Source organism: Zingiber officinale, chromosome 4B, assembly GCF_018446385.1.
Source record: "Zingiber officinale cultivar Zhangliang chromosome 4B, Zo_v1.1, whole genome shotgun sequence".
Lineage (NCBI taxonomy): Eukaryota > Viridiplantae > Streptophyta > Magnoliopsida > Zingiberales > Zingiberaceae > Zingiber > Zingiber officinale.
This window is the reverse complement of record NC_055993.1, coordinates 67,772,322-67,916,500: the sequence shown is the minus strand read 5'-3', so window position 1 is coordinate 67,916,500 and position 144,179 is coordinate 67,772,322. Positions and strand designations below refer to the sequence as shown.

The 144,179-nt window shown below is 38.2% G+C and overlaps 2 protein-coding genes and 1 pseudogene across 2 annotated transcripts; 2 read left to right on the top strand and 1 right to left on the bottom strand.

The window, feature by feature from the left end:
* Nucleotides 1-37,248: 37,248 nt before the first annotated feature.
* LOC121975122 (embryogenesis-associated protein EMB8-like) lies at nt 37,249-78,686 on the top strand. Its single transcript, XM_042526543.1, has 14 exons — nt 37,249-37,581; nt 37,682-37,771; nt 47,022-47,083; nt 56,085-56,194; nt 63,147-63,236; nt 66,501-66,623; nt 66,869-66,946; nt 67,420-67,505; nt 67,606-67,654; nt 69,908-69,964; nt 70,028-70,158; nt 70,244-70,327; nt 77,857-77,926; nt 78,065-78,686. The coding sequence occupies exons 1-14, from the start codon at nt 37,328-37,330 to the stop codon at nt 78,527-78,529; spliced, it is 1,749 nt and encodes a 582-aa protein (XP_042382477.1). The 5' UTR covers nt 37,249-37,327; the 3' UTR covers nt 78,530-78,686.
* A 31,399-nt stretch (nt 78,687-110,085) lies between these two features.
* LOC121978807 lies at nt 110,086-110,264 on the bottom strand (annotated as a pseudogene).
* Nucleotides 110,265-118,040: 7,776 nt separating this feature from the next.
* LOC121978301 (extensin-like) lies at nt 118,041-118,898 on the top strand. Its single transcript, XM_042530665.1, has 2 exons — nt 118,041-118,130; nt 118,206-118,898. Exons 1-2 carry the CDS (start codon nt 118,041-118,043, stop codon nt 118,896-118,898), a joined length of 783 nt encoding a protein of 260 aa, XP_042386599.1.
* Nucleotides 118,899-144,179: the final 25,281 nt, after the last annotated feature.

Sequence of the window (144,179 nt, the reverse complement as noted above, 5' to 3'; positions counted from 1 at the left end):
TTACAGTCTCCCTCTTTTTGATGTGCATCAACCACAAGTTAAGTTAGGGTAATAAAAGTAAACTTACATAAATAAATTTTGATTTTGTAATTTACTACAAAAAAAATTTGTAATTTATAATAAGTAAAGAAAATAATAAATCTTAAAATATACCTCCCCTAAATATAATCTTCTCCCCACATAAAAAAAAAATAGGGGCAGATGTTTAAAATCTGTAAATTTTATCTAAGGATTTCTAAAATCTATAAATTAAAAACTAAATTTTGTAAAAATAATTTGAAAAGTATTTTTAAGTTTTGAATGATTTTGAAAAATTTTCTGGAGGTCAAACACAAATAGCAAGAGTAGTTAAAAAATATTTACGACAAACAAATTTCTATTTTGACCCGTATGAATTATTGGATCAAAAATAATAATTTTAGAAGTTAAATACTTAAAAATAAAATTTAATATCTAAAATCATGATAATTTTTTTGAATATAGAAAATCTAATGTTTATCCAAAGAAAAATTAAAATTTTCAAAAATAATGTCTAGATAATTGTTAATTATATAAATATTAATTTTAGTAAATAATCCAAATTAAATCAGATAACGATAAAAAATAATGACAAATTTTTTTACTATAAGTCCATAACAGATAACATAGTTTTTATCACAAAAAATTAAAGTTTTATAAAAATAAATCTGTAAAATATTTTTATTTTTAAAAATATATTTTTCATTAAGAAATTTATAATAAATTATTTAATGTTAAAAATATCTTGAAATTTTTTCTATTGATAAATAACAAATTTCTTGTTTTAAAAAAAATAATAAAATCAAATTAATTTCAAACAAAGTTATTCGAAACAATAAATTCAACTATTAGATAATTTTAGCATGCAATTTAAAAATTAAAACAAATTAAAATATACATAAAAATTTATTTAAATTAAACATAATTTAGAAATCTAAAATAAGTTCTTACCTACTGAATTAACAAGATATTTTCTTGGGATATACTTTCTTGTCACTTTTCTGATTTAACCCTTATGAAATTTAAAATACCAATTTAATCCTTGATAATTTTAAAAATTATTTTGTGTATTAACAAGCTTTAAGCATGCAGAATTTTCAAGACTTATATTTGTTCTTTTAATTTAGCATTTTCATTTTTAATTCTATCAAATTCTTCTAATGAGCATGATTTGATTAGAATAGTTTTTAATTCTAAATTATCCTTTTTCAATTTATTATCCTGAGATTTGAGTTTGCATAAAGACTTAAATATTGATTTAATTTCCTAAATATAACTGATCAGGAGGTAAAAGACATCTCTCACTTACCATGTCTGTGTTGAAGTTTAATTCTCCTCCTTCATTGTTGCAACCCTGTGAAGTAGCTTCCCCTTTATTGATACTTTCGATACTTATTTCAGATGAGCTTGCTTCATCTTCAACTTCTTGATGACTTGCCATAAGTGCAAGTCCAGCATAGGCTTTAACCTCTTATTTAGATGACGACGATTTGTCCCACATCGCCTTAAGGTTCTTGTGCTTTGTTCGTGTTGGCCTTTTGTTCGTGTCTTTCTCCTTCAATTTTGGACAATTGTCCTTAATGTGTCATTCTTCATTATAGTTGTAGCATTTAATCTTTCTCTTGTTCCACGGAAGCTTCTTAGCCTAAGACTTGTTAAATTTATTAGTTTTAAAGAACTTTGAGAATTTACTTACCACGTATGATTTTTCATCTTCGTCGAGAGATGTGTCGGAATCTTTTTCAACATTTCTTATATTTAGGGCGACGTTGTTATTTGACTCCTTGTCCTTTTTCATTCATGCACATTTAAATTCATGTAATTCAAAGGTAGAAAATAAGTTTTCTAAACTACTTACCTTGAGATCCTTGGAGATGGAGTAACCGTCTATGATCGATGTCCATTGGGTAGTTCTTGGGAATGTATTCAATGTATACTGTTGGTGTTAAGAAGGTGAAAGGGTGTCTCTTCCCCTTCACCTTCCAACCCTTTATATTCCTCCATTAATGGAGGTAGTGGAAGATGAAGAGTCATCTTCCTCTATATAATAGGCGTCCAAGGCAATTGGCGAAGGGGGAAAAAATGAGATGAGCACAAGAGAGAAAGGAAGAGGGGACTTGCTATGTGCGAGTTTTTGGGCAAAGTCAAAGAGAATGAGTTCGTCTCATATGAAAGGTCTCTGTGCAAGGTTCGTCCATATGCACAAGATTGAAAGAGGCATGAAGAACATTCAAGATTGGTTTGTCCAATCTCGCAAGAGGGATTTGGTTTGTGAACCATGAAGAGTTTTTCGATTCTGTGATCGTTCTTCCATCAGCAAGTCTTATCGGCGCCGATTGTAGATCTGCGGGAGATCACTGTAAGTATTTACAGTTCCCGTGTTTACTGTGTTTCATGCTTAGAACTGTCAACAATGGTATCAGAGCGATGCCTAAGCATGAAATAATCTCTTTGTCGAAATGAAAATCTCTTTGCCGCTATCGCTAGGTAAGATCGCGACTGGATTACGATCTGCTGTAGTTGTCGAGCCCCGAGAAGTTGCTGGCTATCGGCTTCTATGGCCGGAGAGTGCCGGTGACCACGTCGGGAGGCTAACAATCGAAGGTAACGACAATCGCGTTCGTCGCGACAGAAGAAGAGAGTCTCGCGATCGTGATAGAGAAGAGAAGAAGCTATGCAATCAATTAAACTAACAAAGCATAGTGAATTTGTGTAATCGATTGGAGTAATCAATTCAAATAGTTTTTTTTAATCGATTGAGATAATCAATTAAACGAAGATGAACAATATTAATTACTGTTCATCCGTCAACACTGTTTGAAAATGATTGTTTTAATCGATTAAGATTTCATGCATGAATAGTATATTATGCTAATCATGCGAGAACCAATTGCTTACTATTTAATCAATTAAAATTGATTAATTAAAGTTCGATTAATTGAAAATTGAACTATACCAGCTTGATCCCAGATCTGGTTCAAATCATTAGCTGGTTTAATCAGGCCAGTTTAATTCAATAATACAGAGCTCAAATCATTCGTTAGTTTAACCAGTTTGGTTTATTATTGAATTAATTGGGATGATTTTGATTACATAAGTTGGTTTAACCAAAATAATTAGATTTGTTTTAATGGGTCAGACTTAATCCAATAAGCATTGGATTAATCAAATGGATATGAGTTTGATCAATAAGTCTGAAATTGACCTAAATGGGCTTAGATTAACAGAACATAGGCAAGAAATCTTAGTCCAGTTAGATTAGTTCTAATGAGGACATTGGACAGAGCTCAAGAATTGGATTCCCAATCAACCGATCAAATGGATCAGTCGATTTAGACTCCTGTAAATCAATAAGATTTGTTTTTCTTGATTAATAATGTTAGTTCCATGCCTATATAAATTAAATAAAGCCGGTTTTGTACCGGTTAGTTGATTTTGTACTAACTTATTTAATTTTAATTTAAAGTTGGCACGGATGATTACCAATCCTGGAAACTCGAATAAGAAGAGTTTCCAATCCTAGATAATTACAGGATCTGGGCGTTGATTCGTTCACTGCCGAAGAATCCTAAGGTGGTAGTACACTAGATATGGAGGCTCTCCGAAGGGAGAACCTTATATGCACAGTGGTGTATGGAGCTAATTCACCATGAGTTCCTAGAGAAAGATCATGAAGAATTTGAAAAGGATCCAGAGGAGGATCCTGAAGAATCTAAAGAGGATTCTAAAGAAATTTCAATGATAGATCAAATTGAAAATCTTGAAATTGTTCTATCAGAGATTAGCTCAAATGAGTCCAGATTGAAGGGGATTATATTGGTCACTGCACTAGTGCCTGTCCTAGTGGGAGTGATGTCTGCCTATCTCATTTGTAAGAGTTTTGTTATTGTTACTGTCATTATGTATGAGCAGTATTAGTCCATTTAGTTCATGTCCGTTTGTTATATGTTAACATATGTAGCATGTATATATGAATGATATATTCATTCATATGTTGATTACTTCATGATACATGAAAAATGATTAGTTCATTTAATTAAATGGTTAGTTCATTTAATTAAAGAAATCACGATAGAACGATGATTAGTTCATTTGTTGGGGTGTATGTAATAGTATTGATCAATGTTGATTTGATTGGACTATACAAATGATGAGTGGAAACGTAGTTATTACTTGATTTTATAAACCAATTTAAATTAATATTGAGTCAATCATAAATTGCATGCATGTGAATTGCACTGAATACTAAATAATATGTTTATTTATATAAGATCATGACAAATAAGAACATCATAACTGATCCGGTTGTAAGAATAGGGGCCCCCCATCCGGTGGGGTCAACGCCATGTGTAAGCCAAAGTGGCAGGTGGCCGGGCGGCGAGGGGCGCGTTCGACCGGCCGGGCGGCCGGCCGGTGTCCAGTTGGTTAAAGGCGTCTCGTCGAAAGTCAGGGTTCCGGCGCTCAGCGGACGAGATCGCAGAGCCGATCGGATTGCACGCTCGGCCAAAACAATCAGGTAGCATACTGCTAATAGTCTCCACAAAGCACGTGATTGAGAACCTCCCTAAGTAAACCACCGTATACCTCCGGCCGGATGTCGCGGAAGCTGGCCGGCCGGACGCCAGATCGGGAGCAAAGGGGAAAAGGACAAAGGACATCTTTTCCTGACAACGGGTATGTTCCACATGTAGGCCATACTCCGAATCTTGTGACAGGGGGTTCCGCTGTCCCATCGAGGACATGCTTGGACTGTAGCAGTATGGGTCAGGTAAGCTCACTGACAAGCCCTTACTGGGGTATGGGCCGCGGACACGTGTACACCTCGGTATGTGTACACTCGCTTCTCCGCTGCCCTATATAAAGGCCCTCATCCTTCGTCGGAGGTACGCATTCTAATATTAGGAGAGCCACTTTTTCACTGCTTGCTTGCCTGACTTGAGCGTCGGAGGGTCGTCGCCGGGAACCCCTTCCCGGCCCGATTTCTGTGCAGGTCCGCCGGAGCGCCGTCCGACCGGCCGAGGATCTACGTCAGCTGCCAGGAGAGCGCCACGTGCCCAGCGTCCGTTGGTTCAGCGATTCGGACAGGATCAATTTGGCGCCGTCTGTGGGAACGCTCCTGCATCCGAGCGGAAACGATGGACGAGGCTGGACGACAACATACGGTGACACTTTTCACGGAGGAACTCGACGTTCTGATCGAGTTGAGGGCCGCTAAGCTCGTCGAACAGAAACATAAAGCACCAGCCGAGCGGGTAGAGCAGCAAGCAACATCAGCATCAGGAGGCCGAGCGGAAGCACCTCAGGCCACCGTTGCATTCCCTCGGGCCCTATTCCGCACTCCTGAAGCCGCAGCAACTAATCGGGATCGGGGATCTTCTTCGGATGAAAGGCCAAGACGAGACGACAGAAAAGGGAAAGCCCCCCGAGCGGATACATCGCCCGAGCGAATTAATCGCCAGTTCTCAGAAGCCATCTTGAAGGATCCTTTGCCAAAGCACTACGTGCCCCCGACGATCGGCGAATACAATGGAACCACCGATCCGGATGATCATTTGGGCAAGTTTGATAACACGGCAACCCTGCATCAATACACAGATGGGGTCAAGTGTCGGGTTTTCCTCACCACCCTCTCTGGGTCGGCTCAACGGTGGTTTCGGAGATTGCCGGACGGATCTATCTCAAGCTTCAAAAACTTCCGAACGGCCTTCCTCCACCACTTCGCCAGCAGTCGGCGCTACCAGAAGACTAGCGTGAGCCTATTCGCCATCAAGCAAGAGGCTCGCGAGCCGCTCAGAACTTATATCCAGCGGTTCAATCAAGTGGCCATGGACATCCCAACGGCCACCTCAGAGACAATGATGAACGCATTTACACAAGGCCTAGTGGACGGAGACTTCTTCCGCTCACTCGTTCGGAAGCCGCCTCGAGACTACGACCAAATGCTATACCGGGCCAACGAATATATCAACGTGGAGGAAGCCCAAGCAGCTCGAAGAAAGGAAACTCCAACTGATCGGGCTCCCCCTGCCGAGCGGAAGCCTCACACCGCTCATCAACCGCCGAGAGGACCGAGGGCCGAAGCAATCCGCTCCCCCTATGGGAGGTCCCACGTGCAAGAAGTAGCGGCTGAGCGGCCCAGGCCAAAGAAGAAATGGACTCCCATGTTCTGCTCATTCCACCGCACGGACACCCACAATACCAGGGATTGTCGAAGTCTTCCCTTGATTGCTCAACCCGTTCCCCGGAATGGTGGTCGACGATCTCCCTCATCTGATAGGCGACAGAGAACTCATGAAGCCGATCAGACTCAAATTGACAGGCGAAAACAACAGACTCCCGATTGACATCGCTCTCCAAGGCGTGAGAATCGCCGAATGTCTAGAGAATGGTCTCGACCGTCCGCTCGGGAAGAAGAAAATAGAAGTAACACTGCCCGAGGCGAGATCAACATCATTGCTGGCGGGCCGACCGGAGGTGACTCTAACCGAGCAAGAAAGGCGAGCGTCCGACAGCTCCAGATCCATGCGGTCGGCTGTAGTCAGGAACGGGCGAGCGGACCAGAAATTAGTTTCGGACCCAGGGACTTGGAAGGAGTTGAAGTCCCCCATGATGACGCCCTTCTCATCAAAGCGGTAATAGCCAACTACACTATTCATCGCATTTTTATTGATACAGGGAGCTCGGTCAATATAATATTCAAGAAAGCATTCGATCAACTGCAAATTGATCGAGTCGAGCTGTTGCCCATGACAACCCCCCTTTACGGGTTTACGGGCAATGAAGTTCAGCCGGTCGGACAGATCCGTCTGGCTATATCTCTGGGAGAGGAGCCGCTCAGAAGGACGCGCACAGCAAACTTCGTCGTGGTGGACTCTCCGTCGGCATACAACGTCATATTGGGGCGACCAGCTCTCAGTGAATTCTGAGCGGTCGTCTCCATCTTCCACCAGAAGATCAAGTTCCCCGTGGATGACAAAGTGGGAGAAGTACGGGGAGATCAACTGGCCGCTCGGCGATGCTACATCGAGATGGTCTGAGCAGAAGCCAGTTCCGCTCGGAAGACGCCCCGGATCGAGGTAAACGCTATCACTGAAAAGCCTCCCTCTTTAGTTTACGAAGAAAAACAGGAAGCGCAGATACACCCGACCCAATCGGAGGCCACGACCTTCATCGCGTCCGATTTGGAAGCGAATCAGAAAGAGGAGGTGATCCAATGTCTCAGAAGAAACCAAGATGTCTTCGTCTGGTCGACACATGAGCTGCCCGGAATTTCACCAAGTATAGCACAGCATGAGCTCCACGTCCGACCGGACGCTCGGCCAGTAAAGCAAAGAAAAAGGGACTTCAGCGCCGAGCAGAATGTCATCATCCGGGCGGAAGTTGAGAAGCTTCTGGAGGCCGACCATATACGCGAGGTGCAGTTCCCGAGATGGTTGGCTAACGTAGTATTAGTCTCTAAGCCAGGCAACAAGTGGAGAGTGTGCATAGATTTTCGGGATCTCAACAAAGCTTGCCCGAAAGATTTTTATCCTCTGCCCCGGATAGATCAGTTGGTGGACTCTATGGCCGGCTGCGAATTAATATGTATGCTTGACGCTTACCAAGGTTATCATCAAGTGCCGCTCGCTCGGGAAGATCAAGAAAAAGTTAGCTTCGTTACAGCCGACGACACCTATTGCTATAAGGTGATGCCGTTCGGATTGAAGAACGTGGGAGCCACGTATCAACGCTTGATGAACAAAGTGTTCAGAGAGCAAATCGGGCGGAATCTAGAAGTATACATGGACGACATTCTTATCAAATCCGTCCGAGCGGCCGACCTCTTGGAAGACATGAAGGAGACTTTCCGAACACTGAGGAGGTATGGCGTTAAACTAAATCCCCAGAAGTGTCTATTCGGAGCAAAAGGAGGACGCTTCTTAGGTTACATAGTGACTGAGCGGGGTATTGAAGCAAATCCCAGCAAGGTGAAAGCTTTACAAGACATGCCGCCTCCAAGAAATCTGAGGGAAGTGCAGCATTTGACCGGTCGGATAACTGCCATGTCTAGGTTCATCTCCAAAACCGCCGACCGGAGCCTGCCTTTCTTTAAAATCTTGCGCAAAGCCGCCAAGTTTCAATGGACGAAGAATGTGATCGGGCGTTCGAAGATCTGAAGACATATTTGAATTCTCTTCCGGTACTAGCCAAGCCAGCTGTGGGTGAGCCACTTTGTATCTACTTATCTTCTACTGAACAAGCCGTCGGCTCAGCATTAGTAAGGTCGAGCGGAGAAGAGCCAGTGTATTTTCTGAGCCATATTTTAAAAGATGCTGAATCTCGCTACACCGGGCTCGAGAAACTTGCTTTCGCTTTGGTCCTCGCCGCTCGGCGCCTCCGTCCTTATTTCTTGGCCGGACGAATAGCCCGTTGGGAAGAGTGCTGTTGAATCCCGAAGCGTCCGGACGGCTCATCAAATGAACAACCGAGTTGAGCGAGTTCGACATTCAATACCAGCCCCGGTCGGCGATAAAAGCGCAGTCCTTGGCGGATTTCGTCACCGAGGTACAAAGACCAGAGCCCGAAGCCATGTGGAAGGTATTTGTAGACGGGTCCTCCACTCGGCTCGGGAGCGGTATTGGTGTCTTATTGCTGTCTCCCCAAGAAGAGAAGATGCACTTATCTGTCAGGCTGGATTATAGAGCTACGAATAATGAGGCAGAATATGAAGCCCTTATAGCTGGCTTACAAGCCGCCCGGCATGTAGGGGCCGGACGGGTAACGCTCCATTCAGACTCCCAACTGGTCGCTCAGCAGCTCACAGGTACTTTTGAAATCAACAACGCTCGACTCAAGCTTTACGCTCAAGCCTTCAAGAAACTTAGAGCCGACTTCAGAGAAGTTATTATCCAGAAGATACCCCGAGCGGAGAACCAAGCGGCTGATGAGTTAGCCAAACTTGCAAGCTCAATAACGTCGATCGCCATCCAGCAGCCAATTGAACAAGTATCTTTGGTGGCGCACGTCGACCGGATGGAGGGACTCACGTTGCCGAGCGACTGGAGGACACCCATCACGGAGTTTTTGCGCTTGGGCGCCACCTCGTCCGACCGGAATGAAGCCGAGCTGTTAAAGAGGAGAGCCGGTCGGTTCACACTCATTGGTGATCAGCTCTATAAGAAGGCTTTCTCTCGCCCGCTGTTGAAATGCGTGAGCTCGGAAGACTCGGCTTACATCCTCCAAGAAGTGCATCAAGGATCGTGTGGTGGGCATCCGGGCGGACGATCACTAGCTAAGAAGATCCTGCTGGCCGGATACTTCTAGCCAACCTTACAAGCAGACGCCGCTCGGACCGTGTCGACGTGCCTATCCTGCCAGAAGTATCACAATGTCTCCCACCGACCGGCGGAGGAAATGAAGGCGTCAACGGTCTCATGTCCGTTTGATCAGTGGGGAATGGATATTGTGGGTCCATTCCCTATGGCGACCGGGCAGCGGAAATTTTTACTTGTGGCAGTTGATTATTTTTCCAAGTGGGTGGAGGCCGAGTCGCTAGCCAAGATTACCGAGCAGATGGTCAAGAAGTTCATCTGGCAGAACATCATCTGTCGGTTCGGCATTCCTCGTCGACTTATTTCCGACAACGGGCGGCAGTTCACAGGAAAATTGCTCGAAGATTGGTGCAAAAGCTTCGGCATTGAGCAACACTTCACATCTGTGGCCTATCCCCAAAGTAACGGTCAAGCCGAAGTAGCCAATCGGGAAATTCTTCGTATTCTACATGCTCGACTCGACCATTTGGGAGGAAGTTGGGTGGATGAAGTGCTGGGCGTCCTATGGGCCATCCGAACGACTCCAAAGGAAGGAACGGGCGTCACGCCTTTTCATCTGGTATATGGCGGCGAAGCGGTGATTCCCGTCGAAGTCGGTGTCGAATCCGTCCGGATCCAGAGTTACGATGAAGGCAACGCCGAGCGGAGGAACATGGAGCAGGATTTGGTTGATGAAGAGAGAGCCAAGGCGTCCGTCCGGCTGATGGCGTACCGCCAACGGATGAAGCAAAACTACAACAGGCGCGTAATCCCCAGATCGTTCCAGGTCGGTGACCTTGTCTGGAAGAAAGTCAAGCCGGTCGGCGACGTCGGCAAGCTGGAAGCTCCCTGGGCGGGCCCCTTCAAGGTTATCGAAAAGCTCCGCTCGGGCGCTTACTATTTGGAGGATGAAGACGGACGGCAGCTGGATCGACCATGGAGTGCAAATCATCTCCAGCCTTATCGTGTCGGATGAAAGGTGCACTGGTGTAATTCATTTTGGTGTATATTCTAGTCGCCCATGTCCTTGTAATGCAGGAAGCAGAAATGAATTAAAAGGATGACTATCGTGTTTGCCGAGCGGCTGTGTTAAGGATCGCCCAAGACCGTCGAGCTCCGACGTTAAAAATCGAGAGACGAGCCGGCGTCCATAAACCCTTCCGAGCGGAAAATCGTCGAGCTCCGACGTTAAAAATCGAGAGACGAGCCGGCGTCTATAAACCTTCCGAGCGGAAGACCGTCGAGCTCCGACGTTAAAAATCGAGAGACGAGCCGGCGTCTATAAACCTTCCGAGCGGAAGACCGTCGAGCTCCGACGTTAAAAATCGAGAGACGAGTCGGCGTCTATAAACCTTCCGAGCGGAAGACCGTCGAGCTCCGACGTTAAAAATCGAGAGACGAGCCGGCGTCTATAAACCTTCCGAGCGGAAGACCGTCGAGCTCCGACGTTAAAAATCGAGAGACGAGCCGGCGTCTATAAACCTTCCGAGCGGAAGACCGTCGAGCTCCGACGTTAAAAATCGAGAGACGAGCCGGCGTCTATAAACCTTCCGAGCGGAAGACCGTCGAGCTCCGACGTTAAATATCGAGAGACGAGCCGGCGTCTATAAACTCGCCGAGCGGAATATGTCAATTAAAAGAATGCAACTGCCCCAGAAATTCGCCTCCAATAGTGGTAGATCATCTCTACGTTCCGCTCGGCCCAGCACCTAAAGGTATTCGACCGACGTCAAAGCGGAATATTTAGAAATATTACGTATTAAGCCGAGCGGAAGGGCAACGCCAAATACTTGGTAACCTTTCGAATACCCGAGAGGTGATAATAGGCGAGTGGGCAACATACATATTCACTAGCAAAAAGACAGTACGTGAAAGAAAAGCGTTGCATTAAGATTAAAACTTTAGGCCGAGCGGCCTAAGTACAAAAAAAAGATCCATTTTTGGCCAAGCGGCCTAATTACATATAGAGACAGTCTACTCAATGTAGTCATAAAGGTCCTTGGGGATACTTTCCAAGAGCACCACTTGATCGCCAGCCGAAATAGTAGTGGACTCCGGAAGAAGACCCTTAGACTTCAGATAAGTGGTGGTGGCGGTCATGGCCAAGTCGAAGGCTGTGTACATCCGCTCGCAGATTTTCTCCGAGAATTCAGGCGAGCGGATGTAGCTCTGCCTTAAGGCAGCGATTCGACTCGGCTCGACATCTTGATATTCTTTGAAAGCTGCCTGGGAGCTAGTAAGGGCCTCATTCAGATTCTGAAGCTTGTCCGCGTCGGCCGAGCGGCCCGCCTTCTCCCTGTCGAGCTGCTCCATCAGCTCCCTTACCTTCAGCTCCAGGCCCCGAGCCTCCACGTTCTTTTTCTCCAGATCAGAGATGGCCGTATTTTTCCGAGTGGTGGCCAGGGTTAATTTTGTGTCAAGCGACTTGACTTGTCGCTCAGACTCAGCCAGGGCATGAGCCTGATCGGCCGCCTTCCTCTGCTCGGCCGCCAGCAGATCCTGAGCCTTCTTCAGCTCCTTCTGCAGCTCGGAGTAAGACGGGCCTTGAGAGCCGGACGGACCGCACGCCGCCTTCAGTTGCCTTAACTCCTCATCCACCAGGGTTAAACGATTGGAGACTGCAATCTCCTCCACCCATCTCTGGCAAAAGAAAATTAGAGTTATTAGTGGCCGATCGGAAACAATGTGTACAAAACTTCGAAGAAAGCGGACTTACCCCCGTGGCCTCCTACATGTGGCTATTGGCCAAGTTCCGAAGGGGGATCAGCGCGACGTGCGCCCGAGCGTCGGCCCACATCTCAGCTAGGGGCCCCTTCAAGGTGATGGTATGCTCGGGCACGGTCGGGCGGTCGGCCTCTGGCAGCAGCTCTTCAGTCGGGAGATGAAGAGAGACTCGTACAGTGCGGCCATGGCCGGGGGTTGTCCGACCGGCGGTCGAAAGGGGATCAGAAGTCGGCGCAGAAAACTGAGAATGAATGGTTGAGCGCTGGACTGAGTGACGAGCGGGCGGAAGGGTGCTAACCGGAGTTGCCTCAATTGGAACAGCCAGCTCGTCCCATTCGGAAGGCGTCCGGTCGGACGAAATGGCTTCGACCTCTGGCGCCTTGCCCCGAGCAGTCGCAGTGAGCCGCTCGGATGGTTGGACTGCGGAGGTAGCCGACCGCAAGGGAGTCTCCACTCGGCGTCTCTTTGGTAGAGGTTGCTCCTCCTCCTGAGCGGAACCTTCCTCGGGGACAGTTGGTTCCCCAGTGGGGGTGGCTCCGCTGGCCACGTTTTGTTGAGAAGCTGGAGCGGCCGACTCAGCCTGAGTCTCGCTTTCCCCTTCATGGGATCCGACCGGCTGGATACCCAACATTTCCATTTCTTTGGCCGCCGCGGCTTCGAGCGCCACCGCCTTTCTCTTCAGAATGCCAACCATTACCGACTCCATGACGATGTCCGCTGCAAAGGAAAGGAGAGAAATCAGTTAGCAATCAAAATAAAGGACCAAGTAAAATGCTTACCAAAGCCGCTCGGAAGGGGAGTCCGCATTGGACTCAGGCCGAAGATGTACATCACTCCTTCGTGAAGAAGCTTATTGATGTCAAGCCGCAGACCGGCTAGCATATTGGCTGCATAGAGGTAGTCCGGTCGAGTCTTGAATTTCTTCAGCTCGGGAGTGGGGGGCAAGCCGACCTACCACTTGGTCGGGAAGTTGGCCTAATCGGGCATACGGATGTAGAAAAAATAATCCTTCCAATGTTTATTGGAAGTGGGTAGTTTGTTGAAGAAGACTAAGTCGGGCCGAGCTTGGAACATGAAGGTGCCCGGCTTGGCTTGCTTGGGGTAATAGAAATAAAAGAAGACCTCCGGTCGGAGGGGGATGTTGTGAATCTTGAACAAAACAACAACACCGCAGAGGAGACGAAAGGTGTTGGGTACTAGACTGCCGAGCGGCACACCGAAAAAATTACAAATGTCTATGATGAACGGATGTACAGGGAAACACAGACCGGCGGTAAACTGGTCGCGGAAGACACAGAAAGCTCCGCGCGGCTGCCGGTGCGGCCGGGCGGAAGGACCAGCTGAAAGAAGTTCAAAATCTTCGGGGATTTCAAAATTATCGGTTAGAATGTCAAAGTCACGTTCATCAAATCGTGATTGCATGGTGGTGTACCAAGGACCAAGGGACTGGTCTTCGGGATGGGAAGAGCTAGCCATGGGCCGATCGGAAGAAATCAAAAAAGCAAAAGGCAGGAGAAAAATAACGAGTGAAAAGAGGTTTCAAGGATTGAAACTGGGGAGACAAATACGGAGTAAACACCGGAAGCAAGAAAGAAAAGGTGTAAAGCCTTACTGCGGTGAAAAAGGATCGAGGAAGAGGCGCCGGAAAGTGTCGGAGAACAGAAACGGTATCGCCGGAGCTCCAAGCGCTGGGGGCAGGGGTTTAAATCGCGAAAGCAAGTGAGGGGAATGGGAGAGAGCAAAGATTTTATATGGCGGGGGCCGGGCGGCCTCCGCCATTGGATCCAGGTCACGGGAGTCAAAGTGCACATCGCGCCGTCCATTTCGAACCGCCTCGATCCCATTAAAGCCCCACGCCGCCTCCACCGTACGATGACGACAGTGCGCCACGTGGCATTCAGCCATTCAAGGCATTTAATGAGCGCATGCTCAGCCTTAATGTCGAGGATTGGCGCAGGTTACGAGGAGATCCGAGGAAGGTTGTGGATTGACTGACCTTACGGCCGTCCCTGCGGGAAGTCAAGCGGAGCAGGAGTGCCTGAAGGTGCCGACCGGCTAGGCTAGTAGTCCAGTCAGTCGGACTAATCGCCTCCTTCGACTAAACTTGAAGGGGAGACAAGTGATCCGGTTGTAAGAAAAGGGGCCCCCCGTCCGGTGAGGTCAACGCCACGTGTAAGTCAAAGTGGCAGGTGGCCGGGCGGCGAGGGGCGCGTTCGACCGGCCGGGCGGCCAGCCGGTGTCTAGTTGGTTAAAGGCGTCTCGTCGAAAGTCAGGGTTCCGGCGCTTAGCGGACGAGATCGCAGAGCCGATCGGATTGCACGCTCGGCCAAAACAATCAGGTAGCATACTGCTAATAGTCTCCACAAAGCACGTGATTGACTACCTCCCTAAGTAAACCACCGTATACCTCCGGCCGGATGTCGCGGAAGCTGGCCGGCCGGACGCCAGATCGGGAGCAAAGGGGAAAAGGACAAAGGACATCTTTTCCTGACAGCGGGTATGTTCCACATGTAGACCATACTCCGAATCTTGTGACAGGGGGTTCCGCTGTCCCATCGAGGACATGCTTGGACTGTAGCAGTATGGGTCAGGTAAGCTCACTGACAAGCCCTTACTGGGGTATGGGCCGCGGACACGTGTACACCTCGGTATGTGTACACTCGCTTCTCCGTTGCCCTATATAAAGACCCTCATCCTTCGCCGGAGGTAGGCATTCTAATATTAGGAGAGCCACTTTTTCACTGCTTGCTTGCCTGACTTGAGCATCGGAGGGTCGTCGCCGGGAACCCCTTCCCGGCCCGATTTCTGTGCAGGTCCGCCGGAGCGCCGTCCGACCGGCCGAGGATCTACGTCAGCTGCCAGGAGAGCGCCACGTGCCCAGCGTCCGTTGGTTCAGCGATTCGGACAGGATCAATAACTTATATCAGGATAAATATAAAATCTGACAACTCAAGATATAATATGTTCTTGAGGAAAAAGAAGTTCTTGAGGCTATAAAACAGGTTATGGAAAACCTGTAGATCCACTACACAGAACAGACGAGATTTCAATGCCTATAGGGCATGGAAAAGGAAGGACTCCATTGCTAAGGGAATATTGATTAGTTTAATGATGGATAACCTAGTATTTGAGTATGAGCCATTACCATCGGCTCATGTTGTCTGGGTAGCCCTTAGAGAAAAATATAGTGGAGGAAGTCTGAGCAAGCTGTAGGGTCTTTCGGACCGTAAAAACTATTTTTTGCGTTGCGGAAACCTCGAAATCCCATGCCACCGGATCCATATGAATATTAAAATTTTCATGTACGTGTTTTCTAATCCTAGATCTACTTTAGATCTACATGTTTAGGAGTTTATACCTTTGATGCGAAGCCCTTCGCTTATCCCGCTCGTCCAAGAAGATGTCGGATCTCAAGAGTGTCAAGTGAACACCCCTCTATGTGTATCCACACGAACAATTAGGTGGAGAGGAAACCTTAGAGTGTGCTAGTACTCTCTGAGGGTTTCGGCTAAGAAGGAGGAGAGGGAGAGAAGAAGAAGCAAGGAGAAATAATAATGATCGATTATAAAATAAGAGTAAAAAAATGACTTAAGTATTTTCATCTAATGAAAATAGTTAATGCTCATTAACACCATTAATGAGCCTTAATGAATATTCATTCTTTATTAAATGGTCATTTTGAAACTCATTCAAAATTTGAATCTAAAATTCAAATTGAATTTCATTTATCATTGAATTCAAAATTCAATAAATATCATCATTAAGCCTCACTTGAGTCTAACTCAATCAAGTCTTACTTAATTTATCTAATTTAGATTACTCTTAATCCAATTCGGTTCATCATATGAACCTAATCCTCTTAGTTCATCATATGAGCCGAATCTCCATCTAATTGTCCTTTGTGTGTGACCCTATAGGTTCTTGTAACGTTGACAATGCTCCTAAACTCATTTAGAAACATAAGTAATGAGCGGTATCTAGCAACACATCATTACTACCCAAGTTACAAGAATGTTGAGATCCAACATCACCTTGTGACTACTAATTGTGACTCTTCACAATAATGACAATGTCCTTCTATCCTTGATATCTAGATTGATCAATGTGAGGCATAGACCATGTCATCCTCTAATCAATATAAATCTTGAACTCCAAGTAGACTCACTCTAATCAAATGAGCTCAATATCTCATATTGACTCATTTGGACATGAGTATGCACTTAGTGGTCTCACTCTATCAAGAATAATGATGTCACTCCCGTCATATAGGAGGGATAGATCCCATCTACATCACTCACATCCCTCCGCATAATTTGTTACATACCCAGTAATCGCCTTTATAGTCCACCCAGTTACGGGTGACGTTTGACGAAGCCAAAGTATGCAACTCCTTATGTAGGGAACCATGGTGATTTCAGGTCCAAGGACTAGTAGTCATACTAATAGCCACATGAGAAAGTATATGACACTCATATAACGATCCATGATACTTTCTCATGACGGGTCATTTAGTATATATTCTCCAATGCATACCCATATGTCAACTTGATATCTCTATATCCATGACTTGTGAGATCAAGTCATCGAGTTGACCTACATGCTAGTCTCATCGCATTAACATTGTCCCTGAATGTTAATATTTGATTAGGAATGATTAAGAGTAGTGTTCCCTATATCATCTCACTATCGATTCAACCAATCGATTGATATAGGTAAGAACCTTCTACTCAAGGATGCTATTATACTTAGTTATTTGACACCAATACAAGTAAGTATAATAGCCAAAACAAAAGCCTTTATATATATAGGAATATGATACAATGAGTCCATACAATAATCATCATATGATTGGCTCTAGGGCTCTAACTAACAATCTCCCACTAGCACTAGTGTCAATCAGTGTAGGCTATAAGGCCCAATGATCTAGTGTGACCATCATACTTTCTCTGTGCCAAAGCCTTGGTCAAGGGATCAGCTATGTTAGCCTCTGTGGGTACTCTGCAAATCCTCACATCTCCTCTATCGATGATCTCTCGAATGAGATGGAAGCGTCGTAGTATGTGTTTGGTCCGCTGGTGTGAGCGAGGTTCCTTAGCCTGTGCAATTGCTCCATTGTTGTCACAATAGAGCTCTATCGGATCGGCTATGCTAGGAACCACCCCAAGCTCAGTAACTTGCGGATCTAAACTGCCTCCTTTGCTGCTTCTGATGCAGCAATATACTCGGCCTCTGTTGTAAAATCAGCGACTGTGTCCTGCTTCGAACTCTTCCAGCTCACAGCACTACCATTTATGCAAAACATGAACCCAGACTGCGATCGATAATCATCCTGGTCAGTTTGGAAGCTAGTATCACTGTAACCCTTTACAGCTAGCTAGTCATCGCCTCTATATATCAAGAAATATTCTTTAATCCTTCTCAAGTACTTAAGAATATTCTTGACCGCTATCCAGTGACTTTCACCAGGATCTGACTGGTATCTGCTCGTCATGCTCAAAGCATACGAGACATCAGGACGAGTACATAGCATGACGTACATGATAGATCCTATGGCTGAAGCATAAGGGATCTAATCCATGCGGTCTCTCTCCTCTCTAGAAGAGGGACCTTGAGTCTTCGAAAGACTCACACCATGTGACATCGGCAGAAATCCCTTCTTGGAGTTCTGCATGGCAAACCGTAGTAATACCTTGTCAATATATGTACTCTGACTTAGGCCAAGCAATCTCCTAGATCTATCTCTATAGATCTTTATGCCTAGAATGTGGGATGCTTTACCTAAGTCCTTCATTGAGAAACAAGTCCCTAGCCAAGTCTTTACATACTGCACCAAAGGGATGTCGTTCCCAATGAGTAGTATGTCATACACATACAATACAAGGAAGACAACTGTGCTCCCTACAACCTTCTTGTAGACACAAGGTTCATCTTCATTCTTGATGAAACCAAACTATTTGATTGCATCATCGAATCGAAGATTGTAGCTCCGAGAAGCTTGCTTTAGTCCATAAATGGACCTATGCAGCTTGCATACTCTGCCAGTATGCTGTGGATCTATAAAACCCTCAGGTTGTGTCATGTACACATCCTCGAGCAGGTTTCTATTTAGAAACACGATTTTGACATCCATCTGCCAGATCTCATAATCGTGGTACGCTACAATAGCAAGCATGATCCGAATAGACTTAAACATCACTACTAGAGAAAAAGTTTCATCATAATCAATACCATGAATTTGCTTGAAACCTTTAGCTACCAGACGACCCTTATATATAAGTCCATCCATGTCAGTCTTTCTCTTAAAGACCCACTTACACCCAATGGGTTTCACCCCTTTAGGTGGATCAACCAAAGTCCATACTTGATTGGTGTACATGGATTCCATTTCGGATCTCATGGCTTCTAGCCATGACTTAGAATCTGGTCTCATCACAGCTTCCTGATAAGAGGTAGGCTCATCCTCAATGAGCACAACGTCATCATGGTCAGACAACAGAAATGAATATCTCTCAGGCTGACGACGTACCCTATCAGACCTGCAAGAGGTAGGTCTACTTGAACTGGTTGCTGTTCCTCAACTCCTTGTGGGACAACATCATCTACAACACTTTGTGGTTCCAGTTCAACTTCCATCGAGGCTTCAGTGCTATGGTCAATATCTTGAACTTCTTCAAGATCGAACGTACACCCACTAGTTTTTCTAGAAACAAAATCTCTTTCTAGAAATATCCCAGTCTTAGCCACAACTACTTTGTGTTGGCTGAGAATGTAGAAGTAATATCCCTTAGTTTCCTTGGGATATCCAATAAAATAACATTTATCGGATTTGGGTCCCAGTTTGTCTGAGACTTGACGTCGAACGTAAGCCTCACAACCCCAAATCCTCATAAAAGACACCTGCGCATCTCTCCCAGCCATATCCTATATGGTGTCTTTATCATAGCCTTGGATGGAACTCAGTTGAGTATGAAGGCTGCTGTGTCTAGGGCATAGCCCCAAAGAGACATAGGAAGATCTGTGTGACTCATCATAGATCGCACCATATCTAATAGGGTACGATTCCTCCTTTCAGATACACCATTCCACTGTGGTGTTCCAGGAGGAGTGAGTTGGGATAGAATCTCACACTTAGCTAGATAGTCACCTTACCAAATTCAGGTTAGTTTATATTGATTTTCGAAGTGTTCAATTATTTTTTAAATTTCTTGTATCATTTGTCACCTCTCTTTGTTGGTTCTTTTTTTACTTATTGTAATTTATAAGTCTTTTACATTTGTTGAATTTCTAGGAGAAACTAATAATGGAGTGACTAAAAAATGAGGAAGAGGCCCTGCTCAGGGTAATTTATCTGAAGTGCATCCTCCCACACGTGTACTAGAGAAACCACAACAACAAAGACCAAATAATATGTTACGTCCAATAGTTCATCGTCCACAAACAAGATCCAAGCATCAATCACAAGTTCAACAATTATCAACATTGCAAGCTCAAACTTTGGAGCTCATTGATGAACAACAAAATTCACAATCAATTGATCCACCTAATTTACAACCTAGTTTAACCTTGCCAAATTCAGGTTAGTTTATATAGATTTCTAAAGTGTTCAATTATTTTTTAAATTTCTCGTATTCTTTATCACCTCTCTTTGTTGGTTCTTTTTTACTTATTGTAATTTACAAGTCTTTTACGTTTGTTGAATTTATAGGAGAAACTAACAATGAAGTTACTAAAAAGAGAGGAAGAGGCCCTGCTCAAGGGGATTTACATGCAGGTGAAAAGTTAGTAGTTGATTTCAACGAATCATTCCAGGCTATTGGACCGAATGCAGGGAAGTATTCGTCATTGCTTGGTCGAATTGCTCGTAATGGTGTCCAAGTTCCCTTAACATATGTTGAATGGTCTGACATACCCACACATGTTACAGATTATATCTGGAATGAAGTTCAAGTAAGTTCTCCATTTTTGCTCTATTATTAATCATATTATATGACCAATATGACAAAGCAATGTTTCTAACATAGTTATAATAATTGTTTCTAAATATTTTTTAACTGTTCATATATCTCCTATAAATTATATAGGAGAGCAGTAATGCCCCTCTGGCACATAAGTCTGTATGTCTTAAATCTGTTGGCGACAAATGGAGAAAGTGGAAGAATCGAATTAAAACTGATTATTTTAATGGAAAGACGTATGACCAATTGTTAACCAATGTTCCTAATCGTGTTAAACCTGAGCAATGGAGGATTCTCAACGAGTACTGGAGTACAAACAAATTTCAAGTAATTTCTTGTCTCAAATAACATTGTTTATGTTTTTTAATTATTGTCATTATAACCTGTTCAAAAAATCTCTATTTTTTTTTGTTTTTAAGGAAATTTCAAAGAAAAATGCACTCAATAGAGAACTTGCGGGGCCAATACATAGGACCGGAAGGACTTCGATGCCTAACTTTAAAATAAAAGTATGTATAATTATAATATACTATATTTTTCTGGTAACAAATTTATAAAGATTTGTCATTTTTATATAGTTGGCAGCTGATGGAAAGTCAACTGATCCCTTAACAACATACATTGAGGCTCGTTCTAAAAATGGAGTTCCAGCTGATGCCGAGGTTGCAAATTTAATAGTAAACACATTCATTTACAATTCTTATATTATTTAGACATTATCATTTTGTTTACTTGTGAAGGATCTATATTTATTGATGTTAATAAACATCTAGGGTCAAATGCAAGAAAAGTTATCAGCAGTACCTATTGAGGATCAAACACCTGAGTTGAGACAGAAGATTTTCAATAGTTTCATGGGAAATCAAAGTCATGGTTATGTTCGCACTATGGGTTTAGGTCATAGTCCTTCTGATATGCGTACTCACCCTTTGTTATCCAATGAACATTCAAATGAGTTAATAAAAATGGCTACGGAGAAAGCTGTAGCAGAGTGTATGAAAGTAGTGACTCCTATTCTAAACCAAATGAAATCTCAAATAGATGCACTTCAATCAAAGTTAAAGAATCATGAATCCCCATTGACTCATCTTAGTATGGAATCCACTGAATTTAGAAATCAAAAGGTATCTTTACTTTATTTAAATAACTGACTTTTATAATGAATTTTGATAGTTTTGTAATACGTACATTATTTTTTATTTAGGTTGCAGATAATATTATTTCACATGAACAAGGATTGTATAGCCAACAGGTACATTGGTAGTTGTTTTTGTTAGAGTGTATACTGAAAGCCTAAGCTTTTGTAAACATTTATTTTGAATAAAGAATCACATTTGGTCAAATCATCTACATTTGTTGTAGTTGTTCAATTAATTTATATTATAGATAACATAGTATGTGGTGTCACATACAGAAGATGATGTTATCAATACCTTATAAATTATAAACAGTAGCTCATGACCAAAATGGAAAGGAACAAACCATTGGAAGGTCATAGTGTAATTAGGAATTAGTTTATCTTGACTATATAATTACACTAGTACACTTAGAGTGTATTGAGTAGGACCATTTGAGGTAGTTTCTTTTATACTGACTTTATAAAGGAACAAATACCTCAGTTATTATGGAAGTGTGTGCTCTTAATCCTAATATAATAACAAACACATATATTTGATATTTATTTCTTTAATTTATCAATGGGTGAGATTTAGTTCGATGAATCAATAAGCTCGATAAGTTGGGAAATGATATTACTTATAGTGTGTGTTGTTGATTATAGAAGGAAACTGTGTCCTAGTAATCTAGGTTGATAATGTCCCCAAGATGAGCTCATAAAGATTGTCATGTTAAACCCTGTAGGTGGACTTAGTCCGACATGACGATAAGGTTGAGTGGTACTATTCTTGGATTAAGATATTGATTAAATGAGTTGTCAGTAACTCACTTAATTAGTGGACATTCGACATCTTAAACACAGGGAGACTAACATACTCATAATAAGAAGGAACCCAAAAATGTAATTTGGGATTGGTGCGGTAGTTCAATAATAGTTCTCTAGTGGAATGAATTATTATTGATAAAATTAAGTTGTGTGTTCGGGGTGAACACGGGATGCTTAATTTTATCGGGAGACCAAAACCAATTCCTCCTCTCAGTCCCTATCATAGCCTCTTATTTATAGAGTACTATATCCACCTATACCCACCTTCTATACCCACCTAAAGGGGGTCGGCCAAGCTAGCTTGGAATCAAGCTAGGGCCGGCCTAAGCATGGTTTAGGGTGGCCGGCCCTAGCTTGAACCCAAGCTAGAGGGGGCCGGCCATATTAAATTAAAAAAGAATTTTAATTTTAATTTTTATTATGTGGAAGATATAATTTATTACAGAGAATTAAAATTAAAATATTTCTCTTTAAAAGATCTACAAAAGATTAAAAGAAAGAGATTAGATCTCTTTCCTTATTTGTAGATTGGAAAGATATTTTATTTTTTCTCTTTGAAAAATTATTCACATGTTGAAAATTAAAATTATAGAAATTTCTTTTTATCAACCATGAAGGGATTTTAAAAGGAAATTTTATTTTTTAAAATTTCCGGAAACAAATTAGGAAGTTTTAATTTGTTGATTAAAACTTGTCTAATTTATTCCTTCATGATGTGGCCGGCCATTATGTTTTTAATTGGGAAATTTTATTTTATTTTTCTCAATTAAATCATGTCAAGGAAATTAAGGAAATTTTATTGTAATTAAATTTCCTAATTTGCCAAGGCCAAGGAATATAAAAGAAGGGGTGAGGGTGCCTTCATGGTGACAACCTCTATTATTTCTCTTCCTCTTTTCCTTGGTGTTGTGGCCGGCCATCATCCTCTCCCTCTCTTCCTCTTGTGGTGGCCGAATCCTTCATCTCCCTTGGAGCTCTTGCGGTGGCCGGATACTACTTGGTGAAGAAGAAGAAGAAGAAGAGAAAGCTTGTATCCCTTGGAGCTTGGTTGGTTGTTTTCTTCTTCCTTGGTGAAGCTTTCTTGTTTTGGCCGAACCTAGCTAAGAGGAGAAGAAGGTGTTTGGTGGTTTCTCATCTCGGAAGATCGTTGCCCACACAACGTCCGAGGTTAGAAGAGGAATACGGTAGAAGATCAAGAGGTCTTCTAAAAGGTATAACTAGTATTTTTTCTTTCCGCATCATACTAGTTATTTATGGAAATAATACCAAATGCAAGAGGCTTACGATTCTAGAATTTCGAATATGTTTTTCGATGTTGTGTTCTTTTGTTTTTTCTTTTCCTTGTGATTTGATTGTTCCTTTCGGTTAACCTAAAGTTATTTTAGGAAATTAAATATAGCTTTCCATAAAAGGTTTTATCTAGTCGGTGGTGGTTGCTCCCATATCCAAGAAGGTCATGTGCCTCGCCACGTCAGTACTGGGAACCAATTATGAAAATTAATATTTAATGGAATTAAAAACTTAAGGTGACTTGGGTCGAACGTGTTAAGTTCCGCAGGAGATCCAAGTCAAAACCTAAAAGAACAAATAGATTAAGTTTTGGATCAAACGTGTTAAGTTCCGCAGGCGATCCAAAATTTAATTTAAAAGAACACATGGTAGCTAGGAAAATGTTCAGACCTTTGTACAAAATTTTTGTACAGTGGAACCTCTAGATTTTCCGAGTAGCAATCAACAGTTTTCATAAGAATTTTTTTTAGTTTTATTAACAATTTTGGTGATGTAGTAGTGTACATATTTTTAAGTTGTAAATAAATTTATTTTACAGGTGCAACAACTTAAAAGGCACAAAGATATTGACAAACACATAAACCATCATTTCTTATTACGAGATGAAGAGGTTTGTTTAACTTGGGGTTGTTTATGTTGTATATATATATAGTTGCAAGAAAGAGGATTATGTGTCAGATGATGAGATTTCTTATTGAAATGTTCTGTTTATTGATTTTTTTAACAGTATATATTATAAATCATCTTTACCTCTAATAAGAATTTTTTTTTATGTTCAGGATTTTGGTGAAGAAGGATTATAGAAGTTATCTCTAGATCACGAGGAGTTGTTCTTTAGACTTTCTTTTATGTAACTTTCATGGGAACAGTTGTTTTTTTTTTTGGATGAATGTTGGATGTACTTCAAATAATGATTATAGAATTTTATATTGTGGATATCATTTTTAATTTATAAAAAGAGAATTTTTCCTTTTGTTTTGAAATGACAATTTATTAGATTTAATCTAGATTAATTAATTTGTATAATAAATGTTCTTTAAAGATTATTAAGTTTTATCATAATTGTTGCATTTAACAAGTTAAAATATTAGGAACAGTAATTTACTGTCTTCACTTCTATTTGAGACAACACATTACCATCTCAATTTAGTGTCTTTAGTTTTTTTTCACAAGATAAGACACAACATTTGAGACAAAACAATAACTGTCTTAAATACTTTTGAGACAATTAAATAACTGTCTCATCACCGTCTTAAATAGCATTTGAGACAGTACAACTGTCTCAATATTTTTTTGAGACGCTTGTATTAGGGACGACTACATTACTGTCTCATCACCGTCTCAAAAACATTTTGAGACAGTAAATTTATAATTTAAGACGTATTTTGTTGTGTCTCAAAAGCCTAGTTTTCTAAGGTATTCACCACCTCGATCTGATTGAATTATCTTAATACTCTTGCCAAACTGGTTTTACACTTAATTCTTGAATTCTTTGAACTTTTCAAAGAATTCAGACTTATGTGCCATCTGATACACATAACTATATCTACTGAAGTCATCAGTAAATGTAATGAAGTACCTATGACCACCTCTAGCAACGACATTGAAAGGTCCACCACATACATCACTATGTATTTCTAAGGGTGTGTTTGGTTGAGGGTTATCTTTGATAACCTTGGTTATCTATCCAAGGTTATCAACAAAAATCCTGTTTGGTTTAGATAATCGATGATTCCCAAGTAATGTTCCATGTCCGACACGTCAGCAAAAGGGGCATGCAACCAGGAATTAGAAAACCTTGGAAAACTGAGGTTTTTCTTGATTACAGGGTTATCGATTTTTTTTACCCAAAATACCCTCGGATAAAATAAAAATGTGAAAAAAATAAAATGTAAAGAAAAAAATGGAAAATATAAAAAAAAAAATTTAAAAATGTATTTTTTTAAAAAAAATAAAAAAATGGTAAAAAAAAACTTTTAAAAAATAGAAAAAACATTAAAAAAATTTAAAAAATACAAAAAACAAAAAAAGTAAAAAAATAGAAAAAACATTAAAAAATTTTTAAAAAAAATATAAAAATGTAAACAAATTAAAAAAGTAAAAAATGTTTAAAAAACATTAAAAAATAGAAAAAATGTAAAAACCCCTAAAAATTTTAAAAACCTAAAAAAAAAAGTAAAAAAACTTAAAAAAATAAAAAAAACATAAAAATTTAAAAACATTAAAAAAAAAATAAAAAAAAATATATATATATATAAATAAAAATATATATAAAAATAAAAAAATCATGAAAATATAGTAAAATATAATAGAGTTTAAATATTATTATTATTATTATTATTATTATTATTATTATTATTATTATTATTATTATTATTATTATTATTATGTATAGTTGGTTTTGTAACTAAACTAGGTTATTCATTAATAAGGGTAATTTAGTAAAATATTAAACTAGGTTATTCATTAAAACCTTCAAATAAACATGTTTTGTTGCATTACCTAGATTGAACCAAACAAGATTTGATTATGTTCTATTCCTCATAACCTTGGTTATGTGATTACCTGGTAATCACATAACCAATGTTATACATGATAACTTGAACCAAACACACCCTAAAGGTTATGTTTTTATTGGTGAGCGACAAGATGGAACCATCTCTGAAATAGAGTCAAGAGATGTTATTTTTCTTGAAACTGAGTTCTCAACACGATGTGAAGTTGATAAGACAATTCCTCTATATGAGATAGAGGAGGAGGATAATGTTCCTTTATCAACAAATCAGGAGATGCCTGAATCTAGTCAACCTAGTGGGAGTAATTTGTCACTGAATGAGTCAGTTTCTCAACAGTGTAACCTACGAAGAAATAGTCGTCAGATTATTCCTCATAGAAGGTTTGATATTGAGAATGAGGCATTGATGATTCTCCCAGTTGATGATGAGGAACCTCGAACAGTTGAGGAAGTTTTGAAAAGATCAATAAGAGAAAAATGGAAAATTGCAATGGATGAGGAAATGGAGTCAATGAGAAAGAATAAAGTTTGAGATTTAGTCAATCTTCCTCTAGGCCGAAGGGTTATTGGGAATAAGTAGATTCTCAAAATAAAAAGGAAAGAAGATGGATCGATTAATTGATACAAAGCTTAATTAGTTACAAAAGGATATACCCAAATGAAGGGTATTGATTTTGAAGAGACATTCTCCCTAATTGTGAAGTTTGTGTCAATACGTGTCATCCTAGCTATAGTAGCACAATTTGACATAAAATTACATCAGATGGATGTAAAAATGACTTTTCTTATTGGTAATCTTGACGAAGAGATCTATATGATACAACTAGAAGGTTATGTTGCTGCAGGCCAAGAGAAAAGAGTATGTAGACTTGAGAAGTCTATATATAGGCTAAAGCAAGTGTCAAGACAATAGAACATAAGATTTAATGAAGTCATTTTATCTTATAGTTTCGAAATAATCAATGAGGATCATTGTGTTTACCTAAGAAAGGAAAAAAGAAAGTTTGTTATTTTATCATTATATGTTGATGATATGCTAATAGCTGGAAGTGACATAAAGTGTGTGATAGAAGTCAAATCCTGGATTTCATCACAATTTGACATAATAGATATGTGAGAAGAAGAGTACATCTTAGGAGTGAAGATCATTAGAGATCGTTCAAAAAGGCTTTTGAGTTTGTCTCAAGAAGTCTATATCACTAAGATGCTACAACACTTCAATATGTTAGATTGCAATATCGAACAGACGCCTATAGGCAGAGGTACTGTTTTGAGCAAAAGTATGTATCCCAAGACTCCTGAGGAAATAGCCGAAATGAAGAAAAAATCATATGCCAGTGCTATTAGTAGTTTAATGTACACTATGTTGTGTACTCGTCCTGATATAAGCTATAATGTTGGCTTAGTTAGTCGTTTCCAGTTAAACTCAGGATCGAGATACTGGAAAGTGATGAAGAGGATAATTAAATACCTCAAAAGGAGAACATATTATGTATCTATTTTTCAAGGATCTAAGATGAGCCTGAGTGACTACACAAATGCAAATTGGGCAGGAGACCTTGATGACAGAAAATCCACATCAGGCTATACCTTCTTGCTAAATGGTGACGCCATCTCATGGAATAGCAAGAAGTAGGCTTATGTAGCCTTGTCGACATTGAAAGCTGCGTGGCTTGCGCACCAGTTGTGCAACAATCTGTCTAATTGAAAAAGGTTCTTAAAGCATTTGAAGATTGCTGAGGACAGTGGGAGTCCTGTTATAGTGTACTGTAACGGCCAAGCTGAGGATCCCAAATATCACAGCAAAGGCAAGCATATAGAATCAAGTATAATTTTGTAAGGAATATTGTGGACAAGAAAATGATAATTCTTGAGTATATCTCTACACATACTATGCTTGTAGATCCTTATACTAAGTTATTGACTAAAGAGTCATTTCAAAGAATAGGAAGTCTTTGTGACTTTATAAAATGTAACACGTTGCAAAATGTCATGATCTATTCAGTGTATATGTTGTTACATTTTGGATTAAAGTCTCGATGAGCATGTTGGCAGATTGAGATTGGTCCACTCACATGGACAATCATCTCTATTTGTTGAGTATAAATAGAGGTAAGATCGTTATTTATGGGATAACTTATGTAATTGTGAATAGAGACATACCTATAAGTTAAGGTCGCATTGATAATTGTGTCAAGATGAGATCATTTATGTAATGGTCGAAGTAAATGAATCCACCATTTACTAAACCTGTTGAAGGCCATATTGGAATTCATATGTTGAATTCAAGATTAGACGTTAGATATGTCTAGATCAAAATCTGTACGATGTTAAAATTTGAGAACAACATGCACTCTTTTTAGTAAAGAGAATAACATCGTAGCACGTGATTCATACTACATGTGCTATGGCGACAAGAAGGGTAGTAGGAGAATGGATCCCTATTTCTCTATTATGTGAGACCTTTGAGATTATAAGTTAATCTCAGATTTTGTCCTTAGTGACTATTTAGTTGTTTACTTGAAGTTTTAATTAGTGTCTGCTACTTTAGCATGTATCTTATGACTATGGATGATTTGGTCTATGGAACAGAACTAGGAAAGCGACTGATTGAAATGAATAGATTCTAGCTAAAAAGGAAGATTAAATAGATTTACATCTTTTGATGTTATTCACTGGTCGACTCATTTCTGTTATGTATAGAAATGAATGTAAATATTGAATATGGAACATGCTCTTGACAAATGGTCATTATAAGGGATTAGAGATGTTCATATTGATGTAAATGAAAATTATTTAATCTGGGTAAAAAGCAAGATATGGAAATCTCCAAGATAATGGCTATGTGCCACTAGAAGATTGGATGTTTTCTGGATAATAGATATGTTCCGCTAGAAGAGAGGCTATGTGTCATTACAAGAGTGTCTCTAATTCATTTGGAAGAGCGGCTAAGTAAAGTGTAACAACTTTGTTAGTAGTGATCGCTCAGAGAGCAACTATGTAAGGTGTAACAATCTTCTTAGCAATAAATGCTCAGCGTGCTTGCTGTCGCACGAATCATTTTCCCTAAAGTATGAATTGAATGTTCTTATTTAGTCTTTGTGACTAATTAGTATTTTACTCTAGCCTTCATATAGTTTATGTGACTTATTTGGTCTTTGTGACCAATTAATGTTTGGCTTTGGCCCTGTGACATGATCATCTTGTAGTCTATGTGACTGGCATGATCTATGTGACCAGATAACTTTTATGGATTGACTTGGACGAGTGAGAGATGTTGGTTTAAGAAGGCGAAAGGGTGTCTCTTCCCCTTCACCTTCCAACCCTTTATATTTCTCCATTAATTATATTTCTCTATTAATGGAGGTAGAGGAAGATGAAGAGTCATCTTCCTCTATATAATAGACGTCCAAGGCAATTGGTGAAGGGGGAAAAATGAGATGAAGACAAGAGAGAAAGGAAGAGGGGACTTGCTATGTGCGAGTTTTTGGGCAAAGTTAAAGAGAATGGGTTTGACCCATATGAAAGGTCTCTGTGCAAGGTTCGTCCATATGCACAAAATTGAAATAGGCATGAAGAACATTCAAGATTGGCTTGTCCAATCTCGCAAGAGGGATTTGGTTTGTGAACCATGAAGAACTTTTCGATTCTATGATCGTTCTTCCGTCAGCAAGTCTTATCGGCGCCGATTATAAATCTGCGGGAAATCACTATAAGTGTTTACAATTTTCGTGTTTACTATTTTTCATACTTAGAACTATCAACACAACTACACAAGTCATTCACATTATCTTGTGACCACAAAAAAATAATAATGTATTTTGTTGCTCATTCTGCTGTATTGAAAAAAGAGACACCAATCCTTCCAAATGCACATATATCATCCCTCAATTTATCCATGGTCTTCTGATTGCTGATGATAAGAAATTGTGTTGTTTGCACCGCTCTATTAGATATCATCATTTCTATTATTTGCTCTTAAATCAACCTTCAAAAAATCTTCATCCTTTGCATCTATCTTTTTGATAAAATTGTGTATTGCCATTGTAGTCGGTACAAGTGCAATCTGGTCTGATCAAGAGATATTAACAGGCATGTTACCTAAGATTTGAAATTGCTTCTTCTATACACCCAAAGTGTGTTCAATATCACATAGTGATGAATGTGTGATTGAAGGCCTCATGATGATTGTTGTATGAAGAGACACGTTGAAAATATGGAATGTGATATTTTTGCCTTTTATAATGAGAAAGAAATCCTAATATATTAGGATATCATGCATCAATTAGATAATATTTACCTAAAAAGATAAATATAATTAAAAAATAGAACATAAGATATTTAAAGAGATTTCATAATTAAAACCTTGAACTAAGATAAATATAATTGAAATGTGAATCTCTAGGTGGTATTAGAAAGTTCTTTGATTCATCTTTAATAGCAGAATTGAAATTCCAGTGTCATGAGCACTCCCTATTGGACGTTGCATTAGTTGTAACGTTAGGAAGATGAAGGGTGTTTTTTCACCTTCATCTTCCTTCATTATGTGTCATCAAAGTATCGGTTACAAACTGGTATTTTCTTCTTATATAATGAAGCATCCAAGAACAATCGAAGTGAAGTGGAAGAGGGTGATCAATGTGTGCATAGTGGAGGCGACGGTGGGCAAAGGAGAACATCCGGAAGAAAGGGATTTAGCTCATGAAACTCGAAGGGCTTTCCGATTTCATTCGTGATCGCTCTTTCGACATCAAGCAGTGACCAAGTTTGTCTTGGGAGATCACTATGAGTTGTTACATGTTTTAATCTTATGATTCATGCATATTATAGGCAACACTTCCTTTCCAACCAAGCGACACAAATGTGAAACACATATCAAAATCACATGCCTCCATTACATTTTGAGTTGGACTACCTTTTCTGCCAATAAATAGAACTTACAAGTGGCATGGATTTGATCCTTTGATGTGAGTATCGCCAATTGCACCAATAAAATCCTGAACATTTGTATAAGCAAGCGATATGGACCATGAACATAACATCTCATAACGATGATATATTTGAGAAAATTTATGAGCATTTACCTTAAAATGAGGGAAATATTGAGAATTTTCTTGAATATATGGCTGACTGAGTAGTGTTGTGATTAGAAAATAACTTTATCCAATCAAGAGACATCTTTGTATAAGATCTTAGGAAGTTATGAAATAACATACTAATAGTATAACTAGATGATTGAAAAGACTCTTGTACTTGTCTATTCCCTTCACATACACCGATTATCATCATGAAAGTTGTCAATTGCTCTTTAGCAGTCACACTTCTTGTGGCTTTCAAGCCATAATTGTTCACTAAAATTTCACGTAACTAAAAAAAAATACCTCTTTATGCATTCTAAAGGATTGGTAACATCGACGAAGATTTCCATTCAATATGGACACCAATGAAGCCCATCCACTATATTCATGGTCGTAACATGGAGTCTTATGCAAATATTTCTCACAATATATTGTTGCTCCAACTGTTAATGAAAATGATTTTTTTTCTCCCCCTAGTGAGTGTGTTTGAACTAGTACCTTCAATGTCTTCGGTGGTCATGAAGTCTTCTAACTCTTCAAAATCTGATGAAGGAGAAAGAGAATCCAATCTATTTCCTGAGACACTCTCTATGTCACTATCTGACATTTTCAAGCTCTCTCCAAAATATAAAAATATATATGAAACAACACACTATCTGACATTATTGATTCATTGAATAAGTTATCATATAATCTTGATGTGTATCTTCAATAAGTCACAGAAAACAGTGGAGGGAATAGAAATTCTGAAAACTAAAACACCCAAAAATCACAAAATAACCATATGTTACATACATCACACAACTTTGTGAGATTTATCACATGTATGTGATAAATTGGCACAATATAAATAAATAATAACATTAATGCTAGAAATCATTTTCATTATGGCATGATTCTCCAAGTGATGCATGAGCTGAAATCATTGAAGTAGTCCTTTGTTGCATGCCCCTTTGCATCTAATCTTGCAACCATGTCCCTTTGCATCTGATCTTGTAACCACTTTAATCGTAAATCATCTCTCCTGATTGTTAAAAATAACTCTCTAACAGCAGGTTTCAAAAATAACCGCATTGCATACATCCACAAACTACCACCTTCTTCAATTCTAGACATACAATCTGAAGCCTCCATACAGTCTTTGATCCTGTATTGTCCTACATTACCAGACGACACCTGAGATAATTGTGATTCACTCTCTATTGTATTAACCATCCACTCTTAACGCCTTGCAATTTTTTCTTCAGTTGATGATTTATTTTGCTTTTTATGACGGATAGGAGCAGAAAACGGGTTGCTTCTTCTAGATGAGCCACTCTCCATGTTGGTTTGTTGTGTGCCATTTGTTTTAGTTGTATGGTCGATGCTAGATCTGCCAACCTCACTAGAATGTATATTAATGTCATCTTCTGTCTTATCTTGTAAGTGTGGTGACATTATTTCAGAGCTTGGTGCCCACACACCATTCCTTGTAGCTACAATATCTGAAAATAATATATCTTGATCAACTACTAATATAGGTCCATCTGAAAACATAAAATCACATAATCATATGTTAAAATAAGTAACTACTATTTAAATATTTCATAAAAGTGTCATTTTTTTTAACTCACATGTATCTTTCATCGCCACCACTCAGGAGTCACATCCACAGTTCCCTTTTCATGGTTCCAACCTAGTCCAGTCTCTCTCTCGACAATGTTTTCCAAATACCCCATTCTTTCTTCAAGCCATCCCAACGATTTTTTAATTGTATCTTTGAATACTTACGATTCGTACATGCTTCAAATTTTCGAATCAAATTTTCCCAACTAGTCCTGTTAAAGTGAATACCAAGCCTATTCCTTGCTTAAAGCTCCTCTACACATATTCTAATAAACGACTCATTATCTACATGATTCCAAATTTCCTTCCCAATATGCTCAACATTTCTCATATTTTGTTGTCTATTAGAATCAATGCTTTGAGATGGTTGTGACAGTAGTTGTAATAATGATTTGTGAATGCATCTCAGAATTAGAATCAGAACGTCTTGCCCAATGCATTTATGAATCCATCACTACACAACATAAATCAAACAATGAATGATTAAGTGGAACCCAGAATTATGATTTTAACATTTCAGTTGATTCTCGGTTGGACCTCCCTTATTGTAGTCCATGTGCACTTCATAGGATTCTTGGATTTTTTTTCTTTAATAACTCTAAGTTAAAAAAAGACTCAAGAATTTGGAACCCCAACAAATATGGGTCCAGAGACTTCAACAATAAACACATTTCCCTACCATTCACCATGCATTTTTTTTAACATTCACATGGCCTAAAGCTGTAATTTTCAAATTCTTTTAGTAAAAGATAAAACTATCAGTCTTACATTAAATAGTACTCCGAAAAATAACAAAAATTAAGTAATTAAATAAGCATCCCGCAACAAAACTTTACAAATAATCAGATCAACGTAAACACAATTCATTAATGGTAAATTGAGTTGTTAATGATGCTATAACAAAGTAAACGAGAAGAAGAAACTCACGTCCCATAAAATCCCAAGATTCCCATAGTCAAAAGGACTCCAAACTACAACAATTTCGAAGAAAATATATCATCAACTTAAGTAAAATGCATGCAAAAAAACCAATAATATTGTTTATTCAATAAAAATTTCATTCATATAAAAATGGAAGAAAAACGAGGAAGAATCTAGAATTAAACTTCGATTGATGTCAGATAATCCCAATGCTCGAAGTCGTCAGTGATAGTTGTAGGAAGCCACCGTCGTTGGTTTGTGACGGTGGCATGAATATGAGAAAAGAGAAAATCGCCTCTGCTGATTTCAAAAGTTGAGGAGAGAAATTAGGTCAAAAGTGTGGTGATAATTATGTAAAATGATAAATTTATTAAAGATATAAAATATCAACTTTTAATTTTAGACCATAAATAAAAAGCAGAAATAAGAAAAAATATCATATTTCTTGCTTCTAGTTTTTGAGTAAAAGCTATAGAAACTGAAGTAAAATTTGATATTCACAAGCACTCAAAAGTATTTCCATATAGCTAGAATTTAAGAAGTACTTAGTAGAACCTCTACCCAATACTCCCTAAATACCTCTCCAAGTTGCTTTTGTTGCATTTTGTTTGTTTACAATTTTGTTTATTTTTCTCTACATAAACTAACTTCATAGAAATAAGCAAGGCTCTCTACGATGCCACACACCATGCAAGTACTTACATTCTTGATAACATATAAAAAAAATACTAAATATACTTAATTTAGATCATATTATCAACACATCAAAACTATGTAATTAAGACCAACTATAAGACAATAGTAATTTATCTAATATGATCATTTCACCTAAGTTGGCTTATAATGCTCAAAATGCAAGTTTGAGACTACATTACGCTTCTCAAAGTTCTAAGAACTTATGCATACCTCAAACTTACATTTCTAGGAAATATCCATTTCACCTTAAAAGACATACAAAACTCAAATGGGTCATCATTATGCTCGTAGAGGAGTCAGGAACTCATCTTAGCCTCATATATGAATTTTGAGCATTGAATCTCTCTATTCAAGTGAAATAAAGTAAAAGTTTGGGGATTCCACATTCAGATGATGCATTCGTTGGTCACTTAGCAAAGTTAGTGCCTTAAAATTTGTAAATTTAAGTGCGTGAGAAGAAAATTTTGAAGAAAAAAAAGAAAATTAGATAGGCTTTTGCCAAAATTGACCCCCCCCCCCCAAAAAAAAATCGATAGTTAAGCAATTCACTCCTTTGCTGTCCAACCGCAACCTTTTATCTCACCAAGACAAAAATGGGATTCACTCCCAAGCACAACTATTTCTTTAATGTCTGGCGGCCATAGTTCTGCCACGTGGAATGAAACCTCGCTTACCAAGTGGGTCCCATAAGGGATCTTCACGTCAGTAAATTTGATATGGTAAATTATTGAACTGTGTATCTAAAAATTTGAAATACCCAAATTATATATTCAAATTTTAAAATTATCAAATCACATATCCCATACTTATTTTACCCTTTTTTACTGTTCTAAATCGATTACTACAATATAACAATCAATTTGGAATACTATTCATCAACCCTGTTTGTCTTGAATCGATTTCTACAAGGTAGCAATCAATTAATTTTTTTAAAACAATGACTGATTTATATTAAAAAATCACTGCTCTCAATATATTAGGCCAAATTGATATTTGAGGATATAAATATAATTAGGAGAACCAGTCAAACATAAGACCTAGTTCAATGTCATTTCAAACTCTCTAGGACTATCAACCGATTCGGTCGAAACTAGTTGATGGATTTAAAGAGCTCGGAATGGCATAAAATCATGTCCTATATGTTTGAATTACTTCATAATAACATAACTTCAACTAATCAATTATTATACTGTAGTAATCAATTCAAAAATCTGATTTGTATTAAAAAAAATCACTGCTCACAATATAATGTGCTAAATTAATGTTTAAAATAATGAATATAATTAGAAGAACGGGATAAACATATATGACCTAGTTTTGTGTCATTCTGAGCTTTCTAAGTCCATAAGCCGATTTTAATAGAAACCAACTAACAGACTTAGAGATCACGGAATGACAGGGAACCAAGTCTTATGTGTTCGACTAGTTCTCCTGATTATATCCATGTCCTCACACATCAATTTGACATACTATATTGAGAGCAATATTTTTTTAATATGAATATATTCAGAAAATCTGAATCATGTTAAAAAAAATCACTGCTCTCATTGTATTATGTCAAATTGATGTTTAAGGGTATGAATATAATCAGGAAAACTAGATGAACACATAGGACTTGATTCAATGTGATTTTGAGTTCTTTAGGTCAATCAATTGATTTTGACCATTTTTAGACAAAATCGACTAACCTAGAGAGTTCAGAATGATACAAAATTAGATTCTATGTATTCATTTAGTTCTCCTAATTATATTCATATCCTTAAATATCAATTTAACCTAAATACATTAAGAGCAGTATTTTTTTCAACACAAATAAGATTTTTCAGACACATTCTTGTTAAAAAATCATTGCTCCCAATATAGTGCGCCAAATTAATGTTTGAAAGCATGTTTATAATCAGGAGAACTAGACAAACACATCATGTCATTCTAAGTTCTCTATGTTTATTAGTCAATTTTGGTCGGAATGATATGGAACTAAGTCCTATGTGTTCGTCTAGTTTTTCTGATTATATCCATACCCTCAAACATCAATTCAACACATTATGTTGAGAGCAATAATTTTTTTTAACACAAATAGATTATTTTTTTTAAAGAAAATTTAATCGATTGCTATAATGTATCAATCGATTTAGGATAAACTGTGCTAATCATGTTGAACTATGTAACGCTAAATCAGGAGTGATTGACTTGGCCTCAAGTTTTCAATTAGCTGCTGGGGTAAATCGGGAAGCGCTCGTGGTAGGTGGCCCAAAAGCCTAGTATTCTGTGGTTGCGCGGTCCATTTGAAGGAAAAATCCCTACAAATAAGGGTGGATCCAGGATTTTAGATTTAGGGGGCCAGGTTGATACGTCTCTTAGTTGTACGATGACTTACTCCATGAATGTAACATCCCAAGGCGGAATGATCGATCAGTCAGTGATCGATAGGCTAAACTCTTATTCCGCCTTCAAAGGATTTTAGGTTTGGGGGAGGGGGGGCTCAGTTAATGCGTCTCCCAACTGTGTGATGACTTACTTCATGAAGGCGTCGCATGGCAATGTGATTGGTCGATGACCGACAACCCATACTCTTTCTCTGTCCTTAGGGAGGCCGTGGCCCTCTTAGTCCTATAGTAGATCTGTCAGCAATTGCGCTATAGCTGGAGATCAAACTGCAGATACCTAGTTGATAACATGATGCTCTTCTGCTGTACGGTAGCTCCAGAGGAGGATGAACTGTGTTGATGTGACAAAAGACGATTTGCTCGCTCTCAACGTAGGTGACCAAGGCATAGGGGAAAGTATGTTTAGACATGTCAAATTTCGACCCCAAAACTTAATGTGGCAACACTCTATGTTTCAACGTAGGTAACCAATGCATGGGGGAAAGTATGCTCGGACATGTCGAATTTCAACCCAAATAACTTGTGTGGCAGCACTCTATGTTTCAACTTCCGTACCGCCATGAAAGAAGAGATGAACTATGTTGATGAACAATATTCTGATTGCTATAAGAATGGGCATACGATATGTGATTTAATAATTCTGAGACATGATTAGATTATTTGGATACTTTATATGGTAAAATATGATTCTCTCATCCCTAGCCCAGATAGAGGGAGGTAACTCTTATTTGGGCATTTCAAACCTTTAATACGTGAACCGCTAATTTGTAGAATCCGATATAATCGTAGTGCTGACCATTTGTATTTCTATCGCCTTCCCACGTGACCGCGATCGGTCCCTCGCTCCCGCCGCTGACCATTTGTATCGTTTCCTCTCTCTCTCCCTCGTGCGGATCGTCGGACTCCATGGCTTCCTCCGCATGCGCCGAGGGTTTATCAGCCGCTGGACTCCTCTTCCAGGCGGCTTCCCTGGTTCCGACGGCGCACTACCTCGCCACCGCCCTCACCTTGCTCGCTGTCTTTCTCTACAATTTCCTCGAGATCCACCTCTTGGGCGACCTCCTTCGCGGGTTCCGGGGAGATCTTGTGGCTCTAACCTTCGATCCCAGGTCCAAGATATACGAGGGGGTCGTTTCAAAGTGTCGAATCCTTCACGGGAGGTGAGCTTGCTGCTCGATTGGGTGGTTACTCAGATCGATTGCGCTTATTGCTCAGGTTGGGTTGGTTTAAGGGCGGTCCATATCTATTTCATGGTTCTAGGTACTTGGTGACTCCGTGGCTCTCGAGCCCTCATTTGCAAACAGTATTCTTGAACTTTTTTGGGAGGCCACCATCAGTTGCTTATAGAAGGTTGGTACTAAAAAATATATTTTTTTTGCATTACCTTGCTGTTTTAATATTGATCCGATATGTTATATTGAAAAATGAAGTGCTTCTTGCTTTGTTGTAGCATAATTTCTAATGAGATTATGGCCTGTCAAGTGAAGAAGTCTCAGGCAAATGGTTTTTCAACCGTCTTTTCCTTAATTTTAGATGTTCTCTGTGCCTTTTCTGTCCGATTAACTCTTTCTTTGTTTGTTTGCTTGCTGCAACTCGTACCTTTATTGAATGCTTTTAGTAATTAGTAGATGATTAGGGAATTGGGTAAGGAATATTAACTGTAATTCACTAATGAGACAAAAAAAAGGAGAGTTTTTGCCTTTTTGGTTTGAAATTGAATCTTGATTTTGAAAGTGATTATGATGCTTATGTTTCACTTGTATGATGGAACAATGTTCTGCAATATCATCATTAAACCTCCATCAAGTATTATATGCTCCACAAGAAAAAAAAACATTAGATAAAGTCCATAAGAAACAATGGAATTATAAAGATAATACGCTATTTGTTTCCATATCATGTCTACATAACCTGCAAACATTACAGTAATAAATAACAGTTATCTTGATGAAACCTAGGAAGCATGATGCTACTCTCTTGAACGTGTTAATTTGATGAATATCCAATTCTTCAAGGACACGATTGGGATTCCTCTCTCTAATGTTCTCATTTTTTATCCAGTCCATCCTCGTATATACATACATCCACTTTAACATCCTTATCTTGTGACTCTCATCTTTTATTCATGTGCTCTAGTCAACATGTTCTATATAACATAACATGTCTAACCATTGATTTGTAGAACTTTCTTTTAAGTTTTAACGGTATTTTATGATCACAAAGAACACCTGACGTTCTCTTCCATTTCAATAATCCCGCTTGTATTTTATATAAGACATCTCTTTTAACCCATCTATCCATTTGTAAAAATAATCCTAAATACTTAAAGCTTTTAGTTATAGATAACTTGTTATCTCTTATCTTAACAATTATTTTGTTGCATATAATATTGCTAAACATAAATTTTATATATTATGTACTTATTTTACTAAGCCTAAAACCATTCACTTTCAGTATTTCCTACTAAAATTCAAACTTAGCATTCACTCTTTCATGAGTCTCATCTACCAAAATAATATCATCTGTAATCAACATGCACCATACTTCTGCTATCTTTATAGGAAATGCTTCAGTTAATTCGCTTTGAGCCTTCACTCTTATCATTGCATTCCCATATGTGTTCTTAATTGTTTCAGTATCTAACATCTTTTTTTTCCTAAAATTATTTATATAATTTTTCTTGAGATTCTGTCATAAGCTTTTTCCATATCGACGAATACCATGTATAAATTTGATTTTTTTTCCCTAATACTTTTCAATAAATTGTTTGAAAAGATGTATAACTTTTTTTGTTGATATTCCAAGCATGAATTCAAATTGATTTTCAGTCATTATGGTCTTCTTCCTTAGTCTTTTTTTATCGCTCTGTTCCAAAGTTTCATGGTATAACTTAATGCCTCTATAATTTATACAATTTTATACGTCTCCTTTGTTTTTTATATAGAACTAGAGTACTTACTCCCCACTGATGACACATTTTTTTCGTTTTTAATATGAGGTTGAATAACTTCACAAGTCATTTAATACTGTGCTTGCTTGAGCACTTTTATACTTCTTTTGAAATTTGAATTCTCTGATAAAAATTTAAATTTTTATACTTCTCTGATCTACTTAAATTACCTATGTTAAGTTACTCATCTAAACTTTCGCGAAAAAGTTGATGAAAATATCTCTTCTAATCCTCTTTTATTTCCTCATCATTCACTAGCACCCTATTACATTCTAATGCATTTTATTTGAGTAAGATTTCTTCTCTTTCTTTCTCTCATTTTAGCTATTCTATATATGTTCTTTTCCCCTTTTTTTATTCAACTATTGATATAAGCATTCAAAAGTTATATTCTTGGCTTTACTCACTGTCTTTTTAAAGTTTTCTTCCATATTACTAGCGTATAATAACTTATAGGATGATCGTTTTTTCATTCACTTTCTTTGTACTTCTTTGTTCCACCACTAAGGTTCTTTCTTGATGGTGCATGTGTTTTTGACTCACCGAATACGATCTTGTCCATTATTTCCAAATTTAATGTCATCTTGTCTGATATTGTATTCAAGTGATCATGTATTTCTCCTAATACTTGTGTTCCTACCTTTACTTGAAACTTGTGTTCCTACCTTTACTTGAAATATACTTTGCTTCCCATCCTTCAGTTTTCATTACTTGATTGTAGGAGCCATGTATGTTTTCTTTCTATTGATACTATACTTGAGACACATATCTAATACTACTGACCTATGTCGGATAATTAAATTTTTCTCAAGGATGACTTTGCAATCTTGATAAATTTTTCTATCCTTCATCCCGACTAAAAAAAGTCAATTTATGATTTCTTGTTTCAATTTCTAAATGTGACTAGTGTTCTTCTCTTTTCTTGAAAAATTTATTAACTGTTATAAGATCATATAAAGGGTAGCCCAGTGATGAAGCTCCCGCTAGGGTCTTGGAGAAGGGTCAAACCATATTGGGTCTATCGCACGCAGCCTTACCTTGCATTTGCAAGATGCACTTTCCACGACCTAAACCTATGACTTCAAGATCACATAGCAACAACTTGACCATTGCGCCAAGACTCTCCTTCAACTATTATAAGATCATATATTATCGCAAAATCCAATATAATTTTTCTTTATTCATTTCTTATTCCAAAATCATAACCCATATGCTCCCTATCATATTCCTCATTTTTTACTCCTACATATATAACACAAAGAGACACTTTCATTTGCTTGGTTTATAGCCCTTAGGACTACTACTCCAAAGCCTATGATCCGTTAGGTGGATCGCTTCCCAAATAGGCACCTCTAATCCTCCCCTTTTGAAAACCTTTCGGAGACGGAGAAGCTTCTTACAATCGAAGAGAATACTGCATCTCTTTTAGAAATTATATGCAATAAACTTAAAATAACAATAATAGAGTTACCAACAACTCTGTGATTCGAAGCTCAACGTAGGTTATCGGAGAGTAATGCAGACGAGAAGAGCGTTAGTTGCTTGAGCATTTGATGAGAGCTTGAATTGATGTTCTGAATCCTCTGCAAGCTCTTTTTAAAGGTGTTGTTTGGTTGACTAATCCACATATCCGGTCGACCAATCAACAGTCTTATCTCCTATGACATTGATCCAGATCGGCTTTTCTGGTCGTTCAATCTACAGGTCCGGTCGATCGAACCTTATTAATGCCAACATTCCGTCCAGGTTTATCTAGGTTCATACTTGTATTCCAATCTCCCAATCACCATCCAGTCGCCTGATCCAGTGCGACATCAACATCTCGCCCTTATCACTTCGCCACGTTAGCTTGTTGAAGCCTATCTTCTACCACATCAACTTCCCGAGACTTATCCCTTGTTGTCAGCTGCTACGCCATCAAAACAGTGTTTATCTGACACGTCTACTGACCTATATCATCTTTTTGAGTGAAACAACTACCAACTCAATACAGAATTACAGATTGCCAATTCAAACTTTTCCATTGTTCAGTCATCTGAACTGTCCGTCGACCAAACTTACCTTTTGGTCAACTGAACTCTACAAAATAGAGTTAATACAATATAAAACAAATATAACAATGCATGTTCTAATTATTTAACAAAGTTACCAACAACTCTTAGCGATTCGGAGCTTAGCGTCGGTTGTCAGAGAGTGTAATGCAGCGTATACGAGAAGAGTGTTAGTTGCTTGAACACTTGATGAGAGCTTGAATTGATGTTTTGAACGATTCTCGCGGGATTCATTTCCAGTGGGATTAAATGACCCTCCTACCTAGGAGGCCTCTCGGTATTGTGATTTACCTCCCTTCATCTACCTGTGGGGCCGACGATGAGTGGCGCTTAGGTGAGCATAATCAACTTTTGCACCACACTTGAATTGATGTTTTGAAGCCTTTGCTTGAAGCTCTTTTTATATGTGGTTTCGTCGACTAATCCACATGTCTGGTCGATCGATCAATAGTTTTATCTCCCGCGGCACTGACCCAGATTGGCTTTTTCGGTCGCTCGATCTACAGGTCCGGTCGACAGAACCTTGTCCACGCTAGCATTTCATCCAGGTTCATTGCTGATTGGGTCTTCCGGTCTCCCGATCACCATCCAGTTGCCTGATCCAATGCCATATCGGCATCTCACCCTTATCACTTTGCCACTTTAGCTTGTCAAAGCCTATCTTTTGCCATGTCAGCTTCCCGAGACTTATTTCTTTCCACGTTAGCTACTATGTCATCAGAATAGTGTTTATCCGACACGTCTGCTGCCTATATTAGCTTTCTGAGTGAAACTGCTGCCAACTCAGCACACACTGGCAATTACTTTTCCAGTATCCTTCGTCGGTCGCCCAAACTGTCTGGCCGACGGAACTTACCTTTCGGTTGATTGAACCCTACAAAATAGAGTTAAAGGTTGATTGAAACCTACAAAACAGAGTTAACACAGGATAAAACAAACATAACAATGCATGTTCTAATTATGATAGTTAAACAACTATCCGATCTCAACTTCAAAATTCGGATTGGTTTCTTAGTCGGATCAACGCCTAGCTAACAAGACTACCTTCGTCCAAAACTAGGACTCGACTCACCGCCTTCAGTTTAGAAGTTCAAAAGGACCGCTCTTGAACTTTCCTTTATTTACTTTTTGTCAAACATCCAGCGGGCTTTCTTTGCTTGGTGTTCGATCCGCTGACCCACCAAGATTATCTTTGACTTGATGTCCCATCAAGTCAAAGACTAGGACTTGCCTCACCGTCTTTAGTCCAAAAGTTTAGAAGGACCTCTCCTGAACTTACCTTTACCTACCTTTGTCAAACATCCGGTCTAGCTGACCTATATTTGGACTTCTTAGCGTTCGATCCTCTGATCCACCTGGACTTTCTTTAACTTGATGTCCCATCAAGTCTGTCCTACCAGATGTCCGGTTCGTCAACCATCTGCACTTCCTTTGCTTAGTGTCGGTTCTTTTGATCTACTAAGACTTCTCCTGTTGCCTAGTATTTAGTTCATCTGACTTACTAGGGCTTTCTTGTTAAGTGACCAATACACTTAACCCATAAATCAAATCACTCGGGCTTAACTTTAAACTTTATTAATATCAAAACACGAGTTTGATTATCTGTTCTACATGCACTGACCATGTTTTCATCTAATGCTACTTGAGGTGCATATATATATTAATTACATTAACAGTTCTTTCATCATTGCTATCTTGAGAGTTATAATGCTATTATGGATTAAAATCTCGAGCTGTTTTGCCCGATATGGGCGAAACATCTCGTTCTGGCCATGGACCAGCACCGACACATGGTATCGGCCCGTTGCAATGCGTTCGAACGAATTGCACGGGCTCGACGACTAGTTCGGATGCGTCGCACGAGCTTGACGACAAGTCCAGACACGTCGCATGAGCCTGACGAGTCCGGAGGTGTCACGCGAGTCCGACAACAAGTTTGGACGTGTCATGCGAGCCCGATGACGCGTCCGGATGCATTGTGATGGTCCACGTGCCCGCAGTCGTCACATAATAGGGAGAGGAGGTTTTTAACATAGGGCTTTAATTAAATACTTAGGTTAATAAATTTAATCAACTTCTAGTTATGATTGAGATAATTTAAATAGGCTTAATTAAAGTTTAATAAAATTATCTTATTAATTTAATGTATATATATATTTAAAAAAAATTATATTTTTTTATTTTTAAATATTTAGATTAAATTTTTTATTTTTAGTTAATATATTTTATATTTAAAAAATACTGAAACTATACTAGCACAGTACGATATGATACCGAAACTATATCATATCGATTCAGGGCCAAAAGCTCGGCACGGTTCAAGATTTTAAACTGTGATTCTATCCCTTTCCTAATTACTTCTACTACTTCATCCTTTACTGAATTATTTGTAGCAATAATTATTTGCATCTTGTATAGCATAACTTAAAACTTAATTTCTCTATCATCTTTGTTTTCCCTACTACCCATTTTATTTTTTAAAAATGTAAAATATTAATTCTTTTCCTAATTCTCGTATCTATTACTTCCATTGCTTTACTAGTAAGCGCTATGTTCCATGTTCCCAATCTAAGAGAATCGATATTTTTATAATGTTTATTCTTATCCAATTTATAGTGAACTCTTGTATATTTAATATTACATTCAAGCTATGATGTAGTGGTCCTTGCTGAGACATTGTAGTCATACTTTACAATGTGTTTTTCCCGAGGAACAACCTATCATTAAAACAATAATTTGATGAATTTATTCATAAAATATTTGCTCGTTGGATGCTGGCCAACAACCTAACACAATCCTCAATCTTTTTCATCCGAGCTTGGGACCAACATTGCTAGTTTTAGAGATGCCAACTAATGGAGAAAATAAGTTCGACTATGAAAAATAAATATACAATTTGGCTAGCTTGACTATGCTTATTGTATGGATAAAATGTTTTTTATGTCATTATCAAACGTACACAACCCTATAAAACAAGCTTGACTATAAAAACAAACTTTATATGCTTTTGTAAGCTTGCCTATCTCCATGATAGTATGGATAAAAGCATACACACTGGCTATAATGCAATTGCAAAATGATTTTACATCTCCTTATAAAGACTAAAGAATCTAATTTACATGCACTGGTTTTGAATACCCTCTGCTTAGTGTGTCAATTGTAGAGTGCATCAATCAAACTCCATTCCTTCAACATCTATAACCATAGTGTTTGATAGACTTGGGGTCGTGACTTTGCATCTGCTTTGCTTGTGTCTTTATACTAGGGAAGCAAAGGAAGTCTGATCATGTATGAAAGCTTACATATCACTTTATTAGCCTTCTTTGGTTTTCTTGAAATATATCAAAGCATTGTCGAATGGGCTAGGTCTTAGTATATTTATATTTGCATTGTTAGTTATGTTGCATATCTTTCATTATTGAAGGGAATGTTGTTGTGCACAGATGTTCAAACTTGTCTATACATTTAAACTAATAAAATTTGGTTAAACTTTTCTTAGTTGTTGTATTATTTCTATTAAGGGGAAAACTAGGGTTTCCTCTTCTCAAGGAGCTTTAGGTAGCTCCTCTACCTTATATAATGATTATTGATAAATAAGAATATTAATAAATCCCTCTCTTTATACAAATATTTGCATACCCCCCACAAATATTTGCATAGTACTCTATAATGCACCTCTTCAAGCTGATTTGAATAAATGATAAAGAATCAGCTAGCTATAAATATATTATGCAACTTAGGATACTTATGGAAGAGCGACTCCAAAAATCTGTGAAATGATTCATGCAGAGAAGAGGGAACAAACTTGTCTTGAAATATCCACAAAATGATGCATACAAAGAGTTAATCAAATTTGTTTAAAAATGTTAGTCAAATTATGCATGTGGACAAAGGAGCGACGAGATTCACGGAATGACGCACATAGGTGATGCATATATTGAACTTGCACAAAGACTTAATTGGAAATAATGGTGTGTGAAATGTTCCTGCACCATGACTCAATTATAAATGAAGATGCGCGTAATGTTCTCGTATGATGGGTTATTGGGCAATGATAATGTCTGGATGACACATGCAGGAGCTTAGTTGGTGATAATGATGCGTGGAATGAATTTCCGTGAAGGAGAGACATCTCCGAATGAAACTCATCCTTAAAGTGAACAAGACAATTTCTTGGCAATGATGCCCGATTTAGATTTGAATTGCTGTTACTGGGCCTTGAGAATCTGCTGCAATAATGAGATCGGATATCAATGGCACCATAATGAGAGGACTAGTGAATGAGTAATGTTGTGGCTGGATTTGGAGAAACTATGTCACCGATAAGGACCAATCTTAGGGAGGAGAAGGGATATCATGGAAGATACATTCAACTTCGGCATTGCATGAGCAGCAAGGTGTCATGGACACCATAAGACCCATGATACTGCACATCGAAATACACACTTTGTGTTTAGAGAAGATAAGGTGCGCTGTTTACAACTCACACATAGGACTCTGCTCAAAGGACGAAGTGTGATGCTTTTGAAAGGTGCTTGGGAGGCATTGACGTTCACAAGAGAGGCACAATGATGCTATAGAGGAAAGTTGCCAATTATGGTAGAGGCACAGCGGCCAATGAAGGTAGTGATAGGGATGAGGCCTAGTCCGTTGATTGCATGTAAGGTGATGTGTGGAAGATTCAGGCAAGAATGTATATAGAGGATGACAAACTCTATGACATGTGTGAAGGCATGCGGGCACCGGTAGAAACGCATGTATGAATGCTACCTAAGGAACGAAAGATATGAGCTTGCGAAGGCAGTGTGGTGCGAAGGCACAATGGATTTGGACACGTTGATACAAAGAAGATTAGTCAAGATAGTGAGGAGGAATTAAGGGAAGATGTGACCTATGGTTGATTCGGTGACTATTGGATAGAGAGCTCGTGTGATCAACAAAACTTGAAAAGCTAGAGATTACAACAAGAGATGTGGACGAAGCTTGCGTTTCACGTGGATGATCACTTTGGTGAGGGATGTGAGGAAGGAGTGAACATGTTAAAGGGGAAATTAAGGCTTTCTTTTTCTCAAGGAACCCTAGATTTCCCCTTCTACCTTTATATAAATATTATTGATAAATAGGAATATTATAATCAGCCTCTTACCTATTACATATTTGCATAATACTCGATAATTTCATATGTTTGCTTTAATAATTAAGAGTAAATCCAATAGGTGTATGACTTGTGTAATTTATCATCCTGAAGGCACCTTAGATGTTTAGGTAATTTATCATCCTAAAAATTCCTTTGGTATTTTACTTGTAATAATTTATTATCCGAAAGATTCATTAGGTGCAATTTGTAATCCTGCATTTCTTCCCATAGTCATTCTAGGCTTACAATATCATTTGGGGTTTCCAACTTTAACTTTGTTACCATTTAGTAGGTACAGCATTTGGTTATATCAAAATTCATTGTATTTCAATCTACTCTTGGCAATTATAATTAGTTGTGGTGTCTTAAAGATTCCTTTAGTATTTAATTTATGTAATTTATTTTCCTCTTTTCCAACATTATTTTCAACTTTAACTTGAGCAGTTTCCTATTATGTTTCAGGCAACTATTTTCTTTGCATGATGGTGAGACCGTTGCATTGGATTGGTTGCTCACTTCTGATGGTATGGAGGATATCTTGTAATTAGAATTTGAGTGGCCATAACTCTTCGCATTCTTGTAGCTAGTCCACATGTCTATGGAATCAGCATGCCTTCTGCTGCACATTTTTATCTGCAGAGTATGCTGCTATTTTTTTTATTGTCTGGTGGTTTCCATATTGAGATAATGGTGGTTACATATAATTAGCACTAAATGCTAATTTAATCAAAAATATCAAATTTAGTGCACTGTTTTTGACGAGCTAGCAGTTTTGTTTGTAAAACTTGATAACAATGGATATCTCAATTATCGACTAACCAAATGGGTGGTAATCCCTTTGAACCGATACTTGACATTATCACTTAGTTTACTTTATCCTTAAGTGATTCAACTAGATGTTAATTGAGATCTTTAAGTGGACTGAAGTTCCCATTGATGCAACCTGTATGAATTAATCACTTTAAATTCTTGACTTGTTACAAAGTTTTGGGTAGAGACCGAAATGATACGGTTTTCGACTTAGGATGAGCAACTAGTGAACCGAGTGGTTCTACTGTGGCTGAGTCAGTCGTCAATTGACTCATAGTCACTTCACTACTGCTAGGATCTAGTCAACTGATGCTACATTAGGAAAGTTGGAAATAGCTATTGATTTGATAAAGCTGCATTGCAATAGTCGGATGAATTGATGGCTACAGAGCCTCAACTGATGGTGAAATCTAATTGACTCTGGTATCCTTTCGTAGACTCAAATTGAAGTGATCAAAGGAGATAATTGACTGATGGGTGGATCCATTTGGCTCATCGACAACGGATCAACTTATAACAAGTGAAGAATGAAGAAGTGTTGAATGCTTTAAAAAGGAGCATAATGAAGAGGTACTGAATGCTTTAAAAGGAGCATGATGGAGGCTTGAAGGTTGATAAGATAATGATGTTAAATTCTATTAGAAGCCTCTTGTACCTTCCTCTTTATAATTCTAGTAACACTTGATGTTGTAAAACGTTTCTCCACCTCTAGTAATTGATAGAGGAGGAGAAAATAGTGACTTTACGGGAGAAGTTGTGGTGGAGGAATTCCACAAGAAGAAGAGGAAGAAATTTAAGCTCCTACCATTGAGGAAACAATGGTTGGCACAAAATCCTTTTTGTTGGATGAGTCAAGTGGGGAACCATCCACTTCTTTAAGGAGTGAAGAAGATAGTCAATTGAGGAGGAGATCCTAGAAGCTCAAGCCTTAAGTGTCTCCACCAACACCTAGTCAAAAGAGCATATTGTATGTTATGAATGCAATCAACAGAGACACTACAAGTGCAGAATAGGTGTTTAAGTGCCAAGAAAGACATTAGAGGTAAAGATTCCTAAACCTGGTGAAATTCATAATTCAGGTAAGTCAAGTTGTAGGAAGAAGGCCGCGAAGAAGAAAACATAATTTGCTTCACATATTGGGATAGAGGTCACTACCATACTAAATGCACAAAGAAGAAGGTAGTGAAGGAAAAAGGTTAGAAAGGAGTAGAAGAAGATTGGAGGCTCAAGCTGAAGGGGAGCTCCAAAGGTAGAGGAGAAGGAATTGTCTTCTAATTTGAATTGCAATTCAAATTTAAATCCTTCTATACATAGGTACATTTGTTCATTTGCTTATACAAATTTTTGATTTCAAGTATTGTGATAGGACCATGATTGAAACTTATGATAACTGATAGATCGAATTAGTGCGATAGAGGGGGGGGGGGGTGAATATCGCACTTTTAAAACTTTTCTTTATCCTTTTAAAATCAGAGTTGTGCAGCGGAAAATAGAAAGAGACAAGTTCATTTACTTCGTTCGGAGCCTAGCTCGACTCCTACTCGAAGGCCCGCGATCCTTGATCGCACCGATGGGCAAATCACTATAACCCTTCTTTCCGAGATCCTCGGAAAGAAGCAGATCGTACAAATGAGCAAGATAGTAACAACCCTACTATCTTGCTTAAGTGAATTACAATGCAAGCTTATATAAAAATATACCGACAAGTAAATGCAGTTGAAGCTTTGGTCGGCACTTTCGGATAGTGTGGCTTGCTGAGCTGATGAAGGCTTGTAGCACGGTTTGCTTGCAGAACAGAACTTGAGTTGATCAGAAGGAGTTGTACTGAGCCTTAGAGCTCAAGCTCCTTTTATAAGTGCCATTGTTGTTCGGTCGACCGATCCCTCTATTCGGTCGACCGAACCCGCTCCCTTCCTTCCTGGCTGGAGTCTGACGCTGGCTCGATCTTTTGCATTAACTGATCTTTAATGGTTCGGTCGACCGATCCCGTTGTTTGGTCGACCGAACAGTGACCTTCTGTGTTCGTTGAGATCCGCACTTAATGCTCCATTAATGATTTTGTTGTTCGGTCGACCGAACCTCATTTTCGGTCGACCGATCATGCTGTGATACCATGTTTGTGAGCCTGAACTGTTTTGCCAAATTTGCCTGTTCGGTCGAACGAACCTTTTTTTGGTCGACTGATAAAATGCCTTGATCGGTCGACTGAACCTCTTGTTCAGTCGACTGAACCTCCTGTTCAGTCGACTGAACCCTTGGTAAATTGAAGGTAGAGTGCTGGACGCGTGGCCGCTGACAGAGCCTGATTCTGAGTTCTGAGTTCTGAGTTCTGAGTTCTGAGTCAAAAGTTATGACCATTTGAAGTCCAAGGGGTCATATGATTCTGTAACACAAAGTTAGTTCGATATAACAATAATATTCCTACAAAACAAAGTTAGCACAGTTATAATACATGAGTAGTAATATGCATGAGTATAACAGTTAGGACTGTCTTGATCTCAACTTAGAAACCTTCCCGGTTTCTTCAGTTGGATCAGCGACTTTAGGTTGTTCCCTTCAGGAACCCGATCTCACTGTCTCTCCTCCAGTTATTTACCTCAACCTACCTGCCAAACGTTAGGTCCTCCAAACCTGTTTGGACTTTACTGTCTGGCCGTGACTAGGGCTTTCTCGATTGAGTAAATAACCTGCACACTTAGCAAAATCATCAGATCATAACAAGACTTAACTTGAACCTTTGACAACATCAAAACTTAGATTTGATTCTGGTGCACCTTGCACCGACAATAACACTAGGAGAAATTTTTATAATAGGACCACTTTTACCCTGGATAGAAAACTAAAGAAAAACCTAGGCAAGTAAACCAAGAAGGGTAGACCCGTGCGTAAGAATAGGAATGTCCAAAAGTAAGTCCAAGTGGGGAAAGACAATTCTAAGATGAAAACTAGAATTAGAAAATAAAGCTTTGAGGGCAAAGCTCAAGGACTTGAGAAAACCCCTTAAGAAGTTCAGAAATGGATCTAAGAGTGAGATTTGGTAAAGGCCTAGCAGGTAAAGGCTTAAGAATAATTAATTGGGTTTGGGATATGGATCATCACAAAGGGCCGAGGTACCATCATATGCTAGAGTGACATATATTTATGGTATGGGTGAACTATCTGGGTTAAGCAATGCTAATAAGATATTTGGACGTAGAAGGGTTGCTAGAGATGATATCTCTAATGAGTGTCCTAGGAGCCATCCAGGACATCCGCTCCAGCTTCGCTCTAAGTTGACTTTTTGTCTGAGTATTCCGTTCCAGCTTCGCTCGCTTGGGTGATCTCGGCCATCCAGAATAGGGCTCATCTGAACCCATTTTCCGACCTTCTCCTCGAGCAAGCTTCGGCTCTGGCTTCTCGTCTCTCGGAAAACACCGCGCGCTTCCTTCTTGTCCACCAATGTACTCTTCCGCAACACCTCGTCCCTCGGACGCACCGAGCCCGTCGACTCTCTCCCGTGCCATCTTTCTCGCTAGCTGCGTGTTTTGCTCGACTTTCTGTGCTCCTAAGTTCTTGCACATTTAGACACAAGGATCAAAACACAACATGACCTAACTTAACTTTGTTGATCACATCAAAACTACCACGGAATACGTACACAATCCTGTCGACTCAGTTTGCTGTTGGCAGACGTGGGCTGAAGTGATCGTTGGAGACAGACCACTAATGGGTGGATATAGTTTCAATGATTAGCTTGCAACAAGTAAAGAATAAAGAGGTGTTGAAGGCTATAAAAGAGAGCATAGGCTTGAAAGTTGGTAAAATTGTAATGGGTTAAAATCTTTTTAGAAGCCTCTTGTATACTTCTAGCCTTGGGAATTTGCATAAGCTATTGGAACCATCTTTGTGGAAATGCTACAACACAAGGGGTACAAATGCTATCATTCACCAACAAAGAATTCCTCATCTATACTGATGTAATATTTTGTAAGATGGTACCATACTCCATACTTTAACCTTACCCATATTGTAACCTTGTTTCAAGGAAAAAAGTGAAAGATAAAGATTGACCACAACCGCCTAGAGTTAAATTCCAACCTAAACCTGAACTGAAGCTTCCTTTATCCTCAAAACATGAACTTTTTGAGCCTGCATAACACAACATCACAACCAAATGTGGATGATGGCGATGCTTCTGGTAAAAGGTTCACTTAGGTCTAGTCAAGTACTAAAATTTTGCTCCTGAACTTATTAGGCCAGTTCAAGCATATATCAAATCCTGAAAATTAGGTATTATTTCCTGTTCCTTATCAATTTATATCTGACATTGATTTTCCTATTTCCATGGGAAAGGAACAAAAGAACATGCTAAACATTCTTATCATATCAATTTTAGAGTTTGTTTCATTTGTGAGATGCTAACGACTTTGCAGATGTTTCTTTTCCAACTTAAACATTGCAATAATCCCTACAACCCTTTGTGAGACTTTATTGTGTGAGATTTAGAAAAATGCTATGAATGTTGAAATGCAGGCCTTGGATAAAAACAAGTTAGAATATATGTTCACAAGAGAATAGATAATCCATGGTCTTAGACATTATATGTTAATATGGGAATGCACAATGTTTGTTCACTAGCACGAAGGGAAGTTAAAAAATAGAATCAATTATAGAGGTGAGTTGTGTTTATTTATTAGCAGGCCAATTGATAAGAGAGATTAATTGTTTGTTTTTGGATGCATTGTCATTCCCATTCTTTTTATGCATTTATAATAAGCAAAGAAATGAATAAAATTAGAGAGACAATTTACATGACTCAATTTTTTTTCCTGATATTTAGTTCATCATTTATGGGAATCTTTGATTCTTTTCTATTTAATGACTTTCCTAGTTAAAGGTTTCCTTTTTCTTCTTTTTTTTTTTTTTCTTTTTTTTTTCATTTCCCCTAAAAGTCTCATTGTATATGTAGCCTTGTGATGTAGAAAAGAGCTATTGAAATTTTTTCTCAACTTTTGTCCACCAAAATAAAGTTCGTCTTCACATGCAATCAACACGCATAAACAAAATGCATCCATGTGGCCATAACATTTGATGCACACCACAATATGAACTGTAAAAAAAAAAAAGAAGGCATCAACCTCTTAGCCTTGTTTTGTGATTGTTGATCCTGATAGACCGTCCTGCTTGGTTTGAAATCATTACATACTTTTGGTCTCACCTATATTATCCCTGTTAATTGTCCTAAGTGAGCAAAGATATTTGTCAAAATGGTCAATTCTTCTCTTATTTTTGCAAACATGTAGTTAGCGTTGCTTACTTTAATGTGGACTATGGATTAAAATCTCGTGTCGAGCCGGTTGAAATAGGTGAAACATTTTGTTTCGCCTATCAATTGGCACTCTTGGCACGAGGCAGCTGAGGCCGAGCTCTAGCCATGCAGCTTGCCACGACCACGAGGCTCACGAGAGAGGGGGGGGGGTGGTACCGCAGGGGTTAGGGAAATTTTAATAAACAATCAATAACTTTAATCAACTCCTAACTATAGTAAGGATTATATATATATATATATATATATATATATATATTACTTATTTTAATTTTGAAAATATTTAATAAATTGTTTATTTATTTATAAATTTACAACGATCCCATTTTTTTCTTTTTTTTAAATATTTTATATATTTTAAATATTTATGTTATTTTTTATTTTTAATTAATATATTTTATATTTAAATAATACCGAAACCATATTGGCACGATACGACACGATATGGTGCCAAAACTATATCATTTCAGTCATAGACCAAAACTTCGATACGGCTCGAGATTTTAAAACATGATGAGGACAACCCTATAGCTGGCCTTATGTGGTGGTAGTAGAGTATATTACTTTTTTTGAGTACTAATTAAATGAATGCTATAATTCATAGCTACTTCATTTGTCTTTGGTGGTGGTCCTACATGTTGCCTTACACACTCTACTACTTTTGGTCTTTGATACTTATCTATGGTGCAATTGACCATTTATCTAATAACTTTAATTTATCATTTTCTTTACCTCATTTCACATTGGTTGGCAAATGATAGTATGAGTTGTATTATAATAGTTAGTCATCTAATGCTTGATCAACTATCTTGTACATTTATGTTTTCATATCAATTTAGCATTAGTTAGCAAGGTAACCAAACTATTAGTCTATTATGTTTTATTCATATTTGTTTTTGTGGTTAGCCAACGCATGGGGATAGAAAGATAACTAGAATGGGGCACGAGGTTGCTGGACTTCATTACCTCGGACATGAAGTTGTAGAGCTATATTACTTTTCAATGTTTTCTTGTTTAAGTGCTACCTCTACGTTTGTCCATTATAACGTAGATATGTAATTTTCTTGATGATAGTTTTTATGTTAATAATTCTAGGAAAATAAAGTTACAACTGGTTTAATAGTTAAATAATTAGGTCACTCATCAATTTTAGCAGGTTTATTATGATTTGTAGGATTCAAGTTGTATACAACAACAAAAACAATCAAGCCTTATCCCACTAGGTGGGGTCGGCTATATAGATCTTTTTTACGTCATTGGACTCTGTTCCCTACCATATCATTATCTATATTTATATAAATTTTATCTAGTTTTATCGTAGCTAACCAAGTCTTCTTTGATTTTTCTTTTCCCCGTTTAATATGCATATTTGTTATAATTTCATATTGGAGCATTTATTGATTGTGTAAGTACATGTTCGTACTACCTACGTTTAAATGTGTCTTACAGATCCCAACTTTCTCTCTAATAATTTTATTTCTTATCTTGTCCATTCTCGTATGTCCACACATCCACCTTAACATCCTCATCTGCAACTCTCATCTTCTACTCGTGTGCTTGAGTTATAGCCGAACATTTAACTATATAACATAGCAGGTCTAATTACTATTTGTAGAACTTTCCTTTAAGTTTTAAAAGTACTTTACGATCACAAAGAACACTTGAAGCTCTCCTTCATTTCAATCATTCTACTTATATTCTATGTAAGATATCTTTCTTAATCCCTCCGTCCTTTTGCAAATGCGATCCTAAATCCTTAAAACTCTCAGTTACAAAGTATTCGTCATCTCTTATCTTAACCGTTGCCTTATGATGTCTAGTATTTTTAAATTTAAATTTCATATATTACATTTTTACTCTACTAGACTTAAAAATAAAATCATTCACTTTACTATTGTCTGTCAAACTTCGAGCTTAGCATTCACTCCTCGTGTCTCATCTATCAAAACAATATTATTTGTAAACAACATGCATCAACGCGTCTTGGATGTGTCAAATGAGTTCATCCATTATTAGTAGTGTAAAAAAAAAGAATTTAGAGTTAACTCTTGATGTAACCCTATCGTTATATGAAACACTTTAGTTAATTAGCCTAAGTCTTCACTTTTGCCATTACATTCTTATACATATCCTTAATTGTTTTAATATACGCTATTTTATACCTTTCTTTTTTAGAATTCTCTGCATAGTTTCTATTGGGACGGTTATAAACTTTTTCTAGGTCAACAAATACCATGTCTAAGTCTTGCTTCTGTTTCCATATTTTTCAATTAATTGTCTAAGAAAATGTATAACTTTTATTGTCGACTTTTAAGCATGATTCCAAATGGATTTTTGGTCACCATTGTCTCTTTCCTTAAGTCTTTTTCTATTACTCTTTTCCAAAGTTTCATGGTACCCATTATCTTAATACCCCTATAATTTGCGCAATTTGTATATCTCTTTTGTTTTTATATAGGAGGATTAAAGTACTTAACCTCCATTGATTAAACATTTTTTTGTTTTTAATAACTGGTTAAATAACTTTGTAAGTCATTCAATACCTTACTTTTTTAGACACTTCCATACTTTTATTGGAATATATTTAACTACTTTTCCATTTTACATCCCATTTAAAGTTTGCTACTTATTAAGTTTGAATTTTACGATAAAGATTTAAATTTCTATACTCCTCTAACCTATTTAAATTACCTAAGTTGATCATCTAAACTTTCATTAAAAAGTTTAAAGTTGATGGAAATACCTCTTCTATTGCTCTTTTATTTTCTCATCATTCACTAATATCATATTTCATTCATGTTTAACGCATCTTATTTGGGTAAGATCTCTTATCTTTCTTTCTTATGTTTTAGCTATTATATAAATATTCTTTTCCCCTTCTTTGTCATCCAACTATCGTTATAAATGTTTAAAAGTTTTTTTTTTTGGCTTCACTCACCATTTTCTTGGCCTCTTGCTATGCTACTACATATTTTTTTAAGTTTTCTTTGTTGTATATAATAACTTATAGGTTGTTCCTTTTTTCTTCACTTTTTTCAATACTCTCTCTTTCCACCACCCAGATTCTTTACTTGGTGATGCATATCCTTTATATTTTTCATTATTTTTATTGTTCATATTTTCTTGAAAGTATAACTAATATTTGTCTAATTAAAATAGAATGCTGATTTATTCTCAATTAAAAGGACTTTAAAAAGTCACACAAATATTTCTTTTTCTTGCATAATTGTAAATAGGAACTAAATTGTCATTGAACAGTGCAATAATAAGAAACTATGCCTTTTTATTTGCATTTTCCCTTATTTATGGATGATTAAATTTTCTGACAGGAAACATTTGTAGGCTTCTGATGCTATCTAAAATTTTAAATTGTATGAGCAAGGTTCATAATCTATTTTCTTGATATGCAGTTGTAGATGTTGCTGGAGCATCCTCTTTTACAGGCACCTCCATTTCAAAAGACGACATAACACCAATTACAGTAGTGGTTCCAGGATTGACAAGTGATTCTTTTTCTCCTGTAAGCTTCCGTTTTTAGGTTGTCTATAGTGACCATGTAGTTTATTTTCATAAACCTCTCTAATATCTGTTTTCCTAACTTTGAAATTATTAACATCCTTTCCTTTAGTTAAATGGTAGCCCGGTGCACGAAACTTCTGCCAATGCGGAGTCCCGGAACCACATTGGGTCTATTGTATGCAATCTTATTTTGTATTTTTACAAGAGGTTGTTTCCGCGACTCGAACCCGTGACCTCAAGGTCACATGGCAGTAACTTTACCATTACACCAAGGCTTCCCTTCTAACATTCTTTTCTTTAGTTATCAATACAAAATGATTACATATACCTCATCAAACTAATATTTTGGGTGAATTTTTTAGATCACCTAATACCATGCTTTCTTTAGTGATTACCAAATTTTATATTGTCATCATGAGATGAGAAGAACCTGCTATGTTAAATCATCCTTCCTCTTTCTGTTAATTTGAAACCTCAAGTTCTTCAATAAATTTTTAATAATTATAAAATTTTAAATAATCTTTTATAATACCTAATGAAGATCTTGTTAAGAAAGGTGTAGAACAAACCAAATAGACGTATTTAACTAGAAAACATAAAAGTCAAATAAGAAAGAACTATTGCATGGGAAACAAAAATTGCTAACATAGTGAAAAGTAAAGAAAATTAGAAATATTATCCGCCTATCCGGTAGAAGAGCCACTAATCGACTCTCTCGATTCTCTTTATAGAGAAGATTACCTCCCACATGATGCAAAAATTCTTTCAAAGAATCAACAATTGACTAGTCTTGTGTATCGTGCACTGAGACAGAACAAAGAGAACTGAGTATGTATATTGCACCATAAAGGATAAATTATATAATAAATTTATAAAATTAAAACATTTATCTAGAATATTATTCTGATCTCAATTTGAGAATTTAAATATGCATTGTGGCATTATGGAAGAGATTTGGCAAACCCATCATCGATTAATCTATTAATGGATTTAGGTTAGAAATTTAAAGAGAAGGCAAACTATTGTTTGTCTACACAAATAGAAAAAGTCTATCATAAGGCTCTAATAATTAATACTATCTTGAGCAAAATAATTTTTGTTACAAAACATTAAGAGAGGCTACATTATCCTATATATAAAATTTCATAGACAAAAAAACACTCGCTTAAATTTAAGAAGAAAAATATCAAAAACTAGAGCTTCAATTAAAAAATAACACCCAAAGTCCCTACTTTATTATATGTGAAGAACTGTTTGACTAATTCACATAACAAACTTTATATATATCTTGTAATAATCCCAAAAACATGCCCATAGCATACCATAAAGATTGTTAAAAAATGCTGTAGTTTCACAGACTTAAACCTAAAAAAGTTCTCTGTTGATTTTGACTTTAAAGAAATCCCACTATGGCAATGTTTGACGGCAATGTTTTTGGAAGAATCTCATGTTGATTTGACCATTAGAATAATGTTTCAGTACTAATCAGAAAGTTAAACTTACAAAATATAATTGCTTGATGCTATCCCAAATGAGGAAATTAAACATGAATTATTATTAAATAAAATGCATGAATTAACAAATTAATTAGGATTTTCATTGGTACCTGTAGTTATTATGACTAACTCATCAGCCCAGAAAATCAGTTTCCTCATATGGTACTTGTATATTGAGATTTCCATTGTGCTAATATGAGAGAGACAAATCGTTGTATGAACATAGTTATACCAAGCAATAATTATTATAAAGAATATACTAATGCACCCTTCTAAAAGAGCAACATCTAGATGCATCCATTAGCTAAAGTAATCTGATAAATACTCCTCTAAAAAGCATTCATAGTGGTGGGCACGGGTTGGGTTTTGTCGGGTTCGGATAGTTATAATTGGGTACCTGACATATTGGATGGGAAAAAAAATCCCATCGCTACCCAATGTGGTCGGGTACTCGACAATTTTTTTTATAAATAAAATATTAATGGAATAAACGAGAAGAACTTTAAACCCCTAACAAAAGTTAAATAAATAAAATTAATTTTGAATGACAAAACAAATAGAAAGAGACAAAATTATAAAATTTACATTTAATTATTTTTATCAAAACTGTCACTCATATTAATATCATCCTAATAAATACAAAATATATGGCCTAATAAAAAAAAATGCTCAATTAAATTATTATTATATTGATCTCAAAATTTCTCGTCTCAATACTAAAATAGTCATAATCATTCGCTAGAAACATAAGCCTCTAACTTTTATAATTTAATTGTCAAAATTATCATTCATAAATATATATTTCACCAAGAATAAATACACAAAATAACCTCAACATCAAGCAATTATATTCTATTATCACATTGGTGAATAAAATGTGGTTTAATTCATATATAATAATGGATGGGTACCCGATTGGGTTTAGGGTAGGAAAAATCTCACTTGAGTCTGACCCGACAACAACAAATTTGAATTCGGGTAATATCTGAACCTGATTTTTTAAAACAATTACCCGACCCGATCAGGTAATAGCTGATTGAGTCGACTCAGGTTTTGGATGCCCAAACCCGAATTTCCACCCCTAAGCATTCATTCCACCATCCCTTATTGTTTGGAAAAACAATTCTAACTTATATTCGTCTTACTTATCAACTTCTTTAAACATTAAATAAAATTCAATTTTCAAACTAGAGCACATGCTAAAATAGTAGGATATTCAAGCCTTTGCCCTTCTATGTTGACTTTTCATAGAACAGTCGAAGTGAGCATTTCCACTTATTCATTTGTAGTCTTTCTTATTAGAAAGAACAACTAAAAAGGACAAAAGTAAAGTGAAGAGTCAATTCCTCGAGAATAGATTGAGAAAGAGACACTGAATCTCACTCATTGGATGAATTAACCTATGAAAGTAATGAAGACATCATTCTTAGTAAATTTGGCTAGCCTGAAAATGACAAATCAAAGAAAGATGTTGATAACTTGCCTACATTCAATTTCTCTTTAGTCAGGAATAATAATACAATTTAGAATTAGAGTTAAAATAGAATTATAACTATAAGTTGAAGTTTTAATTAAAATTTTTATATTAGAAAGATTTTTAAATTTTTTAAAAGTTCTTTTAAGGTTTAAGCTTGTTATATTTATTAGGGCTAATTAGATCTTGTGTTTAGGAGAACTAATTAAGAGATTCGTACCTTTAATTGTTTTATAGAAAGGACCTTGAACTCTCATTGCAAGTTATCTTTCAAATTAATAAAATATCAAATTTCACTTTGCATGAATTTCTGTAAGTTGTAATTTTTCTCATCTCTATCAAATTATCACGGCCGATATCAAAAGTTTGTCTAAGTTTCTTTGATTTTGGTATTATATTAAATCCTTTGTTGAAATACAACAATCACCATAGTTTCAACAAAATCAATTCAAAACGAAACATAAAATCCTGTAAGGCTTATTTATAATATACTTTCAGTAAATATACCACTAGATTTGAACATTTACCAAAGTTTTGTTTTCACACAAATAACAAGTGAGCTACATCTTGAATTTAAAATGTGAAAGTAAAATAGCAACAGCATATCTCATGCATTCTATTAGATTTTCTAGATGTGATGAATTATAGCCATATAATTGAATCTTGGTTTAGTTTAGAAGGGTTCTCTATAGTCCTCTAATTGCAACCCCACAATTACACATTTAAGTGAGTACTCAAAGGATGTATCGATAACATCTTATCATAATGACCTCAACTCACTAAAATATTGGACTTATCCTTTTGGAAGTTCATGCAGTTTCTAGTTTTTAAAGAATTCAATATACATTTAAAAATAATATTTATGTTGAGAGTTACACCTTTATAACTTTTTAGTTTCACAATAACCCTACATCTATTTTGCAGGTGTGATTTTATACTCTTGCTACCACAATTGTTAATGTGCTTGTTTAACGTGATTTGACAATCCCCAAGCTCCTACTGACCTATGATCAGTCAGTGGATCTCTCTCAGAAAGCACTGTTATCTTTTTCCTTCTCGGTCAAATGAAAGCTTAAGTATACAAGAGAAGCTCTAATAAGACTTAACCAGCTTTATGTTGGCAAACCTTGAAGACTATAAAAGCCTCTAACAAGCTCTACTTTTATAGTCTTCAATCTTCCAACCCTTCTTTCTGTTTGATGTCCATTGGTCTTATGGCTTGCACCATCAGTCTACTGGTTTTTGCGATCTGACTAGTATACGAAACAATGGTTTCTCTTTGCTTTCCACTTGAACAACTAGTCGATTGGAAATTTATCATTAGTTGATTGCTTACCATCAGTTGACTACCCAATAAATTGTTTTCCATCAATCAGACTGCCTAATTGACTTAGCTATGAACAAAATCATTCTATTCGTTGACTCCTTGGACCTAGTCTATTGCCCTTGTCAATTGCCCCCCGGTTGACTCAACTCCACATAAATCGATTGTTCTAAACTATAAACCTCAGCTTACAACAACTTTAGACTTTTAATTTATTAGTTGGTGATTCTGTACCAGTCAACTAGATTCTATACCAGTTGATCGGATTTCATACTAGGCCACATACTAGTCGGCTAATCAAACTTCAAACTCTGAATCACTTTGGGGTAACCAGTTTTGAGTCACTAGTTCATTGTGAGTCCTTGGCTCCTCCATATGCCATTCTTACCCATTCACCTATAGAATTATCCTCCATCGACTTTCATCTTTGTTACCTTAATTCCCCTTATCTTATAGTCCCTTGGTCTGTCTTATGTAAACTTCTCAAGCTGCCAACCTGGTCATCCTAGGTCATTGCTCCTGAGTTGCTCTAGCACCGCCTCAGTGCTCCTCGTCTTGTGGTCCATCGGATGTCCCATACCATCCTCTGATCTCATTTAGCCTCCAAGTCACTTTGTGTGCCACCTTGACCACACTAAGCCAACATCTATTTCTCGACCTTGTCGAGTCATGAGCTCTCCAAGCTTCATATGTGTTCCTGCATGTCCATGCACATTCAAACGCATACATCAAATATATACAAAAAAGGTTTAACTTATACCCTTTACCTAAACATCAAAACCCAAGGTGACATTGGATAACTTGGGGCACGATTGCACCAACATCAAAGACACATGGAAATGGAGAAATTGAAAAGGTCGACAACAATGGAATATGCTCGGTCTCATCTTAGCCAAGGGTGCCTTGGTGGTAGCTAAGAGCACAGAGAAGGGGAGGAGAGAAAGTAAAGGAAAAAGAAGAGAAAGGGGGAAAGAGAAAACAGTTAGTAGTTCGTCCTTTTCGGCTCAATTGGGTGGAAACTACTGTGCATGAGTGGGAGAAGAGAATAGAGAGGGAAGGGAAGAAAAGAGGGTTGATGATCCCTCTCCCTTGGCTTGGCGGTGGTTGCACTTAGGTGATAGGCATAGTGTGTGTGAATGAAATGAAGAGGAAAAAACTAGAGATAGAGAGAGAGAGAAAATTCTATTTGAACACTTCAAGAGCTCTAGTCTGTCCTAGCTCTAATAAATCAGAGTACCAATCATTATTTGTATTATAGAGAATAACCGTAAATTGTCCATCAAAATTCCATCCAACATCAACATTTGAAGCCATGGCCTGGAAACCTTTTGGATATAATATTAGCCTCATTTGTTATCATGATTTGGGTAGACACCATTATTTAAACACTCGTAATCTCTCTAAAAATAATTAAAATTTTAGGGATAAATTAAATAGGAGTTGTTTTCGATTAGAAAATCCAAATATAATTGGAAAGAACTAATGCACGTGTACCAGAAAATCTAAAAGTAACAAAACTAAAGAGAACATGAAACTCATTATCTGGTTGAAGCACTGGTAAACTTATTCAATTTAGAGAATATTTTCTCTCACCAGTGCACAAGATGCAACAAATCTACCTCAAGATTGACAACCAATTTATCTTGTGTAGGTCCAATATCAAGACATAAGATAAATACAGCCTTTTAGATCAAGAGAATCTCAAGGATGAAGGTGAAAGAGTTTTCTAAAAAAACTAGGTTTGAGTCATCAAAAACATCACATAATTCTAAATCTGAGATCATAAACCTAGTTTACAAAACATGGAAAGCTACTAAAAATAAATTGTAATGCTTCAATAAAGGATTGATTAACCAAGGAATTCATCCAACAAAAGAGGCTTGAAAAGAATGTTTCAATGAAAAATTGTAACCCTTTTTGAAAATAATTAAAAAATATTTTTTCTAAAAATTTAATTGTTGCACATATGGGGGGGCCTTCTTGACTGATTGTGCTCATTTTGCAATATACACATGCCCGATCAAGTGAAGCCACATCTATTCATTCTTGCATCTGTGCATCGCGTGTAAGAGGGATGGGCAAAGGGTTCTATGTAGACCCCTTTATATCTCATCTACTTTTAGATGTGGAAAGCAGTAGTTTTCAGTTGCAGTCCTTTCTTCAAATCCAATAGCTCTTCCCTAACATAATGTCCTTGTTGGTTGTTCAAAGATAAGACTAGTGTCTATTTATATTCAACATGGACCTCATTGTTTATATAACTGAAACCCAGTAGGCCTCATCTAAAGGTTGAAACGTGGCAGAAATCTCAGATAAAATATCTTAATAACAATTATCAACTGTATCGATGATTTCTCTGACTTTTATTGCAACAATTTTGGGTCCAATTAGAGAGATCAAGCAATCTGGATAGTCAAACATGTTGACACAAGGATTTCAACTAGTGGTTATCGTTCTTGGTGTTTGCTGTGTATATAAGTGAATAACTTTGAACCATGATCAGTCCAAAATGTAACTATGGTAATCTTAGAGTCTATAAATGGAAATGTTCCCTTGTTTTTATATATTGCTAACTGGAAATATCATCTATGTTTTTTGAATTCTTTCTCAAGTACATGATTCGGTTGATTAGAAAACTCTTTTTAATTTGACTTGGCAGTATCTAAGGCATTGCTCTTACTCGATTGCAAAACACGGGTGGCATGCTGTTGTGAGCAATCATAGAGGCCTTGGAGGCATCTCAATTACCGTAAGATTTTTGCTTTAATGTGGGAGTGTTTTCTTTAAGTTTATTTCTATGTTGTCACCATAAGTTAGACAATGCTGCTTTGCTTCTTATTTTGCATGTTGATGCTTAGTGATATGATCAAGAAATTATTTGGTTCCTCTTTTCATTTTCTTTGCTGTGGTAGCTCGAGTTCTAAAATGTGATTAGTCCAGGCTTAACCTCTTTCAGTTTGTCCTTGTTTAAGTGTAAAATTATCCTCTTGTCAGTGTCACCTCCTAATCTTGTAGCAATTATATAATAAATAAATAAATAATTTTTAGTTTTACAACACAGAAATCAGATACTGAATAATTGTTATTTTAGTTGTTTCCAAATCTTATTTTTGATCATGTTACCTTAAAGGTAAGGGGTTTAATATTGATATGATACTGATAGGTAGATTAGTAATACTGTATCAAGATTGTACTGACAGTCCAATAGTTGACGGCTGATTGACTTATTATTAGCCTTTGTATTTTTTTCAAACCATTTGTTTCAAGCATTATCTTTGACCTTCTCGATGTTAGGAAGCAATGCCATGGTGCCTAGATGAATTTACTCGCAAGACTGAATGATTTGGAGTATAAGGATCCATCTCTTGATCCCTTGGCTCTTGGACAAACTACTTGTTGAGCAACCGTTTGAGATGCACGCAAGTCTTATTTATAAAGCTGTAATATGATAATATTTTTATATGTAGATGGGCTACCTAAGTTCACATTCCTTGTGCATAGGCTCGTGCTTTTTCATGCACGTCTCAGTTTGATGCTCACAGTGGGTCACCTCACTGGTTAGAAACTTGGTACCTAATGGTGTGCTTCCCACACATTATCTTCCTCACTCATCTCAACCAGCAACATGGAGTAAGTCTTTTTGTGTTTCTCTTTCTTCTACTTCCATGACCAGTAGCCTGTGAGGATCCTTCCTGGCCCATGCATTTCTCTTCCTCACACATTCTTGTCCTTACCTAAAGAGGGGTGTGATTTGGTTTTGGTGCTTGATTCTTCCTCCACCCTGCTGTTGTTCATTGTTCATATTGTACCTTTTCTTTACACTTTAGTCCACTTCTTCATCCTTCACTTCACCATTCCTTCTCAAGTGTGTTGTGTCTCTTAACTAAAAACAATTCCAATGTTGCAGCTTCAAGCAGCAACAAAGGTTTCCTTCCACCTACAAAATGAGCTTGTTGTTCTCTCGCCTTGCTATAACACTCCAAAATCTTCAGTTTTTCCCTAAATATTGATGGGTAAAGCTTTCTTTAATTCAAGATTCCATATTCTTTAACTGCTTTGGTATCCTTTAATCCCACATCCCTTCCAAGTCTTTCAAGCTCCATCACTATCACCAAAGAGAATCTGCATGAGAAAATACACTTCCTCAGTTGCAGTTATATAGTTTGTTTCATGTGTTAACGACAATTAAAATATCTAAAAGCAATGGTTCACTGAGATTCTTGAGTAATAAAGCTGCTTTGGAGAAGGTTGATGCCAAATTACTTGTCTTTGATGGGAACTCCCCCCACTCTTGCTAGCAGCTTCCAATGTTTTCTCTCATGATGATACAAGGAGACAAACCTGAGATTTGTATATTGGTGATATCTCTCGTACTTTTGAAGTGATCAGGAATTTTTTCAAGCTTTGTCAATCAGACGGAGACATGACTACAGATTGATCAATTTCAGATCTTTGTTGTGCTGACTTCGAGATTCGCTCTAGGTTGCACCAGATTTTCAAGTTATGTAGGGCTGCATTGACAAGCCACTTTTTTTTTATAGTCACAGTAGCACATATTGAAACTGCATTGGACTAATTTTCTCTTGCGATTCAACACATTCTATTCTATTGGAGCAGATGGAATAGAATGTGTTGAATCGCAAGAGAAAGGTTGACTAAAGTTACAAACGAAACTTGGACATGTGAAGGATACATCCTATACATTACATTGATTTCTACCCAAATGTCATGCTACTCATATCATTCAATCTAAGCAACCTTCAGGATGTACCTCCTATCACTACGGTATCCCACTTTAACTCAACAATTAGTTTTCTCCTGGTTGAGGAGTATTCTTGCTTCAGTTACAAGCCTTAGCTTGCAACTTCCTTGGTTCATGGAGTACATCTATTGGTTGCCTAACCTATATGACTTAGTTTACAACTTCCTTGGTTCATGGAGGATTCCAAATATTAGCCTATTATATTCCTATCACTCTTGGGCTTGTTTTTTCACTCTTAACTTTAGATTCCACTCATGAGCAAATATTTTAAGTACACTTTGAAACCTAACCTTGTGATGTTTCTTCAGGTATATCATTCCCACAATGAATGCATCACCTAGTGGTGATTATTGTTCATCCTTCAAGTTGGCAAGTAGAATTTACCAACTGGTTACTTTAGTGCTATGTGGTATGTTATCATTCTAATCAAACTTAGCTATCATAAAATTGAATAAATTTACATGTAATACACTTGAATTAAAGTGATTGCCAAATTGTAAGAATTCCTTTGAAAGAAAGGTTCACCTTGTAAACTTCACAAATCAAGCCTCAAACAGAAGTAAGAGAGCGAGAGAGTTAGAAAAAGTAGGAGGGTTCGAAAACTTGAAAAGGGAAAATAAAACTTAAGAGAAAAGATTAGGGAGGGATTTTATAGAGGCTGGAAGGGGCTAAAACAACACAAAAAGACTAGAGCTTTTAGGGATCCATTTACTGTTGGCATCAGTATACTGACTTAAAACTTAGATTTGACACACCCATTGGCTCAATCTGCACCAGAAAGTCACTGGAATTTTCATCATCCTGGTATGGGTCGGAGTGACAACCACCTTTTTACTGTCAGCATCAAGATACTGACTTGTATTTACAGATTGACATACACATCATCTCGATCAGCACTTGAAAACCATCCCAATTTTCATCACTCTGTTGTGGGTCATTGCGCTAACTTACGCTCAAATTGGTGGTATGAACTGAAACTTCACTCTTTTCATGCCAAGGATATTTCTAATTCTAAGTACAATTAGTTCATTATTTTTGTACTTTTAGATGTATATTTTCACCATTTTTTTTTTGAATTAGGTATGTCATGCAAATTATCAAGGTAGAAAATTTCAAAAACATTAACTGTTGTTTTTCAGATAGTGTATTGATGCAGGAGAAGGTCCCATGGCAACAAGTTTTTCATGGTCTACAAACAAATTCAAGTATCATTCTTTTTTATAGAGCTAACATGGATTGTTTTTTTGACAGTCTGATTGTTTCTACAATGCTGGATGGACACAAGATGTCCGTGAAGTCATCAACTATCTTCATCAAGAATATCCAAGAGCTCCTTTGTTTGCTGTTGGGACAAGCATTGGTGCAAATATCTTGGTATGGAGACATAACTATTAAAAATAGCAATAGGCATGGACTTGCAGATCTAATTTTCTCTTGGATAGTCTTTTTGAAATGGACATGTGGATTTTAAATTGTCTCCAAATCCTCAAAATTGTTACTAGATGCAATTTTTAGGTTATGTATGATTTTTTGTCTGATACATTTTGACTGATTTCCACCTAGGAAGTAATTTTTTTGCCTTATTTTTATTTTTATATTTTTCTCTTTTACAATGTTAGGTCAAGTATCTTGGAGAAGAAGGGCAGAATACACCTCTTGCTGGTGCTGCATCTATTTGCTCACCATGGGATCTAGTGGTTAGTGGGCTTACTGCACCTATATATATATAGATATAGATATAAGCAACATTGTTTTGAAATGAACAGAAATTTGATGAACCAATGTCTACCCTTTGATGTATAGGAACATGTTTGTAATATTACGCAAGTTCTACTCGGGTCAACTTGGGGAGCATTAGATACAACTGAAGAAAGCTTCAACCTACTTTTACTCTGTTTTACTCTGTTTGACTTGGAAAGCATAACACTTTTCCTCAATTCTTGAATTGAAAATTTTCATTGACATCTTAAAACTGGACAATACTTTTCATAGCATAGATTATACATCCTCCAGAAGTTCTAATCTTTTCACAATTTTGAGCCACAATGGTTGCTTCCAACTCATTAGAAGACTTTTGTAGTTAATTTCAGATGATAGCATAAATGTGTGTGTGTATATATGTATGGGATGATATTTTCAGTGATAAACTTTGTTTTATCCCTACTTCTAGGTGGGTGACAGGTTTATTTCTCGTAAGCTTATGCAACGGTTGTATGACAAAGCCCTTGCAATTGGTCTTAAAGGTTATGCTCAATTGTATGTTCTTATTGAACTCGATATCTTGTGAATTATTTTTCAATATACAGCATTCTCTCTGTATTTTTTGTATCTTGGGCTGACATTATTTTTGACTCAGGCATCAATCTACATTAACTCGTCTTGCTAATTGGGAGGGTATCAAAAAGGTAAAATTGAACATGCAGTTCAATGCAGTTGCTTTGAATGCTGACCAGTAATCATGCATCTAAACCTCGGCATGTCATAATGTTGTTGAAGAAACTCCTTTGATTTTTTTCCTTTAACTACATCACAAATTAATTAATATCTGTGCTTATGACATGTTCAAAATGTAGGACTGGTTTGTCCGCTGGGAGAGGGGGGGGGGGGGATGAATAACGCTTGTCACTTTTTCTTCATTCTTTCTATCAGTGGATCAATAAAGAAACTAAAAGAAAAGACAAAGACACTATCAGATTTACTTGGTGCCCAATCCCCAGGGTTAGTACTCCAAGGCTTGTATAACTCGGCGTGAGTCCACTCTCTTTCTCCTTTCCGGAAACCTTTCGAAGGCGCAGAAACCATTTACAAGTTTGGATACAAGCACAAGTATAATGAAAATAAACACGTACTAAATAATACAAACAAAGCTTGTCAATCCAGTCTGGAAGTCCTAAGTGTCGCAACACTTCTCTTGGTGCTTCCTCGGTCACACATGCAAAATGATGAATATTTTTTCCAACTCAAAGTAGGAGGATTGAATGTGAAATTATGTTGCTCTGCTATTGAGCCTTCTTTTATAAGACTTTATCGTTCGACTGATCCAAATCTGATCCCGCAAATTCGGCGCTTGATTTCTGTCTTTATAGGATCACATGATCGGTTGATTGAAACTTAATGTTGTCCGAGTCTATGCTGACGATCTGATCAGATTGTATCTCTGTGTGATCTGCTTATCCGGTCAACTGATCCTCAAGATCGGTTGACCGAACCTCTAGTTTCATTCGCTAGCCATATCACATCGCGTCCAATCGTTGAATCAGGGTTCGATTGACTGATCCACAATATCGGTTGATCGATACTTTCTTTCCTTCCTGAATCCTTGTCGACCTTATCTTCGAGTTCTCTAAGTTTTTAGGTCGACCGAAAAACTTTTTAGAATGATAGAAAAACTTTTCTAGTCGACCAATTGAAAAACTTTTTAGGTCGACCGGAAAATCTTTTTGGTTACTCAAAAACCTATTTTCAGATACAACAAATGCACATATAAATACATCTAGTTCTTAAATCTACCTTACCTCTAACCTATTAGACTTGAGTTCACTCCAAACTCCTTGTATACCTAGGGTTCATTCCCCTAGGAGTTTTTCCTTTGCCAACCATCCGGTCACTCTTGACCTGCTTGGGCTTTTCCTTACCTAACATTCGATTCTCTTAATTTGCTAGGACTTTCCATTTGCTAGACTTCCTATCAACTTTGACTTGTCTAGACTTTACTTTTGCCGGATCAACCTTGACCTGTTTGGAGTTTACCTTTACCACACATTCGGTCAACCTGAACCTACTTGGATTTTTCCCTTACTGGTCATTCGGTTAACCTTGACCTAACTAGACTTTCCCTTTGCTAGTCATCATTGACCTGGCTAGACTTTCACTTTGCTAGTCATCCGGTCAACCTTGACCTGACTAGACTTCTCACTTGACTAGGTCAACCTTGACTAGATTCCATTAAACATATTGTCAAATAAACATCAAAACCCTAGAGGTCGATTGCACCAACACAAAAGACAAAGTAGACATTTTCTTGTGAGGAATCATTGCGCTTCATCATTTTGATACATAAATCTCAGTTGGTACAGAGGAATAACATTTATATTTGAAATTTAAATATAAAGTTAATCATTACTTGATTATTTGATTCTTAACTTCCAAATGATTCCCCACTTTGGTAATAATGTAGATAGCTTAATGAAACTATAACCATACTGAGTCACTGATTGGATTTGTCCAAATTCACTAGTCTTGTAGTGATATCTCTATTAATTACTTGCTTCATGGTTCTTCTAGACATCTCAGAGTTAGGAGTTATTAATAAGTAGCATACTCAATCTTGTTACCCATGAACTATAAATCTGGATCTAATTTTAGTTAAGATTTTTTTCTTTCTTCACTAGGAGTTGAACATTATTTTCTGAAATACAATTTCTGCTCAGTAGAAACAGTTTTTTTTCTTTTCAAGATTCGCTAAATGCTATTGAGTTTGATTTGCACTGTATACTCAAACAGGCCACTTTAATAGTAAGGCCCATGCCTCTATAGAGTAGTCAACTTAGCTTTGAACTTGAACATGATGTGGATGAAAGGCCACTTTAATTCAATAATGTTTGATTTACACCTAGTGATAGCTTATCCATTTATTTTCTGCTCTGTTTCTTTTGCAGTCACTTTCTGTCCGTGACTTTGATAATCATGCTACTTGTCATGTTGGGAGGTTTGAGGTACTATCTGGCTATTGTCTGGAATTATTTTTGTGAGTTAAAGATATACTGCATGTTTTTCAGACTGTAGATGCCTACTATCGGTGCTGTAGCAGTGTGAATTTCATTGGAAATGTAGCTGTTCCATTGTTGTGCATTAGTGCATTAGATGACCCAGTCTGTACAACAGAAGCAATTCCCTGGGATGAATGCAGGTAAGGAGTAGTTTCTCTTGCTGAAGAAATTGTGTCCTAAAAGATATATCTTTGTTTCTTTGATCCCAGTTCAATGATTTCATAGGGCAAATAAAAATGTCATATTGGCAACTACGAGACATGGTGGACATCTTGCACATTTTCAAGGGTTAACTGCAAAAAATCTATGGTACTTGCATCTTCTCTAGCTATCTTGATTGTCATCTTTTTCCCTTATTTGGGTGCATTGGGATTCCTGACAGATAAGAAAAACTTGTTCGCCATATAATGGGCACTATTCTAAAAGTTATTCGTTCTGTGATGATTACAACATAGTTAGTTTGAGGATTCATTTTGTGCTGGTTGGTACGGGTGAAGAATAAAAGCCTATATCTAAGCATACCTAAGTTCAATAGGTGACGAAAGGGGCAACGAACTTCCGACAAAACTTATAATTCTACTTCCGACACTTGTCCTTGCACCATTAAAAATTCATGCAAAACTAAAAACCTTATTCAAAAGGAAAACTAATGTTACTTGACGAGACTAGCCCATAAGAAGAGGACTTGGAGGATTTCGATCCAAACAATCTATATCCACAGGACTATATTAATCTAACTTATTTGTTAACTATAATTAAGACCCAAGCCAATCTAGATTCCTTAATCTCTAGGCTAAAAAAACTAAAAATTATAGGAGAAAACTCAAGCAAATAATGGGAAAGCGACAAGATATATTGTAAATTAAACACTATTAATCCTGATTGTATCATCAAGGCACAAGACTTAAAGTATACAAATTGGGATAGAGAAGAATGCAAAAATCATATTTCCCAATTTCTTACTCTTGGAGTCATACAAAAGTCTGAATCTCGACATCGAAGTACAACCTTCATTGTTAATAAAGGAGCAAAACAGAAAAGAGGACAGTCTAGAATGATATTTAATTATAAACATCATAATGATAATTGCCATGAAGATGAGTATAAAATACTAGATAAATACCAACTACTCAACAAAATCTAGAACTCTAAATGGTATTCCAAATTTGATATGAAATCTGAATTTTGGCAAGTAAAAATGCACACCCAGACTCCATACTCTCGAAGGATATTTTGAATGACTCGTAATGCCTTTTGGACTTAAAGTAGCTCCTTAAATGAAAGATGGATGACATTTTAAGAGGAGTCTCTTCTTTTACTTGTATTTATATTAATGATGTACTAGTATTCTCTAAAATCAAGGAAGAATACTATGCACACCTAGATATGATTTTTAACTTATTTGAGAAACATGGGTTAATGAAGGAGAGCCTTGGCACAACGGTAAAGTTGTTGCTTTGTGACCAAAAGGTCACGGGTTCGAATCCTGAAAACAACCTTTTGCAAAAAATAGGGTAAGACTGCGTACAATGGATCCTTCCCCGGGACCTCGCATAGCAGCGTGCACCAGGCTGTCCTTTTTTTTTTTTTTTTTGAGAAACATGGGTTAATAGTATCTAGAAAGAAAATGAAAATAGCTACAACCAATATAGACTTTCTTGGAAGTGAAATTGGACAAGGAAAGATTGCTCTACAAGCCCATATATCAACAAAAATTTTGGAGTTTCCAGATAAGATGATATAAATAAAAATGATTCGCTCTTTTCTTGGCCTTCTCAATTTTGCTTGACCATATCTTAAGAACATTGGCAAAATCAGTGGTCCTTTATATAATAAAACATCACTTACAGGACAAATATTTTAATCAGCAGGTCAAACAGATTAAAACTATGATTAAACAACTATTAGTCCTTAGACTTTGACTATTTAATAATAGAAGCTTATGGTTGTGAAACTGGATGGGGTGGAGCTCTATTTAGAAAATTATCTAAATATGATCCAAGATGTCTGAATCCTTATGCAGATATGCATCTGGAAAATACAAAGAAAAATGATATCTTACTTTGTTAGCTATGAAATTGTAGCTGTTATTTACTGTCTAGATTCCTTTATGTTATTTATTTGTAGCAAGTCTGAAATCACAATTAGAACAGATTGTGGAGCTATGGTAAGACATAGTCGACAAACAAAAGGATTAGAAAAGAATTAGGTTCAAAAAGATGGATTAAATTCACCGATACCATTATCAATAGAGGATTAAAATAAATTGGGAGCATATAAAAGGAACCCATAATTCTCTAGCTGATACCTTATCTAGACTTTTACAGGAATATTTCCTTTGGTCTACAGGACAATGGATAGACAAAAGAAAGTCGGAACTTATGGACACAAAACTATGAGGTTCGGAAGTCAAGAGCTTCAGCAGTAGACACATGATACTTTCCAATTTGATTTAAGATTAAAGTTGGATCCTATCTAACAATGTCTTATTGATAATATCTGGAATATTCCTAGGGCACCAGGAATTGGTAATCATAAGATTGCAATTATTAATTCACTCTCTAACTACTTAGTAACAACCGTTCAGAAACCTATGGAAATGAAGTATTCTTGTTATGCTCTCTTTTCAGGAATTCAAGCATGACTCTATGCAATCTGGGATGAGTTAACGCTTGTCATTAAAGATTGTAGTAAGCCATCTTACAGAGGCTTTTATTCTTGCAAAGAAGCTATGGACTTACTTAGGGCTAGAGTAGGCCCAAACTACTTTATCAATAACTCACTTAAAACTAAAGGGCAAATTGCTTCAGACATTGAAGACTTGTCAACTTCTCTTGACAACGAAAGCTATTATACTTCTACCTCACAAAAAGATAGAGACTTACTATTTGTACCATACAGACCTCAAAGGCCCATGGATTACCAATCCCTAGAAATTTTGAAGGCCAAGGCTGGAAAAATTTCAACTACTAAATTTTCTGGGCAGAAAAACCTACTAGAAGATATTCAAACTTATATTAGAACTCTTGGAGATACTTCTACTTTCAAACAATTATGAAACTTGGGGAAGCTCTTAATTGGTTTCATCAGAATCCAACCACCAGTACCACCATAGTATATGGTGAAGAATACAATTACAAACTTCAATGCCAGAAAACTTTTCCCCAATGTACAAATCCAGACACTAGCTCTCAGCTATTGATGTTATCTACTTTACTCTTTTCGAAGAGCCAATATTCACTTCGAACACTTTGAGCATGAAAACTACTGAGGATGACTTATTACTTCTTTCACATCAATGGACTTTGGTCTTCTACAACAATTATGGATTCACGACTTGGACTCGTTACCACAGTTTCCTTGCAATATGCTTTAGAAGAAAGAGAAACTTTTATATTATGCTCTTTTGATAGTTCTCCACCTGAATGACTCAATTTAAAAATTGAACCAGATAGACATATTATTAAACTTGACATACAAGGAGTAAATGTACAACTCCCATTCGAATAGTACTCTTCAAATCCTGATATGGAATGGACATCTACTAAACTTCTTGAAGAACAAATAAAACATTGGCAGGTCTCTGTTCAAGGAAGCTCTTGGCTATGGGATCCCTACCTAGATCCTACAAAATACATTGCCGGGGAAACATTTACTGAAAAACTGGTCAAAAGATATGGGTACGGGGTTCTTCCCCTTCAAATATACAACTCAACATACAACAGTTTGTCATTTCTACCAAAAGAAAAATAAAGAATGGTATGATAAACATAAAGGTAGCTCCACTCCATAACACGGGCAATCTACTTCCACCTTACTAGCATCTATGAGCTCAGTTCAAGAAGCGAATCTCATCAATATGATGGAACTGTAAATAAAGCTACTTTTTGAAAGCATTAACTCTTTAACTCTTTACTTTCGGTTACCACTTAGCATGCTGACTCAGCAAACAGTGACAAGCACTCAAAGATTCTTCTGATCAATATGACACAACATACACCTAAAGATGCTTCTAACAATATGACTCAGCACCCTCAAAGCTTCTTGGTCCTTGGTGACTCACCCAGCTTTTGCTTTTCTAGAAAATGCTAGATGTCTCTCCTTCCTCTCCCCTCTTTTTCGTCCTCTATAAAACCCCTCTCAAACCTGCTAGTGAAGAGATCCAAAAAAAACAACCCCCCGAAGCTTGTAAGCAAGTCTGTAAGCAATAATATAATAGTTTGCAAGTCTTTTAGCTTTCTGCAACTCCCTTCTTGTACTTTCCTTCTTGTACTTGCCTTTGTAATAAGTTTGATTATACATCTGTATATCAGTTTGCCTTTATGCACCTTAATAAACTTATATAGGCCTAAGAAGACTCTGATTTTCTCTTCACTTTGTATCAAGAATCCTCAGTCCTTATCTGAGTATACACTTGTAGAAAGGTATCTATCTATGGGAGACGATGGACCTACCTTTTTCTCTAAGCTTGTAAATCCTGTGCTGGCTAAGTAAGGCAATAAAAGCTGAGAGTAGCTATTGTAAGACCTGAAGACACCGGGGTAAGGCTTGAGACAGAAGACGATAGATCTTGTTGCTCCCTAATAGGTGAGGCTCACTGGTGAGAAAAATTATCCTCCTAAGTGCCTAGATCCATCTCAAAAGCCTAATCTTCCTAAAACAAAGACTGGTTTTCTTAAAACCAACCCTTAAACTAAATTCACAAAATACATACTTCTGTATTTCCAGAAGCAACCCTACAATGCCATAGGCACACTACTTAATTCCAAGAATTTAATTCTTGGAGCACCAACCGCGTAAAATTATAGTATCAGAGCTCATTACGACTTTGAAACACTTAGTTTATGCTTTCTACTACTCCACAGGGAGTTAGAAAGTTAGATTACTTAGACTTAGACTTAGCCTTACAGCCAAGAACAATAATTACGTTAGATCAAAAGAAACATAGTTATTATATTAGAATCAAAGCACATACTCATTGTCACCACATAGACAATTCTCACTTAAATTCTATTACAAACTGACTGAAAAGTCTCGGAATCTCTGTACAATCACAACAACAAGATCTCCAACAACAGATTGACATCTTTACTAAGACACTTAGAACAATCAACTTCTAGCTGAGGTATTAAGGAATCTGGATTATCTAAAAGAAACTCAGAAATCCTTAAAAAGAACTTTTAACTTGGATAGTATCTCTACAAAACAAGATATGCTAGCCCTTTCTGACCTTATACAGAAAAGTAAAAAGACAACTAGTGTGGACACGGAGTTGAAAACCATACTAGCACAATCTAAGGAACTGATTGCCACTAATAAAACAGAACTTTATGAAAAATTAGACTTTGTACAATACTTCAGGAAATCAAGTATAAATGAACAAACTTTGATTAGAAAACACTTACTACGAGGAGGCTTTAGACTACGCCAGACAATTTTTTATTACCAAAGAAGAAGGCTATTGTAATCTTGAATTAATTGGGAAAGGTGATCAAATAATCACTCAGCATAACAATACTATTTTAGCCCTTCTAACATCACTTCACTATCAATTCTCTTTGTTAGAGAATAGGTTATTAACAATAGAAAGACAAAACTTAGGAAATACGCAAGCAATGGATTGGAAAGAAGCATTGGATAATCTTAATAAAGATTTAAGCAAACTTTCTCTTGGAAAACAATCACTAGGAAACCACCAATTACTTCAAAGTTTTTAACTTATACCTCACCAAAACAAAATGAACCTAACAAGAACTGAACCTTTTACTGGTCCTCACAAATAATAAGAGAAAGACCAATTGAGGCCAATACTACTTCGTAATTAGACACTTCTCACACGAAATAGTTTTTCTAATACTGGTCCCCACATATTAGAGGAAGAAATTGATATTGAAAGAGATCTAAATTTTTTCTCTAATGAGCAATTAAATCCACTCAATCCAAGGCGATTATATAGTCAAGGAATACTTAACTTCTCAACTGCAAGTAACTGTAATTGTAATTGTGGGCAGATTACTTGTAATTGTCAGAAAATTATAATTACAGGGCAATGATCAGCAAATAACAATTATAATATAAGTAACTGTAATCATTAAGTAAATAATTAATTATAATAAAATAGTTTTTAAAAGTTACAACTTATTATAAGTAACAATACTCATATTATCATGCCTCCATGGGTTGACATAGTTGGTATTTGCATGGATGGTTGCTCTAATAAGCCTTGGGGTCAATTTCTAATGGGTGCAAAATGTCTCACTGATCCCCATGCAAAGGGCCGCTATGCTAGGGTAAATGTTCCCCTTGATTTATCCCCTTCCCGAGAGTGTGGGGTCACACTGGGGGACGTTAAGGTGACAACTTCACCTTTTGTTTCAATAATTGTATTATCATTAATAATTCTATTAAACAAGTATTGAAACTATACCCATGGTACCAAGCCTGTGTTATTGTTGCATTGTCTTCCTAACCTGCTAATGCTTTGTCTAAGTCATAGCATTGGTTATTCTATTCCCTATTAATTCCTATGCACTAAATACTCCTTTGCTTAAATACATAAATGAACTTGGAATATTAATTCCCTTGGAATTGTTGTTCTCAGATCATCCCTGGCTATTTCTTACTCCGTTCCAAGAAATACTTATTCCTGCTTTATTCCAATGCCTCCAATTGGTAACTACTTCCATTCTATTTATTTTTCCATGAAAACATATTTTGAATTGCTGAATTGGCCATGGGTGAAGGTGGATTTGACGAAATTAATCAAAGAAACAAGTTGGGTGGGCCAAGTAGCTGAGTGAGATTGACGATTTGGGCAAAGCAGGAAAGTCCGACAGTTGGGCATCTGGTGAGTTCAATGAGTTAAAGAGGCTTGGACGAGCATGGCAGGCTGTTTGAGTTGATCAGACTAAGTAGATTGGATGAGATCGAAAGCTGTGGGATAAGCCAATTAAGTTAGTTGTACCCGGCAAGCTAAACAGATTTGGCTGGACTTGGCCACACTCTTGCCCAGACTTTTTAGTTCAAGTTCAGGCTACTGACTCTCCACTGCCACATGAATGATCCGCTCCTCTGATTATGCTTCTATATAAGTTCATAGATTAAAGTGATTCAATCGATTAAATTCTCATTCTTACCCTCAGGAGATACCTTAGTAAACAGTGAAAGCTTCATCCTATGTTGAAGTAGGCTCTCTCATCCCTTCCCATGTCCCATGGTAGGCTAAACTAGAAAGAGAGAGGTCGTCGCTCTAAGTCTAGAAGTCAAGCAGCAAAACCTCATCTACCATATCAATTGACATTTTAAAGAGAAAAAGGGTTGGCCTAACCTAACCTACTGCTCCTGGCTTGAATCCTCGAGGAAGGATCCCTACTCTTCCCCTTTGCTCCACTGAGCTGAGGTGAATCGTACAGGCTAAATGTGCAGATTATGCTAGGCAAGCCAATCAAACCGGTTGAATCAAGCAGAATAAACAGGAAGAGCAAACCAGTTGAATGGTTGAATGGAGCTGGTCGAGCATGCCTTACAAACAACCAAACATGCGAAGTCGGTAGATTGGGGGACGCAGTCACACCATGTGGGGTATTTTAGTCTTTTAGAGCCATTCCTTATTCATATCTATAGTAATCTTATAAATTAAATATAAGAATAATTATTTCAAATTTATTTTATTCATTGTCTATTATATTAGTTGGGACTAGTTATTTTTTATTTATTTATTGTATATTTTATTCATTGAAGCAAACGCACTGTAAGGTTATATAAAATTCTGAAACTAAATTTGTGTATTGTCTATGTGATATTTCCAAGTAAATGATTTATTATTATTATTTTTGCAGGTGGGTTGGAGCGGTTGTTGAATACCTCAATGTCCTACATTCAAGTCCATTCATGCATCAACAGAAAAAGGTAGCCTTTTTAATCTCCAACATATGGCGTGCTGATTGTAGAGATACTTGATAAAGCCATATAGGACAACATCCACTAGTCATGAGTCACAATTGACATAATCTTCTGTTTTGATCATATATAAAAACATTGACGCAGACACAAAACTGGGGCGTGCATCATTCCCTTGAGTCAGGCATTGATAAGGCTCCATATGTTAATATAATGGAAGATGGAATGGTTGCTCCAATGACTACTGAAGGAGCAGACCTCGTGACCAAAGAGGACTTGCATGTTAATGGATTGTGCCACAACCCCAATCCTCACGACAAATGTGTCCTCGGTGTTGAAAAATCAGATGGAACAGAAAACATTGACATGGACCATGAACCAGTGGAGCCAATTCACAAAAAAGAGGTTGAAGGCATTACTAAAACCATCCATGATATGACTGCTCCAGTGAAGAGATCTCTAAATCAGCTGTCTCGGCGGTATGATATGTCCAGGTGGTTGTTAGCTTATATAGCCATCGTCACAACTTGGCCTCTACTTGGCTCTGCACTTTCTTTTGTCTTCCGGAAAAAACTTACGGGCATCCTCCCATTACCATGGCGTAGAAGATAGGTTATTTTTTTATACTATATAATTTTTTGGTTGCAAGTACTTGGTTGAAATTGTATTGTAATTTACTTTATTGGTTACACCAATAAACAGCCTTCAAAGAAGGATTTACCTGTATCCATCATTTGACTAAATCCTATATGATTTCATGATGAGCAAAGGATGATCATGATACGGAATAGTAGCTGTGGGATTTGCCTTTAGAGAATTGTGCCTCTAGCCTTCTTTTGTAGAGTTGGTTCATTGATCGAGTTGTTAAATCCAGTGCTTAGTTAGTGAGTGCCCATCAGTGAGATTGATGGTCCTTACTGAGTTATCAACTAGCCCACTGAAGGTGTATATGAGGGTTTCATTCTTGTAAGTATGAAGTTGACAGAATCATCGTCCAGTGTAAATTTGTCTTGCTCTTGTTTCTAGTTATGGATACACAAATTAGTAAAACCATGGCTGTCTTAGTCTTCGTTATTGTTTTTATAAAGAAGAGTAATCTTAGGCTGTGTTGGGAGTAAGATCGGTTGGTTCGGGTAGAACTAGTGAGTTGGGCATGCCGATTTGAGTGAGACAAGCAATTGGGTTGGGTAGGTAGGTCCTGCAGTCCAGTAGTTAGGTGAGTTGGTTGGACTCAAGAGGTCGGGTAGGCACATTAGGCCAGCTAGGAGGGTCGTGTGGTCAGATTTCATAGGAAAGCTCGGATAGTCCAGTTAATTCGCTTAATCTTGCTAAGCTAATAAGCAATGCTAGAGAGCTCGAGGGTGACAATTGAGGGCTCATGGTGAGGGAGAGGATGGAGGGAAAAGAGTTATTTATTGGGGCACAGGGACTTTGGATGGGTGAAGAAAAATCACTTCTACTTTCATAAAGGGTAGTTATTTTCTCTAAATTGCTAATAGTGTTTGTTGAGCGAGAAAGATTTTCACCAAACATGATTTGACATGATAGTAAATACTCAAAATTAATTTATCTATATAAATTCATGACCATGAATATTGATCAAGCATCTGACACAGATGTCAGTAGTGCTTCTGTTATTACATATACTAAGGGAATTTATAAAAATTAAATCAGTATCTGAGTTTGGTTCGTTGAGCATAAGTTCTTTGCCTTTGTCTTCGGGCAAAGAGGTGGAGGTTGGCTAAGCTAACTCTGCTTCTAGCAAGTTAAGTCGAATTTCCAACACAGATACCCTGGTTTCAAGCAAAATATGTTTCGTCTACTACCTCAAACTTGATGAGTAACGGGTATCATGATAGAAAAGATTTGTTGTAAGCATATATTGCATATTTGTTTTTTTTTTACCGATTTTGCAAGTTCCTCTTCTATCTACTATGGCTGGGTAGAAACCATAAGTAAAATAGGGAATATTATCTGATCTGGTTTTTAGTATCTAATCATGAGAATATTCAGGTAAGTCAGATTGTCCTATGGTAGCCATACTTGGGTTCAAATCGTCAGAGAGAACAGATCCTCCCATTGATCTAATAGCACATCCATTTCCTAATGAAAATGGTCGTATGGATCTGGTGCTCTACATGGATTATCTAGGAATGAATTTATCAAGGTGTAATAAGAAGAAGATTGTATGCCCTCAATCTCTTCTACGAATATTATGGAATAGATGGAGGAAGTATCAAAAACATCTGATTGTATTTCTACTAAGTCTAAGTTAGTATAAGTGACAAACTTAGCTTCTCTTTAGTACAAATTCTTTTTGTTAGGGCATGCATAAAACAAATGTCCTGGTTCATTACAAGCAAAACAAGTGACAGTGTTCACATATGTTTTCTTTGGTTTAAACTTCCGGACATGTTTATCTTTATTTAAATAGGGTTTCTTTTCCCTACTCTTTCGTATATAGTACGTTTTTCTAGGCTTAGTGCTAAGTTTAGGTTGTTGTGTCATGAATTTTCTAGTGGATTTAATTGGCCTTCTTTTCTGGCGTTGTCTATGTTGATTAAGTCCATATTGTTGTGGAGTATATATTTGGCTACAAAAATCATATTGTTGATTTTTAAATTGTTTGTGTATTTGGATGCACATGCATTTTTCTTTAAGGACTGATATGATATGTTGTATGCGTACCTCTATATTATCGTATTGAGGTGTTACTTTCATGTCTGTCCATACCTTATAGCTTCCCTCTATCGTAAATCTCTAAGTTTACTAAATAGCTATATCCTAATATGAATGGTATAACAAAGGATATATTGTTTTATAAGCTTCATGCTTCCTCTGAGAAATTTGTTTCTAAGTAATTTTCTCCTACCCTCATCATAGCTTCTCCAGTTTCTATGTCAATTCATGTCTTGCTTAGTAATCTCTTTTGATAAATACAATTCATTGTTCTAGATACATTTGATGATCATCACATTCAACTATGTTTAAAAGTACTGAGTTTTTCCTAAAGTAGGTTATTTTGGGTGGCCTTTTTTTTGCCTATGATTCGAAGTAAAGGATTATTGTTTGTATATGGAATTATTTTTGTTCTTGGGGGGGGGGGTTTTCTCCATAGTCCATTGTTCTCATTGAACTTTTGGGGTATCTGACTTGTAATGGTTGTGGTCTCGATGTGCCTGAGTTACTAGATTCTGCAGGATTCATAAGATTGACTTCTGCATATTTTTTTAGCAATTATATTTTGTTCTTCATCAAAATATAATTTCCAATCCTTATCAAATTTGTGTTGTTGTTTTTCAAAGTGTTCAAGTTTCACTAGGTCACTTGGAGTTAGGTGGATTGCTATTTCTGCGAGCATGTACATGAATTCATTTAAGTCATAAAAAAAACCCTTGTTGTGATGAGTAATTTATATTGTGTGTTTGTTGGTTTAACATATTATTATTGTTATTTTCAATATTCATTAGATTGACATTATCATCTTCTTTGTTTTCCTCATTGTGTGATATGGAGGGTTTATAATTGTTAAATCTAACTATCGAGCCGCCATTCCTATCATTATAGATTATCGAGTCTGTTGGTTGAAGAGTTTGTGGTTAAGTGTTTAGATCTAAATTGAGGCTCAAGGCTAGTCTTGCAAGGGTTTTTTGAAGAGAAGTCTTTAGGTTTTAGGAAATAAATTTCTCTTGTAGTAAGTGCTTCAATGATGTTATGCATTTGTACCTTGAAGCTATTATTAATTTGAGTCATTGTCTTACCTAAGAAAATTATATCAATTTGTATGTTATGTTTCTAGAAATTTCCATATCCTTTTCCTTGAACAGTGATTTTAATATGTTTGATGAAATCTAAAATAGTTATATTGAAGTTTGGGCAGAAGTACATAATGCCTAGATTAGTATTCATGTTTATCTCAATAAATCCTATAATTGTCTTTTCATTGTCTGAGAATTGAGAGTCACAGAGGACTAAAAATACCTTAGCTCCTATATACTTTTTCTCATTAATCCTCTAAGACCGAACACAATTAATCCTAAATGGATATAATTGTGTCTTCGCTGTAAGAGTGTTCTTGCAGACTCTTCAGTTATAAGGGTTTAATCTTTCTTTTCCTCCATCAGAAAGACGTAGAGGTTGTATCTTATAATGTCTATAAAGTGTTGTAGAAAAGGATAGTATTCCTTGGTTGTAGTCTTCCATGATTAAGTGAATTTAATTATTCATTGGAAAATATTACTAAGTTTCTTTCTATATCTATCAGTTCTTTCAATTGATACGTGGATGTACTGTTATACCATCTAATTATAGTATTTATCCAGGAGTTTGTATTGGTTTCTATTTGTCCTCTCACTATTCGTGAGGAGCTTGCAAATTATTCAGTTTGAGTTATTGTCAAACTCATTTTGATGAATAAGTTAGGAATGAATAAGTTTTAGGTTATCGTCTAAGGATTATGTTTCCAATGGATAACTTACTTAGGTTTTTTGTTAAGTTATCTATGCTTTCTCTCCACTCTGTGGCTTTGGTTGTCTTTTGAATTTGTGTTTCTACTTGGAGTAGTTTGTTTTCTAGTAGTGTAAGTTTATGGTATAATGATGATAATAGTATTAGTATGGTATTGTTTTGTTGAAATAAATCTTGATTTCCTTATCTAATAACTTCTAGTTTACTATACCTATTATCCTAATTTTTGGAATATTATTTAGAAAATTCTAATGTTTCTTCATAGTATGAATTTTCAAAGTTTAGTTTGTTTATTTATATTTTATGTCTTTAAGGGTTTTATGTATACCTTTTAGTTCTTTTTCAAGTTGAGTTTTATGTGATATAATTAATTCTTTAACCTGAAGTAAAACAGTTCTAGACTATAGTTCAAATTATTTTGACTGAAGTTCCCAATTCTTAGGTTTATGTTCTTCAATAAGTTTTGAAAGGCTTACTATTTCTTTCTTGGTAGGATTATTAAGTACATTTAATTGACTAAATCTTTTATTTAAAGAGTCTTGTGCGTCTTTTAAAAATTCTATATTTCTCCTTAGATCTTTTATTATCTGAGTTTGTTGAATTAAAGTACTACATAGTTGTTTTAATAATATTTTTATTTGGCTTTGTTGTTCTAATACTGATGTTCTTGTGTAAAGAAGTAGGTCGGTGATTGTATTTAGGTGGGGATTATTATCAATGTGTACATAATGGTCGTGTTTGGCTCTAATGAAGCATCTATGCTTATGTTGATTAGCAGTAATAATTGTTCTAGCCGGAACTTGTGTGGCTAGATCTAGAAAGTCTAACCTCTGTAAGTTGATTAGATTAAAAGTCATTCAGGGTCCCAGTTCTTAGGCTCTGATACCATATTTTTAAGTGTGTCGTGTCGAAGTTATGTTTTTTTAGAGATTTTTAAGATTTATGAACAGTAATTATGAATAATAAAAAGTGAACATTAATTGTGAACAATAAAAGTGAACAGTAATTATGAATAGTAATCTCAAACATTGATTGTTAAATCTAGGCATTTTGGAAGAATATTTTTCTCATTGCTTCTCATCAGTTATGTTTTATTGTTCAAGTTTCATCCTAACTTTTTTAGGTCTTATAACCAGCTTTTAGTAGCTCTTGATGCCCAACTTAGTTAGCACAAGTTTTACAAGCTTAAATCATGAGATAGATCATAACTTTTGCAGATAAGGAGACAAAAATAGAGTCTTTTATTAAGTCGCCATAGAAATTTTACATGAAAATATACAGATTAGGAAATTGAAAGCATACAAGGTAACTTAGCTAGTTATAAACTTACATAAGGAAATTATATAAACAAGGTACAAGCTTACATAAGGACATTACAAGGTTATTACAGGAGATACTTACAGTACTCATAGGAAATTAAAATTACACTTGCACTAAATCACACTAGCACACACTATCACACAGGCTTGTTGCTTCTTGCTAGAGGCATGAAGCAGGTATTTATAGAAAGAGGAGATGAAGGCAGAGACTTGAAGGTTGCTTCATGGAGAAGGAAAGAGGAGATGAGTTGTCAGTCATTGTGGAAAGAGAAGGGGGGCACAACATGGTGGAGAAAGAAAGGTGACTTGTTATCTTGATAAAGAGGGGACCTCTTTTTGTATGACGTCATTGCTTACAATTTTGCTTCATGGCGTTAGTACTTACAATTTTTGTGAGGCCGACTTCATGGATGACATAGTGCTGATGTCATATACGTCATGGCTCCATCATGTTTTCCATATTTTGTTCACCTACAAAATCTAAAGACGGAGCACTAGAGATAGTGGCTTGAGTTGCTATGTTTAACTCATGTTTGTAAGCCCTTGTTGTTCTTGTTGAGCTGACCAATTTCTTGTTTGTCCAACATTCTGATTTCTTCTGGTAATGTTGAAAAAGGGTCATATGTTGAATAGACAAAGTAAACAGAAACATTATGGTTCCCGTGTCTTTTGGCAAGTAAATCTTTTCGGTGTAAGTTTCACTAACTAGGATGTAAGCGTTTGGATCTTCTTGATAATCTCAGAAACAATTGTTTCCTTGAATAGAAGCTCGCCAGTATTTAAGCTGATCTACTGGTGTTGAATGTGTTATCCATTCTAGATTAAGATCAAAAGGATATTCTTCAAGTTCTACCTAAAGATCAGTTATGCCATGAACATCTATCTTGATCAAATGTTTGACTGGTTCTATCTTTAGATTTAGCCATTTTGGCGGGGAACTTTCGAAAGTACATACCACAAATGTTTCCTCTTCTTTGAGTGCTTGAGCTATTATGCCACCCAATTTCTTTGGGAAGTCTATAACGAAATCTGGGTCACGTACACAGAGTCTAGATAGAAGTTCATAATTCATTAAAGTAAATAGGCTAATAAGTTTTCCCCTATAGTTTGTTAGGATATATTTTCAAAGTAAATATTGACTTTTTTGAAAGAATACAGTAGTTGACATTAACATCCATATCTAACTGAGTCAACACAATTTTTGGTGAGTTTCTGACACCTTAATTTACTGCTAAATTTGGCTTCGTATATGGTTGTCATACCTTCTAGGGGGTTGGCATGGAATTCTTTGAGTATGCTGCCACATAGCTCAAGAAAAGTGTTGAAGGTTGATTTCTTTACTATACTTCGAACATATGTGGAGATGTCTTCTGGGATACTTGTAGGAAGTCCTAATACATAGATTCTGAGGCTCTCTATTATGCAGTTGAGACCACATTTGCTTTTACATGGGCCAGAGTTAAGTAATGAGGTCTATGGATAGAGCCTGAAGGCTGAGTTTCTGTTTTGTCAAGTTCGACTGTGGCTATTTGAGCATAAGTTCTGTCAGACTGTATTTTGTCTGATTTTCCTCCTACCTTAAGTAAGGTGTGTTGGTGCAATATCCCTTGGGTCAAGGTTGACTTGGTTGACTAAGCTTGAGAAGACTCAAGCTTGAGTCTTGATGTTTAAGTTTCGATGTTTGACAATACATGGAGATTGCAGGTGCAATCGTTCATTTGGGAAGATTGTTGGTATAATTCTCCTCTGGTCAAGGTTGACCAGTTAGATGTGAAGAAGAGTCAGGTAGGTCAAGACTGACCGGATATTTGACTGGGAAGTCTTGGTGAGTGAAGCCAGGTAGTATGAAAATCCTAGTGAGTGAAGCTAGGTGAAAGTCCTGGTGAGTGAAGCCAGGCAAATGGGAAATCCTAGTGAGTGAAGCTAGGCGAAAGTCCTGGTGAGTGAAGCCAGGTGAAAGACCTAGTAAGTGAAGCTAGGCAGAGGAGAAGCCCTGGTGAGTGAAGCAGGCAATTGGGAAATCCTGGTGAGTGAAGCCAGGTGAAAGACCCAGTGAGTGAAGCTAGGCAGTATGAAAATCCTAGTGAGTGAAGCTAGGTGAAAGACCTGGTGAGTGAAGCCAGGCACGTGGAAATTCAGGTGGGTCAAGGTTGACCGGACACCTGGTATTGAGAAGCCCAAGTAGGTCAAAGGATTGACCGGATACTTGGCACAAGGAGAAAAGTCCAAGTGGGTCAAAGGGATTGACCGAACACTTGGTGACGAAGTCCTAGCAGGTCGAGGGTGACCGGATGCTAGGCATGATGTCCCAACAGGTCATGATTGACCGGATGTTGGGTTTTAGGGGCTTGGGACTTGATTAGAGCAAATCAGGTTTTGATCAATCGATCAACCGATCAATTGAATCATGCCCGATCGATCGGTTGATCTATTGGACTGTGGCCGCGACAGAAACTCCCCCCAATCGATTAGTGGATGATTGGAGGAGTGACGTCGTTGCACAGAGTCCCTCCCAATCGATCACCCAATTGATTGGGAGCCTCCAATCGATCGGGTAATCGATTGGGAGGCTGGAAAATCGGGAGAAGCCTTGAACCGATCGGGAAATCGATTTAGGTAATTTTCGGAGAGCACAAAGGCCCTCTGTATCGATCAACCGATCGATCCAAAGCCTCCCCAATCGATTGAGAGCCATTCAATCGATTGGGATCCGACCGTTGGCGTTGGATAAAGCCGTTGCGAGCGTCTTCTTCACCCGATTCTTCTCTGATCGACACAGCGACTTCTCCGAGCTCTCACCGCTAGTTCTTGAAGGTTCTTGGAGGCAAGTGCTGGTGCACGTCCAAGTCAAGAGGCGATCTACAATAAGAAGAAGAAGCTAGGGTTAGGGTTTCTAATGTAAATCTTGTAAGATTTCAATTGTATTGCTTCCCTTTCTTTCTTCTTGTACCGAGAGTATTGTAAGGATTCTCCACCTTCGGTAGTTACCGTAAAGGAGTGATTTCATTAGTAGAGAGTGTGTCGCGTGTGGATCCTTGGATTAGTCACCTCTTTTTGAGGTGAATACCAAGTAAATCCTTGTGTTAGTATTGTATTTTTGTTTCTTGTACATTCCGCTGCATATCATCATCAAGAAGCAAGCTACGATGAGCTATTTGCCGCCCCCTCCCCCTCTGGCACATTTCAACCCTAACAAGTGGTATGAGAGCGAGGTCGCTCTTCACCGGAATCATCACCGGAAGGGGCAACAAGGCTAGAGGGTGAAGAAGTTGGAGCAAAATTCTTCAAGTCAAAGATTTCATCAAGTTCAACTTCAAATGGAATTTGGAGATGGATTCGGATTTGACACGAGGGTGCTTCCACCATTTGTATCCACAAGCTTCGATCTTTGGAGATCAAGGATCGAAAATTTTCTTATGATGGAGATAGAGCAATGGTTTGCTTTAATGGAAGGTTTTGAAGCTCCAACAAATTCAAAGGGAAAAACTCTCAAGAGGAGCAAGTGGAGCCAAGAGCAAATTCAAAGGAGCAAGGCAAATGACAAAGTGACCAAGCTATTGGTCAATTTGTTGCCAAGCAATATTTTGGCTCAAGTTGGAGAATTCAAGGATGCCAAGGAGCTTTGGAGAAAATTGGCAAAGATTCATGAGATCCCATCCACTGTACAAAATCAAGAAGAATCCAAAGAGGAAGACTCAGTGGATCAAAATCAAGAGCAAGAGGACTCCGAAGTTGAGAAATGCTCAACTTCCGAAGAAGAAGTCCAAGAAGCCTCATCTTCAAAGGAATGAAATGAAAAGGGCAAGGAGGGAACATACTTCTTGTCCCATGTACAAGATGAAGATGAAGAAGTCTCCGCCTCTAGGATTGAGGGGGAGCAACCCTTGTTGACATCGGATCAAGAAGAAGGAGAAGCTTCTACATCCGAGTCAAGTGGAGAAGAAGATGATGCATCCTCTAAAATTCAAGAGACATCAAATGGAGGATCAAGTGCCATCCCTACATGCGAAGGTAAAAATATTTTAATTAAAAATAAAAATCATATTATATGTTTTGAGTGTAGGGAACATGGGCACTACAAGAGTAAGTGCTCTAAATTAATCAAGAAGAAGGGTCAAGTGGCACTAAAGGGCAAGGAGAAGCCTAAGGAGACCACTCCCACAACTAAGAAGAGCAAGAAGCACATTGTGTGCTTCTTGTGTAATCAAAAAGGACATTATCGGAGCCAATATTCAAAGGGGAAGAAAGCGGTCAAAGCTAAAGGAGGAAGCACAAGTCAAGGAGGAGCTTCCAAGGTAAAATCCAAGGTATCATTTATTGAGTCTACCCCTTTAAATAATGGTATAAAACATGCTAGCTCTAATTTATTACATTTTAATGCTATTTACCATAAAAATAGAAAACATGATAGTATTAAGGAAAAACATGTAGCTCTTCATACTAAAACTACCACACCTAAGATTAGGAAGGTAGATAAAAATTTAGGCAAGAACTCTAAGGATTTTAGTTATAAGCCTAAAAATAAAAATGCTCAAGGACACAATGAAAAACCAAAATCTAGGGATTTATGGGAAGAAAATCAAGTCTTGAGGTCAAGGCTTGATAAAATTGAAAAGACCCTAAAAAGGATGGAAAATATCCTAAAAGGGCAAAAAGAACATAAAATAGGTCTAGGAGCACATAAGCCATCCAATGACCATAGGGGTTTGGGATACAAACCTAAAACCAAGAAGGATGTGCCTTCTTATCATAGGGTTCCATATAGCTATGGAACCAACCCTAGGTCTAGCGGTCAAGTCAAAGATACAAGGGAAGTTATCCCTAGAAGTATCTTTGCAATAAAAAATGTGACTAAGACTTTTAAGAGGTCTAAGAAAGTTACTATGAAGGTCACAAGGGAAGCTATCCCTAGAGTTGACCTAGAGAAGGTGTCCAAGGATTCTAAGAAGCCTAACAAGGTCACTAGGAAGGTATCTAGGGAAGTTATCCCTAGTGAGTACCTAGAGCATCCAAGGAGCACCAATAGGTTTTGGGTTCCTAGGAGCATTTTCTCTACCCCTTAGATGGGTTAGAGAGTGTCAACTCTAATTGGAAGGGTAGTTAACCCAACTTTGATGAAGTTGACACTCGGAGAGTATTTTCAAGGTTATTATTAACCTTTGAAAATGAAGTGGATTTTCATTTACTTTGAAAAAGAGCAAAATGTGTCATAATTTGAGAAATTTGAGGTAATTTTTAAATTGGCACAAGAAATCAAGTGTAAAGAAAAGCCAAGTTGGGATTTTGGCATTTTATTGAGGAATTAAAGGCAAATCTAAGCCTTAATTTAATTGTTTATTCTTTGGAAGAGTAAAATGTGCCAAAATTTGAGTAAATATGCTTAACTTTAATTGGCACAAATTTAATCAAGAGTTAAAGAAATGCCAAGTTGGGTTTTGGCATCTTCTTGCGAAATCATGGGCAATCTAGGATTTAAAATTTTAAGTTAGCTAAAGTTTAAGGACACTTTGATAGATAATCTAGGTGTTTTTATTTAAGCTAAATTACCATGCTTTATTTGCTCATCATATGGAATGACATCATTTTTGCATTCATGCTTATTATGAAAAACAAAAATATCATGTCATGCCATACATATATCATGTAGTTATAGCAATTTTTTTTTTTTGAAAATTATTCATTTTGATGTATGCCATAAATCATCATGCATTATTTTTAATTCTTTGCAATTAAGGACAAATGACATCTACTAACAAGTAACATCCTAGGTGGATGTTCATAATCCAAAAGGCTTAAATAGATATGCATGATCCCTAGTTTAGGGTAAAACCAAAATTTATATCTCACAAAGACCTATAAGGTGACTTGTATGCGTATTAATACACATTAAATACAAGTGAGATGTTAGGATGATGAGCAAAACTCAAGATGTTGATTTAGTGCATCTAGTTGAGTTTTGATTTCATTAAAACATATAGTTATGAGTATTCCAATCATTGGAAAAGCTAATGTACAAGTCATGTGCATTGATCCCAAAGAACATGGTTGGATATTGGTTTTGAAAATGATTTTAAATACACTTTGGAAAACCTTGGTGAAGACTATTTTTTGATAGTAATCATCATTGAAAAGTTAGACACAAACTTGAAAGAAACACTAAACTTTTTACAAGATTTCAAGTTTATGTCAATATTTGAAAATAGGAAGTATTTTCATATAAAACTATTTTTCCTTGATAGTATATAGCCTAAATAATGTCTACACGAATTTTCACGATTTTTAGAATTTTGTAAAATTTTTGGAGAGTTTCTGAATTTTGCTGAAATCAAACTTTAGGAAATCAGGGCTTCAATCGATCACCCGATCGATTGAAGTGCCTCAATCGATCGGGTGATCGATTGAGAAGACTGTTATCGCGAGCAGAAGCTCGCTGGATTGATCCACCGATCGATCCATACTGCTTGAATTGATCCATGGATCGATTGAATCAAGTTCAATCGATTGGGACCCAACTCCAATCGATTGGAAATGCTGATTTTGGCTTGAAAAGCTTAATTTCAGCATTTTAAGCCATTTTTAGTTTATACAACCATTCCTAACCCCTTGAAACCTACTTGTATATATTTAGGGGGAGTTTTCATGATGAAAACAAGATTGGATTGATTAAGGGAGACTAAGTAGAGGTTTAGGTTGAGGTTTGGTTTCAATTTAGAATTTTTAAACCTCAAAACTTCTAAGTTTGGGTTTCCTAAATATTTGGGGATTCTAAGTCATTGTTGGTGCAATGACAGAAGGTTGAAGCATGTCTTTAGGGGGAGTCACTATTTAAGGACATGAAACTTATTTTCTAAAACCATTGAAGGTGGTTAAACCTTTGTTTAGAAAAACAATGCTCAAGGTTGAGCGTTGAAAAATAATGGAGAGTGGGATATCTTCATTGTGGGATTATGGATGCTCTAGGATGAGCATCATAACATGAAATAATACTCCAGGGTGAGCATTTAATACAGTGAAGGATATAAAACCTTCATTGTTGGATTGGTTAATGCTCAAGGGTGAGCGTTGAATACAGTGAAGGGTATGGGACCTTCGTTGTAGTGTTCTGTTCAACGAGTGAAGTTGTGACCAATGGTGAGTAACTCTTCAGGGGGAGAGTTCTTTTTGATGTGTGCCAATAGGGGGAGAATGTAGGGTTTAAGTTATGCCTTCATTACCTAAAGAGGGAGTTTGCCCTCTAGGAAAGGGGGAGAATGAAGGAAACCCTCATTCATGCCTTGGCATGAAACGAAGTTGAGGCTATGGAATTAGCCCAACTTAAAGGTATTGTCAAACATCAAAAATGGGGAGATTGTTGGTATAATATCCCTTGGGTCAAGGTTGACCTGGTTGACTAAGCTTGCTTGAGTCTTGATGTTTGAGTTTCGATGTTTGACAATACATGGAGACTGACAAAACATGGAGTTGCAGGTGCAATCATTCATTTGGGGAGATTGTTGGTACAATTCTCTTCTGGTCAAGGTTGACCAGTTAGATGTGAAGAAGAGTCAGGTAGGTCAAGACTGACCAGATACTTGACTAGGAAGTCTTGGTGAGTGAAACCAGACAGTATGAAAATCCTAGTGAGTGAAGCTAGGTGAAAGTCCTGGTGAGTGAAGCCAGGCAGATGAGAAATCCTAGTGAGTGAAGTTAGGTGAAAGTCCTGGTAAGTGAAGCTAGAAAGTTGGGAAATCCTGGTGAGTGAAGCCAGGTGAAAGACCTAGTGAGTGAAGCTAGGTAGAAGGAAAATCCTGGTGAGTGAAGCCAGGTGAAAGACCTAGTGAGTGAAGCTAGACAGAGGAGAAGTCCTGGTGAGTGAAGCAAGGTAGTTGGGAAATCCTGGTGAGTGAAGTCAGGTGAAAGGCCTAGTGAGTGAAGCTAGGCAGTATGAAAATCCTAGTGAGTGAAGCTAGGTGAAAGACTTGGTGAGTGAAGCCAGGCACGTGGAAATTCAGGTGGGTCAAGGTTGACCGGACACCTGATATTGAGAAGTCCAAGTAGGTCAAAGGATTGACCGGATACTTGGCACAAGGAGAAAAGTCCAAGTGGGTCAAAGGGATTGACCGAACACTTGGTGACGAAGTCCTAGCAGGTCGAGGGTGACCGGATGCTAGGCATGATGTCCCAACAGGTCATGATTGACCGGATGTTGGGTTTTAGGGGCTTGGGACTTGATTAGAGCAAATCAGGTTTGGATCAATCGATCAACCGATCAATTGAATCATGTCCGATCGATCGGTTGATCGATTGGACTGTGGCCACGACAGAAACTCCCCCCCAATCGATTAGTGGATTGATTGGGGGAGTGTCGCCGTTACACAGAGGCCCTCCCAATCTATCACCCGATCGATTGGGAGCCTCCAATCGATCGAGTAATCGATTGGAAGGCTGGAAAATCAGGAGAAGCCTTGAACTGATCAGGAAATCGATTCAGGCGATTTCCATAGAGTACAAAGGCGCTCTGTATCGATCAACCGATCGATCCAAAGCCTCCCCAATCGATTGAGAGCCATTCAATCGATTGGGATCCGACCGTTGGTGCTGGATAAAGTTGTTGCGAGTGTCTTCTTCAGCACTTATTCACCCGATTCTTCTCTGATCGACATAGCGACTTCTCCGAGCTCTCACCGCTAGTTCTTGAAGGTTCTTGGAGGCAAGTGCTAGTGCACGTCCAAGTCAAGAGGCGATCTACAACAAGAAGAAGAAGCTAGGGTTAGGGTTTCCAGTGTAAATCTTGTAAGATTTCAATTGTATTTGCTTCCCTTTCTTTCTTCTTGTACTGAGAGTATTGTAAGGCTTCTCCGCCTTCGGTAGTTACCGTAAAGGAGTGATTTCATTAGTGGAGAGTGTGTCGCATGTGGATCCTTGGATTAGTCACCTCTTCTTGAGGTGGATACCAAGTAAATCCTTGTGTTAACGTTGTATTTTTATTTTTTGTACATTCCGCTGCATATCATCATCAAGAAGCAAGCTATGACGAGCGCGACGAGCTATTCATCCCCCTCTAGCACATTTCGACCCTAACAAGGTGCTTTGAAAGAAGTTAAGCCCAATTATTGCCATCGTAGAAGTGAATTCTTCATCTATTAAGCAAAAGCTTTTGTAGGATGGTTTTTCACATCCCTGTGTGGCTATTTTGACTTCTTCCCAGTCATAGTAAACTCTTGCTTGTGTTCTTGAATAGAATGTATAGCAAGAAAACTTCTTGCCTTCTAGTTTTTGCACAATGATCTGGAAGTAGTTGGTTAAAGCATTAATTAGTGCTATCTTGTAATTGGCGTAAGTATCCCAGAATTTTGATATGATCAACTAAGTTAAGTTAGACTTTATGTATTCAATGTCTTGTGTCTAAGTGTACAAGGACTTAGAAATTCAAAAAGTCATGCGAAAGATGCAGCTGACAAGAAGAATGACACGAAAATTGAGTCAGAGGGCTCAGTGTATTTGAGTAACGAGAAACTGTGAGAGAGTACACTGGTGGAGCCAGAAGGATGCGTGTCACTTTTGAGGGGCGAGAAGCTGGAGCGAAAGACTGCTCGAGGAGAAGGCTAGAGTTGGGTTCAGGTGAGCTCAACTCTGGAAGGACGGAGGATCACCCAAGTGACCAGAGAAGAAGCCAACAACTGGAGAAGGCGCTGGACGAGTCAACATTAAGCTGACTAGTCTGGGTGCTTGGACTGTCCGGACGCCCAGACTACTTAGTCCTGGCTCCCAGACCACCAGGGTGCTAAACAGACACCTCGTTGTAGTGGATCACCTTTCAGGGCCATGTTTGTAATGGTCTAAGTGCCCGGACATGGTCCAGGTACTCGGACATGAAAAATTATCTTTCAGTCGTTGCGTGGAGATAGACTTTGCCACGCTGGGGGCGCCCGAATCACCATCCAGGCGCCCGGAGTCCGTCACATTAGCAACGGATAGACTTGACTAGAGCATTATAAATAGAGCCCTACTTCACCTAGTTTTTGCACAACACTTACTGCACTAGAATTTTCTATTCTTTTCTTTACTCTCTAAGATGTCAATGTCTTGTACGAGTCTTCTCCGCCTCCGACTTGTGTTGAAGAAGGAATCTAGTAAACACACTTCATTTGCCTTGGATTAATAACTTCTCCAGTTGCAAACCAAGTAAACCCGATTGTCTTGTACTCTTTTTATTTCATTCTAATTCAATTAAGAGTTTGTCTAAATTATAGTTGAAATCTTTGAGAAAGGTACTTTTATAATTTTAGGCAATTCACCCCTTCTTATCAGTCGAACCAGGACCAACAATTGGTATAAGAGCGAGGATGCTTCAAAAGGACTAACTGCCGATCGAAGCACATAAGAAATCGTCGGACCAAACATCGACCCACATAAATTAGAGGGAGAGTTTGCGACATGAAAAAAATGAAGGTATTTTTTAAAATTTTAATTTATTATTAATAATAAAATATGGTTTTATATCATCTAAAGATCAACAAGGAGCCAATAAAGAAAAATACCCGCGGACAAAAAAGGAGCAAGTCGACTTCGTGGTAAATGGTAAAGTAAAATTCCATCTGCTAAGCGTTCTACCACTACAAAAAAGTCAATTGGATTGGAGCCTACGAGTCAACCAAAGAGCTCTGAGAGAAATTCCTGGAGTTACACGAAGGGACCTCAGAGGCCAAACTCATAAGGCGAGATATGCTCTGGAACCAACTCAACAACCTTAAAATGGATAATCGCACATCTACACTTAAGGATCAAGGAGCTGATCACCGAACTCACAAATCTCGGAGAAATGATAACAAATCGAGATTCGTTAAGGTACGCTTTAAATGCATTTCTGAGAACATCCGAGTGGACATTAATAGTTGACTCCTTTTACATCTCTAAGGACCTTGAAGTGAGTACATTAGAAAATCTGTTTTCTACATTTGAACTTCATAAACCTAGCATTGAAAGCAATCAGAAAGGTGAAGCAGACTCAGACACACCACTCGACGAAGATGAAGCTGCATTTATAGTAAGAAAGTTTAGTAAATTCCTTAAGTCTAACAAGTTTAACAAGTCGTAAACTAAAAAGCTTTTACGAAGCAAATGAAAGGTACAATAATATAATTGTCAAGAAGAATGACACATCAAGAATAACTGTCCAAAACTGAAGGAGAAAGACAATAACAAAAGGCCAATGTGAACAAAGCATAAAAATCTAAAGGCGACGTGGGACAAATCATCGTCATCAGAGTTAGAAATTGAAATCTACGTCGGACTTGCACTTATGACATGTCACCAAGAAGTAAACGACGAAGCAAGCTCATCTAAAATGAACATCGAGAGCATTGATGAAGGGGGAGCATTGAACAACGAAACTGATATGGTAAGTAAGGTACACACTCTACTTTCCGATCAGTTGTATAAATTTGTCAAATTACTCTCTAAAAGTTCTTGTAAAATAGAAACAAAGAATGCACAACTATAAAAGGACAATTTAGAATTAAAAGTCATTTTAGCAAAATCATGCCTACTAGAAGGATAAAGTCAAAAATGGAAATGAAAAATTAAAATAACAAATATAACTATTAAAAAAGAATGATGTATACTTAAATTCACGTTCTTTTCAAAATTTAAATTTTAGAAATTATGATAGACTTAATTGGTATTTTAAATGACATAAGGATTAAATTGTAAAGGTATTATAAAAAGTTATTTTTAGAAAACATTTTGTTAATCAAGTAGATAGGAACCTATATTAGGTTCCAAAATCATGTTTAGTTTAAATTCCTTTTAAATTTAATTTATTTACTAAATTAGAATTCCTTTACTTAGAAAAATATTTTTTGTATACTTCCTGTTAGTATTTTTTGTTTAAAATTTTTATAGTCATAAGAAAGTAAATTTTCTATTAGAATAAATAATTTTGAGATTTTTTGACTGTTAATTAATTTGATATAATTTTTTATCAAAATATTAATTTTTAATATTAAAAAATCTTAAAAAGTCAATCTTCGAAAATTTAATTTTTCTATAGATATATTTTCTATTTTACATATTTAGAAAAAGTTATAAGATTTTTAAAAGCTTAAAATATATTTTTAAAGTATTTCCTTTACAAAAATAACTTTCTAAGTAAAATAATTAATTTTTGTAAATATTAATGTTATTTTTTTGCGAAAACTTTATTTCGACATTGGATAAGTATGTTTAACAATGACAAAAATTTTAGAATTTTTCAAAGACTAAATATAATTTTAAAATGATTTCTTCAAAAACTAATTTTTAAGTCATAAAAATTCAGATTTTCAAAAACTAATTTCCACAATTTTTATAAAAGTAAGTCACTATTTATGTAACCTTTAGAATTTTTACCCAATTATTTGATAATTACCCCTCTTTTTATGTGATCAAAAGGGAGAAATAAGATTAATTGTAGGGGGAGGAATATTTTTTTTTTCAAATTTATTGTATTGCATTATGCATATTTATTAATTGCATTTCATTTAATTTTTCATAATTATGGATTTTACTATTTTAGTTTAACCCTAACTTAACTTAGATTAATCCACATAAAAAAAGGGAGATTGTAAGTACCTCGGGATTTTGATGTGTTCAACTAAGTTAAGTTAGATACTACGTATTTTGTAACGACCCGCCTCCTACTAACTAGGCTGCGAGGCCGGACCGTCACATTATGCTGTGCTAACTATAAGGTACGGAAATCTGTGCTATTTAAAAATCTTACTCTGCTAATGACTATTACAGCCCGTAAGATTAGGTTCGAAGACCTTTCCTTTGACATACATACACTAGGGAAGGAACCCAAACTTTCTATTTGATCAAAAGACTGAAATGAGACCCTTCCAGCTGAAATTAGACACTCCAATCGATCAGCTGATCGATTGGAGTCATCTGATCGATCCACTGATAGATTCAGCGTGCTACTGTGCACGGACAAAATTCTGGATCGATCAGCTGATCTATCCGGCCTGACTAATCGATCCATTGATCGATTCAGCGCGCTACTGTGCGCGGGGGTAATATTCTGGATCGATCGACTGATCGATCCAGACTTGCCAATCGATTCAGTGATCGATTCCAGGGCTTTCTGTTCGCGGAACAAGCTGTCCAATCGATCAACTGATCGATTGAGGAGCCTCCAATCGATCAACTGATCGATTGGGGTTTCTGATTTCGCAGCTGATCTCTGATTTCAGCACTGTTTCGTGCACAAATCACATATATAAGTTCTAAAATAGCTGGAAAACATCCTAATGTCAAACAACTAGTATTATAAGTATGGCATAGTGTATAGTTCACTGGTTCATGGCATTTAAACATACTAAAGTGCGGGCTAATAAAAATGCTAAAAAGTTCTAATGCTTAAAAATAAAACTCGCTGGATCCCTAAGATCTTGGGCGCTGAGAGGTGAGGAAGGGAGAGGGGTCGGCGGGTGAGGGTTTGAGGGAGAGAAAACTATCGATCAAAATAACCAATCCCCACTTAAATCTCCTATTTATATTAAGTGATTAATTTCACCCCAACTCAATCATAAATATTATTATCCCTCTCTTCTTTCAGCACACCCTTGCTGGGGCCTCCTGGTTACTAGAGTTGTCCATAAGACATAGGGTCTCATAGGTCTCGGGTTCAATTCCCGCTTAGGCTATTTTACGTTTCTATTTATTTTTGCTACTTCCGTTACTCTAAAAATTCTATAAAATATCCTAAAATTCCAGAAAAATCATAGAATATTTCTAAAATTTATTTGAGAATTTTTCGGGCGTTACAATCCCCCATACCTTATAAAAAGTTCGTCCTCGAACTTAGAATAACTCTGTTACTTCTGTCTCATACTGGCTTCTGTCTCCCAAGTTGCCTCTTCTGTTGTGTGACTTTGCCAAATAACGTTTACTAATGGTACTTCCTTGTTTCGTAATTTCTTAACTGCTTGGTCTATTATCTGAATAGGCCGACTGTCATAGCTGAGGCTTTCGTGGACTTGTACCGACTGGGGCTCAATCACCTGGGTGGCATCTAGATATGCTTCTTCAGCATTGAGACATGAAATACGTTATGGATAGCTGACATCTCCTGGGGTAGCTCTAGCTCATATGCTACTTTGCCAACTCTCCTAGTGATGAGGTATGGTCCCACATATCTGGGACTTAATTTGCCCTTCTTCCCTAAACGCATTACTCCCTTCATGGGAGCCACTCGGAGAAATACTGTATCCCCAACTGAAAACTCTAAGGGTCTACGCCGTGTATCAGCATAGCTTTTCTAGCGGCTCTGAGCTGTCTCTATCCTCTGGCGGATCTGCTGTATAGCTGCTGTGGTGTCTGCTACTAGATCTATCTGAAGTTCTAGTTCTTTCTGTTCACCACTCTCGTACCAGCAGATTAGAGATCTACACCTCCGCCCATAGAGAGCCTCGTAGGGTGCCATTCCGATAGTGGCTTGATAGCTGTTGTTGTATGCAAATTTTGCTAAACTCAGATATTTGCACCAACTTCCCTTGAAGTCTAGGGCACACGCTCGAAGCATATCTTCGAGTACCTGGTTTACTCGCTGCGTCTGACCATTCGTCTGAGGATGGAAAGCTGTGCTAAATTTTAACTTAGTGCCCAATGCTGACTGTACACACTCCTAGAAGTGTGATGTGAATCTATTGTCTCTGTCTGAAATGATGGTCCGTGGGACTCCATGCAGTCTAACAATCTCCTTGAGATACAACTGAGCTAGCTGCTCTATGGAGTAGGATATCCTGATAGCTAAGAAGTGGGCTGATTTTGTCAACCTGTCGACTATTACCCAGATGACATCAAAACCATTCGTGGTTCTGGGTAATCCCACTATGAAATCCATGGAAATATCCTTCCACTTCCATTCTGGGATCTTAATGGGCTGCAGAACTCCTCCTGGTCTCTGATGTTCTGCCTTGACCCTTTGACAGGTCAGACAAATACTAACATACCTAGCGACGTCTCTTTTCATCCTAGGCCACCAAAAATGTTTCTTCAGGTCTTGGTACATTTTGGTGGAACCAGGGTGCATTGCATAAGAAGTCCTGTGAGCCTCGTCTAGAATCTTCCTCCGTAGTTCCTCCTGATCCAGAACGCATAGTCTGTCACCAAAATATAATACCCCACTATCGGATATTCTGAACTCTCCACTTCCTGATTCTGTTAACCCTTGCTTGATTTTCTGAATTTCAGAGTCCTGTCCCTGAGCTGTCTGGATGTCACCAAGCAAGGTGGATTCTAACGTCATAGTAGAGAGCTGTCCCACTATAAGTTCGAGGCTAAAATCTGTAATCTCCTTCTGTAGGGATGGTGACATGGCTGCTAGGGATAGTAAGGTGGCACTGGACTTCTTGCTAAGTGCGTCTGCCACCTTATTGGCTTTTCCTGGGTGGTAGAGGATGTCTATGTCATAGTCTTTGACCAGTTCGAGCCATCTGCGCTGTCGCATATTCAGATCCTTCTGAGTGAAGAAGTACTTCAGACTCTGATGATCTGTATACACTCTACACTGAGCTCCATATAAGTAGTGTCTCCAAATTTTGAGAGCGAAGACAACTGCTGCGAGCTGAAGGTCATGAGTAGGGTAATTCCTCTCATAATCCTTGAGTTGTCTGGAGGCATAGGCGATCACCTTGCCATTTTGCATCAGTACCGCTCCTAGTCCCAACTTAGAGGCATCACTATAAATATTAAAGCTGTCTGTGTTTTCTGGTAGAGCCAGAATGAGAGCACTAGTCAATCTCCTCTTTAGCTCGCTGAAGCTGTTCTCACAGTCCTCTGTCCACTGAAAATTTCTGTTCTTTCTGGTAAGAGTTTTCAGTGGGGAGGCTATCCTGGAGAAATCCTCTACAAATTTTTGGTAATAGCCCGCTAGTCCTAGGAAGCTTCTGATTTCACTGGCGTTCTTGGGTCTTTTCTAGTTACTCACAGCTTCTATCTTACTAGGGTCTACCATAATACCATCTTTAGAGATGATGTGACCCAGAAAGGCTACCTGATCTAGCCAGAATTCACATTTCGTGAACTTGGCGTACAGCTGGTTTTGCTAAAGAGTCTGCAATACTATTTTCAGGTGCGCTGCATGTTCTTCCTTAGTTCTAGAATAGATAAGAATATCATCGATGAACACAATAACAAACTTATCTAAGTATTCCCTGAATACTCTGTTCATGAGGTCCATGAAAGTAGCTGGAGCATTCGTCACGCCAAAGGGCATGACTACGAACTCATAATGTCCGTATCTGGTCCTGAAGGCTGTCTTGGGTATATCACCTGTAGGACCGTTGGGCCGGCTAGAAGGGGGGGGTTGAATAGCCCTGCAGAAATCAAAACACAAACCAACCCTTCTCGAACTCTTAAACTGACACTTGTAAAATAATCAAAGCAATAAAGTAAGATCAGAACAGAAAACGAGGCACCAGGTTTTGACTTGGTTACAACAGGGGAGGTTATTAATCCAAGAAAGATGATCACACTAGAATTTCTCCTTCAGGCGGAGAAGCCTCTTACAAAGTTGAAGCGCACAATAGAAGCTAACTACAGAAAGCGTACAAGTGTTTGAAAGAAAAGCGTGAGTTCTGAATTGATGAAAAGCTTCTGGACCAAGGCTATATTTATAGCCTTGGTCGGGGCGCCTGGAAGGGTTCCGGGCGCCCTGGGGGGGATAAATCTTATCCCCCAACGTTCAGATCGAGTTTTGACTCGATCTGGCGAAAATACTGGGTCCGGGCGCCCGGAAGGGTTCCGGGCGCCCTGGGCTGCTCCGGGCGCCCCGGAGCCCAAAGTCAACCACCGTTGACTTTTTCGTCCGGGACCTCTTCTCTGGTTCAGTCCCGCCTCGGTCCGGTTCTTCTCCTCTGGATCCGCTCACTTGGGTGATCTCTGCCATCCGGAAAAGGGCTCACCCGAACCCAACTTCCGGTCTTCTCGAGCGGGCTTCCCTCCGGCTTCTCGTCCCTCGGAATTGCCGCGTGTTTCCTTCTCGTCCGCCAGCGTACTCATCTGCAGTCTTCGTCCCTCGGTCGTCGACCTTCTCGCTAGCTGCGTCTCTTGCTCTCCGAGCAATCTTCTGCTCCGGCTTTCGTCCCTCGGAACCACCGCGCGCTTCCTTCTCGTCCGTCGGTGTACTCTTCCGCAGCACCTCGTCCCTCGGGCTGCCGTCCTTCTCGCTAGCTGCATCTTCCGCTCGACTACCTGTGTTCCTAAGCTCCTGCACACTTAGACACAAGGTTAGAAACACACAGGACCTAACTTAACATGTTGATCACACCAAAACAACCTTGGGGTTCCAACAATCTCTCCCTTTTTGGTGTGATCAACCCAAGTTAAGATAGGGTAAAATAGACTTTAAATAAAATTAAGTAACTTAACTTAATATGCAATTTAAGTACAAAAAGATAGAAAAAATTAAATCTATCTACCTCCCCCTAGACTTATACTTTCCCTTCTCCCCCTTTGATCACAAAAAATGGGGTTCCAAGAAAAACAATCTAAGGATTAAAGATTTAGTAAATTTGAAAAAATATTTAAAATAAATTCATAAAAATAATTTTAAGCTTTTTGCAAGAATTATTTTGAGAAATATTTCTAACTTAAAAAAAATTCTAAGTTTCTGATTTAGGAAAAAATTTCTAAGTAATTTGAGCATAAATTTCTAATTTCAGAAAATCTTTTAACTTAAGAAAGAATGATTTTTGAGAATATTTAAGCACATTTTTTTTAAAACAAATGACTAAGTTAATTAAAAAATTTCTAAATTGAAATAAAATATTTTGAAAAACCCTTTTTAAAGCACTAATAAATTCTTGTATTAATGCTTTATTAGTAAGTTAATTAAACATTTATTTCAATATTTTGGCTTCCAGGTCGTGGCGAGGCACTAGGCCTTCTTGGTTATTGGAGCAACAGCCACTTCCTTGACAAAGCCTCATAAAGAAATTCTTTGTTTAATTTTCTCACTTAAAGCGCTAATTTTAATTTTAAAATTAATTTAAGCATGACTTCGGAACCCAATATAGGTTCCAACCTACTGGATTAACAAAAAAATTTTTAGGGACATATTTTCTTGAAATATTCTTAATTTGTCCCGGGTGATATTTAAAGTACCAATTTAAATTATTAAATCTTCTAAAATTAGTTTTAGATGAACATGCATAGTTTTTCAAGTTATCTACTTGAATTTTCAAATCATCATTTTCAAGTTTCAATTGTTCATTTGCTAGTTTTAATTTATCTAATTCTTCTAAGGGACAAGATTTAGCTAGAATTACTTTTAAATTTTTATTTTCACTTTCTAACTTGCAGCAATCTTTTGTTAAAAGTTTAACGAATTTAAACATTTTATCGGGAGGAAGAGATCGTACCTGACTTACCTTGTCGATCTCGTTGTCCGTTTCTCCCCCTGAGCTGCTGCTTTCTTCTGACGTGTCTCCCCCTTCATCGATGCTCTCGATGCTCATTTCGGAAGAGCTTGAATTGCAGTCGTCGTCTTGATGACTCGCCATCAGTGCGAGTCCGGAGAAAGCTTCGACTTCCGATTCAGACGATGTATCGTCCCACGTCGCCTTTAGGGCCTTTCGCTTTTAGATAGGCTTCTTACCCTTCTCCTTGTTCTTATTCTTCAGCTTGGGGCAGTTGTCCTTGACGTGCCCTTCTTCGTCGCAGTGGTAGCAGCGGATCGTTCTTCTCTTCTTTCCCTGCGGATGGCTAGTAGATCTGGATTTACAAAGTTTCTTGAATCTTCTTACCATCATTACCATTTCCTCGTCGTCGAGAGAGGATTCAGATTCTGGTTCGTCTCTCGAGGCTTTGAGGGCGACGTTGTTTTTAGGCTCCTTCATTCCTGCACATCTTGACTCATGCACTTCAAATGTTGAAAAGAATTCTTCTAATGAAGTCTTTTCTAAATCTTTAGAAATGTAAAATGCATCTACTAGTGATGTCCATTTTGAATTTCTAGGGAAGGAATTTAAAGCGTACCTGAGCGAATCTCGGTTACTTACCTCTTCTCCGAGATTCGTGAGTCCGGTGATGATTTCTTTTATTCTGGAGTGCAGATGTACGACTGTCTCGTCTTCCCCAAGTCGCAGGCTGGTGAGCTGATTGCGAAGCAGATCTCGTCTAGCGAGCTTGGCTTCGGACGTACCTTCATGCAGCTCGAGGAACTTCTCCCAAAGTTCCTTTGCGGAGTTATATTTACCGATCCTGTTGACTTCTTGAGGCGGATGGACACTTAGCAGATGGTACTCTGCTTTGCCGTTCGCCACGAAGTCGGCCTGCTCCTTTTTTGTCCATTTATCTATTTCCTTGTCCTCTGGAGCTTCAAAGCCAAATTTCATTATTAAAAATAATTCAATATCTGTAGTAAGAAATACCTGCATCAGTTTTTTCCAGGTAGCGAAGTCTCCTTCATATTTCGGCGGGTGGATGCTTGGTCCGGCCATCGCGTTGCTTCGTTCGGCGGTTAGTCCTCCTGAAGCGTCTTGGCTCTGATACCACTTGTAGGACCGTTGGGCCGGCTAGAAGGGGGGGGGGTTGAATAGCCCTGCAGAAATCAAAACACAAACCATCCCTTCTCGAACTTTTAAACTGACACTTGTAAAATAATCAAAGCAATAAACTAAGATCAGAACAGAAAACGAGGCACTAGGTTTTGACTTGGTTACAATCGGGGAGGTTGTTAATCCAAGAAAGATGATCACACTAGAATTTCTCCTTCAGGCGGAGAAGCCTCTTACAAAGTTGAAGCGCACAATAGAAGCTAACTACAGAAAGCATACAAGTGTTTGAAAGAAAAGCGTGAGTTCTGAATTGATGAAAAGCTTCTGGACCAAGGCTATATTTATAGCCTTGTTCGGGGCGCCTGGAAGGGTTCCGGGCGCCCTAGGGGGGATAAATCTTATCCCCCAACGTTCAGATCGAGTTTTGACTCGATTTGGCGAAAATACTGGGTCTGGGTGCCCGGAAGGGTTCCGGGCGCCCCGGGCTGCTCCGGGCGCCCCGGACTGTTCCGGGTGCCCCGGAGCCCAAAGTCAACAACCGTTGACTTTTTCATCCGGGACCTCTTCTCTGGTTCAGTCCTGCCTCGGTCCGGTTCTTCTCCTCCGGATTCGCTCACTTGGGTGATCTCTGCCATCCGGAAAAGGGCTCACCCGAACCCAACTTCTGGTCTTCTCGAGCGGGCTTCCCTCCGGCTTCTCGTCTCTCGGAATTGCCGCGTGTTTCCTTCTCGTCCGCCAGCGTACTCATCCGCAGTCTTCGTCCCTCGGTCGTCGACCTTCTCGCTAGCTGCGTCTCTTGCTCTCCGAGCAATCTTCCGCTCCGGCTTTCGTCCCTCGGAACCACCGCGCGGTACTCTTCCGCAGCACCTCGTCCCTCGGACTGCTGTCCTTCTCGCTAGCTGCGTCTTCCGCTCGACTACCTGTGTTCCTAAGCTCCTGCACACTTAGACACAAGGTTAGAAACACACATGACCTAACTTAACATGTTGATCACACCAAAACAACCTTGGGGTTCTTCTTTAACTCTAACCTGGTGATATCCTGACCGGAGGTCTATTTTAGAGAACACTACTGCTCCCTTTAGCTGATCAAACATGTCATCTATCCTGGGAAGAGGATACCTGTTCTTGATCGTGACTTGGTTCAGTGCTCTGTAATCTATACACAGGCGCATGCTCCCGTCCTTCTTCTTCACGAACAATACAGGCGCTCCCCATGGTGAGTAACTAGGGCGTATGAAGCCCTTGTCAAGCAGCTCCTGCAATTGCTCATGAAGTTCTTTCAGTTCGGCTGGAGCCATGCGATAGGGTGCTTTGGAGATGGGATTTGTACCGGGTATGAGCTCTATCTCAAATTCTATCTCCCTGTCTGGTGCTAGGCCTGGTAATTCCTCAGGAAAGACTGCTAGGTAGTCACATATGACTTGGACCTCTTCTAGCTTTCAGTCCTTGTCCTGGCTGGTACTGACTACATGGGCTAAGAGTCCCATACATCCTGAATCCATTAGTTTCTGTGCTTTCAGAGCTGAGAGAAATTTCTTGGCCTTTCTCTTTGGTTCTCCGATGAACCCAAACTGCACTCCTGCTTCAGGTTGGAATACAACTCTCTGTTTACGGCACTCTATGGAGACACCGTATCTGATCAGGAAGTCCATTCCAAAAATGACATCGTAATCAGTCATATCTAGCACTATCAGATCACAAAAGAGTTCTCTGTCTGCTATAATGACTGGCACTGCTCTGAGCCAGTGCGTGGATGCCATAATTTCTCCCGAAGGTAGTGTTGTCAGAAACTGACCACTGAGTACCTCTGGAGATATCGCTAACTTTTCGAAAAACGCCCTGGATATATAAGAATGGGTTGCCCCAGTATCGAATAAGACAGTTGCACTTTGCTGTAAAATACTAATCTGACCTGTAACAACTGTCGAGACATTCGCTACGTCCTCTCTGGTGAGTGAGTAGATCCTCACATTCGTCGTGGCTGAGGGGCTTCTAATCTGCCCTGGCTGATGTGTGGACCGTCTAAAGCAGCCTGCATCTGATGCAACTGTGTTGGCTTGACTTCGTACTGAATCGGCTGTGGTGGAGGCAAGATGGTCTTGTTTGGGCATTGTTTAGCCATATGCCCTTCCTGGCCACATTCGAAACATCCTCGAGTGCCCTTGTGACAAACTCCTGGGTGAAATTTTCCACAAGTAGAACACTTGGGATAGCTGGGCTGTTTACTAGCTGGTCCTCCTTTTGGGTAACTCCCTGGTTTGCGTTTGTTGCTGGAGTTCCCTTTCCAGTTAGAGCCGTGGGAGCTGTGGCCCTGGTGTTTCTGAGTACCTGAGCCTCCTTGGCCTTTCGACTCTGAGAGGACTTGCTTCTGCTGCTTGATACTGTTCTGGTAATGCTCGGTGGTTAAAGCACTGCTCACTAGTTCTTCTGTAGTTTGCGGCCTACAGACACCGCTGGCCACATTCATTGCTATTTTCGGCCTTAACATCTTGAGCATCAACCGAACTCGTTCCCTTTCAATGCTGACTAGTTCTGGGCATAGACGAGCCAGTCTGTTGAATTTCCTCACAGCCTCCTCAACTGAAAGGTTGCCCTGACGAAACTCAGTGAACTCATTGTAGTGGCGATTTGTGACCCGCATGTGAAAGAACTCCTCGAAGAATTCCTTTTCGAAGTCAGCCCATGTCATCTGATTCACTGGGCGCTTCGCTTTAACTTTCTCCCACCACATACGTGCGTCTCCTGTCAGACAGAAAGAGGTGCACTTCACCTTCTCATGCTCTGGCCAGTCCAGGCTTGAGAATCCCATGGTTCACTGGTGCCTGAGAAATTCTCCGGCTTGACTTTCTGCCACTGGATCAGATAGGCTTCTCTCTGTGTCCCCACTGCTGAGGCCACTGGTGCTACAGATTGGACTTGTGGAACCTCTATCACTACTGGAGTTGCCAAGTTAGGCTCTGGAGTGACAGTGGGAGTGTTCTGCTGATTAGCCCTTAAAGTGGCTATTTCCTGTTGCTGTTCAGCTAGTTGCTGCTGTAACTGAGCCACTACTGCTGTAAGGTCTGGAGGAGGCACTGAACTGCCTGCCTCGTGCTGGGGCTCAGTGGCTGGTGCCCTTCTAGCTGGGCGTCCTCGTGCCATTTCTAGAGACATAGAGGACATACATAACTAATGCAATCATAATTGCATAATTATTGTTATCATGTTAAATACTATCATAAACAAACAAGCTTTAGTTATCTAGGAACATGAAAACAAACAAAACATAAATGAGGTGAGAGATGTTCTTACTTGGAAGCTGCAGGTTCAATGCTGATGTGTGTGTAGGAAGTATGGAACTTTTGCTCTAATACCACTCTGTAACGACCCGCCTCCTACTAACTAGGCTGCGAGGCCGGACCGTCACATTATGCTGTGCTAACTATAAGGTGTGGAAATCTGTGCTATTTAAAAATCTTACTCTGCTAATGACTATTACAGCCCGTAAGATTAGGTTCGAAGACCTTTCCTTTGACATACATACACTAGGGAAGGAACCCAAACTTTCTATTTGATCAAAAGACTGAAATGAGACCCTTCCAGCTGAAATTAGACACTCCAATCGATCAGCTGATCGATTGGAGTCATCTGATCGATCCGCTGATCAATTCAGCGTGCTACTGTGCACGGACAAAATTCTGGATCGATCAGCTGATCGATCCGGCCTGACTAATCGATCCATTGATCGATTCAGCGCGCTACTGTGCGCGGGGGTAATATTCTGGATCGATCGACTGATTGATCCAGACTTGCCAATCGATTCAGTGATCGATTCTAGGGCTTTCTGTTCGCGGAACAAGATGCCCAATCGATCAGCTGATCGATTGAGGAGCCTACAATCGATCAACTGATCGATTGGGGTTTCTGATTTCGCAACTGATCTCTGATTTCAGCACTGTTTCGTGCACAAATCACATATATAAGTTCTAAAATAGCTGGAAAACATCCTAATGTCAAACAACTAGTATTATAAGTATGACATAGTGTATAGTTCACTGGTTCATGGCATTTAAACATACTAAAGTGTGGGCTAATAAAAATGCTAAAATGTTCTAATGCTTAAAAACAAAACTCGCTGGATCCCTAAGATCTTTATTCCAAGTTCCTGCCCACACACATCTTTGTAGCATTGTCCTCCAGCCTCCGCTAATCCATCTTTCCTTTACCTTTATCTGCAGTATAAGGAAAAGAAGTATCTGTAAGCTTGGGAGCTTAGTAAGAAACCATCTACCTCACAAAACATGCATACGATGCAATATATACTTTTAAACATGCTATTTGAAATATATACTGAATATGTTAGAGCATGGCATGGCATACCATCATACAAAACATAGAAATCAAAACTGATCATGACAATATTTTCAAGCATCAACAAGATAGAACTAAACTGATACAATAACTGACTAAACTAATGCTAAGCTGATACAAATTCTGAACTGTAATCACATAACTAAATTGTGAAACTTTGAAAAAAACTATTTATCATAAATAGATCAAAATACATAATCATGCTGCTGTTGGGCCCGGCACTGTACTTTCTATGCGCGCATCCCTAACTAAACTCGGGATTGCAAATCCCGATTCTAGTAGGGTTTACTAGGTTATCTAAACCTAGGGACGACTGTGGGAGCCCAACCCAAGGACAATTGAGGTCCCGTACAGTGCCACTGAAAAGTAAAATACTGATTTGTAGCTAATATACCTTATCTTGCTCTTACTAGGTTATTTGAATCTAGAACTAGGTTATCTGAACCTAGAGGCGACTGTGGGAGCCCACCCCTTGGACCGTAGTCCCATATAAACTGTAGCAAGGCTAATTATGTTATAAAATGCTCCTATTGCATTTATCCAAGCTATTAAAAATGCATATGTTGCATTTAACTGAGCTAAACATTTTATCAAGCATTTGGTGTGCACTAATTCACACCCTATGCGCTGAAAATCTGTATACAACTAAACTAAGGCATAAAATCATGAAAAGAGCTACTTATACTGCAGGTGAGGGGTTTCTTGCATCCTGCGCTAGTTTTCCTTACGATCCAATCGCTAGATTTTTCGGAAAGGAATCTTTTCGACAATCCTCTCGCGTCTATGCATTCTTCTCGCGGAGAGGAGCGTCCTCGTATCCTTGATGTTGCCGGAAGATACTCCTATGGCCCTAGGGATGGAACCCTAGGTTCTTCCTTGGACTTGGGCGCCGAGAGGTGAGGAAGGGAGAGGGGTCGGCGGGTGAGGGTTTGAGGGAGAGAAAACTATCGATCAAAATAACCAATCCCCATTTAAATCTCCTATTTATATTAAGTGATTAATTTCACCCCAACTCAATCATAAATAATATTGTCCCTCTCTTCTTTCAGCACACCCCTGCTGGGGCCTCCTGGTTACTAGAGTTGTCCATAAGATATAGGGTCTCATAGGTCTCGGGTTCAATTCCCGCTTAGGCTATTTTATGTTTCTATTTATTTTTGCTACTTCCGCTACTCTAAAAATTCTATAAAAATATCCTAAAATCCCAGAAAAATCATAGAATATTTCTAAAATTGATTTGAGAATTTTTCGAGCATTACATATTTGATGCCTTGCGTCTAAGTGTGCAGGAATTTAGGAGCACAAAAAGTCAAGCGAAAGATGTAGCAGACGGGAAAGATGACACGGGAATCAAGTCGATGGGCTCAGTGCATCCGAGGAACGAGATGCCAGAGTGGAAGGCTGCTCGAGGAGAAGGTCGGAGTTGGGTTCGGGTGAACTCAACTCTGGAAGGTCGGGGCATCATCCAAGTGACCTGAGAAGAAGCCAACAACTGGAGAAGGCGTCGGATGAGTCAACACTGGGTTGATTGGTTCGAGCACCTGGACCATCCTAGCGCCGGACCACTAGGATACCGAACCGACACCTTGTCACAGTGGATATCTTTTCGGGTTCATGTCAGCAACAGTCCAGGCGCCCGTACATGGTCCAGACGCCCGGACATGAAAAATTCTATCTTTCAGTAGTTGCGAAGCTGTTGCATAGAGATAGACTTTGCCATCCTGAGGGCACTTAGATAACCATCCAGGCGCTCAAAGTCCACCACGTCAGCAATGGATAGACTTGACCAGAGCACTTTAAATAAAGCCCTGGTTCACCTAGTTTTTACACAATACTTACTGTACTAGAATTTTCTATTATGTTCTTTTCTCTCTGAGCTGCCAACATCTTGTACGAGACTTCTCTACCTCTAACTTGTGTCAAAGGAGTCTAGTAAACACACTTCATTTTCCTTAGATTACCAACCTCTCCAGTTGCAAACCAAGTAAACCTGGTTGTCTCGTACTCTTTTTTATTTCATTCTAATTCAATTAAGAGCTTGTTTAAATTACAGTCGAAAGCTTTGAGAAGAATACTTTTATAATTTCAAACAATTCACTCCCCTCTTACCGGTCGAACCGAGACCAACAATTGGCACTACTAGGAATTGTGGGGATATTCCAAATATTGTCAAGTAAACAGTTTTGTATAATGTCAAGTCTATCTTTAGAGGAAAAATGGAATTGATTCTCATAGTTTGTAAACTGTTGTAATTCTTGGTTGCCAAAATCTCATGGTTTTTGTGGCAAAAGTTTGCCCTTCTTTTGTCGATCCATTAATCCTATAATATTTAGTGAAGTTTAATGTAATAGTTGAGATAAAGTATCTGTTAGGAAATTATTTGTTCCCTTAATATAATCCCACTGGATTTTTAATCCTTTACTAGTCATCGTGCATACACATTAGATGTGTAATATAATACATAAATATGCATAAATTAGTGCCCCGGGCCTATAAATTAGACTTGGTAAGGGTGCGTCAGACTCATGCAGTAGTGCAATGCAAGGGCGACACTCAAGAACCCCAACAGTAAGCTATTATAACAGACTCTCCCTCATAAAAATTTAATTTAATTTTTTATATAATATATTAAATTGATAAAAATAGATACTATACTTGATCTTAGCCAAAAGGCTGAGAAAGATATGCTATCTAATACCGCCAACCCAATGTACTTATATAAGCTTCTCTGCTCACGGTGTTGTTAATCCTAAGATATAGGACTAAAGAGAACCATAACAGTGCATATTTTTTATATAAAAAATAACTAGAAAAAATTATCTTAAAATTATTTTTAGTATAAAAAGAAAAAAGGGTTCACCAAAATTAGTTAGTAAAGAGTCCACATTCTTAATAAAATAGTAAGATTTATAATTATATTTGTGAACTTAAGCCATCGTTTTATGCTTAAGATTTTATGTAATCCTTTGGTTCGTTGATTGTATTTCACAATTGTCTCGTAGTCAGTTCGGATAGTAATTTTTTGTTTATTGAAAATAAAGAGTATAAATGTGTCAAGACAGTAAATGACCACTAGAATTTAGTTTATCTAGAGAAGTTAAGTGATCTTTTTCTTTGTATTTTCCTTAGGCATATCTGTACAAAGATTTTGAGGTTTTGGGATCATATTTGGAGTTTTTCTAAATAAAACTCCTCCTCAACCTATTTCACATATGTCTGTTTCTATCACCAAATAGTCAAAGTCCAGTGGTAGAGTTAAAACTAGAATAGTTCTACTAATTCTTTGATTTGTTTAACTAGCTCTATGTCTTGTTGATTAAAAAATTTTTGACCCGTAATTGACGTTTTATTGTATAAGGGTCCACTAAGTTTTCCTATATCCTAGAGGTAATGTCTGACATACTTTAAGAGTCCTAAAAATACTCTTAATGTTTTTGTATCTTCCATTTTGTCTGGAAAAGTGAGTATCTTAGATGAAATATGGGGTTGGAGTCTAATTCGTCCTTGTCCGATTTCTGTTCCAAGAAAATCTAAGTGTTTTATGGCTAGTTTCATTTTCTTCTGCGAAACTATGAGGCTATGCTTTTCAAAGAGGTTAAAAATAACATGTAGATGACTAAAATGTTCATATTTTGTTTTAGAAAAAATTAGCACATCGTCAATGTAGACGTAGGTGAGCATAGAGACATTTCTAAAAATATCATCCATCTTCCTTTAGAAAATTTGGGGTATTACCTTAAGTTTGAATGACATTACTAACCATTAAAAATGCCCTTCTGGACACGAGAAGACTATCCATTCAATATAATCAAGATGCATTTTAACTTGCCAGAATCCTGATTTCATATCAAACTTTGAATACCATTTTGAGTTTTGTATTTTGTTGAGTAGTTAGTCTTTATCAGATATTTGTAACTGTCTTCTTGACAATAATCATTTAACCTTTTATAATTAAATATCATTCTTGATTGACCACGTTTTTGTTCGGATCTTTTATTTACTATAAAAGATGGGCTCCTATGTTTGGAAGCAGATCTTTGGATTACTCAAAGATTTAGTAATTGTTTGATGTGCATAGCATATTCTTCTATTTTCCAGTTGGTATATCTTAAGTCTTGCGTTTTTATGGAGAGATCAAGATTTAGTAATTGTTTGGTATATCTTGTAGGGTTCTCTCCTATAATTTATAGTGGTGCACTAAGAATCATTAGAGAAGGAGGGATGAATAACGTACTACAAATAAAAAGTTTTATTTTCTCTTGTTAATTGCTTAGCAAACCACACACATTAATTAAAATAAATCAAACATAATAGAATATGTGACATAAGATTTACTTGTTCATAACCCAGGTTGCTATGCTCAAGGTGCATGCATAAATTGTCTATCCACTACTTTCTTCTCTTCGGTAAAGTGTCGGATGCAAAGAAATCTATTACACAAATTAATATTACAAGGAGGAAAGGAAATACAGTAGATTTTGAGATTAATGTCACTGTGTCGATTGTATGGTCACTTGAACATGAGTTTCTTACCTCCTTTTATAGATTCTGGTCAAGTGCTGACATGACACATTCGATCAATCGAAAAATCCATTTGGTTGACTAGAAACTATTGACGTGGCAGATCAATCTCATCCACGAAGAGGTCTTCGTTCATCACTATTGTTGTTGTCACATCCTTTCGGTCTACCAAACTCTCTTCCGATCGACTGAAACTCGGTCAGCTAGGATATTTTCTCTGGATAGTATCCCATGTGGCATCCAATCACTTGATCCTATTCATCAATCTTCCAATACATCTGACATCTAATCTGCACTGGTGAATCAGCTTCCACATGGCTTCTGATTGTCCAATATGATTTTCGATACCTTAATCTGAATCCCGCAATAACCTATTCAAATAGATAATGGATAATCACTGTGCATCGATGGATCGAAATCCCTATTCCAATCACTCGAACCTCCTGATTTAGCCAATTATGCTTGGATCCACCTAAGTTGAGTTCACCATCGTCCTAAGTATAGATCACTTAACTCATCTTACTAGCTTATCTTACATAGACTTCCTCCTAATCTCTCAGATGCACCAAGCTCTTCCAGTTCATTCCCTGTGAGTCCTTCTTGCTCTATTAGAGTACTCTTCCATAGCTTCTTGTTTCTTAGATGCACCGAGCTCTTCAACTCTCTTCCCATATATTCCTTTTCACTCGCTTGCGTCTTCTACCAAGATCTCATTGCCTCCAATGCTCCTCGTCCTTTCTTGTCCATTGGGTGCCCCATATCACCCTTCACCATAGCCCACCAATTCTTAAGTTATTGTGTACATGTGTGTTCTCTTAAGTCCCTACACACTTAAGCACACATATCAATAACAATAGTAAGCTCTAAATTAAACTAGTTTGACCAAACATCAAAACAACGTGGTTCTCACCACTTGGGATTCGAATAATCTCTCCCTCAGATGTTTGGGGTACTAACATATCATAAGTAAATTATTATTGTGAGTTTTTACACAATTTATTTAATATTTCATTCAAAAAATAAGTTATTTGTCATAGAGATCTTTGAACCATTTGAAACCATCATTATAATTCATGTGAACATAGAACCATATAGTTTAGCTAAAACATAATTTTGTGTCAAATGCTGTCCAATCAATTAAACACTCATTCTACATCATATATAGCTATTCTTTATACTTATCTAATGTAAACATCCAAGTCTTGCAAGAAGTAATAACATAGTTTAAATTGAGACTCGATCCATCAAAGAAGTTTAACTTGATAGTTGTCATCCTTAATATTAGGACATCCTCAAACTATAAAGTCTAAACCTCACAAGTCTTAGTCTATAAATAATAAGACTAAAAAAATTAATCCATTGCCCCTCCCCTCACTTTCTAAAATAGAAGACAAATATGACATTCTTCATTCAATGAGGATACAATCATAACCATATCAATCAAATGTGTAAAATAAAAGCTAGAAACAATGTATGTTGTGTTCCACTCTCCTACATAAGAATGCATATTGGTTGTGCTCATCAAACATGAAAATAGTTAGTTAGGTCCAATTGGATCTTAATCATCACATAGTTACCTATTTCGATCAATAATTGATACATAATATGAATGAAAATTGAGTAGAGCTTGCATAAAAAATTGGGAAGATGATACTTGCCAATTTTGTTGACTTTCTTGTCCATTCATAAACAATTGGAAGTGGATCATCACATACTAATCTTGTGATTTATAGTAGCTTGAGTTTAACTCTTAGTTGGTAATGAATTACAAAACTAAGAACATGATACTTATAAAATTTGTTGTTTTTTTAGCATGCCTATAAATAGCAAAAAGAGGTCATCACATACTAATATTTGATGTTGTCATTTACGACAACTTTAATTTCATTCCCTTTACTATGAGTTCAAAACAACCAATATGTTAGCTTTTGAAACCCCATTTGTGGTTATGTTAAATGTCAATGTAGATGTATGTGTTAGTGGTAATACTGTAGAACAATTAGATTGTAAAAGAAATTACTATAAAAGGTAGTCATATATTTGATTAATGAAATCACATTTTTGCTTACGATCTTGTTATCTTATATAATTGGTAGATTGTATCAAAAGCTCTTTATAACATTGTTTCTTAGTGATGGATCAAATATAGATGTGAGATAGTCTTAAAGCATGAGGAAATATTATTGAAATAGTGATATTTAGTCTAGTGCATAGTTGGCTTGTTAGAGAATAATCCACTGATACCATATCTTCATCCATGGGATCCTAAGTTTCTAGATCAATCGAAAGTTCAATTCTATCATAACTATTTATTTTCAAATGATATTCATAAAATTTATAAATATTCATTTTTTTCACCAAAAAATTATTTATAATGTGATTCATAATCATTTTCACATTGAATCCACAAATATCTGAATTTATGAAAAGAATTTTCATTATGATTAGATTCTACTCTAATATCCAAATCATAGATATTTTGACTACTTTTTATACTAAAACGATCACTCTCACTACTAGTTCTAATATCCAAATTATCATTATGATTGGATTCTACTATTTTTGTATTATCTATTGAAGATGGCTATCTATGGGAACCAATTTGGTAGCTTATCTAGTGTTTATAGGATTCTTATACTAATGGATGAAATTAGTCCATATAATTGAGGTTACTACTTATCTCATAAGAGGATCGACATACTTTAAACTTGTCGGTTGAACCATTAAAAGGGTTGAATATATGCTTGTATTTAAGTATCTTTCTAGTCTTATAGAGATGGAGTAATAAACAAAGAACTTTTCCCTGGTAAAAGAGAGAATAAATTATAGTCTTGGGAGGGATAGACCCTCACTTTGCTCCATGCGAATTTGACTTTGTTCTGTGCATACAATAGTTAGTATGCAATAGGAGTAAATAAAAAACCAAACAATAGCAAACAAATTGGCATAATGTGGTTCGACATTCCCCCAATCTCCTACTCAACAACCTACCTCTACCTTTCTCATAGCTTCGGGGAGCCAAGAAATCTCTTACAACAATTATTGCTTATAGAAATCTAAAGAGGAAAATCAAATACAAGCAAAAACTAAAATAATGCAAATTGAAATGAATTACCAATGAAGCTTTCTCTTTTGCTCACTTTCTTTGCATTTGAATTACTCCAAACTGACTCAAAAATTCAACAAAACTCATCCAAGAATCATCCAAGAATGTCAGCCAAAAACTTCCAAGCATTCACCCTTTTATAAGCTTCTTGTTGGTTTTTTAAATCCGCCAAGCAGTCGGCTACTATGCACCATTAGTTGATTGGACCATTATAACATCTAGGAATTCGATCATTGATATTAGCTTTATTTGATCAACAACTCTTTTCTTGCTTCCACCTATAGCTTCAGTCAATTGGACTAGAATATCAATAGACTATTCTACCATCACTTGATTTGCTAGTCGACTATTCTCTTAAATAGAACCTTATGCATGTTTGCTAGTTTCTAAACCTAAGTCAACTCAACTATCAAGAAACTAGATTCCACATCAAATTGCTGATCCAATCCACAAAATTGACCAAATCAAAATTGTTATGAAAAAAGATTTAAACATTTCTATTAGTTGTTTGACACTCTAATTCTAGTCACTTTAAAGCTGAAATCATGTTATGCCAAGAGACAACGTGTCTCGGAACTTCCTCATCTTATTAGTATAAATCAATTTTGATTTACCAAGACTTCTAATACTTAAAAATTATTGAAACTCCAAGATTATTTTGATATGATCAACAAGTTAAATTAGATTCTGTGGTGTTTTAACCTTGTGTCTAAGTGTGCAGCAACTTAGGAGCACAGAGAGTCGAGCAAAAGACGCAGCTAGCGAGAAGGACGACACGGGAGAGAGTTGACGGACTCGGTGCGTCCGAGGGACGAGGTGCTGCGGAAGAGTACGCGAGCGGACGAGAAGGAAGCGCGTGGCATTTGCGAGGGACTAGAAGCCGGAGTAGAAAGTTGCTCGAGAAGGTCGAAATTGGGTTCGAGTGAGCCTTATTTCGGTTGGCTGAAATCACCCAAGCGAGTGGAGCCGAAGCGGAAGACCCGGACCGAGACGAGCAGCACCGGAGCATAGGGCCCGGACCAAAAGTCAACTAAGTTGACTTTAGTGGTCCAAGCGGCCGAGCGATTCCAGGCGCTAGGAACCATATTTTGACTGGATCACATTTATCCGTGATCCGTTGCGAAGAGGATAAAACTTTATCCCCTTCCAGTCGCCTGGAATCCTCCAGGCGCCCTGACCAAGGCTATAAATATAGTCTTAGTCCAGAAGCTTTTCAACAAAACAAGAATTAGCAATACAACACTTGTGAGCTTCCATTTCTAGTTTAGCTTCTCTTTTTGCGCTTTCACTACTGTAAGAGGCTTCTCCACCTGAAGGAAATCTTTTTAGTATGCGATTCATTCCTTGGGTTAACAACCTTCTTGGTTGTAACCAAGTCAAGTCTATAAGCCTCTTCTTTTAGTTTATTGCTTTCAATTTTATGCAAGTGTTTAAGTTATAAGTTTGAGAAGAGTATTTTGTGTTTATTTTTTTAGGACTATTCAACCCCCTTCTAGCCGGCCCAACGGTCCCAACAAGTGGTATCAGAGCAAGGACGCTTCAGGAGGACTAACTGTCGATCGAAGCACCGAATCAATGGCCGGACCAAGCATATACCCGCCGAAGTTCGAAGGAGAATTCGCTAGCTGGAAAAAGCGAATGCAGGTATTTTTTAAAACCGACTTTGAATTACTTTTAATAATTAAGTTTGGTTTTGTAGCATCCAAAGGTAAGGAGGAATACCAATGGACGAAAAAGGAGCAGGCCGACTACGTGGCAAATGACAAAGTAGAGTTTCATCTGCTAAGTGTCCTTCTGCCACAAGAAGTCAATCGGATCGGTATCTACAACTCAGCAAAGGAACTTTGGGAGAAGTTCCTTGAGCTACATGAAGGGATGCCCGAAGCCAAGCTCGCGAGACGGGATTTACTTCGTAACCAGATCACCAACCTGCAATTTGGAGAGGACGAAACCATTGCGCATCTCCACTCGAGGATTAAGGAGCTCGTCACCGGACTCTCGAATCTCGGAGAAAAGGTAAGTAACCAAGATTCGCTAAGGTACGCTCTTAATGTCTTCCCTAGAAACACAAAATTGGTGACATACTCTTTGGATATATTTGGATAGGATTAGTGGAGTTTTTATACTCATATTTGACTGATCGTATCTCTACCATTTGGAGAGTTGTTAATTATTGATCAGGAAGTAAAGGGATAACTCTTGAATTTTGGTGGTCATATATCTTTGGTTGGATGGTGATATATTTTTACATCTTGATAGCATATCATGATGAGAGTGAGTGTTGACGGTTGGATGACTTCCATGTGCTGTATCTTGTTATTGGAAGCTATCAGGTTTGATTGAGGTTGAGAATGATTGGAGATTGGTGGATATTAGGAGATCAGGTGTAATGGTATGTTGTCTTTTGATGATATATAGTGGATATTTGACTTGATGATCTATTATTTGTGTTTGTCATTGATGGAGACATAGTGAGCGTCATGTGTGATATCTATGGATTTGGTGATATGTAGTTGGTGATCGGATAATTGCGGGGAGGCAAGTAGGTCAGGATGACCGGATGTTCGTGGATAGCCTGGAAGAAGGTCAAGATTGATTGGATCCAGCTACTTACGGGGAGGCCCGGAACATATCAGGATGATCGGATGCTTGTAGGGAGGCCCCCAAACAGGTCAGGATGACTGGATGTTTGCGGGGAGACTTGGAGCAAGTCAGGGTGACCAGATGTTCGCAGGGAGGCAAAAAGGTATGATGATTACTTTTATAATTTTAGTACTTGTATTAATACCAGAGTAATAAATTTAAATAGATATGAGGCTAGGTACACGTGCTCCCATGCCGAGACGTGGTGCAGGACGGCCATTCAAGAGGCCGTTGGAATCTCTGGTGACAGAGTCACCAGAGAGGTCTGCTGGGATTGAACCTGTCAGTCAAGGATAGACTCCTCATGGTACTGCGAGTGCGTTGGGCTCTCGGATCCTGACGATTCTTTCTCCGAAGTTACCCACACCTACAGTATCCACTGTACCACTAGCAGTACCATCTGCGACATACTCTGCCCCTCCACCAGCAGTGCTTGCTACTACGTACCCAGTACCACCGCCACCTGTGCCTGCTACAACATATCCGGCACCAGCAGCACCAGTTACACCTATGCCTACTGCATACTCGGCACCTGCACCAGCAGTACCAGTTGCTCCTTATCCGGTACCACCACCTGCCGTACCTCCAGCCGCTCCTGCATATATTAACCCTGCAGTGCCACCAGCGGTACCTATCCCGGCTTATGCAGCAGCACCAGGGGTACCTCCCCCGGCCTATCCAGTGGTACCACTTGTTATACCAGCTCTAGTGGTTCCATCAGTTCCCACGGCGATCCCTACTCACCCTACTGATATGGTTACGGCACGAGCTCAGATCCTAGTTTTGGCAGAGTCGATGAAGAGTAGATTCACACTATTCCGCGGGGAGACTGGTCTGAGCGTAGCTCAGTCTTGGATAGAGAGTTTGGAGCGAACTGTTTTCTATATGTCTTGCTTCGAGTGGGAGAAGGCAGAGCTGGCTGCTTATCATTTACAGGATGAGGCCGACATCTGGTGGGATACGCATCACTCGATTATAGGCGAGCAGCACATTATTTGGACGAAATTTAGAGAGGCTTTTGAGAGCCAGTACTTTCCATGGTCATATTAGATGACACGCCGCCAGGATTTTCTCAATCTTCGGCAGAACAATCGCACGGTGACAGAATACATTGCTGAATTTAATCGGTTGGCCAGATTTTGTCCAGAGTTAGTTGCTAAGGACAGGCCTTGTATGCTTCAGTTTGTCTAAGGACTGGATGGACATCTTTAAGTAAAGATTGTAGGTTTTGGCAATTCATCTTATATAAAAGCATTGGATAGAGCTCTTATGATAGAGGCAGCTTAGCAGAGAGCGAATGAGGACAAGAAAAGGAAGCAGATAGATCAGACTTCAAGAGATATCCAGCAGCGACAGGCTACCGGACAACAGTAGAGCGGTCACAGTCAGTCAGGTCAGGATACTTTTGGGGCATCTGGCCGACCTCAGAAATCAAAGAGGACTTCCTCATGACGGTTCCGGTCATCTCAATAGAACCAGAAACAGTGCTCAAGTGACATGCACTACACCCGATGTGGATCCAGAGATCACGTCACATCAGCCTGCTCCATGGGACAGTCAGTTTGCTATTATTGTAAACTGTCTGGGCACATGAGCCGAGATTGCTCATTGAAGGCCCAACATGTGGCTTTCGGGGTTTTTGTTCAGGGACGATAGTTCAGTCAGACCGGGACTCAGCGAGGGGGGGGGGGGGCAAAAAGCCCAATCTTCGCATTGTCCGCAGAGGACAATCCCTCCAGCAGTAGCTGCATATGGTATGCATGGACAGGAGCATTCCAGTGCTCACACGGTATCGCAGGGTTCTGTTTCGGGACCTTAGTATTAGTCGCAGCCTCAGCCACTGGTGTAGTATCAACTGCAGCCCCAGCCACTAGTCCAGTACCAGTCGCAGCCTCAGCCACTAGTCTAGTATCAGCTGTAGCCATAGCCACTAGCTTTAATACCAATAAATTGTCACGCCCAGAGGAATCTCTGCCAGACAAAAATCCGACAGCATCTCCCCTGTACCGGTGACAATATGGAGCATACATACAACCACAAGTATATATCAGCCACACACGGCTGGAAAATATAGACAACCACGCGGTTATATATTCAGCCCACTCGGCTGGATCAAAATATCACAATCACGTAGTTATATATATATATATATATAGCCCACTTGGTTGTACTAAACCAAACACACAGCGAAAAATGATAGAAAACCATTACAAACAAAAAAAAAGACTGCTAGCCGGCTAGGCTTACACAACACAACCAATAACACAAAATACCACATAACAACACTCCAGAAACAAAATCAGAATATACAATGCTAAGTACACTTAATACATAAAACCAATAAAACAGAAATGAAAACCGTAACAATCTTCTGATGCGACGTAAGAACCGGCAGACATGATTCTCCAAGCGACTCCACATACCTCTACCTGATATTTGAAATAAAAATATATCAACGGTGTGAGTTCAACAACTCAGCGGATACCGGATAGACATGCATAATAAGTTATAACTAATAGTAATAATCATGCGATACAGTTTCCTGAATAAAGTAAGAAATGGAGACTGAAAAGGGATGAAGAAACTGTACTTATCAGAACCTCCTATCTGGAAATAAGGGTCGTCAGACCAGATACAAAATGTCACCTTTATGCATGTCAATCATATGCAACCACCAAAATGCAACATACATAATGCAGCAAGCACAAACAATAAATGTAATTCATGCATATGATGAAAAATGACATGTGTCACCCCTGACGCCAGTCAGCCATCTCACACGTGATGGTGAGACCGAATGGGTAGGGCTATGACAACTGTGCACTCTGCCATCACTGCTCCTGAGTGACCGAGTTGACAGGATGCTGCCAGAGTACACTTATCATCCTACCCCAAACAGAGTGGGGGAGCTCAATGCTCTCATCTCCCTGAGTCAGTCCAGAGGAGGGATCCCTGCTCGCTACACGCTGCAATCATCACTACCCATGAGCGGACCAGCAAAGTCCTGATAGAGCAAACTGCAACAGACACCCTGCTTGAAATACCACTAACTCATGAGTGGTTGTGTGTGTGCATGTCATGTAACTAGCGATGTGCTCAACAATAATGGAGCCGACAATCGCTCAGCATGCAATCATGCAAGATGGTGCATGACACTAAACATGTAAATATTGACAGTATACATCTCTATATAAAATATACCAAAAAGGAAATAAATCCATATAATGGTCTAGGTAACAATAAACTAGGTACACAAGTTAGACATGACAAATAACAAGTCTACTACACAGTAGGTCAATGTATGTCACTATTTCTAAGAACAGGAGTACACATGGCAACAATCAAGATGATATAAGCATGAATGTATAACAAATAAGAATATAGGCATACTACAAGAACCAAATAGTGACATACCAAAACAAATGCAAACATAATCATTGCTACTAGCTATATACTATTATGCATATCTAAAATGACTATATCAAAGAGATAAGTCAGAAGTACCCACCTTAAAAGAATGTTGTATCCGATAAATCCCAAGTTGTGATGTCGTCTCAAACAGATCCTACATCAAAGTATTTTATTTAGCTAAATTCCTTTGAATTAAATAGCTAAATAAAATCCCCCACACTAGTTAGGGAAATCCTAATCAAAATAATTAACCTAATTCATTAATCTAATTAAGTTTAACTCAATCCATGATTCTTTCACATCAACCCTACTTATGAGTTAATCAATTTAATCATGGAAAACCTCTACGATCAATACACACTTAATTCATCCACACTATCAATTGGGTAATAACTCCATCCCTAACACAATTGAGCATTGGATCTAATTCTATGATACACACCTTAAATCTGAAATAAAATCTAATTACCAACCCATTACCTCTTCTTTTTCAGCGATCGATGGTGGCACAACTCCAACCCGCCACTAGTAGAGCCAGCAACTGGTTGTCAACGGTGAGGTGGCCAGAACTAAATGAAATCGCTGATCCTCCAAGACAATAACCCTAAATTAGTATCATGTGAGAATCATGGTTGGCAATCACACGGAGACAGGATAGGAGATGGAGATGCTCACCTTGCTAGCTGCTTAGCGGTCGATCTAACGAATAGTGGTGGCAGGAAGGTGGCACCTGGTTGGGACCGTGGCCTGCTCTAGTGAAGAGGGAATCAGGCTGAAAGCTAGGGAACAACGATGAATAGGAGAGAATCGGTTGCCAGCGCTAGGGCACAGATCCTCTCCTTGGCCAAAGATGACTCCGAGGAAGGAAGAAGCTTGGTCGACGGTGGTTCGGTGGCTAGGGCACGGAAGGATGCCAGCTTCGGCGTCGCGAGAGGGAAGAAGGCGAAGGGGTCAGGGAAGAGAGGAGAGGGTAGTGGAGCGAGTTCGACGAAGGAGAAGGGTTCAGCGGTAGCGCAGAGGAGAGGAGGAGAAGTGGCTTCGGTGTCGGGGAGAAGAATCGGCTACGGCACAGTGAGGAGGGAGTCGGGCGCGAGGAGTCGGGAGGAGAAAAGAGGAGAAGGAAATAAAAGAAATTAACTTAGGTTTGATTTAATTAAACCCTAAGTTGGTTTGTCAATCAACTCTCATCTTTGGGTATTCCAAACGGGCTTTTTCCCAAACCTATACATGCATCCCCTCCAAATATGTCATACGAGCTCCGAAAAATTCCTAGAAAATTTCTAAATTTTTTTAAAAATTTCGTTAAGGTTATTCGCCTATTAAACCTTATTATTAAATCTTTATTTGGGGTATCATATTTTACATTCTCCTCCACTAATAAAAATTTGGTTCTCAAATATCATTATTTACCATCAACAAATACTAGTAATAACCAACCAAATAAATGCTGAACAGAATTTAACCCACATACCTCAAGTAAAAAGATGGGGGTATCGAGCTCGGATCGTATCCTCGAGCTCCCAGGTATCCTCCTTGTCAGAATGATACTGCCATCCAACTTTAACCAGCCGGATAGTTTTGTTCCGCAACTGACACTCTTTGTGGTCCAGAATTTATACCGAAACCTCCTCGTAGGTAACGTCAGGCTGAATGAGAATTGGTATATCTGACAGAACTTGTGCTGAGCCGGCTACATATCTCCTCAGCATCGACACATGGAATACATCATGAACGCCTGCCAAAGCCGGTGGTAGCGCTAGACGATAAGCTACAGCTCCAATCCTCTCCAAGATCTAAAAAGGCCCAATGTATCGTGGAGCTAGCTTACCTCGGAGGCTAAATCTCTTCACCCCTTTCATGGGCGAGACACTCAAAAATACATGGTCTCCAGTAGAGAACTCCAGGGGTCTACGTCTCCGATCAGCATAACTCTTCTGACGGTTCTGCGCCTCAGACATCCTCCATCTAATAGTTAGAACCAACTCTGCCTCCTGCTGAGCTCTTTGCGGTCCTAGCAGCTGGGCCTCCCTGACCTCCTCCCAGAGGGTGGATGTCCAACAAGGTCTACCATACAACGCTTCAAATAGTGCCATCTGAATAGTCGAATGATAGCTGTTGTTGTAGGTGAACTCTACTAATGGTAGGTGGTCCTCCCAGCTGCTTCCGAAATCCATAACGCACGACCTCAGCAAATCCTCTAAAGTCTGGATGGTCCGCTCTGACTGTCCATCTGTCTGCGGATGGAATACTGTGCTGAATCGGAGTTGTGTACCCAAAGCCTACTGCAGACTCTGCCAGAACTGGGACATGAACTGTGGGTCTCTATTCGATATAATGCTCAAAGGAACACCATGCAATCTGATGATCTCTCGGCAATACAGCTCTGCTAATTGATCCAACGAATCGGTCTTTCGGATCGCTAAGAAATGCGTAGATTTGGTTAATCGGTCAACGACTACCCAAATCACGTCATGGCCTCATCGTGTCCTAGGCAATCCCACCGCAAAATTCATAGTGATGTGCTCCCATTTCCATTCTGGAATCAGAATCCTCTGAAGTAATCCGACAAGTCTCTGGTGCTCAACCTTCACCTGCTAACATACTAGACATCTAGCTACAAACTCCACGATGTCTTTCTTCATGTCATTCCATCAATAGGAACGCCTCAAATCTTGATACATGTGTGTTCTGCCTGGGTGGATCGCAAATCGAGAGCGATGAGCCTCCTGAAGTAGCTCTTCCAAAACCGAGTGAGATTGAGGTACGCATAATCTACCTTGGAAATAAATAATACCCTCGTCATCTTGGGTGAACTCGGTCTACCGCTCAGAAGCTATCAAGCAGCCAGTGGACTGTAAGCGATGATCACTGGCCTGGGCCTCTAGGATCCTCGTCCTGATCGATGACTGAGTAAACATGGTAACCAGAATACCCTACTCTATCTGTCCCTGCTCCTCAAGACCCAACTCAGAGAAACCCTGGATCAAGTCCATGACTAAAGCTCGGTGGCAAGCTAAAGTCCCTCTGGACTTTCGGCTAAGTGTGTCGGCAACCACATTAGCTTTCCCTTGGTGGTAGCTAATGGTACAATCATAATCCTTCAGGAGCTCCATCCATCTCCTCTGTCAGAGATTGAGTTCCTTCTGAGTGAAAAGATATTTGAGACTCTTATGATCAGTGAGAATCTCAAATGTAACACCATATAGATGATGCTGCCAAATCTTCAAAGCAAAGATAATAGCGGCTAACTCCAAATCATGTACTGGGTAGTTCTTCTCATGATCTAACTGATGAGAGGCATAAGAGACTACCCTGCCATGTTGCATCAAAACATCACCCAAACCCTGTAGAGAAGCGTCGGTGTAGAGCACAAACCCGTCCTCTCCAGAGGGCAAAACCAGTACTGGTGCCGACACTAATCTCCTCTTCAGCTCCTGGAAGATGGTCTTGCAGGCTTCTGACCACGTGAACTTCACACCTTTTCTGGTCAGGCGTGTGTGCGTAATGCGAGAGAAACTCTCGACGAACTGTCTGTAATATCCAGCCAATCCTAGGAAACTACAGATCTCTTGAACTGATTTTGGCTGCTCCCAGCTGGTGACAATCTCGATCTTTTGAGGGTCTACGGAAATACCTCTGCTAGAAACCACGTGTCCTAGAAAACTAACTGAGGATAGCCAGAAAGCACACTTGTGGAACTTCGCATATAGACAATGTTGTCGAAGAATCTCCAAGATTATGCGGAGATGTTGTGCATGTTCCTCCTCGGAACGCGAGTAGATCAGAATGTCGTCGATGAAAACGATAATGAACTGATCTAGATACTCCAGAAAGATGCAGTTCATCAAATATATAAACACCGCTGGAGCATTGGTAAGCCCAAATGACATTACCAAGAACGCATAATGTCCGTATCTGGTGCGGAATGTTGTCTTCTGAATATCAGAATCTTTGACTCTCAGCTGATGATATCCGGACCGCAGATCAATCTTACAATACATTGATGTACCTCTGAGCTGATCAAACAAATCTTCGATCCATGGTAAGGGATACTTATTTCGGACAATCACGGCGTTCAACTGCCTATAATCGATGTAGAACCTTAGAGTACCATCTTTTTTCTTGACGAACAATACCGGAGAACCCCACGGAGATACACTAGGGCGAATAAATTCTCTGTCCAATAAGTCCTGGAGTTGGACCTTGAGCTCGTCCAACTCTTTCGGTGTTATACGGTAAGGTGCTTTCGATGATGGCGCGGTCCCCGGAATTAGCTCAATAACAAACTCCACTTGTCTTCGGGGAGGCAAGCCTGGTAACTCATCTGGAAATACATTCAGATACTCTCGAACCATTGGGATGTCGGAGAGCTACGATCTACTATTGTCGTTAGCATTAATTAACGACAATAGAAAACTCTAACATCCATGTGACAGCAGCTTCTGAGTCTGAATCACAGAAATGGTCGATATATCGTCATCCCTTATGCTAGTGAAATCCCACGAGGGTTAGTTCGGAGGTCGGAATGTGACCACCCTCATCTAGAAATTAACCGTGGCATGGTATACTGACAACCAATCTATGCCAAGGATAATGTCGAACTCAACCATTTCTAGTACCAATAAATCTACAGTGAGTATATGGTTGCCGAAGTCCAATGGGCATTCTCTTGTTAGAGTGTATACTAAAAGCCAAGCTTTTGGTATAAACATTTATCTAGAAATAAGAATCACATTGGTCAAATGTCTACATTTATGATAAATGTAATTGTTCAATTAATTTATATTGTAGATAACATGGTGTGTGGTGTCACACACAGAGGATCATGTTATCAGTACCTTATAAATTATAAACAGTAACTCACGACCATAATGGAAAGGAACAAACCATTGGAAGGTTGTAGTGTAATTAGGTATTAGTTTATCTTAACTATATAATTACACTAGTACACTTAGAGTGTATTGAGTAGAACCATTAGAGGTCGTTTCTTTTATACTGACTTTATAAAGAAACAAAGACCTCAGTTATTATGGAAGTGTGTGCTCTTAATCCTAATATGATAACAAGCACATATATTTGATATTTATTTCTTTAATTTATCAATGGGTGAGATTTAGTTCGATGAATCAATAAGCCCGATAAGTTGGGAAATGATATCACTTATAGTGTGTATTGTTGATTATAGAAGGAAACTGTGTCCTAGTGATCTAGGTTGAGAATGTCCTCAAGAGGAGCTCATAAGGATTGTCATGTTAAACCCTGCAGGTGGACTTAGACCGACATGACGATAAGGTTGAGTGGTACTACTCTTGGACTAAGATATTAATTAAATGAGTTGTCAGTAACTCGCTTAATTAGTGGACATTTGACATCTTAAACACAGGGAGACTAACACACTCATAATAAGAAGGAGCCCAAATGTAATTTGGGATTGGTGCGGTAGTTCAATAATAGTTCTTTAGTGGAATGAATTATTATTGATGGAATTAAGTTGTGTGTTCGGGCGAACATGGGAAGCTTAATTTCATCGGAGACCAAAACCAATTCCTCCTCTCGGTCCCTATCGTAGCCTCTTGTATATAGAGATTTATACCCACCACATACCCACCTTCTTACCCAACCAATAGGGGCCAAGCTAAGCTTGAAGCTCAAGCTTAGGGCCGGCCAAGCCTAAAGGTTGGCCTTAAGGTGGCCGGCCAATAGCTTGGAGCCCAAGTTTAGGTGGCCGGCCACATCATATTAAAAAGGATTTTTTATTAAAATTATTTCTTATGTGGATATCATAGTTTTTAAAGAGAGTTTAAAAATTAAATCTTTCCTTTTAAAGCTTTCTACAAAAGATTAAGAAAAGATTTGAAATCTTTCCTTATTTGTAGATTGAAAGGAGATTTTATTTTTAAGAAAAACTTTCCTTTTTGACCATGATAATAATTTAAAAGAGAAGTTTAAAAATTAAATATTCTCTTTTATTAGTTTCTACAAAAGATTAAGAAAAGATTTGATATCTTTCCTTATTTGTAGATTGAAAAGAGATTTTAATTTTTAGAGATAACTTTCCTTTTGGAAATTATCCACATGTTTAGAAGAAGAATTTTAATTTATAAAATTTCCTTTTTATTAACCAATCATGAAGGAATAAAAATTATTGGAGAAATTTTTATAAATTTCTAGAAACAAATTAGGAAGTTTTAATTCTTGTGTGAATTAAATTTTCCTTGTTTTGGGGAATTAGAAGTGGCCGGCCATTATTATTAAAAGAAGAAAATTGTTTTTTAATTAAAATAATTTTTCTTTTTTATGACAAAAGAATTAAGGAATTTTTTTTTTAAAATTTCCTTATTTGTCAAGACCCAGGATTATAAAAGAGGGGGTAGAGGTGCCTTCATGGGTGATCAACTCTATTATTCTTCTCCTCTCTTTTCCTCCTTGGTGGCCGGCCCTAGCTTCTTCCTCTTCTCTTCTTCTTATGGCCGGCGGCAACCTCTCTTGGAACTCTTGATGGTGGCCAGTTCTAGCTAGGAGAAGAAGGAGAGAAAGGTGGTTTTGTTTCTTGCATCCCTTGGAGCTTGGTGGTGGTGGCCGGACCTCTACTTCTCTTGGAGAATTGTGGTGGCCGAAACTTGCAAGGAAGAAGAAGGTGCTTGGTGGTTCTCATCTCGGAAGATCGTTACCCACACAACGTCCGAGGTTAGAAGAGGAATACGGTAGAAGATCAAGAGGTCTTTTTAGAAGGTATAACTAGTAATTTTTCCTTTCCGCATCATGCTAGTTATTTATGGAAATAATACCAAATACAAGAGGTTTACGATTCTAGTATTTCGAATATGTTTTTCGAAGTTGTGTTCTTTTATTTTTCTTTTCCTTGTGATTTGATTGTTCTTTTCGGTTAACCTAAAGTTATTTTAGGAAATTAAATATTAGCTTTCCATAAAAGGTTTTGTCTAGTCGGTGGTGGTTGCTCCCATATCCAAGAAGGCCATGTGCCTCGCCACGTCAGTACTGGGAACCAATTATGAAAATTAATATTTAATGGAATTAATAACTTAAGGTGACTTGGGTCGAACGTGTTAAGTTCCGCAGGAGATCCAAGTCAAAACCTAAAAGAACAAATAGATTAAGTTTTGGATCAAACGTGTTAAGTTCCGCAGGCAATCCAAAATTTAATTTAAAAGAACACATGGTAGCTAGGAAAAGGTTCAGACCTTTGTACAAAATTTTTGTACAGTGGAACCTCTAGGTTTTCCGAGTAGCAACCAACAATTGGTATCAGAGCTAGGATTTTGCCTCTGTGTATTTGGTATTAGTTTAATTATGCACATGTCATACATAATTTAGGCAGGATAATAGTAGGATGTGCTAACTTTGTGGATGCAGGATCCAACTATTATGACTTTTAGTTATTGTGTGTGTGATTGGACCCTTGGACATGTCAAGGGCATTTATATGTGTGTGCATGATTGTATTATAAAATACAGCAGGAGCTGTATTTAGTTTTATTAGGATTTTATTTTTGATCTAGATACATGTACATTCCTTTTATGGAATATAGGATCAAAAATGTAAAATTCTATTTATGTCGCGGATCGAATCTTGCAAAGCGTGGAACCTTCTAAGGACCAGAGGCGCAGCGGAACTAGGAGCAAGATGGATGCGACAGCTAGACCCGGTGGCGGTGGCCAAATATGGCAGCAGCTTGGGATGACAACACACGGAGGACAACTAGAGATAAAAGTCATAATAGTTGAAAATTAGATTTTCTATTTATTGCTTTTATATTGTGTGTGTGCATGTTGGTTTACATATTTAGTAGGCTAGCATAGTTAAAATCCTCATTTATAAATAACTAAGTGGGAGAGGATTTTAAGTAAATCCCATGGTCTCCATTACTGGTTTGTAAGTGATGCAAACAAGCTTGCGCGTTGGCTCTGAGTGCCTTCCTCCATAACGGATGAGCTTGCTTGTGGATCACTAGAACAGACTTCCATTTTTGGATGACTATAGGAAGTTAATTAAGAGCGTGTGATCTTCCCCAACGGAAAGGGCATAATCTTATTAATGGACTTAGTGTTAAGTAATGGTATACACTTAGACACATTTAATAGTATCCTCCCAACGGAGTCACTACTATCACTTGTGTGACCAAAGGGAAACCAACTATTGATTTGTCATAAAACTAGATTGGCAATATAATAAAATTAATAAACCCCTCTTACAAATGTTTGAATTTGTATACATCCACACTAACGTGGCATACAAGATTCATGGTGTTTGAGGTAATTTTATTTGTCAAAAAGTTATATTGACAAGATAGTCAATGGGTAAAACCCTCCTCTTACAAATGATGAATTTGTATACGTCCACACTAACGTGGCATGCAAAATTCACGATGTTTGAGGTGTTGGTGAATTTAAATAATATTGTTTGAGGAATCAATGTTATTTTAAATTCAAAGAGTTTTGACCAAATATTTGATCAAAGACAGATCAACTATTAATTTTATTCATAATAAAGTAGACGAGATAATAAAATTAATGAATAAAATCTCCTCTTCGATTTTGTATACACAAAATTCATGGAGATTTTAAGGAGTTGATCTTGATCAAATATTTTTGTGATTCTTAGGATGTTTGTCAATCCCTAGTAGTCATACTATAGAAAAAGACTTAGTAGTCCCAATTGTAATGATTGGAAATATGACTTGGACATTAAGGTAGACTGTCTTCTTAGAACTAAGAACAATTTAGGTGTATTTAATTCATTAGTTGAAACATGTCTAGTGGTGTTATCTACCAGAACCTGGAGTGTAGATACAAGATGCCATTAATCATGTCTGCAATTCATTGCAGGGTTCCAGGAAACCCGGCAACTAAATGAAAATTAAAACGCTGTCCACATGGGCACTACTGTAAAAATGGTAGCTGTTGCAGTGGGAGATGTTTATCTTTTGATAAGAATAAAACATGGATTTTTGAGTAATTGTCTTTACGCACCAAGTTTAGAAAGAACTAGTTTTCAGTTTCTAAACTATTCAAAGAACTTGATATTCTGCCTCTTTTAATAACAAAGTTGTTATTAAGAAAAAGAGGGAAGTTATATGTTCTGGTACGTTGGTTGGCAATTTATAAATCCAATAACTCTTACGATGCAACAAATGGAAATTAGTAACACATCTTCTAATTTTAAGAGAAAGCAACCTTCAGAAATGAACCATTAATATCTTTGACATCTAAGGCTAGGTTATATTAACTTGAGTAGGATTCATCGGTAGCTGATGAACTTTTGGGTTCATTAGTAGTGGAAATCTTTCCAACCTGCGAGTCTTACTTGGAAGGAAAAATAACCAAGAAGCTTTTAAGTCTAAGGGGTATGGAGTCAAAGATATGTTGAAATTGGTTCATTCTGATTTGTGTGATCCTATGACTATCCAGACAAGAGGTAGTATTGAATATTTCGTCTATTTTATAGACAACTATTCAAGATACAAATAAATTTACTTAATGTACCGCAAGACTAAGTACTTTGATTAATTCAAATAGTACAAGGCTGATGAGGAGAAATGTTAAAGTAAAAGTCACTATGGTAAGAACGCAGTGGCAAGTACCTCTTGGGAGAATTTAGGAGTCACTTTTCAGAAGTAGGGATTCAATCCAAACTAACTGCACCTGGTACACCTCTACAGAATAGTGTAGTAGAAAGAAGGTATAGGACTCTTATGGAAATAAGTAGATTGATGATGAGTTATTTTACCAAATTTGTTTTAAGGATATGCTCTGGAAACGGAAGTGAACGTAGTACCTTCCAAAGTCATAACTCTCTACTCATATAGAATTGCTGAATAGGCGTAAGCCTATTTTGAAGCATATTTGGATTCGGGTAATCCAGCACATATGTTAAAGAGAGATAATGATAAGTTGGATAGGAGTTCACTTGTTTGTAAGTTATCCTAGATAAACAAAAGTAGGTTTATAGTCTTAAAAATCAGAAGGTCATTGTTAGCATCAATGACTGATTTTAAAAGGACTATATAATGAACCACGTGCTCATAAGTAAATTTGTTCTTAAGGAAATAATAAAAGACATGTCTAATCTAGTACCAACTGTACAAGATGAGATACCACAAGAAAACTGCAACACGTATCACAAATGATATACAATTGCAGAAAATGCCTTGTCGTAGTGGGAGGGTTGTTAAGCAATCTTAAAAGATTCATGTTTTGGAGAGTTTTTGAACTCGATCCCTGAAGGACATGAACTTGATCTCCGGACATATGACGAAGCACTCCAAGATAAATATGCAGCATCTTGGCAAAGAGTAATGAATAACAGAATTAGAATATATGTATTCTAATAAAATCTGGAAGCTTGTAGAATCACCAAATGGTGTAAAAGCCGTTGGGTGTAAAAAGGTCTATAATAGGGAAAGAGGGATAGACAGGAAGGTAGTAACTTTCAAAGCAAGGCTTGATGAAAAAGGAAACTTTTTCACTGGTAGCCATGCTTAAGTCTATCCGGATTCTTTTATCTATTTGGCAAGTGGATGTCAAGACAGCATTCCTTAATGGAAGTCTTGAAGAAAGCATCCATATAAAGCAACCAGAAGGGTTCATTGCAAAGGGCTAAGAGCATCTTGTGTGCAAGCTCAATCAGTCTATGGACTGAGGCAAAGCTTCAAGGTCTTAGAACATCCGGTTTATCAAAGTCTATGGATTTAGTAACCGGATAAGTCTTGTGTATACAAAAGGTGTGATGGAAGCGTGGTGGTATTTCTTGTACTATACGTAGATAACATTTTTGGTAGTTGGAAACAATATCAAAATGTTGTCAGAAGTAAGGGTATGGTTGTCCAAATAATTCAATATAAAGGACTTGGGAGAATGTATATATTCTTGAGATCAAAGTAATAAGTGATCGCAAGAAAAGAATATTTTACTTATCCCAAGCTTCATATATCAGAAAAATCCTTGCTCGTTTTAAGCATGCAAAACTCCAAGAAAGGTTTCTTAACTTTTCAGGATGGAGTAACTTTATCTAAAGATATGTCTCTGTAGACATCAAAGAAGATAAAGGAAATAAAGGCAGTTCTTTATGCTTCGGCTGTCGGAAGCCTAATGTATGCTATGCACGAGATCAGAAATCTGTTTTGCCAAGGACATAGTTAGCAGATATCAAAGTAACCCTGGACAAGGACAATGGATTGCAGTAAAGCATATATTGAAGTACCTTAGAGGCACTAGAGAATATATGCTAGCTTACAAGGCAGTTAATTTGGTCCTTGTGGGTTGCATGAATTTTGACTTTCAATCGGATAGGGACAATAATAAGTCAACCTCGGGGTTTTGTATTTACTTTAGGAGGTAAAGTCATAACTATGGAAGAGTGATAAGCATAGGTGTTTTTCTGGACTCCACCATAGAAGTTTAGTATATGGCAAGCCTCTGAGGTAGCCATAAAAGCTGAATGACTTAATTACCTCAAGATAGACTTAGATATGATTTCTAGTTTGTCCAAAGATTATTACAATTTATTGTGATAATAATGATGCAGTAACAAACTCGAAAAAACCATGAGTCTATAAGGCAAGTAAACACAATAGAGCGCAAGTACTACCCAATACGAGAAATCGTATAAACGAGGAGAAGTTGTTGCCGCCTAGAATGCATCAGATGATGACCTATAGATCTTTTCACTAAGGTCCTTAAGGCGAGAGCTTTTGATGGACATGTTGAAGGGTTGGGAATCAGATGTATGGCAGCAGATATGGCAGCTTAGTCTTTTAGTATAAGTGGGAGATTGTTAGAGTGTATACTAAAAGCCTAGCTTTTGGTATAAACATTTATCTAGAAATAAGAATCACATTGGTCAAATGTCTACATTTATGATAAATGTAGTTGTTCAATTAATTTATATTGTAGATAATATGGTGTGTGGTGTCACACACAGAGGATCATGTTATCAGTACCTTATAAATTATAAACAGTAACTCACGACCATAATGGAAAGGAACAAACCATTGGAAGGTCGTAGTGTAATTAGGTATTAGTTTATCTTAACTATATAATTACACTAGTACACTTAGAGTGTATTGAGTAGGACCATTAGAGGTCGTTTCTTTTATACTGACTTTATAAAGAAACAAAGACCTCAGTTATTATGGAAGTGTGTGCTCTTAATCCTAATATGATAACAAGCACATATATTTGATATTTATTTCTTTAATTTATCAATGGGTGAGATTTAGTTCGATGAATCAATAAGCCCGATAAGTTGGGAAATGATATCACTTATAGTGTGTATTGTTGATTATAGAAGGAAACTGTGTCCTAGTGATCTAGGTTGAGAATGTCCTCAAGAGGAGCTCATAAGGATTGTCATGTTAAACCCTGCAGGTGGACTTAGTCCGACATGACGATAAGGTTGAGTGGTACTACTCTTGGACTAAGATATTAATTAAATGAGTTGTCAGTAACTCGCTTAATTAGTGGATATTTGACATCTTAAACACAGGGAGACTAACACACTCATAATAAGAAGGAGCCCAAAAATGTAATTTGGGATTGGTGCGATAGTTCAATAATAGTTCTTTAGTGGAATGAATTATTATTGATGGAATTAAGTTGTGTGTTCGAGGCGAAGCTTAATTTCATCGGGAGACCAAAACCAATTCCTCCTCTCGGTCCCTATCGTAGTCTCTTGTATATAGAGATTTATACCCACCACATACCCACCTTCTTACCCAACCAATAGGGGACGACCAAGCTAAGCTTAGGGCCGGCCAAGCCTAAAGGTTGGCCTTAAGGTGGCCGGCCAATAGCTTGGAGCCCAAGTTTAGGTGGCCGGCCACATCATATTAAAAAGGATTTTTTATTAAAATTATTTCTTATGTGGATATCATAGTTTTAAAAGAGAGTTTAAAAATTAAATCTTTCCTTTTAAAGCTTTCTACAAAAGATTAAGAAAAGATTTGAAATCTTTCCTTATTTGTAGATTGAAAGGAGATTTTATTTTTAAGAAAAACTTTCCTTTTTGACCATGATAATAATTTAAAAGAGAATTTTAGAAATTAAATATTCTCTTTTATTAGTTTCTACAAAAGATTAAGAAAAGATTTGATATCTTTCCTTATTTGTAGATTGAAAAGAGATTTTAATTTTTAGAGATAACTTTCCTTTTGGAAATTATCCACATGTTTAGAAGAAGAATTTTAATTTATAAAATTTCCTTTTTATTAACCAATCATGAAGGGATACAAATTATTGGAGAAATTTTTATAAATTTCTAGAAACAAATTAGGAAGTTTTAATTCTTGTGTGAATTAAATTTTCCTTGTTTTGGGGAATTAGAAGTGACCGGCCATTATTATTAAAAGAAGAAAATTGTTTTTTAATTAAAATAATTTTTCTTTTTTATGACAAAAGAATTAAGGAATTTTTTATTAAAATTTCCTTATTTGTCAAGACCCAGGATTATAAAAGAGGGGGTAGAGGTGCCTTCATGGGTGATCAACTCTATTATTCTTCTCCTCTCTTTTCCTCCTTGGTGGCCGGCCCTAGCTTCTTCCTCTTCTCTTCTTCTTATAGCCGGCGGCAACCTCTCTTGGAGCTCTTGATGGTGGCCGGTTCTAGCTAGGAGAAGAAGGAGAGAAAGGTGGTTTTGTTTCTTGCATCCCTTGGAGCTTGGTGGTGGTGGCCGGACCTCTACTTCTCTTGGAGAATTGTGGTGGCCGAAACTTGCAAGGAAGAAGAAGGTGCTTGGTGATTCTCATCTCGGAAGATCGTTGCCCACACAACGTCCGAGGTTAGAAGAGGAATACGGTAGAAGATCAAGAGGTCTTTTTAGAAGGTATAACTAGTAATTTTTCCTTTCCGCATCATGCTAGTTATTTATGGAAATAATACCAAATACAAGAGGTTTACGATTCTAGTATTTCGAATATGTTTTTCGAAGTTGTGTTCTTTTATTTTTCTTTTCCTTGTGATTTGATTGTTATTTTCGGTTAACCTAAAGTTATTTTAGGAAATTAAATATTAGCTTTCCATAAAAGGTTTTGTCTAGTCGGTGGTGGTTGCTCCCATATCCAAGAAGGCCATGTGCCTCGCCACGTCAGTACTGGGAACCAATTATGAAAATTAATATTTAATGGAATTAATAACTTAAGGTGACTTGGGTCGAACGTGTTAAGTTCCGCAGGAGATCCAAGTCAAAACCTAAAAGAACAAATAGATTAAGTTTTGGATCAAACGTGTTAAGTTCCGCAGGCGATCCAAAATTTAATTTAAAAGAACACATGGTAGCTAGGAAAAGGTTCAGACCTTTGTACAAAATTTTTGTACAGTGGAACCTCTAGGTTTTCCGAGTAGCAACCAACATCTCTGACCTCCTGAGTGACATCCAATGTATCACCAGACGGTAGGGAGATGATCAGTTGCTGCGGCCTAAGAACAGGTAGTCTCCATTGGTATGAGACCTTTTAGGTAGAGCCCAAGAGCAAAACTATGAGGGCTTAGTCCCAAAGTGGACAATATCATGCAATTGTAGAGATATCTAAATTCTTTTCGATCCTACAATGGGCATCACTAGTAGATGCTTTTTATATATCTAAAGACTTAGAAACTATTTCCTTAGAAGAATTATTTTCCACATTTGAAGTGCATGAATCGAGATGTGTAGGTACGAAGGAGATGAAGTACAACATCACCCTCAAAGCATTGAGAGACGAACCTGAGTCAGAATCTTCTCTCGACGATGAGGAACTGGTAATGATGGTAAGGCGCTTTAAGAAATTATGTAAATTTATAAAAACTAACCATCCACAGGGTAGAAAGAAAAGGGTGATCCGATGCTACCACTGCAACGAAGAAGGGCACGTTAAGGACAATTGCCCCAAGCTAAGAAATAAGGACAAAGGAAAGAAGTCTGTCCAACCGAACAAATTCAAGACACTAAAAGCGATGTGGAACGATATGTCATCTGAATCGGAAGTCGAGGATTTTTCTGGACTTGCCTTAATGGCAAGTCATCAAGACGAAAACTACAATTCAAGTTCGTCCGAAATGAGCATAGAAAGCATCGATGAAGGGGGAGCTACGTCGGAAGAAAACAACAGTTCAGGGGAAAACACGGATAACGAGATCGACAAGGTAAGTCAAGTATGATCTCTTCCTCCCGATAAATTATTTAAGTTCATTAAATTATTAACTAAAGATTGCTGTAAATTTGAAAAAGAGATTAAAAATTTAAAATTAATTCTAGCTAAATCTTGCCCATTAGAAGAGTTAGACAAAGTAAAATTAGAAAATGAAAATTTGAAAAGATAAGTAAATAGCTTGAAAAATCATACATCTTCATCAAATACAAGCTTTAGAAAATTCACTAATTTAAATTGGTATTATAGATATCATAAGGGACAAATTAGGAATATTTCAAAGAAATATGTCCCCAAAAATTTCTTAGTTAATCCAGTTGGCTGGAACCTATATTGGATTCCAAAGTCTTGTCTAACTTAAACTTTAATTAGACTTAACACTTTCAGCGAGAAAATTAAACATTTAATTTCTTTATGAGGTTTTGTCTAGAAAAATAACCAAGAAGGTCTAGTGCCTCGCCACTGCCTGGAAGCCAAGTATTGAAATAAAAAGTTTAATTGACTAACTGAAAAAGCATTAAATTGGAATTAATTAACGCTTTAAAGGGTTACTCAATTCATTTGTAAATTCTCAAAAATACTTATGCTTGCAAAAATTTAGAAAAAATTTTCTAGAATATATATTTTTTTTTTGCAAAATTGTCTAAACTTAGAATTTTTTAACTTACACAATTTTTTTTTGCTTAAAATTTTCTTTTACTTAGAATTTTTTTTAAAAGTATTGAAATAAGTTTCAAAATTTTCAAAGTCTTCAAAATTATTACCCTTAGATTTTCTCTTGGTACCCCATTTTTTTTATGTGATCAAAGGGGGAGAAGGAAAAGGCTAAGTCTAGGGGAGGTTGATTATATTTTTTATTTTTATTTTTTGCACTTTATTGCAATATTAATTGCTTTACTTTTATGTCTATTTACCCTAACTTAACTTAGGTTGCTCACATCAAAAAGGGAGAGATTGTTGGAACCCAAGGTTATTTTGATGTGATCAACAAGTTAAGTTAGGTCTTGTGATGTTTTAACCTTGTGTCTAAGTGTGCAAGAGCTTAGGAGCATAGGGAGTCGAGCAAAAGACGCAGCCAGCGAGAAGGACGGCATGAGAGAGAGCCGATGGGCTCGGTGCGTCCGAGGGACGAGGTGCTGCGGAAGAGTACGCGGGCGGACGAGAAGGAAGCGTCGGACGTTTCTGAGGGACGAGAAGCCAGAGTGGAAGGTTGCTCGAGAAGGCCGAAATTGGTTTCGGGTGAGCCTTATTTCAGTTGGAATTCAACCTTACCAAAATTCCACATCTGGAATTCAACCTATCGGGAATCAAACATCCCAACTTATCAGCATCACACATCCGGTCTTCAACCAATCAGGAATCGAACATCTTGATTGGGTTTAGTTAACCCTATACACTCGATAACAAGGTTAGACTAACTCACTTGTCATACATCAAAACTTGGATTAGAATGTTAGTACAAATTGCGCCAACATCATCAATACTTCTTGCTAAGTTATTGTCAATATAGCCAATAAGATTAACCGGTACACTTGCTTGATGTACCATAATCAAGAGTTCCTTTCACATCATTCTTTTTGTCGTCTCCCAGTGGTTAGAGAATGGTTTTTCCATAAACCTACTTTCCAAACTTACAACATATGTAATATCTGACACTGTTGCAATCAAATACATTAAGTTTCAACCAAACTTCAAAACATAGTTGGATTAACCAATTTCCCTTTACCATACTTGCTCAACTTTAATCCTTCAACACAAGGAGTTGAAATAGGATTTGCATTCTCCATTCTAAATTTTTTTCAAAATTTCTTTTGCATAACTCTCTTGAGTGATGAAATTTTCATGCTTGGATCTTAGAACTTCAATTCCAAGAAAATGGTGTAACTCTCCTAAATCAGATATCTCAAATTCACTCTTCATTAAGAGTTGAAATTTTCTAATATCTTCAAATCATTACCAGTAAAAATAGGATCATCAACATAAAGACTTACAAATATAAAACCTCCAGATGGATTGGATTTGGTGTGGAGAGTATGCTTTAATGGGCATTTTAGAACATCATTCTTCTCAAAATAATAATTGATGCAACTCTACCAAACCCTTGTGATTGTTTTATCCCATATAAAGCCTTTTTCAACTTGTAGACTTTATCTTCTTCTCCCTTTTTAATAAAACTAGGAGGTTGTTTAAGATAGACTTCCTCTTGAAGAACATCATTTAGTAATCCCAACTTGACATCCATTTGAAAAATTTTCCAATTGTTTTGAACTGCAAGAGAGATCATTAATCGAACAATATCAAGTCTTGACACAGGAGCAAATACCTCAATAAAATCTCCTCCTTTTTGCTTGTATCCTTTTACTACAAGTGTTGCTTTATGCCTGTTGATGGAGCAATCTACAATTGTTTTTATCTTGTCTACCCATTTAACACCAATGGATTTTTTATGTGGAGGAAGATTATTGAGCTCCCAAGTTCCATTTTTTCAATGGTAGCTATCTCCTCTTTCATGGCTTTTTCCCATACTTTTTCCTTATTTGCATCATCAAAGGAGATTGGTTCTTCTCCTACAAATAAAGAAAAGAATATAGAACTTGTTGGTGCGGGAAGCATCCGACGATCGAACTCGTGTTTTGATAACGGCAAAGAATTCAAAGTTAAGATGTTTTGTAGTCTAACAAGTCTACTTGAGGATTTCAGGAAAGTCCTAGCTGCGGTTAGGCAAAGGGAAAACCCTAGGGGGTGGTAACCCTAGGTTATAGGGGGTGGTAACCCTATGCGGAAAGTCTTGGCAGGTCGATGGCTTCAGGCAAAAGTCCTAGGGGGTGGTAACCCTAGGTGAAAAGTCCTGGTGTCGCGAACCAGGTGAAAGACTGGACTAGCCGGGGAAGCGGATGTCTAGCAGAAAGTCCGGAAGCATCGAGTGTTGAGCAAAAGTCCAGTCGATCTGGAGGATCGCACTGGAAATCTCCCGAGTGGAGTAGGTGAGGACGCGTTCCCGTAGAGGGAACAGTAGGCGTCGGGTCGACCTAGGGTTTCCGGTTGGAAACCCGAAGTCAGACTCGACTGTCTATACTTCTTTTATAATGTTTATTGTGCTAACTTTGTGTTGCAGGATAGTGTTTGGGACTAACGCATCTTGCAGGAGCAAAGGAGCAACCTAAAGCCTCGGATGAACAGTGTCCGAGGCGCCTCCATGGAGCTTAGAGGCGCCTCGGGTGCAAAGGCTGAGCTGGCTGCGAAGCACCATTGGAGGCGCCTTGGAGAAGGCAGAAGGCGCCTTGGAAGGCACCTTGAGAGGGATATAAGGCGCCTTGAATGGATGAAATTCGACTAGGTCAGTTTTGATCCACGCGGAAGACCAGGCAGCATGGAGGCGCCTTGAACAGCCTTCAAGGCGCCTTGAACACCCTTTATAAGGGGGTTTCGACCAGCACTTCAGACTAATGAATTCCAAGTGATCTTTCATCAACGTGCTACTCCAAAAGATGCTCCGAAGTGCTGCTACAATTGCCTGACGACCCGAAGCTTCAGAATTAGCATTTCTTGTTGTCGGTATAATATTTATAGCTTTTATTTGTACTCATAATTGTAATCTTTTAACGAGCTTATAGTTGTTGCCCACCGGAAGCGATCAAGAATCGCGGGCCTTCGAGTAGGAGTCGATCAAGGCTCCGAACGAAGTAAAAATCCTCCTGTCTCTGTGTGCTTACTTTGTTTTATTCCGCTGCTTAATTACTCCGATAATTCTTACGATTCCGATAATCGAACAAGATAGCCACGAGCGCTATTCACCCCCCCTCTAGCGCTTCTCGATCCAACAAAATTATCATATTCAACAGGCTCAGTTGAATATAGGAGTTCTTGCACACTTCGTATTTTCCTTAGAGGAGATGTTGGTGCAGGTTGCACTAAAAATCTGGTTTTGATGTATGACAAATAGGTTAAAGTTAGATGTGCTGGTTATCTAACCTTTCTACCAAGTGTGCAGGAATTGACTAGTCTGAAGGACCTGACACCAGGCTGAAATCCAACTAGATCCACGAGACTCGATAGATGGTGGGAAGTCCAGATAGGTCTGTGGGACCTGATATCTGGCTGGAAGTCTAGTTGGGTCCACAGGACCTGACAATCGACTGAAGTCCAGTTGGGTCTACAGACCTGACAATTGGTGGGAAGACTTGGTGGGTCAAAGACAAGTCAAGTGACTGCAATTGGCAAGTGAAGGTAAGCAACTGGAGGAGAGATCTAGTGAGGACGTGTTCCCCATTGAGGGAACTATAGGCGTCGGTCTAGCTTAGGTCCATTTGAAAAAACCTAAGTTGAGATCTTGACTAGATCCTGATATCCAGGAGACAGAATCTAATTACTACTCTTATCTGTTGAGTTTTACTAACTCTGTTTTACAGGATGAACATATTTTTATTCCCCGGGACTAACCCTTTTTTTTTAGGAGAATAAGTACTGAAAAAGGGGGGGTCCAGGCACCCAGACCAGCTCGCCCTGGAGGCTATTGCGGGCGCCCTAGAGATCCGGGCGCCCTGGCGATCCGAGCGTTCGGAGTCGGTCCAGGCACCCGGACCGCAAAAATCATCCACAAGATGATGTGAAGCGCATCAACTGGGCGAGCCACGTGATCCAAGCTGCCAGAGGGGTTCCAGGCGTCCAAAATGGACCTATTTAAAGGTCTTCGACCATGAGCTTTAAAACAACAACTGCTATGACTTTCACTCTTGCTCAGTACTCTAAAAAAGCTCCTGCGACACTGTGACGCTCCTCCAACAACCAACAATCAAGATTTTCTTACTTTCTTTATTGTCATTAATTTTCATATATAGTTCTTGTACTCAATTTGTAACCATTCGAACTATTAGTGGATTACCTAACAAAAGCACTTGTCAAGTGCGGGTCTTGGAGTAGGAGTCGTCAAAGGCTCCGAACCAAGTAAAACCAATTTGTGTTAGCGCTTGGCTTTTCTATTTTCTTTTCCTCTTTTATTCTTCCATTACGTTCCTATTTTAATTCACTCTCGATTTTTTGACAATCGTTATTCACCCCCTAGCACCTTTCCGATCTTACAAGTGGTATTAGAGCAGGTACTACTTTGAATTGGTGTAACCACCAATCAGGCAAAGGGTGATTTTTCTTGATTTCTTTCCTTTCTCTTTCATTTTTTTGGGGTTTTCGATATAATCCAAACTGGTATAACTACCTCTTTGGATAAAATTTTTCGTTGCAAATTACTCTGAATTGGTGCAACATCAATCGAGTCTTAATAATTTTTCTCCCTTCTCCCACACTACTAATCCAAGACTTAGTCTTGGGACTTCTTTCCTTTTCTTCTTTGTGTGCAAGATTCATGGCCCAAAACGAGGGATACATCATCATTCATCCTCCCCTCTTTAACGATGATGATTTCCCTTATTGGAAGAAAAGGATGGAGGTGTACCTAAAGACCGACATCGATCAATGGTTCACAATTCGACAAGGATATCGTGCACCGATGGGCGAAGCAACAAAAGTACTGATTGAACTAGAAAGATGAAATCCAGAAGACAAGAAAAAAATCCTAGATTGACTTCAAGGCAACGAACACCATCCAGTGTGAGCTTATCAGGGAAGAACTGAACTGCGTTAGCCCATTTGAGAATGCTAAGGAGCTTTGGGACAAGTTGATTGAATTACACGAAGGCACAAGCGATGCAAAGGTAACAAAGCATGACTTGTTGCTAAATAATCTTTTTAACATTAAAATACAAGATGGAGAAACAGCAACTCAGTTACACACAAGAATCAAGGACATTCTCAACGGACTCCACCTAATGATTGATCATCAACTAGAAAGCAGAGATGTAATCAGGTGTGTGATGTACGTAGATTGTATACACTTGTTTAGCATGTTTTGACGTACATTCACATACTTTGTACATGTTTTATTTATGCACTTTCGTACTTCCAACTTTCCTTTTAAGCATATTTACTCTTTTTTTTCGGAGATCTGTTTTTGTGCATTTTGTGTACACAGGAGTCGAATTTGGAGAAGATTTTGACGCTTGAACAAGGAGGAAAGGCACAAGCCCTGTGAGCCATACGACCCTACTATGGGGGGTTGTCCAGGCCGTGTGGAGTTCCTAGGCCGTGTGGATGCAGTAGAGATGGAAGTTGCCATGGTCATGTGAACCTCACACGGCCGTGAGATTTTCCAGAGACCAGGAAGGCCCTGGCCGTGTACATCACACGGCCGTGCAGGACTTCCAGTGAGCAAGAGGGCCCTGGCCGTGTACACCACACGGTCGTACCAGGTTTCCAGAGCCAGAGGCAGTGTAGGCCGTGTAGATCTACACGGCCGTGCAGGATGGTCATGGTAGATGCTTGCCACGACCGTGTCTCACACACGGCCGTGTAAGGCTGGCAGAGAGGAGAGTGGCTCTGGCCGTGTGAACCTCACACGGCCGTGCCTCGGGGTCGTGTGGCGCCCGAACCCCACCTCTATATAAAAATTTATTCAAGATTTGAAGGGGGATCTTCTCCCTTTTGGGGGGAATTGAAGATTTGGGCATTCCTCCACCTTCTTGGAGGGATTCCAGCGATTTTAAGGGCGGATCTTCAACGTTTCGACTCCGGGGAGCGAGGATTGGATTCGAAGACGGTCTTCATCGTAGAAAAGATTTTCTTCCCTATCTTTCTTGGATTTGGGATCAAGATGTTTGTCTTTTATTCTTCTTTTGGATTCTTTCCTTGTTCCATGGATTAGATCTCTTGTTTTAGGATCGAGGGAGTATTTGTAATGAATATTTGATGTAAACTCTTGCGGATTTGCCAAGATTTCTATTTCTATGATTTTACCCTGTTTTGTATCTATTTGATCTTGTGTGAAATGTTGTAATTGTGCCTAATTACCATGCTTGATTGAGGGTTTGGATATCTTGTAGATCTTGTAGAGGTAATTCCTCATTCAATTTTCGAGAGATTTTCGTGACAGGAACATGCCCGTGTAAGGACGTTTGAGGGATTATCTTGAAGAGGAAACTAGGTTATTCAAGGGGGTAGGATATATTTGTGCATTAATCTTTATATCTTAATGAGGTTGAGAAGTAGTGGATTTCTATGTTGACTTTTCGAGGGACGCACGTGACAGGCAAGCCCATGTAAGGACAACATATGGTTCATTCCTAATTGATCGCATTTAGATATATTTCAATCCTAGGTCTGTTATCTATTGCAATAAGGAACCGACAACCTTCTACAAATGATGAATAATTGAGAAATAAGATTTGGTAGATCATTACATTGAATAACATTACAAAGAAACCAAAACTCCTAGAACATACCTTTATCATTGCCCTTATTCTTGTTTCTTAACTTTTCATTTGCATCTTTACCTTTGGTAGATTTACTTTGTACTTGTTAACTCATTGAATTGTTGTTTAGCTAACTCGCCTTGAGACATTCTTAGTGCTTATTCCAGTCCCTGTGGATACGATAATCTTTTATATTACTTGCAATATTTTCGTACACTTGCGGAGTTCAACAAGTTTTTGGCGCCGTTGCCGGGGACTGCGCAATAACATTAGGGATTTTCAATTAAGTTAGACTAGACATAACTTTTCTTTTCATTTGCATAGATGAACCTAATTGTTAGAATTCTGTTTTCATAACTTTTTCTTGTATTCTTTGCTACATCTTGTTTCTTTTGTAATTCTAATTCTACACTTTTTAATTCTTAACATTCTAACCTAACTTTTCTCTGTTTTTCTTGTCTTTAATTCAGTTTCGTT

What these genes read in the sequence shown, in the direction of transcription:
- LOC121978301 (XM_042530665.1), top strand. Translation starts at nt 118,041, where the DNA reads ATGCCGAGACGTGGTGCAGGACGGCCATTCAAGAGGCCGTTGGAATCT. An exon ending in GGTCTGCTGGGATTGAACCT is followed by an intron (nt 118,131 to 118,205) that starts GTCAGTCAAGGA and finishes CTTTCTCCGAAG; the next exon opens with TTACCCACACCTACAGTATC.
- LOC121975122 (XM_042526543.1), top strand. Translation starts at nt 37,328, where the DNA reads ATGGCTTCCTCCGCATGCGCCGAGGGTTTATCAGCCGCTGGACTCCTC. An exon ending in CCATCAGTTGCTTATAGAAG is followed by an intron (nt 37,772 to 47,021) that starts GTTGGTACTAAA and finishes ATTATGTTTCAG; the next exon opens with GCAACTATTTTCTTTGCATG. An exon ending in ATTGGGAGGGTATCAAAAAG is followed by an intron (nt 67,655 to 69,907) that starts GTAAAATTGAAC and finishes TTTCTTTTGCAG; the next exon opens with TCACTTTCTGTCCGTGACTT.